This window comes from Patagioenas fasciata, chromosome 1, assembly GCF_037038585.1.
Source record: "Patagioenas fasciata isolate bPatFas1 chromosome 1, bPatFas1.hap1, whole genome shotgun sequence".
NCBI lineage: Eukaryota > Metazoa > Chordata > Aves > Columbiformes > Columbidae > Patagioenas > Patagioenas fasciata.
Genome location: NC_092520.1, coordinates 155,709,023 through 155,830,918, shown reverse-complemented (window position 1 = coordinate 155,830,918; position 121,896 = coordinate 155,709,023). Strand labels below are relative to the sequence as shown.

At 40.3% G+C, this 121,896-nt stretch overlaps 4 protein-coding genes and 1 long non-coding RNA gene across 18 annotated transcripts; 2 read left to right on the top strand and 3 right to left on the bottom strand.

Moving 5' to 3' along the window:
* Nucleotides 1-1,740: 1,740 nt before the first annotated feature.
* TXNRD1 (thioredoxin reductase 1) lies at nucleotides 1,741-51,654 on the bottom strand. 5 transcript variants are annotated; one of them, XM_065839574.2, is made up of 16 exons: nucleotides 51,561-51,654; nucleotides 48,741-48,863; nucleotides 29,484-29,593; nucleotides 27,247-27,369; nucleotides 23,783-23,855; nucleotides 23,549-23,668; nucleotides 22,768-22,910; nucleotides 22,524-22,639; nucleotides 20,514-20,739; nucleotides 17,616-17,708; nucleotides 15,802-15,878; nucleotides 14,098-14,254; nucleotides 10,600-10,707; nucleotides 8,615-8,710; nucleotides 6,536-6,670; nucleotides 1,741-3,419 (listed from the first exon to the last, which is right to left on the bottom strand). In XM_065839574.2, the coding sequence occupies exons 4-16, from the start codon at nucleotides 27,331-27,333 to the stop codon at nucleotides 3,357-3,359; spliced, it is 1,494 nt and encodes a 497-aa protein (XP_065695646.1). In that variant the 5' UTR covers nucleotides 27,334-27,369; nucleotides 29,484-29,593; nucleotides 48,741-48,863; nucleotides 51,561-51,654; the 3' UTR covers nucleotides 1,741-3,356. The 5 variants fall into 5 exon arrangements, with proteins under 5 accessions (XP_065695646.1, XP_071654713.1, XP_065695662.1 ...); XM_071798612.1 differs by lacking the exon at nucleotides 51,561-51,654 and adding an exon at nucleotides 50,762-51,063; XM_065839590.2 differs by lacking the exon at nucleotides 48,741-48,863 and having other exon boundaries at nucleotides 51,561-51,642.
* A 37-nt stretch (nucleotides 51,655-51,691) lies between these two features.
* Nucleotides 51,692-72,336, top strand: NFYB (nuclear transcription factor Y subunit beta). Of its 5 annotated transcripts, none has more exons than XM_065839604.2 (7): nucleotides 51,692-51,834; nucleotides 61,004-61,097; nucleotides 61,563-61,693; nucleotides 63,511-63,708; nucleotides 65,748-65,829; nucleotides 70,336-70,415; nucleotides 70,627-72,336. In XM_065839604.2, the coding sequence occupies exons 2-7, from the start codon at nucleotides 61,004-61,006 to the stop codon at nucleotides 70,657-70,659; spliced, it is 618 nt and encodes a 205-aa protein (XP_065695676.1). In that variant the 5' UTR covers nucleotides 51,692-51,834; the 3' UTR covers nucleotides 70,660-72,336. The 5 variants fall into 5 exon arrangements, with proteins under 5 accessions (XP_065695676.1, XP_065695685.1, XP_065695695.1 ...); XM_065839613.2 differs by having other exon boundaries at nucleotides 51,787-51,862; XM_065839623.2 differs by lacking the exon at nucleotides 51,692-51,834 and adding an exon at nucleotides 52,557-53,234.
* Nucleotides 72,337-79,915: 7,579 nt separating this feature from the next.
* On the bottom strand, nucleotides 79,916-99,674 carry HCFC2 (host cell factor C2). 2 transcript variants are annotated; one of them, XM_065839701.2, is made up of 16 exons: nucleotides 99,468-99,674; nucleotides 97,289-97,437; nucleotides 96,746-96,906; nucleotides 95,492-95,700; nucleotides 94,915-94,999; nucleotides 93,761-93,864; nucleotides 92,981-93,169; nucleotides 91,583-91,768; nucleotides 91,058-91,161; nucleotides 89,951-90,113; nucleotides 88,755-88,955; nucleotides 87,526-87,596; nucleotides 86,157-86,294; nucleotides 84,673-84,858; nucleotides 83,881-84,166; nucleotides 79,916-82,840 (listed from the first exon to the last, which is right to left on the bottom strand). In XM_065839701.2, exons 1-16 carry the CDS (start codon nucleotides 99,631-99,633, stop codon nucleotides 82,815-82,817), a joined length of 2,424 nt encoding a protein of 807 aa, XP_065695773.1. In that variant the 5' UTR covers nucleotides 99,634-99,674; the 3' UTR covers nucleotides 79,916-82,814. The 2 variants fall into 2 exon arrangements, with proteins under 2 accessions (XP_065695773.1, XP_065695763.1); XM_065839691.2 differs by lacking the exon at nucleotides 79,916-82,840 and having other exon boundaries at nucleotides 82,848-84,166.
* Nucleotides 99,675-101,468: 1,794 nt separating this feature from the next.
* Nucleotides 101,469-117,738, top strand: GLT8D2 (glycosyltransferase 8 domain containing 2). 5 transcript variants are annotated; one of them, XM_071798585.1, is made up of 10 exons: nucleotides 101,469-102,035; nucleotides 104,044-104,088; nucleotides 105,509-105,604; nucleotides 106,839-107,007; nucleotides 108,521-108,638; nucleotides 110,630-110,714; nucleotides 113,750-113,862; nucleotides 114,571-114,741; nucleotides 116,367-116,479; nucleotides 117,301-117,439. In XM_071798585.1, exons 2-9 carry the CDS (start codon nucleotides 104,070-104,072, stop codon nucleotides 116,451-116,453), a joined length of 858 nt encoding a protein of 285 aa, XP_071654686.1. In that variant the 5' UTR covers nucleotides 101,469-102,035; nucleotides 104,044-104,069; the 3' UTR covers nucleotides 116,454-116,479; nucleotides 117,301-117,439. The 5 variants fall into 5 exon arrangements, with proteins under 5 accessions (XP_071654686.1, XP_065685515.1, XP_065685518.1 ...); XM_065829443.2 differs by having other exon boundaries at nucleotides 101,496-102,035; nucleotides 114,571-114,737; nucleotides 117,301-117,738; XM_065829446.2 differs by lacking the exon at nucleotides 104,044-104,088 and having other exon boundaries at nucleotides 101,499-102,035; nucleotides 114,571-114,737; nucleotides 117,301-117,738.
* Nucleotides 117,739-117,883: 145 nt separating this feature from the next.
* On the bottom strand, nucleotides 117,884-121,162 carry LOC139825522 (uncharacterized). Its single transcript, XR_011735620.1, has 2 exons — nucleotides 120,708-121,162; nucleotides 117,884-120,406 (listed from the first exon to the last, which is right to left on the bottom strand). It is a non-coding gene; the product is annotated as an uncharacterized lncRNA (long non-coding RNA).
* Nucleotides 121,163-121,896: the final 734 nt, after the last annotated feature.

Genomic DNA, 121,896 nt, shown 5'->3' with positions numbered 1-121,896 from the left:
GGAAGGCAGGATGCAAGTTGGAATACGAGACTTTGGGTAAGTGAGGATTGTTCCAACTCCTCACACCAGGGGGAGAGGGATAAAAGGGGAATGATCAGCTGGGCTGCGGGAACTTGATAAAAAAAGTAATTCTTGGAGGTGTCAGTGAAACTCTATTAACTCCTTGCTGAAGTTAGTGAAATTTGCTATCAGCATTTTTATCTGTAATACCTGAAGATGATTCTCACTCTCTGGTAGGAGTGCCAAAAAAATAGTGAATGACTCATGAATATGAACCAAATATAAATACCATATAATGTATTACATTTTCTGATATATAGTTCCAAAGGATGCAATACTAAATGTGTGTTTAATTTGATATAAACATTAAATACTTTGTTTTGGCATTTAATACATCCTTACGCAATGTTATCATATATTATATATATCTCTATCATCATACACAGATGACACAGAAGCATATACAAGAAAATGTTTTCCTTCTGGAAAGGAGAGAAGGAGAGGAGCACTAAAGACCCTGCAAAAAAGAAAAAGCCTCATAGTTTTAAATTTAAAGTAAATATAAAAGTAATTAAACCCAACAACTACTGAATTTTAAGTGTAAAACCACACATTATTAATGATCACATAACCCAGTGGAATAGACACGTGTGGGTCCAGTCTTGCAAAGCCAATTTCATACATGCCTATAGTTCCTACACTCCAGGATCTCGCTTTCCTAAAGATTTGTTTGAAAATAATGCTGCTGTCCATGTGCTTAACCATGAAAAGCTGCACTGCCCAACAGCTCAGGAACTCCTGGGGTTTCAGAAGTCACGCAGATGATGGCCAGTGCAAACATTGGAAGGTTGGTTTCCTAATTACCTTTTAAGTATGTCCTTCTCACATGTTTAACATGCAAAAAATGCACATAAAATAGCCCCCAACACCGTTTCTCAGAGAAGTATCTACCTTCGAAATTGTCCTGGTTTTGTTAAAAAACAAGTTTCTCTTTTAGTGAATTTGCCTGTCAGCTAAAGCTTTTGTATTAGCTGCATTTTCCTGGAGAACCAGACACGTTTTGGTAAACATAGCAATGGAATGAGAAGTTTATTGATAAGCACGGATGGACATCTTACGAGAGGGGCAATGAGAAACAAGTGACCAAGAAACTGACCAACTGTGTATAACATTCCGTTCACGTGAATACTTCATATAAAAGTGGGAGATCACGAGGATCTCATCCCTTTCCTTTTTTCCCTTTTGCTTATGGCCGACAGTAGGAGAGGACCTTGCTCGTCATCCCTGTGAACTGAGGCCTAGTGAGAGACTGAATCCAGCTCCTGTTGGCTGCAGAATCCAATCCAGGACTTTGGATGGCAGCTCTGCAGTTGTTGAGACTTTCAAGATTGGTTTTGTATATTTTGTATTATTTTCTCTATTCTTATTAGTAGCATTAGTAAAACATTTTTAATTTTTCCAACTCTTCTCTCTCTGTCCTTCTTTTCCTCCCAATCACCTGTCCTTAGCGGGAAGGGGGGAGAGGGAGGGACAAAAGGGGGAAGGGGAAGAGGAGAGGAGGTTAACAATACATCTGCCAGGGTTTTATTGTCACCCCACAATCAAAACCCTTGACAGAAATTCAAGACTGAAACAAATCACAGGTGGGTTTATCAAGATGCCATCTTCCGGCCTTAAAGAAGAGTCAGTTTGTTGTCACCTGGTTTCTCTGCTTGGAAAAGACATCAAAATGAGCACCTGTTTGTGCAAATATTTCATTTATTTAATAAACTGGCCAGAAAAATACCACCACAAACCATTCTTTATACCATACAAAACACATTGAAAAATCCTTCAGTTATGTATAAGTTTATAAAAATAACTTAAAACACTATTCTATAAATCTCAGTAGAAATAAATTCGTTACCACGTAGAAATTTAGGTATAAGGCATTTTGCCCAGAGGGCTGCAGAATTTACCCCCTATTTACAGTGCACTACTAAACTCCTGAGAACCATTTAATAAAAGTAATCCAAACCTTTCTGCTACAACAGAGGGAAATGAAACAAAATAGATCAAAAAGCACATTAATTTCCATCACAAAGAGGCATTTTTACCATTTCTTGATAAATCTGTATATGCAGCTTATCCAATAAAGGAGGAATATTCAAAAATTTGTTATTTTTCATGGAAACCTCCGTTTTTAAAGTAGCATTTTCTTAATTAACTATAAAACAAAGCACAGATGGAACTAGATACAGCTTTCTAGGACGTATCTACACAAAAAAAATTTTCACTGTTGGTTTTTGGGGGTTAAGTGGGGGGTTTGTTTGCTTGGGGGGCAGGGGAGTGTTTGGCTGGGTTTTTCTTATTCTACTGGCCCACTAACCTGAGGAAAGTCTCAATACTACTGTGCTCAAAGTGGCCTGTGTAGACCTCAAACAGTGCAGCCCAGGATAGCTCATCTGGAAAGGAAGAATTTATTCAAATTTAATAAAATTGCACAGAGCTCTTGGAAGTATTAGTCATTCCAGATTGGAATTCTGTCAGTTCCAATCTGGATTAATTATAATCACATAAGCTGCAAAATAAAGCTAAGAAGATCACATCTGTGTTATGTGCATGCTTTTTACTGTCAGGGGAAAAAACCCAAACCTTTCAGTGCAGCAAGGCCTTAATAAAAAACACTTTCCTTTCTCACCAAGGAGAATGTTTTCAATAGTAAGTATCTCTAAAGTAAACAGTCACAACAGAGTCAGTTTGGAAGTCAAAAAATATGTTATTCTAGATGGCACTAAGCTTTTTTTCCCCAAGGGTATCTTCTTCCCTGTGATCAAGCCTGTAAATACAATTTCCCCTCCATAGGCATGTGAGCTGGTAAAACGCATGCTCATAAGGGGACCTTGCAATTGCTGTGTTAGAAACCAGTACACAGGGGCACTCGACAATTATCTGAACTTGGGGCACTATTCTTCAATTCAGAAGTTTTTTGTTCGTGTAAGAAACTAGAGAGGAATAAAAAACCAAACCAAACCAGCTCTTGTCCAGCTGTGCTCGCAGTTTTTCTGTCACTGCCCACCAGACAATGCAGGCTTCAGGCTATGACTTCATGAAAGCATTCGTTAGATGCCCTGCTAAGCAACAGCTCCACAGTCAATATTCCCATTGCATTGCTAATTGCCAGCCAGTCACCGCAAGTGACCAACTCTCACAGAGCTCTTCTCTTCTCAGGATGAGGGAACACTCTGGATAAGATCTACACATTTCTGCAGATGACTGAAGATGACTTCTCCCTAAACCTTTCTTCTGGATTGCAGGAGTCAGCCACTGCGATGAAAGTCAGTCTCTGGCAAAAGCAAGAATGGGGGTCTTTAACCTCAGCAACCAGCCTGAAGGGTATTTTCACCAGAACGTTTAGTCACGGACAGGGTGGTGAATATCTTAAAAGAAAAAAAAAAGACAAATTTTAGTGTGTCTAGAATGAATTTTCGCTTCTAGAAGACGAACCTGGCCATAGTGCTCAAAACCACAGCCATTTCTTAAAGTAATAAAATAATAATGAAAAGTATACATTTAAAATCCTTGCCACCAAATAGCACCCACGTATACAAATCCCTTTTTTTCTCTTCATTTACCTTATGGTCTTCCTTCTACAGCGGAAAAGAAAGAATTAAGGGAATCATGTAGCTTTGTACCACCTTTTGTCTTAATATTCCCAAAGATAACTTATTTGTTGGGAAAGTGAAGTTAATTCAAGGCTACAGCATTTGGAGACAACATGAACTTTGCCTCTGTACCTTTCTAGATATTATAGAAATGTGAAACTGATTGCTGATGTAGGTATTATGTGTGGGATCTGCATGCTCTGGACAATAGCTAAGAATCACTTCGTAAATTTAGTCTGAAAAAGCCCAGTTTTTGCTGCTTTCAAGTCACATTGAAAAAAATAACATTTTCAAGCATAACTACTTTAAAATTAAAAAGTACCAAATTCAAGAAGAAAAATTCTACAAAACCTTGTTTAAAATCAGAAGTTTACTATGCAAATAATTGCATAGTTAGGCATAGATATAATAGAAAAAGGAAAAAAGGAAATCAAACCCACTTCTATCTAAATGGTTCAAAGTTGCAATAATTAGCTATCATCAAAGCCATCTCTCAGGAAAAATGAACATAGCACAGAATAAAGTCTATACACATTTCAGTTATGCAAATAACACTGAAGTACCTAAAGATAATGGGGACCTGAAAGCCCCACAGTTCTCTAAGTAGGAGCTTTGCTGCCTTAAGGCTGCTAGCAGCTATTCAGAGAACATCAATGAATGATATACCTCTTCCACTTTCTATAAGCCTGTGAAGCATTACACAAATCAGGAACACAAATGCATGTCTAATATACATGGCAGAAGAACAGCAACATATGTAAACTATAGTGCATGGCTTGAGATAGGGTTTCCAACTCCTGGTTCTGATCCACCAACTGACAACATTTATTATTATCTCACTTTGAAAGATGAAGATTAAAAAGCACAGAATTTATCTGCTTTCTTCTCAGCCCAATTGCAAGCTCTGGCTGTGCTTGCCCGTTCCAACAGCCGTGGGTACCACGCAGCTCCCTAGCTCCAGCAAGCCAGCTGGGAGTCATTCGATAATTATTGGAAACAAGAGGTTTGGGACAGAATTTGTTAGTTATTCGAGTGAAGACAAAGCCTTAGAACCAAGGACTGGAAAGCCATCATTAGCTAACTCAAAGAATCACTCCAGCCTTCAGAAGACACTTTCTCTTCATCACAGATACTGGATTACACACACCTGTATTTCAAGCAGTGCAGCACAGCCTAGGCTGAGAGGTAATTCTCTGTAAGGCTGAGGTCCTACCAACCTGTGCTCACACTTATCTGCACTTTGCCTTGCAAGAAGTTCCTTTCAGAGTTCAGGTTTTCTGCACAATAAAATGCTGCCTACAATAAGAGAAGTGAAATCTGGCTCTGATTTGTAAGCAGTGAGAAATGGGACCCTCACCTCAGTCTTACAGTCTTCTTCAAGTTGAGTAATACCATTTTTCAACCAAGTGATTAGTACTAATGCCAGTAAAGATGTCAATATTTGACCCTGCAACACTGTCTCTTTCCTGCTCAGATCATACTTCATTTTCCTTAGTTTTTGCATGGATGTAAGATAAAAATAATCCTGATGTTATCCATCATTCTATTCATCCAGATATGTGCAGTCCTCATAAATTCAAAACAATTTTTAGCGTTTTTTCTATCAAAGAGTACCATGTACCATCTTGCACTTTGTTTTTTTGTTTATTGCTGAAGAGATTAAATTAAGTAACATGCATTAAAAAAACTCTTTGAAGACTGCCACTAAAAAAGATTGCTGTTCCCTGGAGCTTTTAAATAGCGTATTTTTCCTGAGCCAATTTCTTCCTCCTCCACTCAAACAAATATGATTATCTGAAATTACCTTCCTAAATTATGTCTAATCATCATTCTATTCAGTTTCAATTTTAGCAGCTCAGATGTCCAGAATAAATTATGACTATCATCCTCTCTTCACACTGCATATGCTAATATCCTGCTTGAGTTCACAGGTTTGAATGCCTCAGAGTGCCCCCTCCAAAGGGCCTCTGGTAAGATGAGGACCTGCCAACCCTCTTTAGGGGCTTCCAAGAACACCATTAGATGCTGCTACAGAAAGAAAAACCCAGAATCTGTGTTGCTGATGTTTTGAAGATCATTCAGATTGCCAGCAGTCCATTCCATTAATGGAGCTCATATTATATTTCTTGTATTTGTGTGGAAACACAAGAGAAGTGGACTTCAGTTCTGCAGAGCAGCATCCTGGTGTTATATACTAATATATGTAACCAACACACGCAGGTAAAAACGCAGATTCTGTACAAAGACCTACAGAGGTGATAATACAATTTTTGAAGGGATCCTCAGCTAACATAAACTAGTCCTAATGAAACTAAGATCAGGGGAGCATCTCCGATTTCCTCCACCTGTTGGAGAAAATTAAGCTCTTCCTTAAAGAGGAACAGCAAGACAAACACAAGAAAAAAATGGTTATGTGGCCTCGTGTACTTCACTTTAAAAGTGAAGTCCTAGAGAGAAAAGAAGAGATCTTTAAAAGGGTAGAAATAATTGTCATGTAGCTGGTTCCCTTCCGTAGCACCAGTTTATAAGTTTGAGTACACATATATAAAAAAAATGAGCTTTGACAACCACTTTAGGAGAAATAGTATCTGAAGCCTTCATAAATGGATTTTTGAGTGGGAGGAAAAGTCTGTACTTCCCAGTAGAGGGAGCACTGGATTTGGGGAGACCATAAACATTTCACAAATGAGCAACACTAGGAAAAAAAATCCCAGATTAAACCTAAATGTTAGATTTCTAAATACTACAAACAGATCATTTCCTGTCCTTCCTTCCCCTCTTACTTTCCCCTAAATTCAGACCCTTTTAATAGAGCTCTGATGTTCAGATTTCCAACACCTTACCCCAGAATGCTATGGAAGCTGAGATATGAGGTGACTTCATATACAAACCTCTGCACAGACAGGATGAATTCCTATGGTGCTGTCCAGTTGTTCTTTTGTCATCCCACATTTAATAGCAGCTGCAAACCCTTGGGTGACTTCTCCAGCGTTTGGACCAAGGACATGGAAACCAATGACTCTCTCCTAAATAGCAAAGACAATGAAATGCAAGCACAGTCATGCATTCAGTTCTCTTTAGACAACATCCAAGGTTTTCTTACTCAGAGTACATAATTCTGTCAAACATACCACGAATTAATGTAACCACACAAATGTGAACTATCATTAGCATCAACGAATGGGAGATAGCCAGTATAGTTTTGTTCTCTCTTCAAAAAGGAAAAGATTCAACTAGGAACTCAAGAATCAGCTTCCTCACAAAGTTTTGTGCACAAATCCTCTGTTCACATCAGCAGCATACGAATTTAGCACATACCATAGTTTATGCTTGATTATTGCCTGTGTCCAAATTGCAAACACTTAAATTTAATTCAGACAAACTACCCACCAATTTTGACAGACTGCTTGCCTAAGTAAAGATGAGCACCTTGCACAAAGGTTTGCAACATGAGGGCCTGTGCTAGGTGGTTACATGCTGTGTATCTATTGAAGAAACTTCAGTTTGATAGCTGCTTGCAGGAAAAGGCCACAAGCTGAAGCTCTGGTTATCACATCTGCACTACTGTCCAACTGCAAAATACATCGAACTGTGTTACATCCTCAGCAAACACCCAGCAGAACAAGCTGTACTGACTTGACTTGCTTTTCTTAAAGAAAAACTTGCTTCTATAAGAAAAGCAAGTCTCTAGCAAATGCCAACTGCTGTGGGCTTCAGTGGCTTTCAGGGCATTAATCAGATTTTGCTGAGCATAGATGTAGCCTAGTTGGGTATCAAAAGTTATCTGCTCCTCCCACAAAATATCACATATAAGGTAGTGTGGATACTTAGTACACTGAAAGGTTAGTTTTCTTTCACCAAGCCTGAGGACTTAGACTTACCACAGGGTTTATTTATATAAGAAAAGCTATAATTCTGTAATAACTGAAACTGAATTATCCTTATTTTCCTTTAAAAGTATGTACACATGTAAAAATAAAACCATAGTAATAAAATTGGGGTAAACTACAGTTACTGAACAAAGTTTTCATCCAGGTTAACTTTTAGACACTTAAACACATTCCAAATTTTCAAGAGAAGAAGTGGAAATGAATGAAACACTTCAAATCACCATTAAGCCTTTTCATTTTCTTAAGTAACTTTTAATTAGGAACATGGGTTCTAAAGTAGCTTCCACACTAGCACAAACTCCTCCAGAAAGAGATGGGCAAAACCAGACAGGTTTGTAAATTTTACAAAATGGTGACACAATGCTTAAAAGAACTGCAGTAAGATAAATCTGTATTAAGATTTATCGTATTATTAAAATCAACCAAGCTCTTACTGAAAAGATGATGATCATTCCGAGGGGGCACATCAATTCTTTGACGAATTAGTAATATTTTTTGTGCTTGAGCAGGTACTGTACATTTCCATAGCCAGGAAGTTTTACCCTACTCCAAGGATAATCCTGGCATGATCACCCTAAATGAGATTTGTACAGGCGAGATACATTAATCCTGTTAGCATGATCTCAAGAGTTTTTGCAGACACATGTGGATTTGCAGAGGTAACAAGTTGTGATGGTTTCTGCGACCTCAATTTCAGAGAGAAGAATCTCCCAGGAAAGAATGTCCCAGTTTGGGGAAGGAAGAATAAGATAAACGGATAAGATTTCTAACCATTTTTACATGCATTGATTCACTCACTTTTCAGATTTAACAAACAGTCTCAGAGATCTCTACTTCTTGTTTTACATAAATGGAAAAAGTACCATATACCAATGATAACGGCAGAATTTTCTATTGTACTGAGGGCCATTTTTTAATAAACAAAAGCACTGTATCACTATAAATATTTATTAAATTTTAAAAGGTACAAAAAATTAAATTAATTTTTAATTTGTTAAAAATAACCTATTTACAAGCTGTGGTTTCAACGGTCCCTGAACACAGAGCTGCCGTCTTCCCTGGAAAGAAACATGCACTTACATTATCTTGAATATTGCAAATTATCTTTGCATAGCATTTGTTGTTGTCTCTGGATGGCACAGTCCATTCCAGTGGCCAGAAATGACTATGGTACACCTGGAAATACAACACAGGTTAAAAAAATAAAGTTGTGTAATTCCACAGCAGAGCATCATCTTCCAAAATTGGCAGATTATCTTAATTTGTCTTTTCTACCTCCAAAGGCAGAGCTGCACTACTGACTGCAACTGCTTTTCAAAAAGCTTTAAACAATTGTGACACAGCACAAAGATAAACTACTAATAACCTTTTATTAGTGATTGGCCATGCATGCAGAATTTGCAACACTTGAAATCCAGGTGAGATTCTTTCGCCCTGATGAATGCCAAAGAAGGAAGCCTCTACAAAACAAACACTAGTGTCACCCAGTAAATAAATTTAAAAAACAAAGGCAGTTCTAAGTGTATTACACTTCCAGGAAGCATTTCACCATGCTCTCATCAAATAAGACAAATACAAAAGACTGTATTGTCTCAGGGTCTACCCAGGATGAAGGCAAAACTGTTTCTCAGAGCAGAGGAAGGATAAAATGGCCTCAGTCTGGGTTTAGGAGACATGAGGGCATGCTTTTCTGCATGGTCTCTCAGATTATGTAGCAATACAAGATAGGAAGTACATACAAAAAACCCAAATGAACAACAAAAACCCCAACAAAAACCTGCTTGTCCACCTGTCACAGCATGTATCTCAGAAAATGATGGGGTGTTTTGAGGCACAGTTCTACCCAGAACTCTCAGCAGCTCCCATGATAAGTTAACCTCAGAATGATTACTATTTGAAGGAGGTTTTTAATTGATCACAACTCCAGTAAAAATATGTCCCTGCACAAACTAGGAGAGTCAGCTCAATGTTTTCCATATTAATGAGGTTACAAAGGATTTATAAGCATCACTATCTGAAGCTGAACGTAACAGACCTGAATGACAGATGCAACTCAATAATCTTACTGAAGCTTGCAAAAGCCAATATGGTGACATGATAAAAGAGGTCAAAAATGGTTCTGAAAACGGAAAGTGCATTTTCCACAAAGAAGGGTTCAGTGTTTCACATGTAATGGCAAGAATTTATCTCAATAAAAAAACCTGACAGTGTATATACAAACTTTGTGGGGAGAACAGAATTTAAATCCCTGCCCTGTAGTCAGGTTAACAGCACTTGACACACTGCCATAAATAAAGTAAATAAGTCATATTTACTTCTTTTCTCCACAGTCCAAATCAAAAAAATAAAACAGGTAAAGCTAAGAGGGGGAGACAAGTTCTCAACTTCATGAGCCATCATGTATCTGCTTATTTCCCCAAATAATGCTCCTCAGGCGATCTTCACAGGACATAAAAGTTCACCTTATTGTCAGACTCCCTCCTCTCATGTTTTCTGTAATGTGGTCTGTATAGTATTTTGTAAGAACAGCCTCAGGCACAAAGTGCGTACATATGTCTAATTTCACTCTTGACCAGTAATCCTAGCCAATGAAAAGGGATCACTCACGTGAGTAAAATTAAGTGCATACCTCCTTGCAGAGTAAAAAATAAACAGGAGAAATGAGCATAAAAACATTTGGCTTTATAGAGAAAAAATCTGGGAATTTGCCACACTGTAGCTACAAAAAGCTCCAACTTGACATTAAAACCAATGTACTGTTTCCAACACATATCCAGCTTTAATTTGTCCTAAATATTTGCAGACACAAATAAACCTTTACTTTTTTTGTAACCAAATATTCCATCTTCAAGCCCTGTTTGCCAAAAATAGAACATATTTGCAACTGGAGCTATTGGAATTGTGGACTGTTTTTATAACATGTCTAGGAAGTGCCAAGGAAGATAAAAATGTAACTAGTCACCTCCTCCCCTTACATCAGAGCACAGAATGCAGTTTTAGTTGACTCTTATTTTAAACTTATTTAAACTGGGAACTTAAAATCCAGATGAAATTAAAACATTTACCTCAATGTTTTCCTCCCCAAACTTCTCCACTGCGGCCTCTTCAGAATACCCACAGGCTCCATATTCAAGAGGAGTGAATACAGTGGTTGGAACATTCACATAGTCACACTGTGTGTCATTCAAAACAAAACATCACACTACATTAGTACTAAGATCAGCACAATGGGTAAAAATTGAGTAGTCTGAAATTCAAACAGGAAAAAAACTTGGATTATTTATAATTCCAAAAGCTACTTTTTTAAATTAAAAAAAAATGTTTTAAATTAAGCTACAGTTTTGGTGTTGTCCCTCTCAGAAATGTTAATTAGAGCAAGAACAAAATGACACTTTAAAGCCACACTGACATTAGTATGTGCAGATTAAAAGGAAGAAGAAACTCAGTGCCCTCCTTTAAAATGTTCCAGATCACAGGTCGCATGGGAGATAAACATTAAATTGTCCAACTGCTTCTACAGAGCGTGCTACTTTAACCAGGAATGGTGCAAAGAAAAAAACACCAAACACCACCTAGTTCTTTGATCTAGGAGATGCCAAAGAACCAAATACATAACTACAGGCACTTGGAGGGACAGCTAGAACTAGAGCTGATAGCATGTGCCTGATCACATCTCATGAAAGGCAAACACTGATCCCTGACTTCACTGGAGCTTTAGGGTGTCCTACAGGCTCACTCTCTGGGCAACCTGCTTACACTTGACCACACTCAGCATAAAGAAGTTTTTTCTTATGTTTAAATGGAATTTTCCTGTGTTTCAGTTTTAACCCATTGCTTCTTGTCTTTGCACTTTATATCACTGAAAAGAGTCTGGCTCCATCTCCTTTATTCTCTACCATCACGTAGGAACACACATTGATATAAGAGCCTCCCAAGCCATCTCTTCTGTAAGGTATAAGTAGTCCCAGCTGTCTCGGCCTCTCCTCCTGTGTCAGATGCTCCAGTCCCTTAATCATAGTCACAGCCCTTTGTTGGACTCACCCTAGTTTGTCCATATCCTTCTTCTACTGGGAAGCCCCAAACTGGACACAAAATCCAAACCTGTCTCGCCAGTGCCAAGTGGAGGGAAAAGGCCACATCCCTTCACCCACTGGCAATGCTCTGCCAGGATGCATCTGCAGGATGCAGTCTAGGATGCCACCGGCCTTCTTTGCTATGTATGCCATAGTGCTGGCTCACAGTCAGCTTGTCCTCCAGACCCCCTAGAGTCTTCTCTACACAGCTGCTTTCCAGCTGGTGGGTCCCCAGCCTGTGCCCATGCATGGGGTTACACCTCTCCAGGTGCAGGACTTTCCAATTCTCCTTGCTGAATTTCATGACATTCCTGTCAGCCCATTTCTCCAGTCTGACAAGGTCCCTCTGAGCGACAACACAACCATCTGCTGCGTCAGTCACTCCCCCCATCTGCAAACTTGCTGAGAGTGCACTCTGTCTCATTATCCAGATCAGTAACGAAGATGTCAAATGGTACTGGACCAAGGAACCAACCCCATGGTATCCCACTAGTGACCTGTCTCCAGCTGGTCTTTGTAATGCTGGTCACAACCCTTTAAGCCTGGCAGTATACTCCCAAAACAGGGTTCTTTACGTGGTGTGCATACAAATGAGCCAAATTTAGCACACAGAGGCGAGATATTGTTTATTGCAGAGCTGCACGAGTCTGGATGCTGGAATAAAGCCAGCATGCCAGCAAGAAAAGTAAAAGGCATTATATACAAAATCTTATCACTACATTCACACCCTAAAGAGCCAACTGGTCACAGATTTGCATATTGCATTACGTAATCATTTTAGTGTAAAATGAGCAACATTCAGCTAAAGGACACTTTATGCAACACTCTCGAGATATGTGTTAAAGTAAAACTCAACTAATTGTGCAGGTTGCAGAATGTCTAAAGCTGCAAGGTCAGTAGTGTCTGTAGTTTGTGACTAGGTGTTTTGTAAGTCACTCTTTGTTATATGAGTGGACTGACCTAAAACTGAAGGGATTTATGTATCTTTAGGTTAGCAATTGCTGACAGGATTCATTCTTTCAAGTGATGACAGCAGTTCAGCTGGTTTTCAGCCCACCTCACGGCCCACTTAGCTAACCCGTACTTCATTGGTTTGTCTATGAGAATGTTATGAGACACAGCATCAAAAGCCTCACTGGTGTCAAAGCAAACAACATCCACTGCTATCCCCATATCCACCAAATCAGTCATTTTTCACAGAAGGCCTGCAGGCTGGTCAGCTCTAATTTCTAGTGATTTTAATTTCTACGGATTTCAACTCTATTTACTTTAATTTGGGACTGAGGATCAACTAAGATGCTGCTTTATATTCTTTCCCCACCTATCCATAAGACTTCATTATGTTTCATTATGATTCACCCAGATTTGTTACAACAGCAAAGCAAGCCAGGTTCCCATTTAAGTAGTTACTCATTTCTTGGACTCACTGAAAGAGATGATGCTTTCTTTGGCAGCATAAGGATTTTCATACCTTGAGAGACAGTTAGCTGGCATAAAATGGAAATTAAGACATATCCATAGTATTGCAGCAAAAAAAAAAAATTCTGGCTCCAGCTACATTTTCAATATAATTTTGCCTGGCTGATGTAATGACATTATGCACACTGATTCAGGATTCTGTTACCGCAATACCTGCCAGCCTAAAACAAACAACTCAATCAGGCTCTAAATCCGACTGACAGCTGAACTTGATACGAATACAGCAGGATCTGAAAAACCTTTATGCTCACACCCTGTGGTTATGAAGGTGAGACAAGCACCCACATCGATGGTGCTTGGATAACAGTTCTTTAAAGGCACTCTCCTTTCCTCCTGGTTTAAACATAAGGTATAAATGAGCACCCATGTTACTCCTATTTGGACTAACACACCTTGACTGAAACCTACAATTGCACTACTATGAAACGTAAACACTGAATTGACGAATTCAACATCTCGGGTATAAGTACATGCTGACTTACAGGTACATTTGATCTTCCTTTGTGTCTATATTAAATTATAAACAGAACTACGTATTACATTGAAAACATGGATAAGAAGTGAAAAAATTAGTAGAAATAACATTGAAAATGAAGAGCATCATGAAACCCTTTTATACTCTAGGGACAGTAGGTAGGTTTAGTGAACTGCCTATGAATTAGAGTTAAAGCATTTAATGGGATGGGAATGAATGCTGACTTTTAGGGAAGACAGTAGAGTTAAAAACAAGTTAAATGATCTCAGTTAATTGTAGTATCATTATACTCTGAGAGAAAAACAAAACCTCTTAATAGGAAAAAAAAAGAGAGTACTGCAAAATCCATAAGGTTTTAATTTCATCCTACACAATTAGCAGAACATATCTGCAGTAATAACTTTGCAAGCAGAAAATTAAAGTGATCATCAGAGCTAACCCTTAAAAGGCCACTGAATTTACCATGAACAATCAGGCTTGCATTCTGGACTTAGGAGTAGAGCAACAACAGCGTTTTGTGGCAACTGGTTCCTTACCTTAGTGGTTGCCCCACCATAAAGTCGTTGAACTAACAATCTTCCTGCCTGGATTGCCACTGGTGTGAGCTCCAGCTTGTCCTGCAGTATATCACCAACAGCATAGATATATGGCACATTTGTTTGCTCCTCATCGTTGACAGGAATTTTTCCTGTTCTGAAATTTGAATTAACAAGAAAAAACATTTAACTATTCTGCTGAGAAGACTGGAAGTCTAAATAACCTTGCAGGAGTTAGGCCCTTTAGCTTTAAGAGAAAGACACATATTTAAAGTATGAGGAAAAGAAGCCATATTCATAGTCATACAGTCTTGGGCAAGAATGTAACACAGTGCCAATTTTAGCAAAACATAGAGGAACTTACACACCGAATAAACAGGCAGCCTGGAAAGATGAAATTCATAAATCCTTTCCTCAAACACCCTCTACTACCAGCTGAGCTGTGTATAGGCAACCTGAAGTAGTTTCTATAAGCTTACCCTTCAGGCTTCTGCACAGAGACTGGTCAAGCTGTTAGACAGTCAGCTTAAGGGACAGCCAGCAAGCTTTTTAGCATTAAGTGTACTGAGCTAATGGAAGTTTTTAATTATTAATATTTCCTGCTTCATTAATAAATAAAATAGTGCAGTAACCACTGCAGGAAACACTTGTAACAGGGAAACCTAATCAGACAGGCACAGAAAGAGTCATGCAGTTACTTGAGGGGCCAGCAGTGATTCCTGTATTAAAATCCAACTTTCTCAATTTTGTTTCAGTTACCAAATATACATTTCACGGTAATAATTTTATCGTTCATTCTATTCAGCTAATAATAGGTGTCCTGATGCCAGAAAGATGTGTGCTGTTCTACAAGACAAAATGAGTCTGCCAATTTTGAGTGGCCCAAAATTTCCACTTATTTAGAACATCACAACAGTTCGCTCCAGCAACATTAGTCACTATGTTCACATATAAGCTGCCCTCTGCACTGTTCTCCCATGGACCACCAAGGCAAGTTCATGGTCCTGCATCTTGTCTTCAAAGGGAACATCATCTAGGACACACACGACTAGAAGACGTTTTGGTTACAAATACTGAAAATGTTACCCATAGCTCCACTCCCTGGTGCAACAACCTCACTACATTAAACATGAAATGCTCCTCTACAGGAGACAGACTGTTCCCAAGGGATGCTCTAAGGCAAGAAATAAACTTCTCTAAAACACATCATCAACTGCAACTGCGAGTCTAAGCAATGCTACTTTGACTACATTTTAAAATAAACTTATAGCAGCATTTACACTAAAAACGTAAACAAACCATGCCACACTAAAAGCCTATATGAACAAACAGATCTCTGCCCCAAGAGGTAGTAGAGAGAAAAAAAAAAAAGAGACAGGAATAAGAGTATGAGGAAAACTGACAGATGCTAGAAAGCCCAGTCACTGGAAGAAGCTGAGACTGACCTGTGAACCTAGACAGAATGGAAAGACACTTTTGACTCTCAGTATTTAGGAACTGACATTTCAGTATCAAAAGAGTAAATGTGGCAGCACTATGGCAGAGAATGCAGCCATCTGGTACATGGTCTCCTACCCAAGCATATGCAAACAGGAAACAAATTTTTCCTCAAAGCGTTTGAATGTCTGCACCCCACTACCACTGTAATAACAAATGAGAGAAGCTCAGCAGTCAGTGGTGTACAGACAGACAAGCCGTCCTTACTTTTCATTGATCTGCACTCCAACTTTGTCCAAACCGATGTTTCTTGTGCATGAATCTCTTCCAATTGCTATCAACACCTGCAAAACAGCAATGCACGTTACTGATTTATTAAAACCTCAAAGGAGCATTTGCATGTAGCTATCTATTATTTTATGTTACACTATAGATTAGTACCTAAGGTTCAGTCACATTAAGATTAGTAAGTTTGATACCCATTGTACATTCATTGAGTTCAAGACAAGCCACACCATCACCATGACCTAACAAAAACAGGTCGTAATGATAAGATTAAATACAGCCAAATAGCTTTCCCTGGAGAAATACCCCAAGAGTATTCCAAATGAATTGGTTAGGGTCAGATTCTTTATTTCTTTACATTTTTATACCAAAGTGTTATACCATATAGCTACCAGAGCTGATGACCCCAAAATGCTCCATAAGGAAACGACTCTTTAGGAAGGAAACTCAGATGCTTAGGCAAATAGAAAGACCCTAAAATAATCTTTGTTTTCATCAGAAAATATCGTTTACTTATATAGGCTCTCAGCCAAGTCACTGCCAAAGAATATTATTTGCTTGATATTATTTGTTCGAACAGTTGTCCAGAATGATGGACAGACCAGGCCAAATTCTTAGCCATCCTGTCAACTTGGCTACCTTCAGAAGCAAAACAAGTTCCAGCCTATATTACCACAAGGAAAAGCGTTATGTGCTTTGCAGTCTTGGACAACTGCCAAGGTAACTAAGCTATGCTTCTCATACAACAATCAAGAGCTGTGCTGACGGAATTCTAGATCTGCTTCAAGTCTTTTAGATGACCAAGCATGCCAGACCTTCAGAGCTGAAGGTCTTAAAATGCATCACACACAGTTCATTGCTTCTTTGAGGAGTGACAGCATTTCACTGAAAGATGCAGTAGCAATAAGAAACCAGAAGTTTCCTTAATGAAAACATGGCAGTGATTTGCTGGCTAAGAAGCTTTCACTACTATGGACCAGGAAAAATAGTATTACAACACAGTGCAAGAGCACTGTTGTTGCTGTTAAACCTTCTCATAATATTAGCCCTCAGACGCACTCAGGCATGTCCTTCTTATGGAATGACTGATGCACTATACAGGTAAACGAGGTCACTGGCACACAGTATTTGCACTCTAAAATCCCAAGTGTGTGTTTCTTCATGCATTTTGGGTAGTTCCAAATACTTTATTCACGACTATTTTTTTTTTTTTCAGCATCAAGCTTAAGAAAATTAGTGGGTTGAGGGATGATGGAAACAGTCAACCCAACATATAATGGCATACCTGCACACTGCAATTTTACTGTTTTAAGTGTGTAATGAAGTTCCCTGACTGACTTGCTACAGGCCATTAGTTGTTTTTGTGAAAATGCTGGGTCAAATATAGGTCTTGAGAAGGCATGACACCTGTTTGTTTAGTTCTTGCAGAGATCATTGTTTTGCGCTAATTCCAGATCATGTTTTAGTTACTGTGAAAGCTATTAGAAATGATCACTTATTGTTTATGTCAAACATCCCACTGGGGAAAACTCCTGCAACTGATTCCACGTGGCCAAGCGCATCTACATCGCTAAGCTAAGAAACAGGTTTCACAACCATGCAAGTGCACATGGGACTCATGCCCACGGATTCTGGGACTTCTGTCACATTACTTACCTCTTGATTGTGTGCAATTAGCATATTGTAGTGATTAAAATAACTTTGAAAAACTAAACTATGGATAAAGACACCCCACAAAATCTCAACATTAAGTGGAAGGTTATCTCATGTTCTTTGTGTGTATAGACAGGACTCACAGTATTGTATTCGCCTTCAATTATTTCGTTCCCATTTGTGGACTTGGCTATAACTTTCAGTCTTCCAGGAGTTCCTTCCTCAATCTGCTCAACCTACAACATTAGATGAAAAAAAAAAGTTCTGTTTCAAATAAAGGTATGCAAATGTCCCACCACTTATCTTACAACCGAAATGAGCGTTTAACCATCACCTAAAATTCAAGTGTTCATTCTAAAGATATTTTCACCTTTCTCTAGATTTGTGACTACTACTTACATATTTAAACATTTTGGTTTATCTCCATGCATTTATTCTTATGCAATAAGACTTTGTTTCTGTTTATAAAAGTTGATTAATAGCTAAGTTCTCGTCCAAATCCACCACATGATTTGCTGGTATCAACTGGGACAGAGGAGGTGAGGAGGAAGGGAACTCTTTCAAGACTTGAAAAAACCATTAGATATTTTCTCTAACTGCACCTTGAGGGTCATCATGCCTTCCACCCATGGGAAGTCACAGTCACAGCTCAGCCCTTAAGCACTAAAAGCCTTTGATCTGTTTCACTATCAGTCCAACATGTAAAGTTGCCATGGCCTTGCAGGACAGGGCAGCAGCTGGCTAAGGGACTTTGAAGCTGCATAGGTGGATTCTCTTCTGTTCTCATCAATGTTCACTGGACTGTGAGGAGATCACTGGAAACCCCCAGCGACCTTCCTTCCCTTACCCTCCCTGGAATGGCAAGGTGCCCCCGCTGCTTCCCACGAGTGGCTGTACGTACAAGAGATATGTATACATGCAACACTAAATTCTGGGATATTCTTAGTGTCCATTCCACAGAAGAAAAGGTACTTTTCAACAGCTGCTCTAGCTCCTGCTTCATATTCAGTATTTGAAGACAGAAACAGCAAAAATTCTGATGGAAGTTCTCCTCTCCTTTTTAATTTAAAAAATCCCAAACCTTCTTTGCCATTCTACCAACTATGTTAAACTGCTTCTATACAAAGGCATTATTTATAATTCTTCATCTTCTCTCTTCAAACATCCCAACAAAGGGTTTTAATAAGCACAAAATGCATAACTTCAAAAACAATGTTTGAAAGAGACGAGAAGACTTGCTAAAAACATATCCAGCAATTTGAATCGAAGGATATGCTCAACTAAAAACAGGGCCAAATATTTTGTTCCCATTGAAATCACAGACATGTAGCAAAGGGACAGGGTAAAATACACAAAAGTGTATTTTATGACTAGGGTGATGGACTCCTCTTTGGACATATATGGAGGAGACCACCCGTCGTTTAGCTGAAGTACAGTAGAATCATTTTGGTTACAAGAGATCCTCAGGACCATCAGGACCATCAAGTCCAACCACATCCTAACTCTAGCACTAAACCATGTCCCTAAATGGTTTGAGGCTTTATGAAGGGCAGTAAGCTTTTATGCCTTCAACCTTGGCCCCAGCAAGGCAGCACTTCCCTCAGAAGTGGGTCAGTTGAGCCTTCTGCTCCCTTTAGAAGAGAGTCTCCTCCAACCACAACTCAACTTCTTTTGTTTTGCAGTTTTATCTGATCACATTTGGTTCTTCAGTAGTTTTGGTCCACTCTACAACCCTCCTCCTTCTAGGTCAGGCAGCTGCCACTGACCCCTTATTCCTCAAGTTGCTGAACTCCCATGCAGGGTCTCATAGGCACCTGCTGGGAGGGTGGTGAGTCACCACAGCTAGAACTCAAACCCACAACCCCTGGTAAATAAAGGCCAGTGCCTCATCCACTGGGCCACTGCGGCTCCACTATGATCTGCATCTTGTAAAATCAGCTTCCTTCTTTCCCAGAAAAGCCTACAAAAAGCTGCATCTGAAAGAAGCTCTATAATCACCACTGCTTTTCATACGGGACGGGATTTCCACAAACAGACATATATAAAAGCAAGGTTCCCTGAAACCTTGACTTCTCACAGCAAATTTCTTATGCTCTGTGAAAGGGGGTCAGACCCACAGTGTAGTACATGGCAAGTGCATTTTTAAGCTACTCTTGATATTGCTAAGGCTGAAAATGAACAGTCTTCACTCAATTTAATGCTTTCATCTCCAAAGTGTTCAACTCTGTAACATACTGGTTTAACACAAAATTGAACACTGCTTAATACATTATTTCCTATTTCACAATAATTAAGCTTTAATTGTGAAAAGAACATTAAGAAAAATACTGTTAGCACCTTCTGAAGTCTTTGATAAGGCGATTTTACATCAGAAAACCCCCAGAGCTTATCTAATCTGCTTTTCAACCTGAATTTGCCTATACATATACATAACTAACTGCACAAGTACTACTACTGAATTCAAAGAAAACTGAGCAAGTACTTAAGGACTCTGCCAAGTAAAGTATAGATATAGATGGATACTTTTAAAGTCCATTTACTTTTCTGCATAGTCCACTGATCCTGGGCACATCAGCAGTATTTGCTGGCTGAGAATTTGAGAACTGGCTATGAAAAATATGACTATTTGTGAGGCACAGGCCCTGATCCTACAGGAAATTATGCATCTGTTTAATCATGAGCCAGCAAGAAGTTTCACAGATTTCAGGACAACTGCTGAATTTAAACATATTCAACATTTGCCGGACCAGAATTAGAAGTAGTAACAACGTTTTTAATGCAACATATACTAACCCATCTAACTCTGATGAAACAACGAATTCTGGAATCTCACAAAATTTTAATAAGACGACTAAATCGTACCCTTCAATTACATAGGATTCATGGACTTATTCAATTTAAAACAAAAATTAACCCTTACTGTATCATAGCAGATCCTGTATCGGAAATTCAACTTCTGTATTCACTAAAATAATTTACATCTTAAAACATTATGATAGCATATTGCAACCAGTAGTAGCCATGTACCACTTTGAGCCTACCTTGATTGGCACAAACTCCCTAATAAATTTGATTCCATGTTCTTCCATATATTCGCCAATTTTGTTTGCCATATCCTGGTCAAATCCTCTCAAGAGAATGGATCTCACCATTACAGTGACATCTAATCCAAGACCTACAAGAAATCCTGCACATTCCAAGGCAACATAGGAAGCTCCAACCACCAGGGTTTTCCCTGGACAGTAAGGTAGGGAGAAAAGATCATCACTGCCAAAAAAGAGAAGAGAGGATAAAAGAAAAGAAAGTTAGAGACAACCAGAAGAATGTATTGTGCTTCACATTTATCTCATTTCTTCTGTAAGAACAGGTCTTTATTCATCTTCCTGCTCACTAAAGAAAAAAAACCAACAACTTAATTTTCTGGAAATTCAGCTGGAATACAAGATCAGTACACATAAAAAAAGAGTATGAAAATTCTGAATCACCATAAAAATTCATAAAAATTTAGAGGTTTTTTTTTTACAGAAACTTACGACAAAATGTTAAAAAGGTAGGTTGTTGTTTGGTTTTTTTTTTTCTCTGAATCTTGCTTCAAATATTTTGCTGCAAATTTCAGCTCCTGAGAGCTAAAAGGAAGAGGAAGGGGTTCAGCTTTAAGATTAAAATATCATCTCCACTTCCTTTAAGACTTATCCTTTTGCTAAAGCTTTATACACGGTGCCAAATACACACATACAGTAAAACAAATTAATGCAAATCACAGTAACAGGCAGAGATAGAAGTATGAAATTATGGAAAACATGTTTATTTCCCTGCTTTCCATTTCTTTCAACTGCTTCATCAAGCTATAATACGTCAGTTCTACCACACTTTGGACCTAGACTACAAAAGCAAGGCTCCTCAAGGAACACGGACTCATGGAGGCATCACACTTACTCAGCCTAGATTTGGGCAGAGTTTGGCAAAGCAATTCTCCGAAGATTTAAATCTAAAATAAGTGCCTCCTTTTCAGCCAACAGTTGCAATGGCTAAACAACGACGCTCTCTGCAAATGTTGTGGTGGCATAAAATGTGGGTAATGAAAGGTTCCATCATAGCTCCTGTCCTCCAGGGAACCCAGTGAAGATTACATAGCCAGCCTCAATCTGATAGTCTTTAACTCTGGCATTCCTGACTCTTCCACTTTAATGTTATTTTAAAGCACCACTGTACAGGTTATATTATCTGGTACCTTTAATTTCACTACTATTTATTAGAAGGGAAACATACAACATGGTAGTTTGGTTTCACAGGAATGATGGCAGTTATTTATTTCATTTCTACAGGTTTGCAAGCCTGTAATTCCAACCTCTGTTTCTACCTTAAGTAACTTAAAAGTTACTCTGGTACGAAAACATATTTCACCTGCATACGATTTTTTTTTTTGTCAAAATTGTGCTAGAAGTGCTTGGTCTTGTCAATTAACAAGACATTTGAAATCAGTTTTCCCAAAAGTTGAATTAACTTCACTGAGTAGCTGGAAAAAAAATGGGCTGAGTTTCAAGACTCCCCAATAGACAAAGACAGATACATTTCTGCTGGCATCACAACATCAACTGCTTTGCAACTCCTACTTTGCCTGATATTTGAGCAGGGAGGTCTCTTCCAAGCAAACTGTGCTCTTCATTACCAAAAAACCTTCAGTATGTGAACTGAAAGATCACAAGGAACAGAGAGGAAGTGGGTGTACTGGTAACTGGGGCAGAGCTGATGAATTAATTTTATGATGGACACCCACATGATTTACGGTATTCTCTGTTACTTCTGTTAGCAGTCAGAAACAGAACACCCTTACCAGCCGCCCACAGTCCTATGGTGTCTACTAGACACCAATGTTTTTGGCACCTTAAAATCTGCCTATAGGTATTCTCCTGCTCTTACTTGCCCCTAACAAAAAGTTACATAGGAAAGAAAACCAGCAACCAAGCAACCCTGCTCACGCTTCACCACTTTCTCTTAGAGATGAAGCATTTACACAGAGTGGATGATTTAATATTGCTCTCTGTTTTTACCTGCTAATGCAGTATTCTTTGTCTCCAGGTATACCCAGGTAGCGTGGTCGTTCACCAGTAGCAATGAGAAATCTCTCAGCTGTGTACAGCTTCTCAACTCCTCTTTTATTTGTTGCCTGTGGACAAAGTATTACTCCAAAGTAAGTATCTCGCAGTCCTACCAAGTGAAATATTATTCTATTTGAAAAGCATCTCTATTGAGAAAGCACTACAGGAAGACCCAGCATGCCTGGCTAGGGAGTACCTTCACTGTGTGTGGCCCGACAAATTCTCCGTATGCATTCTCATATGTGACTTTCTTCTCTCTCAGTGCAACCCGATAGCCCCAGTTCAGTGAACCAATGTAATTCTGAACAGATTCTGTCATAGTCATCCAGTTGTGTTTGACTGTTAGAAACAAAAGTGAAAGGTTCATCTGTCAGTTTGTGATTTCTTCTTTTTCCATTGCCAACCTTGTATTCTCAGTCAGATTTTTCTTCATGACCCAGTCACCTTTGTCTTATTTATTCCACAGTAACTCCATTGAAATTCAAAGAATTACATCAGCATAGACAACAAAAGATGTCACAGTGGAACAGATATGACTTAAAACATGAAAAATTACGGCTTACTGTATTATTGATAGTTTTCTACAGAAATGTGCTGTAAGCAGGTGACATTGCTCAACAAAATGAAGACCATGCATCTCTGAGAGGTGCCTCAACATGTTCCCTACTTCAGGATTACACCCTAAATAAATCCCAGTCCTATAACCATGCACATTAGAGCTAATATAAGGGAAAATTCATCTTCTTATGTAGCAGTAGTAGACACTGAGGGAAAGGAAAACATCGCCCGCAACTACAAGTAAGTTTCTAATGGGGCATTCTGGGGTGCTCCCTTAGATGTTGTATAATCTCTCTGAAGTTGCCTCACATTTTGAACGCCAGCATATGTTTAAATGCAACAAGCACTTGACTGTGAAAAGAACTTCTGGATTTTCAGCACAAATGAGAAAACTGCAAACAAATGTTTTCCTTCTTTACCTTCTTCTGTAAATTGCCATCCAAATTTGCGGGAATCTTGCAAGGCTTGCCCTAGTAAAGCTGCCTGATGCATCAATTTTTTAGGTATACAGCCCACATTTACACATGTTCCTCCAAGACCTGAGAGAAAGGAACAGAAAGTGTTTTTCACATAATTGTGGCTGATCTCAAAGGAGAACCAACGTCTCTGAGTAAAGCTCCTTTACAACAGGTTTGCAATGAACAGAAATTTACCCCATGAGTTTCCCAGAGGTGTAGGAGTGACAAAGTCCAGCACCATCACTTTCTTTTCATATTTGGCAGCCTCCTGCAAAACAAATTACATAAGACATGTATCTAAATATTAGAGTTCAAATTTGGAGTAGATGATAACACTATGCATTGCTGAAAAGCTTGGTGACTTTTAATTAAGTAATAATGAATGACTTGCAAAGGAACAGTCAGACAGCCATCAATCTTCTGAATTACTATGTGCACTCAGTAGAAAAAAAAAAGATTAAAGGAAAAATCTAGGGATTCATCCTGCTACACAACAGCATGGCACCAGTTTATATATAGAAGACTCTGGGAGTCAAACCTTCACTTCTCTCCTCCATGTTGTCAGTTTGTCCACACTTTTTTTCCAACATGCCATTTACTTTGAACATAGTTAACAAATTCTTCATTAAACCAGTTTTCCATTCAAAGATGGTTTCTCAAATATTTGTTTGAAATCACACCACACAATGACATAATGACATAAGCAGTCACATGGCCAAGTATTACAACTGTGTTTATCCAATCCTTTTTCTTGTAGTAGAAAGCAGAACTTGATTTTGAGTACAATCTGTAGTTGTCAGAATCAGCTCTTGCTCTTCAAGTTAGTCAACTCGCAGCAAGTTGCCTTTAATGTCAGGATGTGCAAATGTCATTCAGACTACAAAAGTGATGTTTTCTCTCATGATATTTCCCCTGAGGAGTTGCATTAGCAAATTTACAAGCAATGTGTTTAAATGATACTGAGAACTGGAATTTCTATACTGATTTCATTATTCCCTTTGTGCTTTTAAAGAAAAACGCAAAAATTGACAGCAATAACTGGTACCAGAGAAAAACACTTAAGTAAGCACTAGATAGCTGAAAAACAGAGATGACAGATTCCCCCCCGAGATGCAGCAAAATAACTTTGATACTTGGTGTAACCACAACTGTGCTACATGACATGAGTTCTTAGACATGTAAGCAATAACAACTATAGGCACAGGATATTACCCTAAGGCCTTGGGTTTGGTTTGGGAGGACCTGGACAATCTTCAGCATTGTGTTACCAGTAATACTTGTTAATCCAAATAGTAGACAATCAGAATTTCAATTCTAAATGTAACTTACTCAATGCAAAATATAAATCATATTTCAAACAACTCAGGCTGCAGACAACTTTGGAAAACACTAATGTACTGGATTTCTGCTTCCAATTAAAGGTCAAGGTTGGCATTTCCGAGAAAGTTTCTCAGAAAGGAGCTTAGGGACTGAGATGCATTATTATTGCTCCTTTATAATGACAGCTCCTATCCACAGTTCAAAAAGAGCTTTACTAATGTTAGCTAACTAGAACACACAGATTCCCAAGCTTACACTCAGCTAAATATTGACATAATACTGTGCAGAATTGCATCACCACCTCAGTAGAGATCACATGCAAATTTAACCACTTCTGCAGAGTGATACATGCCTGCAGTAACAAAACCTCCCCCGTGGGCTTTCAAACCTGGGTTCAGTACAGCACTGCAGGAACACAGCAGGGCTGCGAGGGCTGCAGTTGTTCTGTGTGAGCCAATAGCGCTGGCCTGGCACTTTCATCTGGGTCTGCAGTTGGGTTGTGCAGAGCCAGCCTGGCAGCGTTTGCACTTGCCATGAAGATGTACCTCTACAATAACAAGCTCCAAGCAGAATACAGAGAGGAAAGAGAAGACGTGCACACAAAGCTGCATGTGTCATAGTGAAAAGCACGCATTTAATCAATCTAGTTAAAGTGCTGCAAACCTGAATGTGGATATCTGGAACTTGGTTTAAGAGCTATGTAGTTAGTTTTTTTCCTTTTATTTTGTTTTGCTTTTTAAAGCACTGTCTATTAAGTTACTAAGAAAATTAATAATCTAAGTCAGACATTTATTTGTGTAGAAGAGTATCACTTCAGCTTCATGAAACTGATTTGAAATATACACGTTACTACCAGATGATGATATGTCTGTATTGATCTACCATCTTCTGCTCTACTCTACAATCACTTGAGAACACTAAGAAGCAATTTACTTTATACATGGAATTGAAGGAATAAGGCAATTTATCTTCCTAGCTACACACCTTTTCTGTCCCACAGCTGAAAAATGATGCAATAAACATCACTGCTCTAACTTCACAACCTAGCATTGTGTGTAAAACAAAGCAGAGCAGCCTCCTTACGGAAATTTCAACAGATGGCTTTTTATTACTGCAAATTGTTTTTGCATTACTGCAAGCTCTCTCTTACTCTTCTTACTCTCTTCTGTCCTAAAACATCCCCATCCTCTGAAAACCAGTCTCTGCTTCTCTCTGTGAGTTCTCAGAATTTTTATAGATCTATTATAATCTTCCTATGCCATGACAATAGTGCCCCTATCAATAGGAAAGCAATAAACTATCAAAATATATTATGGACATACAACACACTACAATCTACCACTCAGCACTGCACCCTTCAATTGTAACACGAGTTCTTCTAAGTGACCAAGGTTTAGTGTGAACCCAATGCCATGCTGAAGTATTTTATCTTAATTTTCTTTCATTCTTCAATGATCTCCTTCACTTCTCAAGAACAAAAGAAATGCCTCCTGTCTGAAGGAATAATCCAGCTCCATGTCTTGAGCAAGAAAACAGTTTTATTTCTAGAAATGCTAAATTCACTTCTAAATAGTTAATTCTACCACAACAAGAGGAGGAAAAATGTGCCAACTACAGCTCTAAAGGAAAGTTACTGACTTACATTAAATTTCAGCAAGTTTCAAATATTTGGGATAATGACGACTCTAAGACACAGCATCTTTTGCACCACTGCAGATTCTTTTAGTAAATTTTAGGTATGCTTCTAAAAGCAACATCCTAACCAAAACCCATAAATTCTTTGGCTACAGGCAGGAAGTACCAGACCCTGGAAATAAAGGGTGAGATCCTAACTCTGCGTAAGGATAGGCAAAGTCTCCATGTACACAACTATGTAAGCTCATAAATCACAAAATCTCCCTTGTTTTCAAAAATTAATAAAACACATGCAACAATTTCTGAACTGATATTACTTTCAGATAAAACTAGAAACCTCTGGATATTAATTTAGAATAGTTTTAAAAACTTTTCCAATCGTGATTTGAATTAATAATAATTAATTTAACTAATTAATAATGAACACTGTTGAGAGATCTACCTGCTGTTTTCCAACAGCATCATCTCCCACTAGTAAGGACCAAGCTTCATTCTCTTAAGTATACCACGACATTTTAATGTTTTTCTTCTTCAGAACACAAGGAAAAGAATATTGTATAACTAGAGCTAACCTCAAAAACATTCTGCTAGTCAGGCACAAATGTTATGACCCTACAGTATGAAAGATACCCAGATCCAAGATGTTGAGGATGTCAACCACCTACTTACAATGAAAGTATAAATTTGTATTTTTTCTCTCATACCTTGGCAGCTGCCAGACCACCTGAGCCTCCACCAATGACAATGAGATCATAGTCATAGGAATGCGGCACTGCTGTATTCCCGTTCATCTCCAGAAGTTTCTGAGGCTTGTCTTCCTTGTGCTCCTGAACAGAGAAAACAATAAGGATAAGGGAACACAGAAACATTACCCACAGTGCTCAAAAGTTAGTACTTTCAGTAGCAAATATTGTGATAAAGGAACATAGGTGCATCTGACTTTTCTGAGCTCTGCTTTTAAGTAACTTTTTAAAATTTCATCTTCTTTATCCATCCTTGAATAGCTCAGTACCTATTAGATACTGAACTATGAACTTTCTTGTTTTTTGGAGCCCTGGATTTCCTCGTGGAGCTTAGTTTTCCACATCACCTCCAGTGTCTCCTCATACTGTGTACTCCAGGATGAGATACATACCTGTCAAGACAGGTGCTCCATTCATTTATCTTATCCTTTTCATCTGCCCTAGACTTTCCTAATTAGTGTTTTTCCCCTCCTCCTGCATATATTAGTAGGAAAATACAACAATCATATACAACATTGTAACCATCTACAACTAGCAGCCTTACCAACTGAACAAATAGAACTGAATGAAGAAAACTATTTCTGAAAACTACATTTTGTAACATGCCTGTGTTTATTATTCCTTTGGTTTAGCACTGTGACTAACTTGGGCATCAAATGGATCAAGTGATCACTATAGTTTCACAAGAAATTATTTCTTCTTTTTTATCAGATGATTACTACCACAGGAAAACAACCATAAGCCCTAAAACGCATTTTGACAGCTGTATGCCACAAAGAACATTGCACTGTCTCCATATATTCTTCCTAAAATGAGCCTTTGAACTTAATTTGCAAAGCTTCAATTTATCAGAGCTTCAGACATTTAAGCCTCTGGAGTTGCTGGCAAAAATCTCAGTGCTTATCAAACTGCAGGACAAGATCTGGAGTGAGTAAAAATCAGACTCCTCAGATGATGTAAATCAGTGAGTATCAATGAAAATCATGACAAAACCTTGAAAGAAACGCATACTTAGTCAAACCACAAATCTGCTTGTTTTATTCAAGTGTTTCTATGTGTCTGACTAGGCAGAACTTGATTTAGTAATACTGGAATAGTCATGGAAAACAAAAGGAAAGAAAAAAAAAAGTTTCCCTTCTCTTTTCATCTTAATTTTGTTTTGCATTAAGCATTCCTTTGTGCCCAACCCATTCTACTGTTGCCTTCCTCAGAGTTTAGAGTATTCCCTCTCTGCAACTACAACTGTGTCTACCCTAGAGACTACTGCCAGTGCAGCCGTATCACTGAAAAATCCCCTACCCCTCCAGCAAATTACACAGCTATGTCAGCAGAAATTCAGACTGTGCATCTGCCTGTAGATAGTTACATTCTAACAGTATTTCATAACCCCATATAACATGTTAAGAGTAGAAACAAAACCTAGAAAACACCAGGGGCTGTTGGGAAGGCATCCAAAAATACCTCATCTTCCTTCCTCTTCTCTTCCTGCTCCATCATCCCAATATACACCCCATCACTGAATTTACTTTGCACTTGGTTCCTCTTTTTTTCTGTTTTTCTAACATAGCTATTGGCCAGGCTCAAACTTCCTACCATAATCAAAGTGAAAAAACAGTATATACTGTTCTATGACATGCAGTTTCACTTCATTCGTATCTAGGAACGTAAAATTAGTGGAAGTGTGCCATCCTCTCCTGAAGCAACAGGATGGTGCGAAGTTTAAGGGCAGACTCAGACGAACACCCACACAGTCATCAGATCCAGCTACCAAGAATGGTATCTTTATGCTGCATGTAAAGAAACCACAATACCTACTCACGAAGTTTGCTTAGATCACTACTTATATCTTGCTACTTTTTTTTTCTCCTTTTAAGAAAAACACTTTTATGTTTTCACATGGATTAAGAAACTTCAGGTTTTATTCCCTACTGTTTGGTTTGTTTTTCTTCAGTTCTTCATACTAAAAGTTTAGATCCAAGTAGATTACAGCTTCCCCCTCTGAAACTATCTCCCAGAACCCCTCTCCAAAGCAGCCAGGTTCTTGATGGGGTCTGTTTCCCATTTACCGATCCCCTCCTGAGAACAGATCTCCTCCATTCTGTTCCCAAGAACCACAATTAAAAAAAAAAAAAAAAAGCCAACATTCTTATTCAATGTCAAAATTAAATTATAGATTTTTAAAACGTATCTCCCCCTACCTTTAAAGTTTTCTCATGGTCTCCTATTTGCTTCTCCTGCCCAAAAAGAGCTGGCTGTGGAGTTTCTGCCGCTACTTCAGACTGCCCTTCTTGTAGCTTCTGTGCTCCTTCTGTGAAATAAAGAATAAAATAACGTAGTGTCTGGAAAGACGTCCTTTATGAAGCCTTCGCTCTTCAAGAGAAATTGTCTGGGGGAGTGGCCTGGCAGCTTCATTGCTTCCTCATCCGCGGCATGCCTGTCTCAAGGGGGCATTTCCTAAGGTGACCAATGAGTCATTTGCAACATTAGGATGACTTGCGATATTTTTCTCTTTAAGGAAAGCCCGTATGAGATTTGCCTGGGATTTCAGTAAGTTTTGCCAGTCCAACAGTATGCTTAGAGCAAAGCAATTAAATTAGATTTTCTGTGGCTGAGCCTGAAACTTCAGTCTCAAAGGAAAATTATTATTTTTACCTTTCTTGCCCAGAAAGTTATTTTCTTTTCCTGATGTGCTGTCATTTTGTCCAGTCTCATACTTTATAAACTGAAATAAAAGTTTTAATTTTTCTCCTGCAATTAGTTCCCTGAAAACTTATTTCAGTTCCATTTATTATGTAACTAGTCTTGTCACGTATTTCTCCCCGCCTCCCCTCCTCGTAATTTCTGCTGTATGGTGTCACTTATAATGTGAAATCCTCTAAATAAATATCTTCAAAATCCTGTAAAAGATTTGTGTTTGCTCACTGGTCATAAATGAAATTTTATATATATATTCTGTGGAGATATATGTATATATACAATAGAAAATGTTAAGTGTATTAGCAGAGAGAAAAAAACTAACATCTCTACATTTGGATACTTTATTTGACATGGCATGGAAAAAGAAAAAATAAGAAAATCTGTTACTTGATTGCAATCCACTACCCGCTCTGTCTTTCTCTGTATAACTCTGAGTTACATTAAGCTTAATTTCCCATAAATGGGTCAGTACACACTTGTTTGTACTTAACCACATAAATACTTGGCACTGCACAACCAGCATTAATTAGCAAACTCTGATACATCCACATATTTAGACAAACAGCCATACTGAATGCATATACATTCCTTGCACATTGAGCCCACAAGCCTGAAGGGCATTCACACACACAAATACAAAAAGGCAGTAAGTGAAAACTGGTCTGTAATCTTGTAGTCTCTGATTTCTTCTCTGAAACTTGGTGATAAAATTCCTTTCTCTTACAAAAGTATTGGGAAGAGTATTTTGCTGATGTTGGCAAAGGGGTTTAAAGATCAGAATTGTTATGCAATAGTTAACAGTAATGATGGATAATACTTGGCCTATTCTAGATTCGGGAAGGAATGCAGGAATTAATCTGTGCATGTAAAAAAAGAAAAGCAAGAACACAGGCTGTGAACACTGGTCACAATTTTCACAAAGGAGAATTCTTTTCTTCAATATATCACCAAAGCTACAGTCCTGCATGCATCTGAAGCAACTGAAGCCTTATATTTTATTCCTATAACAAGTCTGAACAGCCTTCAGGAATGTTCACCTAAAAGTATATATTCAATGAAATAAAAATCTAGTCATTAGACAATGCAGGTATTTATACAAACACCTCTAATTACTTTCATGTAGGTCTGTGCTAGAGGTGCCTACCTTCAGCACTAGCCCCAAAACCCAAAAGGAATCGTAACCTCTGGCAAGAGACTTGAAAGAGTCTGTATGCGGGTGGCTGGTGCTGCCAGGGGCCTCTCCCCGCTTGGTTTGGGCAACCTGCCACTAGCAGGATGACAAAGCAGAAACTGCTCTGCACGTCACGTGCTTGCTCACCATGTAATTCCACCCATCAATGGCAATTACAGCAACCCACAGTCCTGGTGAATTGATACTTTCCAGAAAGCAATCAGCAGATACCTTTTTGCAGAGTAGAGATTGCTAAGGAGAACCTGGACCACGGAGCCGCTCTGGAAAATCCTCAGAGACGCAGTGGTGAGGACGACTCTTGTTGAGTGCTACCTCCCCTACAACCTGGCAAGCGCTCGACATGGGATGAACCGATCTAACAAATCACTACTATCAAACAGGGACAAGCCTGCTGTCTTCCACCACACTTGTTTTCTTCCTCTTCTTGCTGTCTGCATACTTGGCACCAGCTCCGGTATGGCCTTAGGTGAGCTGAAGCAACCCACTAACCTAGGAGAAAACTAGCCCAGGAGAAGAAAAGATGTGGACAGTTTCCTTACAGCCCAATAAGCTCAGCCAGCTCATGGAAGGATCCCATGAGCACTGCAGCCGGTGTCAGGCAGAAAACATACACAGACCTGCGTGGAGGAAGAGAAGGCAGCAACATTTCTCTCACTGGTAGCAGCAAAACTGCCGGTTTTGCTCAGCAGCTTGTAAAACCAGCAAAACCACCCACCTTTAAAGCATTCACCTGAACTCACTTCTGAACCAGACTACGCTAAACCTCACTGCTGCTTCTTCAGAAGTGAAAAACAAATACAGTGAAACGACTATGGTAATTTCAATTTGTATCTTTCCTTATCAGGGGGAGCTTCCTGAGAAGTCAAAGTCCTCCCTGGTACTGAGGTCTCTGAACTTTTGATTGTTGGTTGTGTAACTCATGGCAGGGGTGTAAAAAGGCACAATTGGTTTCAAAAGGCCTTGACCAGGCAGGAACACGAGCAGCCCAACACAACAGCCCATAAGAGCCTCGTGAGCAGAACTGCTCGAGGATAAGAATCGCCTTTCTCTGCAAAAAATGTCCACCCAGGGATCCAACAGGCTGCAGAGGCAGGACATGGGCACCCATGGAAAGCACCTGCCCTTCAACTACTCACCATGAAGGTCTGTAAGTGGCACTTCAAAGCAAAGGTCTTTGCTGATTTTGCCACATTTTCTGTATCAGGCTGCAGGACATTATCAACAAGAACGAATCGCATACTTTTTAAAAACAGTGTAATTAAAAAAAATAGTTGTCTCTACTCCAGAAGACGCCTCTAATTTTGTAATGCTTATGAACAATCAAGTGACTCACTTTACAGGCTTATCTTCAGGCATCTGAGAAGTAAAGGCTATTTCATATGATGATAAATGTTTACCTTATGCTCAAATTAGAGTTTTAGCTGCAGAAAGTTTCAGCTCTTCCTTCTCCCACTTTTGTTCATTTCTGCCCTTTCAACACAGGTCACTACTTCCTCCATTGCGTAAACCCAAACATTTGGAAGTGACAGTAACAGAGCCATTATATCATCCAGATTATGACAAGAGAAAAAAAACCAAGCCTTTAAAATACACACCTCCAGCCTGGATCATATCACAGATTCATGCTGAGAGGCTGCCTTGCTATTAGTTGAACTGACAAAACTGTGAAGGAATAGAAACCTGGGCCAGGATACAGAGCAGGGGGAGAACCTCTTAAACTGCCTTTGCCTTTAGAGGGATCACAATACACCTGCATTCCCAGAGAGCCAGGATCAGTAGGTGGGAAATGAAAAAATAATACTTAGGAACTGTACTTTGATGGGTGGGTATAAGTTAGACCTTCAACCTACCTCACACACTTTATTTTTTACTGTGACAGAGACACAGTGTGGCCTTAGGGCTAATAAAAAAGCAACGGAGCTGGCTATGGTAGATGTGTCAGGGCTTGCTTAGGTAAGGGCTCCATGAGCTGTGCTCTGGTGATCCTGGCCAAGAACCACTGGTACCTTTGGCAGGATAAACTAGCACAGCCCTGTGGCTATTCACTTTCTTTCCAAGTGCTGATTCAGTGCTTGGTTGCCCTGTCAGAGGAAGGATAAAGATAGCTTAGAGGTACATTTGCCTCCCCACCAGAACTCTGCCAAAGTCTTGAAACCCAAACAAGTCACTAATGTTAAGACAGGCCAAGGCAACATTATTTACACACAGAGACTTCAGTGCTCACTGACAAGCACTGTTAATCAAGAGTGAACCACTGATGTCCCATGGATGCTACTTCTGAAGGCTCATATATGTGAGCCTTGAAACCTTCTGTTTACACACAGGACCAAGATATATGTTACACCCAATTACAAGTACTTCCAGCCTTCTCTCTGAAATTAGCTACTTGTGCCTAACTATGTGTAAAGCACCGTAAAGTGATCACTGCACAGGAATTATATATAGCTAGAGTAGAATCTTTACTTTCCCTCCTTAGTCTCAAATACTAAGAAAACAAAACCCAGAAGGTGAAAAACCCTACCTCAGAGCATCTTTTGCACCCACTTATACAAGCAGAAGCTTGCAACAGTTGTGTATATATTCTGTATTGTTCATCATTTTAGCTTGCAAGGAAGAAGTTCCATGGTGAGAGGAACAAACAAAAACACTTCAACAATACCACAAAAACACAGAATCACAGAATCGTTTCAGTTGGAAGAGACCCTCAGGATCATCAAGTCCAACCATAACCTATCTCTAGCACTAAACTATGTCCCTAAGAGCCTCATCTAAACGCCTTTTAAACACCTCCGGGGATGGTGACTCCAACATGCATCTTTCCCAGGGCTGAAGGCTGTTGTTTTTTGTTTTTTTTTTCCCTCAAAGAATCTCACTGCCTGCATATGCAAGCACTGAGGAAGGAGAAGTTAAGAAAGATGATGCTATGCACTCAGTCCTTAAGACTGCTTGCTCACTTATCTGTTTGGTGCAGTTTAAGTGAAAAACAAATAACTTCTGGGCATGTGAACAGCTCCTTCATATGCAGAGTGCACAAACATTAACAGATGAGACTCAACTGTGAAATCACTTTCATCCTTTTCTCTCTGGATCACAGGTCTGTTTTCTCATTTGCTGGCTTCCCACACATGCAGTCTTCATGCAGCACAAAGACAGCACAATAAGCATAAGGCCAGAAAATGGCCCTAATAATCCTCTTGTTCTGTCAGTGACTTGTTTGACACACTGTTGAAATGTTCAAAAGGTGTTTAAGTGTTTGAAATGACTGTGATAGGAAGCATTCCATCAGAAAGTAGATGCACAGGTCGTCTTGGCTTTATGTTCTCTCCAAGTCTGACCAAGAAGGCCTTAAAACCATTAGTGAGAGTTATTTTATTAAGTTATTGCATTTTTCTTAGTAACCCATGACTATCGATATAAATGTGCGCAGATCCAAAACAGCCCTAACTTCACTAAGAGATTAGTTGTGTACTCTGGCTCACTGATGTCCTTTTCTACACCCATTTCCTACCGAATCCATGAACAAATGTGAACATGGTGTCTCATACAAAGTTTGATTCTGACTTGCTCTCAAATTCAAAAACCACCAAACTCCAAGACTGACAAGTAAATAGTAAAGTGCATTTTCCTAAGAAGCTAGAATTTTTCCAAACTATGGTATTGCTTATATTTATTCAGTGTGTTGCTGCAAAGTGTTTTAGTTTTCATTCTATTCTTGTTAACCTGCTTTTCATATCTAAGAGCTTAAGACTTCTTCCCTTTAAATAATGCATAGCTTGAATGGGATCAACATCAAGACATAATGTGGAATAACTTTGCGCTTAGTTGAAACACGGAACACAAACAGAAGCCAGGGGGCTGCACTGTTTCTGTTAACAGCGTTCCGGACTGTAGTCAGCAGTGTTACTCCAAAACACCTATTTCCTTCATGAAAACATAAATTCTTTTTTACTGCAACTATTTGAGTATAAAAGGCATTTCAGAGCATTTGCCTAAGTGGCAAAATAGGTAGACACGAATTTTCTTCCAGGAACTTTTCAACCTAAGTGTTAAATTCTCTAAGACACAGGAGAAGAAACCTTACCATTCTCAGCAAATGAGTTAACATATGAAAAAAGCAGAAAATGACAGAAAGCTTCACAGCACTGTTTTCTCAAAGGGCAATAAAAATCTACTGAGTACTTTTAATCTAACCTCTACATAGCAGGGCAGGAAGTACAAAACCAAGACAAGACAAAGCAGAAATACTGATAGGAACGATGAATGCCAGACCAAACAAAAGATAAAATTTCAAGTGTTCCAATCTGTCTGAGGGCCTGATTCAAAGCTCTCTAAACCCAATGGAAAAGCTGCCACCCAAATGAAGTACTTAAATGCCATAATTCACCCCTTTCAGCTCAATTTTGTAACAAATGTCTGGGGACTGACTCAGCAACATCCTCCGATCTGCTTCACCCTCCAGGTGGGTCAGCACCGTGTTATGAGAAGGCTGCAAACAGCCACCTTTGCATCCAAGAAGAATGAGAAGAGTTGCTAATGTAGTTCAAGAAGCTCAGCACCAAAATACCTCCTTCTCAGCCTCTACACAATCAGGCACTCAAGCCCATAACATGTCACATCCTGACAGTTTGCAAATGGTGTTCTGAAATTGGCTTCAGTTCCTAGTTCCTAGCAAAAGTAGTAATTCCTACTTCCAGGCATTTTCTTTTTGCCTTTCTAAATGTTCATGCCACTACCACCAAAGTCCAACTGTAGTAAGAAAAAGTATTTTGCTTTAATGATTTCAACAGGGACATCATTGTACTCCTTGGCTTGTTATGAAAAGTCCTACAAGATGTGTTTCTGCCGTAATAATTATGGAACCTGAAACCCCACTCCAGCAAGACCCAGGCTTTTTCACAGACTTTCCTAGTAGCTCTCACACCACCAAAGCCCTTTTCAGTATCAGATAATTGGCACTTGCCAATATGGTCTTCAACCTTTACTCTGTTCTCATGTAATTGTTTACAGTAGGCCACACTGGAAATAGCCAGGTTGCTCTAATTAGCATTAATAGGGATGTTTTCTGTGAGCATAACATCACATGCTTACCTCAAATATTTCTAGAACATCTACAATACAAACTCTATTGGCTTAAACAGAACAAGTTGTATAAATTAAACAAAGGTAAACTTCAGATTGTCTTTTCTTCAGTAAAATGGAAAGTAATGCTAAATTAATTAGGTATCTTCGACCACTTTCATCTTTCATTTTATTTCATTGTGAGCTAAATTAACTAAGTTCTGAAAAACTTAATACAAATCTTCTCTGTCTCTAGAACTGTAGTAAAAGCTGTAACATCTCATATAAAAATTTATACGCAAACTTCATGGAAAACACCACCTAACAATAGCAATAATTTTTAATATGGATTTTTGCCTATTCCCTTCAAAAGCCACTGTTGCTTTAGGATTTACCCATATTAGTATAATGCTTTGTCTAGTCCAAATCAAAGAAAGGGAGCTGATTTCTGGTATGACTGCCTGTAGATGTATCATGTCCACAGTGCCATCCATACTAGCTCACCCTTTATGTGTGGTGACCTGAAAAAGCTGAGCTTCCTGCTTATTTTCTCAAAATTCCTGTAGCCAACACACATCTGTGGCTACCACAACCTGTGATTAATAGTCTCATGTTAATTTTTTTTTCTTTTTTCTGGTCCGTAAATAAACAACTCTCTGACAAGAGGAAGAAGTCTCACCAGCCACACTTAAAGAAGCACAACCTGAGGCACAGAGAGCTGGAGCACGACTGAACAGGATCTCCTAGTGCTGGTGCCATTCATTAGTCACTACCACCATCAGCCATGCCTTTATTGTCTCTACCACAACTAAAGCCGTTTATTTCTTCTCACATGTCTCTTTGTAATTAAGGTTGCATTTGAGTCACAGAGAACACAAAAAAACCTGTGGAAAAAACAGGACACACAATCAGGTTTTTTGCCAAACAAGCCAGTGCTAAAAGTGAACATGGCTAAAGGAAAAGAAGTTCTTGGCAGGTGATCTCCCAGAATAGGCATGAAAGTACTACACTGTGAAAACTACTTGGGTACTTGGCTCAGAAGCCTGTGATTTCTTCTTTTTCCCCTAAGCAGGGATGTTCTAGGGGAAAGTGGGGGACGATACCTACTTATTTCAGTCCAGGGTAATCAAAGTATCTTGTCTTTGAAAAACAAAAGGACTCAGGCGGAACAAGTTGATCCTGCTCTTAGCAGCACAGCAAACAATGACACAGCACTTCCAGGAGGTGAGCGAAGCAGGATAACCTAACAGATCACTGCCCTCCAAACTGTCTTGCCACCTAAGTGACAGGACAAACCAACCTGATACAGGTTCTGACAAAGGTATAACTGGAAACAGTTGTGAAAGATGGGCGGAAAACGGTAAATACGTTACATTTTTGTGAGCTAGAATTACAGAGACATGCCTACTTTATGTCAGGCTGCGCGAACAGTGGAGGAGTCAAGGAAGTTAAGAGCTTCCTTCCCACCATACTGGGGACACAACACCAGGACACGGGTGAGGTGACTGTACCAAACAACACTTTGTTCTCCAAGCAGCTGAGTCAACAAGTAAAACGGTCAAGTTTGCTAGAGCAGAAGATAAAATGAGATGACACCTCAGTTCACTATGTAAAACTAGTTCATTAGCAGATCCTTAGGAAAAGCTACAACTACACTAGACTAAGCTATTAGCATTTTCTATGGAAATCAAATCATTTGCATGGTTTACTTACTTTCTCCCTTTGCATTTGTACCTCTTTTATGCAAATAAAAGTTCTTGGTCAGATAGTGTTGTAACAGACGAAAATAACAGGGAGTCACACAGTTCCACAGGGTTTACCATGGCTCTGTCTACATAATCAACAGTACAAGGCACAAAGGTACATAAAAGGAAAGGCAATATGCTAAGGAAAGCAACAGCTGTGAGCTTTTTGGAAGAAAAATAGTAGGTAAAACCAAACTGAAGATGAGGTAAAAAAAAAATGATGGTGTCAAAGTGATGGTTTGGCAAGTTAGAGGATAGCTCTGTGAGAAAGACCTGCAATTTAACACCACATTCAAGAAAGGAAGTAACTGAAAAGTATGAACAAGCATTTCCCAGGAAAACATGACCCAGGAAATACATGACAACATTTCCCAAGAAATACATGAGTCAAGATGCTACAGACTGGAAGGCAGCTGCTTTAAAACAGGCAGGTATCAAAAAACAGATATCAAGACCAGAAGAGGCATCAAAGATAAAACCTTCACAGGAGATAGCAGGGGTAAAGTGCTCTCACTTAAAACCAGTGGGGAAAGGAGAGTAAGTTACCTATTCAGCATACTGAATAAGCCAAAGTGCACGATTTTACCTGGTGTTTGGTTTGTTTTTTTGCAAACACAACCAAAAAGATAGCAAGACATCCTCTCAAAGGATGTCCAAGATGGGCTTAATGGAGGAAAAAGTGGTGAAGTTTTATCTCCCAAAGAGTCTTGAAAACAGAGAAACCACAACAACGGACTGGAAAAAAGGGGACTGGTACCACATCCTGTGAGGGCCAAGCACTGTTCCTGTTCACAGCAGAAATCAAGGGGATGGCATAACTGTAAACAAGGTAGAGGAACAATGTGGATGACCATGATGCCACCTCCAAGAGTCAAGTGCACTCAACTCCACGCAGAATGCTATGACACACATCTTACCGTCACACCAGAGCAGTTCGCCTGTAAATTATACAGTCAAAACATTTGCAGGAAATACCAGAAAAATAAAAATATTTGGGGCCTCATTTCTCGCAACACTCCACATAAATGTCAGCACAACTTAATCACCATCAGTGTTTGTGCTCCAGCACAGAACTGGGATCACCAAAGTGGATCCCCTGTTATTCTACCTCACAATTATGCTATATTCAGTCAATCTCCTATTAGCACCAAAAATCAGCAGCAATGATTTTAAGAATACTTTGTTAATTGTCTTTGTAAAATTCCATTCAAATTTGATTCCAAGTCTATTATAACGTTCCAGGTCCAGCAGTGAGCATGTGCTGCGTCCTGAGTGCTCACTCCTGAAAGGAGCTGGGCAACTTCAACTTACATGAAAGTCAAACTGAACTGAAACCACAGCCGCTCATAAAATTCATCTAGTATGAGGTTCTAGGGGAAAAAGGCAGCACTTCAGGTGATACCAGGTAGAGTCCCACAGAAACAAACAATATGTTTTATAATCTAAAGCAAGAGCTGCAACCCAGGCTATCTTCTGACATGTTTAAGTTTAGCCGCTTATCATGTAGCTTTGATTTTTCCCATTAATCCTTTTTGCAGTAAGGCACATGTCTATAATACAGAAAACTAAAGTAGTGCAGAGATAAATCAACAAAAAGTCAGGATAAGCATTATCATCTAAGTTATTTCCAATTTTCATACCTTTACACCCACAAATATCATAAACATTGCATATGCAAAATGCAATTAGTAAAGTAAACTGAATGCTATTTGAAGATTGTGGGATAACCTTTTTGAAAGTACAAGCTAAAGACAAGAGAAGGTCTTTTAATAGCTATGTTATGCAAAATATATATAAGCACTTTATCTTAACATTTTACTTTTTCCTGTGCTAGTAATAATTTTCCTTCCCAGTTTTGCTCATTACCAGCTTGCTACTGTTTGCTTTTTTAAAGATCCTTTTAGATCTTACAGTGAATTAATAACTCTGAATTTATTATTCCCATTGACAAAATTATGGAAGGGTGGGAATACATCCAGAGAGTAAGAAATTCTTACAGCTAGCAACAGCCCAATTTCTTCCTACTACTACACAGTTTAAATACACCTTGTCCAAGAAATACATGTAGATATAAAAAACACCCACTACTGCCTGGTATGCCTAGCTACAGAAAGGGGTTAATTTAAGATTGTTAATGTTTTAGAGTCGGTTAAACAATGAGTAATTACCTTATTTGAATTATATTTCAGTTTTAGAGTAAACTACATATCTCTATTCAGATTTCTGTAATTACTTGGTTTTAATCTTCTATTTAACCTCATCAATAGCACCCACAACTCCACTCATCTCTTGTCCTTGCTGGATATTAAAAACTTTGACTTGTTCCTTCACGAAATGGATGTTTGGTTTCAGATAGTAATCTACTGGTACGCGATCATCCTAGAAGCCAAACTGTCTAAATGCTGAAATATAAACCTTGACATCACAGTTTAAACCAGCTTTCCTGGAGAATTACTTTAGGATGCTGCCAGAGTTGTAGAATGGGTAGCAGGAAGTGGTAATGTCCTAAATTGAAAAAACAAAGATACAGCAGAGCCTATAAATCAAAGCCCAAGCACTATGTTCTTTTAAGTCATTTAGCCTAAATGAGTCAGCTTCACAAGGCTGAAAAAGCTTGTTAAGATGCAGGCTTAATTTCTGAGTTTGCGTCAGCAGATACATGGTTGTCCAGAGGAAATAGTTTTGGTGTACGTCTATCCCAGGCTCTGTGCTACCACAGCTGCCTAGCTTTCAGTATCTGATTCAAAGCCAAATTGGGTATTTCTAAATCATTACATGGTAGTGGCAGCATTAGGGAACTGTTGTGGGTTACCCCTACCTGGTCTCAGGGCACTGCACTGCCCTGCCCTGAGAGTACGAGGGCAACTTTTTTTTCCAGTCCTTCCTGTTAGGGTCAAAGAACATCCAGTGCTTCCAATGCCAGGCTTTTGACTCAGATTGGAGGATTTTATGTCAGTGTAATTGGAAGATACTAAGCGAAGTGGAGCAATAACGACAAGCCTATTCCATGAGTTTTAACTGTTAGAAACCTAATTTTTGTATTTGCCAACTGCTGCTGTGCTCCAGCCTTACACAAATTCTTACTGTGCAGTTCTTTGTTCTTTTCCAAGTCTCTGACAATTTCCATTCTGCATAATAAGACTTAAAATATTATATACTATAATACCTTAAAGCCACCAAGGTGCTTTAGTTTCAATGTTCTCAAATAACTGCATACATAAAAATGTCTTTAAAACCAGACCCCTTCCCAAGGATTACCAAGGAGCTGAAAACACTCCTTCAGTAGTAGATGCTCAATGAAATACTACATCCTAAGAGTGTTTTTTCATTTATGCAGAACTGCTGTACAGTGCCAGATGTAAGCACAGGTTAATTTTCAGGCATTCATAGCTTCGAGCTCATTATTTCTCTTTTTTGGTCAGGTTTTATGGATCCAGTGAGAGTACAATTAATACTATTTCCAAGAAGCATTGGAAGCTGACGTTCTGACTCCAGAGAGGTACAAAACAGGCACCTGAAACACCAGTTTCCCCATTGCTCTCACAGCAACACACCTCAACCCCGGTGGACAGAAATTACCTCCATGGACTAGAGGGCCATTCTGCTCCCACCTAACTCGAAACCTTTTTCACTCCTCAGTGCACAGTCACACAAGCCGTGGCCTCCCTTCAGGCAGCAGCTTGTGCTCTGGCAACCTGCTCCCAGTGCATCCTCAGAGTCGGGGTCCCACACCCCGACTGACACCAGTGCAGCATCTCTCATTGCTCCTGGAAGCGAGACCATGCACACAGCCCTGCCCAGCCCCGCTGCCATCTACGCTGGCCTCAAATAAAATCAGGAGGAACCAAGCGTCAGAAGTTTTGTTTGGGAACATTCAACTAACACAGGCAGTTCGATCTATGGTCACACCAGCTGCAGGCACATTTAAGTTGTTTTACAGCGCGGTGCTGCCGCTCCCAAAGACCCGCCCTGCTGCGCCCTACTCCGACCCCCCGCGTGTTTTACCCCGAAATCAAAATCATTTTCTTTCACCGCCCTCCCGCACGGCCGCATTCGGAACCCACCGTTCCGGTGCGAAGTGCTACCACGCAGCTGCCTACCTGCCGGCTGCCGCTCCGGGCCGCCGCCGGGCGCCTGCCGCACCGCCTTACTCTTCCGCAGGGCGCTGCCCATGTCGCGACCCAGCGTGCAGCCCCGCAGCCGTCCCCTCTCCTCCGCGTCCCGCGCAACACCGCGGCCCCAGCTCGGCTTCGTCGCGATGGATACGGATGCGGTCGCAAACCCAGCGCCGGGGCTTGCGCGACCCCTTGTGGCTCCTGAGGCCAACCTTGGTCCGGGCGGGCTTGGGAGGGAGGGGCGGGCTTGAGCGTGAGGGGCGGGCCGAGGGCGGCCGCGGGTACTGAGGCGGCGCCGAGGGAGTTTCGCCCTCGCGTTCTCCCTTCGCTTTTCTTGGCTTTTTTTCCTTTTTCCGTGAGGCGGGCAGCCAAGGGAGCGATGCCGGCCGAGCACCGGCTGGAGAGCCTCGGAGGGAAGCTGCCGGCGCTGAAATGCTGCCCGAAGGGAGCGCCTCCCACTCCGAAGCCGTAGGACGGCCGGGGGAAGGTCGCTGCCGCTCCCACCGCCGAGCGGACCTGCCCTACTGCGATCTAAAGGATGCTGGCTTTAGAAAAGCATTCAGGAGGTGTTCTAGAAATATTCTCACAAATAATGGTTTATTCTTAGAAATTTATAAAGAAGACACTCTAACTGAAAAAGTCTGATGAGGCTTATCATGCTGCTGCCTTCTAGGCTCTGGTCATTATTTGTCACCATTATCTTACAGTGCTGCCCCATGTTGTAGCCCCATTGTGGTGGCTTTCGCATGAAAATGTGGCAAGAGGAGTGGCTGCCAAGAGGGATTTCAGACAGGGTAAGATGAAAGCCACAACCCTATAACCACCAACAAACACATACAAATCGCTGTTGTTGTCACCTCCAATTTGAGCTTTCTTCGCTCTTCATTTGGGAGAATGCAACTTGTTATACCAAACATGGCGATTTATCTGATCCATCTTCTCGCTTACAGCAAATGCTGACATTTGTTTGAAAGGTTTTAAAGAGACGCTAAACCAGCCATTCATGTTTTTGGTGGATGGACCTTCTTTTCAGTCGCACAGGTTGACTACTGGGCTGTGCGCTGAGTTAGCATGAAAGCAGCTGCAACACTCACAGCAACGAGATGCACCCTACAGACCCAGGAGCTCATAGTCTGATTCCTGACAGAACCATCGGGCTGCTCCGTGGTCCTGCGCAAGTCCCTCATGCTCGCTGTCCCCAGTATAAAATATAAATGTCATGTCTCTTTATCCTATAACCCCTTGAGAGTTGCAATTGCCTTACTAACACTTATAGTACAGGGCCCAAACCACGTTGGTTCTTGGCACTCTGCCACAAAAGTGATAACGAGTGGCAGCAAAGGACCAAAAGAAAGAGAAGAAAAAGAACTACTGAGTCTCGAGATTTCATAGAATCATAGAATAATTTCAGTTGGAAGAGACCCTCACGATCAAGTCCAGCCATAACCTAACCTAATTCTAGCACTAAACCATGTCGCTAAGAACCTTGTCTAAACGTCTTTTAAACACCTCCAAGACTGGTGACTCCACCACTTCCCTGGGTAGTCAGTTTAAGAAGCATTGCATTCCCCGTCCTCAGCTCTTTTGCTCAGAGGACTTCAGCAGTTCCTATTTCTGGTGCTGTATTACTCTTCCACTTTGTGGTGGTATCTCTAGTGTCGGCTGGAGTTTCTAAAACTAAACAAAACAAAACAAAACAAAACACTAAAACCAACTAAACTTAAGACTAAGTGGAAAAAAGGTCTCTGAACTCACTGTGGGAATGATCACTGAGATTTTAGAAATTATGTCTTCAATATCAGTATCTATAATAGCAAAAGTTATTATGATAATGAGGATAATAATTGTTACAGGCAGTCAGGGATTATGATAGCTACAGAAATAGAAATAATTTGCTGAACAAGCTCAGGGAAGGAACTCTTCCACCAAACCCCATCTCAATATTTTCATTAAATGAGGACTACCAGCTGGCAATTCAGTCAATTTGAGAAAAACCAGGTTTAAAAAAATACCTTGGAGTGCTGTTACTGTCCTTTAAATTGTTCATAATATTTCATTTTGTTTATTGTTTTCCAACTATGTTCTAGTCCCGTTTCCTTTCATTAAGAAAAGATTTTATGTTGCTGTGGTAAAGATCCACTGAAGCAATGGAAAAAATTAAGTTCTACTTTCAGATGTTTCTTAAGTGTGAAAACCAGTGCATTCAAAAAACCAGAATTATCCCAAATCACTTAAGTGTTTTAAGTAAGCTTAGGAACCAAGGGGTCTGTCACTTCAGAACAGAATCTTCATGCTGCACCTGAAGACTAGCATTCATTTTCACCTTCTTCACCCCTCTCCTCCAACTCTTGTTGCTTCTTTCTACAGTTTTACTGGCCCACATCACTTCTTCCATTAGTTATTACAACTCCCCACAAACACTACCCTTCAGGCCATCCGACATACAGACTGAGAACTTATTTTCCTTAACTCTTATTTTAATCAGATCACTCTTGATCTGGACCTCTTAAAAGATAACTCCTTTCCTGTTTTTCCACAGGCTTCATGCTTTCTCCTGAATAACAGGTTGTGATCAACTAAGGTCCTATGAAACTCTTCCCCTTTGGCTGATTTACTCCTATTATCTTGCCAAATCATCCTCTCCCCAGTTCTACCTACTTCACTTTGTGTGCTTCTCCATAAAGGTCTTTCGTTTGCTTTTACAGTGTTCCCCATGTTAAATATTTTTTCTGGGCAGATCCAAAAAGTACCTGCACTCTTTTTATTTAAATTTTGCATAGAAACTACACTTTTTATGAGGCTTATGAAAAGCCAAGTACATCTATTTATCTTACAATTTATTCTTAGTTGACTGACCTGCACACATACAGGAGGTCCAGTGCTGGACCACTGAAACACAAGCAGAATATGATGACAAGAAGAATGGAGAGCACATGGAAGAAAAATGCAGTATAATCCAGTTATTAGTAAGCATCTCCTGATGCTTTGTCTGTATGTTACATATTTTTTTGTCAGTCTTTGCCTTTCCCTGTTTAGAGTCTTTGGGAGAGAGACTTTATCTTCCTCTGTGTTTAGAAAACACTCAACGTTTCCATTTCTACTGCTCTCCTCCTCATAAATAATCTTCATATTGTCCTTTTCCAGTAGCAAGAACACACAGAGGAGAGCAGTCTTCAGGATCATACAGCTGAAGGACATTCTGGATCCTGTAATATCTCCTTGATAACGACACCAACTTAAACCCTTGTTGGAGTCAGAGGTTAAGTCTGTGTTCTGAAGTCACTGGGAGACTGAAAGCCTATCTCAGTCTGATTTCAAAGCATCAATTTAAACATGCTTTGGGTTTGTCTGGTTCATCGACATGAAAATTTAGTGCAGATCTACAGAACTGCTGTGTTAAGAAGCAGGAAAGCAAAGAGTATCTCATTAGAAATATCTGTAGAACAAAGGAAAGTCTTCAAAATCTGTCACATTGCATGCTGCTTTCAAATATTGGACTATTTTAAGGCATAAACTGCATAAGATACCAGTGTTGGGATTAAGAGATCAGCTGTGATAAATTCAATTGATATGTTAGAAGTCTATAAAATACTTGAATCATTAATAAAAATAGTAATTGCATTATTAACTGATAATGTTCTTTATAAAGATGACATGTAAGGTGGTTTACTCTGTCCTGATATTTTATAGCAAACATATTTGGTGCATGATTGCTGCTGTAGAACCCTGTAACAGAGCTATGATAATATAAGTGATACATCAATGGGACCAGCCTCTCAGTTGCTTTGGAGAGAATTGATTCCCAGCTCCCTGTGGCTATTAGAAGAGTGATCATTAAAATAATATTAGAATTTCTGTTCCCACAAAGATTTCTATATATTCCTTCTACATATAAACTGGGAGGAAGGCTGTTTTAGTAAATGAAGAGCCTACAGTGCCATGTTCTTATAAAGTACAGAAGTCTTGGTGCTGAATGCAAAACCACCTAAATATTAGTATTATTAAAGCTGACACAGTCCTTGCATTTTCAGAATATTAATGTAATTGAAATACCAGTACTCATTTTTGCAAGCTTAGATGCATCTTACATCAGCCACATAAAAGTTTGGCCTCTCGTATAAGCACTTGATCCAAGTTCCTTCTGTAGTCAACAGACAGACATGCCCAGATGGTAACATCCTTCCAGACAGGCACTTCTGAAGAGTGAGCTTATCCCTGACCCCCAGTTTGGACAAATTCAAGTGAGAAGAATTCCAGCTTTCATGTTTAAGTTGACAGAAGAAATCTATGTCTCTGCCTACACTGCATATGTGACAGTGTCTCTCGATGACAGTTAAGATGCAAAGTTAAGAGTCAAGGCAGTGAAGAGGCACAGTTAGGATCCACCCAGTGCAATAGATTCTAAGAGAACAATTTTCTTGTAGTGTTGCTGCTGACACAGTGGTAATGTGCACAGGCCTTTGAATCATTGCAGTTTGGAATCCTATACAATCACCTCTACAGGAAAAAAACCTACGAATACTGACAAGTGCCACAGCGTCTGGAAACCTCTGATACTTCCACGAAAGTTCTGAGCTCCTCCAGTCACACCAAGCAAAACCAAGCGATCAAATCTATCACCATTGTGCAACTTCATGGACAAAATGTGAGAACACAGGCTTTATGAAATTAAGTTTTCATGATGCAGAGCAAAACTTAGTTCTTTAGTCCTCCAGCACCTCTACCCCATAACTCTAGTACATGAGCCACTGAAAGTCTCAGGGCTTTCATAACTGTAACTTTGTAATTGGAACAGAATGGGGCAACACTCCACATTTCCTCACTTCTCATCTTCATCTGACCTGCCTACTGTGCTCTCTCTGCAGTATCCAAAAGAAATGTACTGGAGCCCAGCTTCCCCACCCATGGGAGATGTAGGGTTTCACTGCATGGCCATTAAGCAGCTGCTTGTCCTCTTGCACAGCAGAATTAAATAAGGTATCTTTCACCACACTTATGCTACTGAGAAATTTCAATCCCACACATAGTTGAAAATAGGAGAAAACTTAAAACACATAACCACAGAATGCAGTTCATAACGAATAAACCCACGTGAATGACACTTGCAAATGTGTAATAAATTAGGTACAAAAAATTAAGTCAAAATATTACTAGAGCTAGTTGGGTTTTTTTCATTTTATACTTTGTATTACTTGTCACAAGGTTTGAAAAAGCTTAATTATTTCATCCTTTTCTATTTGAAATGAGCATTGACTTCTTTTTCCTCTGTGTTTTGAAAAGAGCCAAAACCAATTCAAATGTTTTTATCTAGGGCTGTAATGGCACAATCGCAAAGGAAGACTCCTGACAGACTGCATCTCAAAACTGTGGCACTGCTGTTGAAAACAAAGCAGAGTAGATATTGTTATAGTTTCACCTCCAACTGTTGCTGTGTTATTCAAGGACAAGTAAGAGGCTTTTGCCAAGATCTCGTCTAATCCTGCAAATGGTTCTGTCTGGACCATCATCTTGCACGTGTACTTTGAAGTTCTTTGTGGAATGTTTATACTTGATGTTTTAGACATGTTTTAACATATAAATTACTTGATTACAAGTCAGTTCTGCTCCAGGTACATTTCAAAGGGATTGCTGCTAGCTACATTTAACCCCACCTGGCTGACATTAACTAGCACATCCAAATGTCAAGCAGTATCTTTGGATCTACTTCACGACTACCTGTTCAACTGGTAAAAACAATAAGGTGATTTTTCTTTTTTCTAAAAGAACAAGACTTATGCATTCACACACTGTCTATCTGTCTTAGCTCCCCCAGTAACTTTTGAAATGTTGGACAATTTCGATCAAATTTACTTGGTGGAGTATGTCTTGTTAAAGAAAGGCAGTTAAGCAGTGGTGAGGAAAAGGCTAAAAAATTAATTCAGTTCTGTAAAAAGATGCCACACAGGAGCTCAGTCTCAAGAAGTCTTCAGGAAATGGCTTAACTCTCCTGTTCTCTTAGTATCTAAGCAATTCACAGTTGAGCTCAAAGTAGGAAAGTAATATTGCTACTGATTCAGCAGATGGGGAACTGCGGCACAATATGACTAAAATTCAGACTTTCAAAGGTATTTATGCACCTTTCAACTCAAACCTGATGGCCTGGGTTTACAGTAATTTGCCCAAGGTCATACAAGAAGTGTGCAGTAGATCTGGGAATTTAATGTGAGCTTCCGCCTTGCTCTTCCACCATACTTCCCAAATAAGATGTAGTAATTTCGGAATTGCACTCTGCCCAGCCCCCTCTTTGGCTGGATACCAGTCTGCTGTCAATAAACACATCCTTTGGCCCTTATGCTGTGGATGTCAAAGCTGGCTCCTGTTATAGCTCTGCCTCTCAGGTGTACTGTCACCAGACAGACCTTATACATTACTCCCGTTCAGAGCTGTGGGACCACACAGCATGAAGGTCACCTGAAACACCTAGTTCCTTCCAAGAGTAGGAGAAATTTTACTGTTAAAGGGGCAATACTATCTAAAAGCAAGGTTCACTTGGGTAGCTAAAGAATTTTCCAACAGAAGCAACAGCTACTGATACTTGGAAATGTCAAAAATGTCCTGAACTTCAATTAATTGCATCTGATCTCATCCTACTGTGACTTGGTTAATTACCTGTAGTTAATTTCTTCTAGATTTCCACGTTCAGTGTGTCTTCACATAGCACTGCCCGGCTCTGTAGCAGCTTCCAAGTATTTTTTAATTAGGATTGTCTAATATAAGCAACAATGCTCTAATCTACCAAAAAAAAAAAAAAAAAAAAAGAGATAACAAGCATTAGAAAGATCACTCTTAAGAACAAAAATAAATTCCTGAAGCACCGTGGAGTTCATAAGTTCATAGTTTGACAACAGACCTATTTCCAGTCTGTTACACTCAGAATTTCACAGTAATGAGAACTCTGGAGAATGTCAGACAAACCCCACACTACCAACTAGTGCTTTTTCTACAAAAAATGTAACTTCTTATTTCAAACACATACTTTTCTAAATGACAGAGTTCAGACCACAAGTAAGGCACATTTTGGAGCAGGCTGATATATCTCTTCTGATTTAAAGAAGCATAGTTGCTCACCTTCGACAGCTTTCTTAGCTAACATCTACTAAGCAGAACAGAAGATATCTGAAAATTTTTATTTCCTTACTGAAAATTTCAGACACAAAATGACAACGTCACCAAATAGATCACAACCTCACTAAACTCTCTTACATCTTACTTTATTTAACTTCACCTGCTCTTGAACATTCTTCCCCTCTTTTTGTATACACAGAATTTGAGCTGATCTAAAAGGAGAGGCAGATTTGGTACAGAATATGAAGAACACTGCTGAAATTATATGCAAACTTGGAGAATATAAAATCTAAATGACATGATGGGAAATTTGAGACTGTAACTGTTCAGCAGCTAGATGACAGAGCAACAAGCATCATACTAGATGATTTCTCAAGGTTCACACAAGGCACCCCTGATACTGCACAGAGAGGAGATGCAGATCAGACATGTTGAAATACACCTTTTCAGGATATATGGCATGAATAGAACACAGGGTGCTGCATATATATGGAGCTTGAGAATGTATTTAGCACAGATAAAATAATAAACCAATTAAAGACTGCATGATAAATGTGTGACAGAAATTGTTACTAATGGGGAAAACAAGTTAAAATGTATGTAAAGGGGAATGCTGGCTTGGATTCACTGTCTTCAGCTAGCTGACAAGTTTAACTACTGAGTGCTGTTCTGTCACCAGTAACAGTGGACACGTGTTCCCACCATGCTATCCTAAAGAAAAGCATTGAGAAAAAAATGGTGGTTACCTAATTTTTCCGTCAATACAACAATGCTATATGCCAGCAAAAACACATCAGGAGAAAAAAATTAATACTTTTGAGCTTGAAAAATATGAAGTAGAAAGATTTCAGGGCCATGCTTTCAAGGAAAGATTCAAAATATGGACAAGAGCATTGTCTGCTCTGTGCCAGCTCCTGCACACTGGTCACCATTCATCTTTCTACTCACTCGTGAAATTCTGGGCTGAGATGAGAGATCTTAAAACTACAGCAAGATGAATAGTGTATTGTCATGGTATTGTATTTAGTGAACACAGGCTATAAAACAGATAGATAAAGCACAAAATGCATTCCCACAAGGTCCCCAAGTTGGTGAATGTTCTTGCACTACTTCACCTCTTCTGGGCATCTTAAAAAAAAAAAATTACTGCTCACAGTACCCAGAAGGCAGAAATCAAGCTGCATATAGCATCTGCAGTAAAAACCTGAGGCCATGCAAAACCTGTCTTATTTGATGTTTCGGTTTAAACTCAAAACAGACCAAATACATGGACATTTTGAGTGAATCTGAAACTTTGTATCAAAACACATGAAAGTAATGTTGTTATGTGAAACCAAGTGGAAATGTGTAAGGTTTCTTGAGTTTTGCTTTGTTTAAATCCAATGCCAGAAGTAAGCTAGGAGAGGAATGTGCTATATTTATCAGGTATTAACCAGAAGAATGCTAGCAGAGGCCATTGTGAAACATGAGTTTCATACCAGTTTACGTAAAAGACCGAAGACCCTCAAGTAATGAAGTTATTGTAGGTTATTACGAACTGCACAAACCAAAATTATTCTTGTTACCTCCATTGTGGAGACTGCACATGCATGTGTGTTCATGGCACGTGTGTGGAATGCCTTTGGCTGCCTTCACTGAGAAGAAAAATCTCTTTCTCCCATTCTAGAGGATTGGTGGATTATGAAGTGTTTCATATAAATGTTTCATAAGAGAGGTTTATAAATCTCAGTGGAGAAGTCAGTCCAGCTATCATCTTCACCCAGCAGCCCATATTTCTTCAGAACAAAGACCAATCGTGGAGGGAAAACACGCTTTTCAGGCCCTGTATTGCCAGCTGGGAACGATCCTTTAGGTTTGTAGTGAGATTTTATTTCTGTAGAGGGAACAGGCAATACAGAACCACAGATCCTCTCACAGAAGGTTTTGTCCCATCACATGGCTGGTTGGGACCCAGGTCCCATAGGCCACCCTCCTCCTCTGTCGACTGCTTTTCTCAGTCTTTGCGAGCCCCGGGGAGTCACTGGGGGACATTAACGTCTTTTAACCGTCTTACCCAGGTGCAGGACAGCCCTGCAGAGAGCTGAGGAACCTCTCGACCCTCTGTAAACACGGTGCCTGCCCCACTGACAGCAGCTGAGGTGAGCGGGAGAAAGAGGACGGGTCCAAGGCCAGCGGGGCAAAGCCGGGAAGGCCGCTCTGTCCTCCCTCCCCCGGGCTTCCCTTTACCACAGCCGCGGGGACGGGCTGTGCCTGGTCAGCGACCCCGCTACACAACCACCACCAGCCCTGCACCCCGGGGGGAAGAGCCCTTTTGCCGGGGACAGGTAAAGGAACCTGGAGACGCACCCCGACAGGCGGTTTTACCTCAGCCCAGCTGCGGGCCCCCGCTTGCTCCTCCGCGCGGCCCCGAACCGGGCGCCTCCGGCCGCGTAAAGGAGGCGGGGAGGGCAGGGCCGGGCCGGCGGGAGGGAGCGCGCTGAGAGGAAGAGCCGGCGCGCGTGGCGGGGAGGCGGCGCGGAGGGAGGGCAGCCCGGCTGCGGGAAGCGGGGCTCCGCGCTGGGACTGGTTCCTTCGCAGCCATTTTCTGTCCAACCAAACAGCCGATTTGCGGAGGGAGCCAACCAGGGCCGCACTGGAGGTTTGTGCCTGGCTCCGGCCAATGATTGGTAACCGGTTCCACTGCAGGCTCGAATGAAATGTCCGTCTCCCTCCCCGGGCCCCGGCGCTGCCGCCGCGCCGCCGCCGCGGGGACCAGGAAGTGTGGGGCGGCAGCCCCCGGGCCGCGCTTACCGGCCGCTCGTCTCTTTGTGCGACCGGAGGCGCGGGGGCCGCGCGGCCTGGGGAGTGGAGTGCGGGGGGAGGCGGCAGCATGGCGGGCAGGGAGGCAGCGGCGGGGGCTTGGCAGGGGTGGCGGGGCGGCTGCCCCCGCCGGTGTCCACTGCTGTCCGCGGGTCCGGGCACCAGGAGGTGCTTTCCCCCCCCCAGCCCGCGTCCCGGCTCCATTTTGTGGCCTAGTCCGGGGGGGGTGGGGGGGTGCGGTGGGAGGAGGCGGGGACGGGAGCGCCGTTGCCCCGGGGCCGTGTCCGCTGCGGGCCGGGCCGCGGCTGCCGTTGCGCGGGCAGGCGGGGAGCTTGGCCCCCACACAGCCCGCTGGGGTAGCTGCGGGGCGCACTGCCTTCCGCCGGGCCGGCATGCTGGCCCCTGCGACCCCGCGGCGGTGATTTTCCTCCAGGCTGGCCGGCCGCGCTCGGGCAGCTCCAGGGCCGCTGTTCCCGGCGGCGGCATGGCCGGGGGGAGGGCGGCTTTGTGGCGGCAGCGCCTCGCCGTGCGCGGGCGAAGTGGGCTCCGCGCCCTTTGGGTTTTGCCCGGCCAGTGCCGCAGCCCGGGGAGCCCCCTCCCTTAGCCGCAGGAGCCGTGGTCCCGCCGCGGTTCTGGCGGGTCAGCACCACGCCCACGGCTCCTCGCTGGGCCGGGAGCCGCGCAGCGGGGAGAGAGCGGCCCGGCATCTCGGCCCCCGCCGTTGTTGTGGAGACTGAAATTTCCTTGAAGGTCTGGCGGTGGTTTGTAGGGATCAGCAGTGTAAGGCGAGGCCCCGGGATGCGGTGAGACACCCGAGTGACCGTGCAGCCAGCGCGGTCCGAGCACGGCGCTTTGTGGAGGCGATAAGAGGCCGCCGGTCTGCGGGAGCACTCCGGCAAAAGCCCCCGGGCAGCGGGCAGGTACCGGCGTGCGGCTTCCCCTGCCCGCGGGTGCGGGAACCCGCCGCGTTCTGCTCGGAAACCGCAGCACAGGCGATTAACAATAAAGTTGCTAAATAACTGGGGATGCCTCGTCTTGTTCGATTTGCAAGCAAGGAATTGAGATGTGTGTCGAACAGGTGCAAGCTAGGCGTGAGGAAGACTTTGAGGCTATTGGTGTAGGGAGAAAGGTTTCCTCCTGCCCCTGTGCTGGCTGCTGTTGCATCATCAAATGGCATGAAATCAGGAAGCGAGATCGATTGAGCAGCATCGACAACTTATCCCATAACACACATGGCAGGTAGGAGAGAGATTGGGACTCTGCCGTTCTCAGTGGCTACACAACTCTTGGATGCTTGGCAAGTGTTCTTGCACACACCTGTGCATACCAACCACTGCTCCATCCCAAAATTATGTAGTTGGTGATCCTTAAGAGAATCGTGTAGGTTGTTCACAGCAAATCATATTGGAAAATTAAAAAAACATGTTCTAGTAATGTTTCTGCAGCTATTAAGATCCATTGGTTAAAGAAACTTCTTGGGTCTTGCTGCAATACTGCAGTGACAGAAAATCAGTGAGCTTCTAGCTTTACCAATTTCTTTGAGGCTTAACCGAAAAGATTTTGTTCTGCTTAGAACTGGCTTGGAAAAGCTACCTGGTGTGCTTGGATTGCTTTTGGGAGGGCATAATAATTGGTACCAATGACCTGAATGTGTCTAGGGAGCAAGGCATGTAGAAATCTGGATTTCAGCAGCTGAATGGGCTCTCGTATGTTGTAGCTTTTGCCTGTCTTGCTAATAGATGGAAGTTATTGTCAATTAAGAATGATTGCAGCTTTCTCAAAAGAAGCTCAGGCAAAATAGTAGCGAAAAGCAAAATGGAAGGAGTGGTTTGGTCATTATTCGCAGTCTGGCTTTAATTGGCTTGCAGGAATGGAGAAATGGGTTTATGCATAATCATTAGCATAGTGTTCTGAAACAATAAGCTTAGTGATTACTATTTTTTTCTTTCCTTATGTAGCCTATGGCTTGACAGTTATTAAGGGAGGATCTATCTCTAATTCTCTGAGAGACCCAAGATGGTTTAATCTGAATCATTATTTATGAGGTCTCTGAGTAGCTTGTGTACTGCATTGGGTAGGTGATTATATATGGTCTTGGCTGCTACCGTTTACAGCTATTACATTATATTTGAAAGACGTCAAGAATACTGGATCTAACTGTTTAGATGCCAATCCATGACAATTACAGCAGCTGAAAGTTTAATAGATCACCTCTTACTTGTGGCAATAATTACATGAAGGGAGGCAGTGTACAGAAATTGAGAGAAAAAGATTGTTCAAGATACTGTGAAGATGTGAAGTGTGAAATAGTACGAAACTTTCAAAGTTGCATCTTGTTTTGTCAACATTTAAGAGAGACTTGCAAGGCTCTTCCTTTAGTGCTTTCAAATGCAAATCTCTAATGACTTCACCTTTAACATTTTGCTTAGAGAGAAACTTGACTTCAGTACTGAGTTTTCCAATAGTACTTTAGAGAAACATGGTATTTGAAAATTGATGTTTTAGTGGCAGGATGCTTGTAGAAAGTGAAAAACATGTCTCTGTATATGCACACACTAAACATATTAATAACATTGGTAGAATGAAAGGAAGTGTCAGCAAATCTGATAATTTTGACTGAAAATATTAGTCTGGTCTGAACTAGCTTTCTGAAACTCATACTTGCCCCGTTGCTTGAGAGGAATAAGCTTTCTTGGCACACTTGGTGTACTACCACAATGAAGGAAGAATATAACCAACACAGAGATGTTATCAAACTAAAAAAACCAGGCTGATTTATGGATTGCTGCTTTAATAAACAGATAAGCTTAGTTTTTCAGAAATAAAAAAATCTAGCAAAACATAATAAACCTTAATAGGGAGGGTAATATGGGGCTTTTAATCAGTGTTGCAGGAGGAAGGAGGTGCTGGGGCAGCCTGTTCAGCCGTGCTGCCCTCTTCAAGCTTCTGCAAAAGCAACAAAACTGCCTCTGACCTGCCATTTATCTTGTGGTGGTTCTTTTGTGGTTTTTGTTTGTGGTTTTTTGTTCGTTTGGGGTTTTTTGTTTGGTTTGTTTTTGTCTGTATGTGTGTTTTGTTGGTTTGGTTTTGTTTTTTTCCCCCCTCCAGCTTCTCTCTTTTACTGCCAAAAAAAGGAGGATGCATGGAGACTCAAGCTTCTCCTGCTTGCTCTGTATCACTGATCCACCTCTATTTGATATAAAAATGTATGTGGTGTTAGTCCATCTATATACATCACAGCCACCCGTGCATATGAGCTGTTAGCCAGCCCAGTAAGGAGTCACCACATGCTCTGGCACAGCTGGATCCATGTGGAGGGGACTGGTGGCTGGTGACATAGGTAGGGGCTTGTAAAATGCACCATAGAGCTGATAATACTGATACTTGGAGGGGAAGGGTGTAAAGGCCCTGTTTGGATGTCAGGCAGAGGTTTTCTCCCTGTGGTCCAGGGGAAGGAGGTTGGTACAGCTGAGATGCAAACAAGCCTTAGTGATGCTGTCAGGTCTTTTCAACATCAGTCTGCTTCTCCTAATGTTATTCTGCTGTGGGGGGAAACACTGAATGTGAGGGATCAGAGGAACCTGAGATGGAGAGAGATGGTGAAGCATCTGTCTCTCTTCTAGTCATGTGCTAAGGGGTTTTAGCTTTACATTTTTGTGGATCTGATGGAACAATGTCCTGTGTATGTGTTTACCAGTCAATGTTTCTTGCTGCAGGAGACACTGCTTTGCTGCTAGATGAGAATTCAGTGGGATATTAGGTTCTCCAGAAGTCATTGAAAAATAAAAGGAAATAAAAATTGCATTTTAAATTAAAAAAATATTTGTGTTCCTGTGTAGGAGCACCAAGTGACGGTGCAGAAAGCTCAAATAAAACTTCATTGTCTCTGCTGTTATGTATTGCTTTACAGCTTCACATCTCTTGTGGTAAGGTGTGGTACAAAAATAATCTGCAATGGCTGAAGTGATTGCTACCTACAGCTTTAGTGACCATTTCTGTGCTGCTTCAGTGGCAGGGACAACTGTGTGGAAAGTTTACCAAGTGTCAGTTCATTCCATATCTTTTTCTGCTGTCCCTCTTGTAGGGGTAGCAGTTTTGAGAGACACAGGGTAGAAAGCATGTAAGGTGCTTTAATCACAAGAGGCCTTGGGTTTCTCTCAAGAGACCAGTTTTGCACATCATTGACAGGTAACTTCCCCATTATGAAGATAAAATCTTGTTTGATTCTATTTTTTCCTTTTACACTGATATAATTTTCAGACCCTGTCCTCAGTGCCAACAGGTCTGGGCTTGCATTCTTCTTAGTATTATCATTTATCTGAGCCACCGATACTGCCTTCTTAAGGCAGCTCTCAATATTAAGCAGGATGCAAGATCTACTTTGAGATACTGAGGTTTTATTAATTCAGTATAGCTGTGATCTAGGAATATTCTGAGTTTTGGGCAGCTGACAGAAGTGTTTGTTGGTGGTTGTTTTTTTTTTTAAGCATCCTTCAGCAAATTTTCTACCAGATGTCAGAGTAAAACTGTATGTTTGTTCCCTTGCATCTTATCACCCTGTTATCTTTGCCCTTGCATCTGAAATGTTTCTCTTTTAACACATTTCCTAGGTTGATTTCCCTGGATCCATTAATTTGTATGTTCCTAGTAATATTATTTTTCGTTAGAGATTAAAAAAAACAACAGAAAACCACAATCATAACACTTTGTGCTGCTGCTCTGTATTCAGATGCATTTTGCAGTGTATCACTGAATACTTGGGTTGAGTAGTACTTACTTGGTTTCTCTCCCTTGTTGATAAAAATCAGATTGATGACACGGTTACTTTAGGGACTGACATGTTGTCGCTTCCGGTAGCCTTAGCTTTTAGTCTTGGTTCAGTCAAAATGTGTGTGCATGGAGGAGCTTTAGTGTTTTCTTACTGCTAAAGGCTAAGGGTAATGTACAACATGCAATAAGTGTTTCTTGCAGATGTGTTCTATGCCGCATTGGGCTGCTGCCTTTTTAGAGTAAATTAGGGACACTGAAAGTTCAGTGTGTTTTTGGGTTTTGTTAGTTTTTGTTTGCTCTCAATACACTCATTAATCCCCCATTTTAAACAATGTTTTTGCATTTTCAGAGTGTTCTATTGTGTTGTATGTGCTGAGCTGACCATCAGATATGCAGTGACTGCCTTAAGTTTTGAACATCTGGAATTAAAACCGTTACACTTGCATGTGTGACTGTGTTCATCATGAGATGACTGGAATAGCAGTGGCTACATTTTTCAGCAGGGTCATGTTTGTGTCATCCATCAGGCTCAAAAAAATCCTAGTAGAGTGACTAAATGGTATGTTAATGACAATTGCTGAATTCAGATGCCTAGATGTAGATTGGAATTAAATTACAACATTAAATCTGACTGAAATTCTTCCATCTAACTTATTTGGATAGAAGTAGTGAGTAGAGAAGCTGCTTCTTTCCCCCTGAGGACCCAGCCAAGCAGTGGAAGAGGCTCCCAGGCTGGCTGGGCAGGCTCCATCCACAGAGGTCTTTGAGATGTGGGTGTATAAAGCCCTGAGCAACCTGCTCTGAGCTCAAAGCTGACCCTGCTTTGAGCAGGGGTTGGGCTAGAGACCTCCTCAAGGCTCCTTCCAACCCAAATTATCCTGGATTAGGACCAGGTTAAGTGTTATGCAGAAGGGTGTTAGTGCTCTCCGTAATCCCCTGTCCCAAGGTTGTCCTGCCAGCTAAAAATCTTTCTTAAAGTAATACCCACAGAAGTAATTTCAGCTGATGTTAAGCTGTCAGTGCTTGTTTTCTTTATCTGTGATAGATCTGCTTTTTGCAAGCCTTTTCCTGTCAGTTTTGCTAATCACTATTTTAGATGTGTAATGTTGATAAGCTTCCACTCAAATTCTCACTAATTGTGAAGTAATACATACTGTAAGTAGATATGGAAGGCTGCACACAGAAAAGAATAAAAGCAAAGATAGTGCCTTGAGGATGCATTAGTCTAATAGAACAAAACCATCTGCAGATGCAGCAGAGTTGTAAGAGAGATTCAAGGAGGTCTTTTGAAGGTGAGCTGGGCTAATGAAAACAAGATGGTTTCTTAAATAATATTGGTGGGTCTTGGTGATAAAGATTCAGATGGGGCAGCCTGTAGGACAAGTGAGCAGAAACCAGTGAATTACCACATCACTGCAGAAATTTGAAGAATATGGCAATCTTGAAAGAAGGAAACATTTTAGAAGGTACGTTTCATAGGAGACTGAAAAAGGAGAGGGGAAGAAACAAAGGCATTCAGAATAGTACTGGACCTGTGTAAATGCTTAAAAGTTTGTGGAGACCCTAATTCTGAGCTAAATTATAGCAGGGATCAGAGAACCAAAACTGAGAAAAGACTGTGAGAAAATCCTAACTTAATTTTGAAGGTAGCTTTTGGGATTTACCAGACTGCAGAACATTAATTGCTTCAAATTGCAGAAGGAAAATGGACACAACTCTCTTAATGATGGGTGATGTCAGTTTTGGTGATCTTGACATGCAGGATTGTGATATCCTTGCATTGTCATTATAGCAAGCTGAGTAAGCAAACTGCAGACCCTTTGGAAAATTGAAAAGCAAAGTTAAGTCTCCTAACGAAGAGTCTGCAAAATGCAGACAAAGTGAATTTATGTGAAAGCTGGCACTCGGAAGGCTAATGCTTAAAACACCGTTCTTCCTTTGGGCAGAGCTGCTGTGTAAGAAGAGAAACTGTTTTAGAAAAGCCAATCAAAAGGGACCAGAAGTGCTTTAAAAGAAGCGATGTGTGTAATATTCTGTAGAACGAAGAAAGAGGTGGATGAGGCATTTTGTTGTAGCCTTGCCTTGAACGTGAGCAGCACCCAGGTTACATGTGTATGTGTCTCCAAGCCTGTCACCGGGCGTTGCCTAAAAGTCTGAAAGCAAAACCCAGCCCTGTGGCCACAGGCAAAGCGCAGATTAGAGAGAGGTTAAATTGCTCATATTTCTGGGTAGATATAAAAATAGTGCAAGATTGCTTCTCCCTCCCTCCTCAGGCTCATGGTTCTGGAAAGAAGGGAGCTGCATGGTCTCACGGGCTGTGACCAGGCGACCCTTTGAGGCAGAGAGTTGTTTCCAAAGACACCCAGGTACCAGCACGGCTGGTGTAGGTCAGCAATTGAATTGAGCTGAGTTCTTCCTCCCGGAGGACGTGTGTGTATCCTGTAAGTAAGGCCGGCTGCTCCCGTTGGAAACAGCTGGGTTGGAAAGATGGGCAGTGCTGGTCCAAGGAAGGACCTGCATGAAGTGTAGAATAAGAATGGAAGAGCCAATTTTTTAGTGAAAAGGTAAATAAGCAAGTGCTAGTAGGGCTGTTTGGTTTTAAATGTAGCCAAGAAAATCCAGGGCAAAGGTGAATCTGATGCTGTGCATCTGAACGTGTTCAAAAATATCTTTGGATTTGTGCACCAGTGTTGAAAGAGTTAGTGTGTGCCGAGAACCCCTTTCTCCCTCCCTAATTTTTGCATTATTTCCGCCCTCCAAAAGAAGCATTATTAAAGGACATGACTGCAAAAATAGAACTTTACCTGTGGCACCCCCCAAAAAAAAAAAATTTGAAAGCATGGGAGCTAAATGTTCTGCAGAACTTTATTATACTGATTTTCAAGACATTTGCAACTGGAAAAAAAGTCAAGATTGTCCACAATTGTGAGACTTGAATTCAAACTTACATTTGGCACTGCTAAAATAGCCCCTTTGAAAGTGGACCTGTGGACTGGCATGATTCTGTGGAAGTCTAAGCTTTCTACCGAGCACCTGATGATAGCATTTCATGAAATTAGTTATTCCTGTAAAAAGGCAAAATGTAATATGGTGGCAGGTGACATGGGCTGACACGTTTGCTGTTGCAAGAATGCACATGTATCTGCATGTTGTGTGCTGTGGCAAAAGGCAGTGATGTGTTGGGTTGCTGTTGACCTGTGGCAAGTCCCCACTGAAGAGGTGGGAACTTCCAAGGGACGCAGGAGGTGTCTTCACCTCTGTCACCGCTGCCGTGCTGGGAATTACAACACGTGGGACGTGGTTGCGTAGCAGGATGGCAGACTGCTGAGGAGCAGCACTGTGAGACCCCTTGTTCACAAAGTAGATTTTCTAGCAAACATTGAGACTTGCTGGCAAGTGGCTGCTGCTGGTCTCAGTAGTTCTGCCCCTGTCTGAAGAGGGGTGGCAGGAAGGGCAGGCTTCTCCCAGACCCCTCCAGCTGAAATGGGCTTGGTGCCTCCCAGGATGAAGGTCCCTAGCTGGGGAGGGAACTGCTGGCACTCTTGGCTTCCCTCCTTTTCCTGGCAGTCAAATTACTTACTAAACTGTGACCCAATCTCTTAAGGCTTGAGGAGGAGGCATCTTGTTCACCACATAAGAAATGTTTTTAGAGGAACAACGAAGGATGCCCAGAGAAGTGAGGTGGGACAGAAGTGGAGAAAGCAAAGGAAAATGTGACTTATGAGACATCTGGAACTGACTGATGCCACAAGGAGGATGAGGATGCAGAGCCGGTCCTGAGGTTTGGCTAGGAGAAGCTTGTTGCCAGGTTTCACAAAAGCTGTTTGGGTGGAGGGTAATAGCGAGTGAAGGATGCACTCTCTGTAATAACTGTGGGTAAAGCGTTCAGTGGGCTGGTTTTGGGTTTTGAGGGTTATTCAGAGAAACAGTTACCTTGACCTATTCTGGTCAGACTGTCACAGGAACAACGCAAGGTGGTTATGTATGTGCTGCATGAACCAAATGTTCCCGCGCCTCCAGTTGAATGTTTGCAGAAGCTTCACAGAAGAGTTTCACTATTTTTGCTGTCAGTAAAACTCAGTAACGAGAGAGAGTATACTGTTCTCAAATGGCAAAATATTTATGCTTTGTATAAATTAGCCTCATAGTTCTGAGCTGATTAAACTGCTGGTTTTCAGCAATAGCCGCACTTAGAGTATAACAAACATACCTGAAAGGTTTCTTTCTTCTGGTTGTAGATGGATGGTGATAACTCCACAACGGATGCTTCTCAGTTAGGAATTGCTGGAGATTACATTGGTGGCAGTCACTATGTGATACAGCCTCACGATGGTAAGAAATGTAGCAGTAAATACTACTATTTGTGTGTGTGTGTGTCTATATTTTCTTCCAGTTTTTTTATAGTTCTCTGTCTTCTGTCAAGCTAAGAATTTGCAACTGTTTGTGTTCATAATGCCTCACCATATAAAGCATTTTTTCTGCAGTCTGAGGCTGGAGGTTGGATTTTTCAGCATTAACACTGAGTCCTTCGGGGTGATGACAAAATCAGTGTTCAAAATTTTTACTTGACATTAAGAATGCTTGGTGTTCAGCAGCCGCATACATTTCTGTGCATAGTATGATAAAGATGATATTGAACACTCATAAAGGCAGCCGGTGTTACATCTATTTTAAAAATTATTTCTACAATGTTGATACGCTGTGCTTTCAAAAGTCTTCATCCTTCACTGTAAGATTTTAAACTGACTTAAATATTGCCTGCTGTCTATCAAATACGATTCTTTTTTATTTCATTAGACACAGAGGATAGCATGAATGATCATGAAGATACAAATGGCTCAAAGGAGAGTTTTAGAGAACAAGATATATATCTTCCAATTGCAAATGTGGCAAGGATAATGAAAAATGCCATACCTCAAACAGGAAAGGTAATACCTTTGTCTGGTAAAGAAGGTGTGTTTATTAGTTTCATTCCTTCCTCTGAGTGAACCTGAGCTGGTAGAACAATATATTTTTCCAAATGATCCTGGTTTATTAGCAAAAAGCCTTAAGAAAGAAAAAAACCCCTGACTTGGAGGTGATTGAGACGAAGTCTATTTCTCTTAGGTTTCTGAAAGCTTTTGGTAACTGCTGTAATTACAGTATCCAGAAGAGTGCTCTTCATAGGGCTTTCAAGGGTTTTGTAGATGTGTTCTCTGAAATTGTCGTGATGGGTCAGACTTGGTGACAATCCCCTATCAGTAAGAATGTTTTCTATGCAATTCTCTGTTATGAAATTTAATCTGCTTTTATTGAGATGCGTAAAACTTGGAATAAGCAAAACTTTTTGTATGAAATGAAAATCCAGTCTTAATCCTGAAGGAACGAGAATGGTTAGTCTTCCATTGCCCACGTCTTTACATATCCAAATGACCTAAGAAGTCTGCCTTACACCATATAGTGGATGAGGGCAGATATTGAAAGACTTATTTTATTTCTTCTAAAAATAGACTTTTTAATCCATTCTGCTGAGCTGGTAATTGTAGAAGCATTTGACTGTTCTACCTGTTTATCTTAAATCTTTGCAGGGCTCCTATTACTTGCTGTTTCTTTATTGTATTCCAATACAATTCCTGCCCCAGTAACATTTCTTTTAGCTAAAGTCTTTTTTGTTTTTCTTTTTTTGAGAACACTCTGAATAGAAGCAAGACATGATTTACTTGCATCTGCTTGTACTTTCATAGTGTTCAGGGCTTTCTGAAGATCTGGGTGTTACATTTATATCTTTGCTGCGAAAATCTCTTCACTAGTCCATATTGTCATAAATTTTTAGTGATCAAGATGAGATATTTCTCAAGAATCTAGCATATGGGATGTCAAGCTATCTTGAAAAGTCAGGGAGGTTTTTGTGAAGAACTGCAATGGAAGCTGCTGGCTGATGAGCAGTTATGAAAATCTCACGCTATGTGTCTGAAAATATCGGAGGAACTAGTGAAGATTCTACATACAGTTACTGCTTCATTAGTTTTTTGAAATACAAACAAGTTCTTCTCATGTGAAGTATAAGAATCTTAATTCTTATAATCTTTCAGTTGGCTCATGTCAGCTTCCCAAATAATCATGAGTAATGCTTGCTGTTATTTTAAGCCAGGTAAATTACTTGTGTCCAGCTGAAAACCATAATCAAATTTACTTGTTTCGTTATTGCTAGGGGCATATGTTTCTTCATTTGAATTCCCATTTGGAAAACTTATACCAAAATATTAAAGCATTAGAGAGGCTTGCTGCCAGGCATATATTCTAGTCCCTGAATGTGGTCAGGAAAAAACTACTTGTCCTTGCCGAATTTGTGGGAATGTACTGCAGTGGGGTTGGAACCGCTGGGTCTGTTAAAAGGAAGATGGAAGTGGACTATGACATTGTAATAACAGGTTTAAAGAGAAGGCGTAGGTAAGCAACGTATGCAATTCTGAGATGTGTCTAGATGTAGAAGCTTGTACAGAACATAGTTATGACTTCAGGAGATCCCAGCAGTTGGCTGTGCTGCCTGAAATAGCAAAACTTAGGTCAACATCACATCGCAGCTGTGCTTACATAGAGCAGTGATGACATCCAGTGGTTCCCTCGCATACAAGTGTTGCCTGAATGGCATTATCATCAGGTTTTGGGATGTTTCCTTTATATTCAGTGTATTCTTTTGGGTTTGTTTTGGTTTATAATCTTCTTGCATCTTGTTAATCATTTTACGACACCTTTTCCTTACTAGATTGCTAAGGATGCAAAGGAATGTGTGCAAGAGTGTGTAAGTGAATTCATCAGCTTTATAACGTCAGAAGCAAGTGAGAGGTGCCACCAAGAGAAAAGAAAGACCATAAACGGAGAGGATATTCTCTTTGCCATGTCTACCTTGGGGTTTGATAGCTATGTTGAACCTTTGAAGTTATACCTCCAAAAATTCAGAGAGGTTGGTATATACTTCACTCTTTCCTTATTTATTTAACCTGATTGTGTTTATCCTTAGCTTCCTGTCATTGTAAGTGTATAATGGATAACTTAAATAGCATCTCACAGCTATTGTCAGGAACTAATGTAATGTTTAAAAGCATTCCAGAGCATATAAAGAGAAAAAAGATTAAGTAAGCATTTTGGTTAGACTTGCTGATTCAAAGTAGTTAAAGCTTTCAACTGAATGAATTCTCTAATATATTGCTGGTAGTAAATCACTCTGTTCTTTAAGGGTGCCTATTAAGAATACTTAATTCGATCTTTGAGTTTGATCAATAAAACTGTACTAGACTGCATCCTCTGAGGAACTAGCTTAATGCCTGTTGTTTGTCTGGGCTCCAGATCTGCAAAAGAAAAAGTTGTTTTTCTCATGTCAGAGTAATTATTCACATGGAAGGCTATCTGCTTCATTTTTTTTTAATGTCTTATAGACTGTCCCTCAGTTTGCTTTTGATACATAGTACGTATTGGGCATGTAATCTGAGCAGTTTAGTTTATTCCTTCTCTAGCAGAAAGTGACTTTTTTTTTTTTTTTTACTTTCAACAATTAAAACTTTTTGAAAAAGAAGTTGCTTCTGCTTGGTTTTTTTGTTCTGGTTCCCAGTTTCCCCACCTCCTGTCTGGAGACCAAAGAGAATTTTGCTTTCTTGCTTCTTTACTTTCATGTTCTTTTACCTCCGAATACCAGATAAAACCAAACAAATCAAAGGTATTTTTATTAAGTGACCTCTCTTATAGTCCTAAATGAATAAGTTGTTCAGGGTTAAAATAATGCTGGGGGAAAAAAAAAAACAACTCAAAGCGATTTTTTTTTTTTCTTTAATATGGAACCTTCTGTTGGTATGGCTGCTTGGTTTTACTGGCATGAGCAAAGCAGGTATGTCTACATTGGCAGTGCTGTAGATAGACATGCTCTTCAGATTTTTTGTTCTGTAAACCTACTTTTTTTAATTAATGGGCTTAGACTTGCTACTGACATTTAATTTGCTGATGGCACTTGAAGCTTCCCCTTCCCAGAAGGTCACTTGCTGTGATAACTGAATAACAGGAGGTATAATCTAAAAGTTGAAGTATTACTGTGTGCCATCACTTTCTAGCTCTGTGTAGCAGTTGCACATGCTGTCTAAGTGCTTAATTAAAAATAAAAGTAGTGCTTAGCTAGTTTCAGTACTTCTGGAGAGGTCTGAAGTGGGTCTATGCTATTTTCATTCATTTTTGCAGATGCAAATGCTGTGGTAGTAGAGTAGTGGGATTGGGTTTTAGTTGGATAGATGGATGGATTGGATGATTTGGCTCATCAGTTTTAAACCTCCATTCCAGCTAGTTCTGTCATCAGGGTACCATATATAGTGAAATATTTCTGCTTTGTAGCTTAGTATTTAGTCTACATCAAAGAGCTGCAAAAAATAGCTTTTATACCTGTATTGTTTTCTTAGATATTTTTATGTGAAAGCATAGAGCATCAAGCTGCATACTTGTAAAACTGCATGCAGATGACTGGGAGCCTTGGCTTTCAGTGCTGATATGCTCTGGCTGTAGAATTTGTGGGCAAAGAAATCCAATATCTTAGTTTTAAATGTCAACTCTTAGTTGATGATGGCAATTGCGTGTGGCTGGTAAGCAAACATTGCACATTCTCGGTAGTTCTGAGATTCTGTGATTTCTTGTAAACACTTCTAACTGCTCCTTCTAGATTACTGCAGATCTTTGACTTTCTGCAGAAGGTGAAAGCCTTTCTGAGGACTACATGATCCTAGTTTGCAGAGTTTTTGTTTCTGAAGAGTATGTCTAAGATAAAAAACAGCCTTCATATATTCTTGTACTGTGTCCGTTCTTAAATCTATCAATAGAGTTTTACAAGTCTTGGATTTCAAACTCCAGCTGTTGACAGTGACTCTTCTGCAAGTTCCAAAGCTTGGCTAGAGCTCCTGGAGTCTTGAAACAATCTCAAGCCAACTATAATACTTCTTTATTTTTTTTTTTCTCCCCTCTCTCCAGGCAATGAAAGGAGAAAAGGGAATTGGGGGAACAGTTACAACTGCAGATGGTCTAAGTGAGGAGCTCACAGAGGAAGCATTTAGTAAGTAAAACTTTTAAATTTATTATATTGTTACTAAGGCTTTTCTCTAAAAACAGCACTTCCTTTAGATGTCAGAATTCTTATTGGAGGAATATATTGTGGACTGGTCACATATTACACCTGTAATCCATTGAGATTTTCATTTGAGTTATCTGGAGGATAACCTGTGCTTGGATAAACTCCTCACAATCAGTAGAATTTATGGTCAGAATGATGTAACACAGTCATAAATTGTGACATTATAGAAATAGCTAATATCAACTGCGGAAGATTTTTAAATTAAGACATTAATGCCAGTAGTTTTTCCTCTATGCTTAAACACGGATTGTAATGAAAGGTGCCAACTTTTTTTTTTTTTCCTTTCCCCAGTAGCTGCTTATTTAGGCCACATTCATTCTACTTGCAAGACTGTTGGGGAAAAAAGTAAAATAAACTGTACTTGATGACTTGAGGAGCTCGTCTTTGAGAAATGAGCCAGAGAAGAACATCATCTTTGTATAATTCTAAAACATGTAGTATTTCTTATATTCAAAACAATGCACAGATTGGCAACTAAAAGGTATAGGGCGAGCGGCATCATATGCATACACTGTAGTTTTTCTTCCTTACGCTGTAAATTAAGGCCTGACACTTGGTGGGACTTTGTGTTGGTTTTGTTTATGCTGGATTCTTGCTCATAATCTTCACCTTGGCTTTTAAGTGTTATGGGCTGATTACCTTGAAGCTGACACAATAAGAATTTGGAGGTGCAGCTCTAGTCAGATCTAGTGACCAGATTTAGTTTTTCAATAATCTGATAAATCTTCTATTTTCACTCCCAGTATGATGACTATATAATCCAGTAGAGTCTTTGGGCCGCTCCTAGCCTGGAAGATAAGCTCTTAAAACTGGCTGGAAATCTAAACTTAAATATGTAAACCTAGATATTGCAGGGTACTTATAGAAAGCTTTGTGGGTTTTTTTAATATGACTGTTTTCATTTTATAATTAAAGGTTAGGCAATGCAGATAGTAAACTCTTATCAATACTCATATGTAATAGCTCTAGTTCAGAAGCAGTAAGACACTAGCACAACTATAGGCCCAACTTACTTATCTTGGGCATGTTCCTAACAGTTTCTGATTGCAACTGTTGGGAGTCTGTCCAGCTCAGAAGCTTGTCAAATCAATACATAGAAATTGTTCTAAAAGCTTTACTTTGCATATATTCCATTTTGCACTTCGGGCATTTAAATTGCAGGTCAAGAGTTGAGGCAGAATATAGAGTTGGAAACTTAGGATTGTGTCTGTGTCCATTATCTTGTTTTGTATGGGCAACGAGGCAAGTTCACAAAAAGCTTCTCCTCTGGATGCTCATGCTCTGCTTAGCCTGACTATGATGCTCACCAGAAAATGGAAACCAGAAAACCAGAATCCTCTGTCCCCTTCCCAAATTTGATATGGTCCCTGTTAAAAGGCAGAAGGCTGAAAATCTGTTCCTAGTCACTTGTTTAAATATCTCAGGCCTAAGAACCAAAGTGTGCTGCTGTGATTTGAAAAGAACAGCTTTGGAAGTGAATATTAAGTCTTGGCAGGATGCAAAGGAGATGCTGCAGTAAAAGAGGAAGAAGGAAAAAAAAAAAAGTATGTAAAATAACTGACCATGTTGAGTGCTGCAGGTCTGTATCTCCATAGGGGCAGTAAGAGATCTGTTCAGAATGCTGCTCGCACTGCCGGAGCACCACTAACAGCCTGGCTACTGTGGCATCACCCTCCCTTGCCAGGGCTGGGTCAGAGGTTTGGCGTTCAACTCTGCTGGATGTACATGTACATGTACGCACATGTACATGTACATCGAAGGGCAGTAAAATTTTGGACCAGCCGAAGCCACTTCTCACTGTGATCTTAATGCACCTCTTAACTTGCAACTTAAGTATTTGAAAATTAGTACAACAAAGGTAGAGGAAAATGAAAAAAGGAAGAAAATAAACCAAACCAAACAAAACCCAAACACAACCAACCAAAAAAACCACCAAAACCCCAATTAACCCCACCCCGCCAAACTCGCTCATGTCAGCTTTCAAATGGAAGCTGTTAGGATTATACTGTCTGTCCAGAATTCTTTTTTATGGGTTATATGTCTTATTTATACGTAGTAACAGCCGTACTTCAGAAAGAAGAAAGCCCCATTCTTTGTTTTCTAGCTGAGAATGTTATGTTACAGTGATTTAACTTAAGAGTTTCACAGAATCACAGAATGTTAGGGATTGGAAGAGACCTCGAAAGATCATCTAGTCCAATCCACCTGCCGGAGCAGGAACACCTAGATGAGGTTACACAGGAAGGCATCCAGGCAGGTCTTGAATGCATCCAGAGTAGGAGACTCCACAGCCTCCCTGGGCAGCCTGTTCCAGTGTCTGTCACCCTCACTGAGAAGAAGTTTCTTCTCAAATTTAAGTGGAACCTTTTGTGTTCCAGTTTGTACCCATTACCCCTTGTCGTATCATTGGTTGTCACCGAGAAGAGCCTGGCTCCATCCTCATGAAACTCACCCTTTATATATCTGTAAACATTAATGAGGTCACCCCTCAGTCTCATCTTCTCCAAGCTAAAGAGACCCAGCTCCTTCAGCCTTTCCTCATAAGGGAAATGCTCCACTCCCTTAATCATCTTTGTTGCCCTGCGCTGGACTCTCTCCAGCAGTTCCCTGTCCTTCTTGAACTGAGGGGCCCAGAACTGGACACAATATTCCAGATGTGGTCTCACCAGGGCAGAGTAGAAGGGAAGGAGAACCTCTCTCGACCTATTAACCATCCCCCTTCTAATACATCCCAGGATGCCATTGGGCTTCCTGGCCACAAGGGCACAGTGCTGGCTCATGGTCATCCTGCTGTCCACCAGGACCCTCAGGTGCCTTTCCCCTACTCTGCTCTTAATAGGTCATTCCCCAACTTACATTGGAACCTGGGGTTGTTCCTACCCAGATGTAGGACTGCACACTTTCCCTTGTTATATTTCATTAAATTTTTCCCCACCCAACTCTCCAGCCTGTCCGGGTCTCGCTGGATGGCAGCACAGCCTTCTGGCGTGTCAGCCACTCCTCCCAGCTTGGTGCCATCGGCAAACTTGCTGATAGTACACTCTAGTCCCTCATCCAAATCATTGATGAATATATGGAATAATACAGGCCCCAGTACTGACCCCTGAGGCACTCCACTAGATACAGGCCTCCATTGACCACGGCTCTCTGGCTTCTTCCCTTCAGCCAGTTCGCAGTCCACCTCACTACCTGTTCATCCAGACCGCACTCCCTCAATTTAGCTGTAAGGATGCTGTGGGAGACTGTGTCAAATGCCTTACTCAAGTCAAGGTAGACCACGTCCACCGCTCTGCCATCATCCATCCATCTTGTTATGTCCTCATAAAAGTCAATGAGGTTGGTCAAGCACGACTTCCCTTTGGTGAAGCCATGTTGACTGCCTCTAATGACCCTCATCCCTAATATGCCTTGAGATGGTACCAAGGATGAGTCGTTCCATCAGTTTCCCAGGGATGGAGGTGAGGCTGACCGGTCTATAGTTACCTGGGTCCTCCTCCTTGCCCTTTTTGAAGACTGGAGTAGCATTTGCTTTCCTCCAATCCTCAGGCACCTCTCCTGTTTCCCAAGACTTGGCAAAGATGATGGAGAGCGGTCCAGCAATGACCTCAGCCAGCTCAATTTTGCTGCTTTTTTTCCAAGTAGCAATTGTAATACACCTACTCTGAATGTTACAGAGTTCAACGTACCTGTTATTGTAAAGGTTTATCTTAGGGCATCACTCCCTGTGTTTTCTCTCTAAATCTCAGAAGTTCTTTTTACTCTGTTCATTGGCCTCTTCTCTCCTATGTGAAATTTGGAGCTCCTGTGCCTACCCCGATGGACATGTTGAAGTCAACCAGTGTCATGTCAGGCTCTTGCAGGGGCTTTTTTTTTTCGGTCATTGCTTGTCTCTTTTTGTCTCTGGTGTCTTCCTTGGGACTTCCATGTTATGGAGTCCCTGATGGATCCTGTTTTATAAAGAAACACAACGATTTCATTGAGTTCCTCACGCATGTGTATGCTCAAGTGCTAACCTCATGTCTAAACCAAACTGAATTTTCTAGGTTTCTTGGGATATTGAATACTGGACATTGCTTTTTCAATGGTCAGGATGGCAAACTCCATTTGCCAGTGTATAGCTGTGTATGTTCTGCTTCAATAGGTAGATTGGCAGAACCAGGTGCAGTCTTACTTTTAGGTTATCTCATGCAGAATTAAGTTGAATTTTGCTTCTTAAGTGTTTCTTCTTAATGGGAATAAGCTTGTTTACTTGTAACAGTCAGTGACAAGTGTGTCAGTACACAGTGTAGGACAGTAGCTGTCAGGAGAGGAATGGCTCCACAGTCCTAGAGTGGACCGCAATTAAAGGTCATTTAATGGTGACATCAAACCAGGCTCTGAGTATCCTGCAGTTCCTCTCTAACTTTCTTAAAATGTTCTTTCTTTCAGCTAACCAGTTGCCAGCAGGCTTAATAACTACAGACGGCCAACAGCAGAATGTTATGGTCTACACAACATCATATCAACAGGTACTGGATCCTGTCTCCTCCTCTCCCTTCTGCTACTAAAATTCAAACACTAATTCAGCTGCTGTGTTCTGAAAGATGAGCATGGATTTTGTTTAGTCCTTCGGTGGTGGCTGTCATGACATTCCAACACCGTGACAATGCAAGGCTGGAAGCTGCGATGCCGGTTCAGAAAAAGTGCATTTGAATGTAAGCTTGCGTTTTCTTTCTCTAGATCTCCGGTGTTCAACAAATTCAGTTCTCATGATTTGAAGAAAACTTTGGATCTGGGAACACGAGACAGAAAAGCTGCGCAACTCTAACGAAGAGGCAGTTTTAATGACTGGTGAAGAGATTTATCTCTTTGTATATTAAATAGCTGTAATGTAGCTACCTAAAGCTTGACTAATTGAGGTGTTGAGTTCTGACTCAAATCTTTTTCATGATGATTTTAAAAAAAATTGGATTTTAAAGGTATTAAAGTATTTTTGTTTTGTACAAGAGTTTGTTGCTCTGTATAACTCCTGTATGCATTGTATATTGCAATTTATTACTGTCAGAGATTTGTAGACAGTTTCTTATTTTCATATTGAATCATGTTACTTTTGTAATTCAGGTAAACAGCTGGGTTAATTCATGTCTACCCTTTGAATAAAATTGCAAGGGTAAAGTTCATTTTTGAATGCAAGTTGCCTTTATTATAAAGATTGAGTTGGTCTCGGTTATGTAACTTGTCTTGCATGACAACCTCAACTAACTTTACATGTCAGTATATTTATTGAAATTTTGAAAGGGACCTTTTCCTCATGAAGATAGCAGCTCAGAAGGATATTGCTACAACTGTTTTTTGTTTTGTTTTTTTATGTAACTTCAAAAATTAAAAGTTAATCGAAAACAGCCAGTGCTCTACTGCATTTAGAGACTTGGAGCTTATCAACAGTGTTGATGAAAACACTGACTGTGTGCAACACAGGTCTTAATTTAATTTTTTTTTTCAGTTGCATTAACTCTCCTTAGACTTACTTTGATATGTTTAAAGTAGTCTTTGTGCTACTGAAGTAACCCTTCCTTTTTATGTATGGTTTTTAGAATCCAAACCTTAGAAATTCAAGGGGAGGGAGGGGGGGAATTTTATAGTCCTTGTGGTAAAACATTTCATTTTAACTTTTTACTGAAATGTTTTAAGGTTTCTCGTGAGACTGTGGGAACTCAACTGTGTTAGCGACTTTCTGTGTACAGGCTGCGTGTGTGTGTGCGTGCGAGTGACTGAAACTTGAACGAGTGACACAAATCTGAAATGGAAGACAGACTTTTAGTTTGCTGTCTCTTCCTGGTTTTGCAATAAACTCTACCTGGATAATGTAGTTGTGTATAGTTAGTGAGCTGTTCTTAGCAACGTTACTGTTTCTTTAAAAATTGGGTGGGTAGTTTTGTTAGATGGGGTGTCATAGCCTGTTAGGATAGGGCTGGTGGTTTTAGTAATATATCTTATTCAGCCTGAATTTTGGGACCCTTGATATTTTTACTGTTTGCAGTTGACTGAAATGTAATATAATTATCTTTCCACATACCTGTCATTAATTTCAGCAAACCACACCTTGAACCTGTTGCCATATAATTTCTTGCTGGTTTTGTCTCTCTTTGGTTTTTGTTTTTTGTGTTTTTTTTTTAAGTAACAGTTTAATATCGAGAAAAGAGTTTAAACTAAGACATCCTGGAAACCTGAAACAACCAGTTCTTCGCTAAACAAAAATTTTTGGTATGTGCAGATTTGAACAGTGTTCCTTACAAATCAGCATCGTGCTGGCAGAGCCTCTGGAGGCAATCCAGTGTATTTTGTGGCAATTTGGGCGGACGTTCTGGGTTCTGTGGCAGTCTGTCAATCTTCAGCAGCTATGACTGAACAAATGGACTTTTTCATTAAATGGACAAATGAATAACACAATCCCTACATGAGCCCCTTCTGTTTGTATTCCGTTTATTTCAGCCCTTCATTCCCTGTTCTTGATGTTCCCAAATTTGCAGTGGAAAAAGCTGTGATCACAGCTAAGGAGAAGCTGAGAGAGATTCGACAGCTGGATGTGCAGAAAGGGGGCTGAGGTTGTCCCTCACATTCGCTTGAAACCAGTTATATTTTTCAGCCTGCCGTTTACTCCTGAGAGTTCAGGTTTAAGTGTTTTGAGTTTATGGTTTACACACCATCATGTGCGCAAAGGAGCTGATATTGCATTGGTTTTCTCTTTTTTTTTCATTCTCCCCTCCAGCCCCCTGAGGTCCGGGGACAAAACTGCAACCAACTTGCTCATTCACTGCCTGAAAATACACATGTAGAACCAGCAGTGCAACACCTGGTTTGATTTCTCTCTGAAACCATTCACCTAATAAAATTTGCAGGTTACCGTAGTGCTGGTAGAACAAACGTGGTCTGAGAAAATAGTAGTAGCATAATCACTGTGGAGTGGTTTTTTAATTTAACAACTGATGTGTGTTCTCACTTTTCTTTTGGTAAGTATTCAAAAATTGAGTAGCTTAGATCCAAACCAGGAGTGACCGTTCCTGTCATATCCCATCTGCTTCTATGAAAGTGCCATCTTTGGTTTTCTGAATGTTTTGTTTGAACTAAGATAACCCCAAACTGAGCTTGAGACAGGTAGGGCAGCCTGTGCTAAAACTTGGAGAAGGGCTGCTTCAAACAGCAAGGTTGATCAAAGATCTTTTTCCAAGCACAGTGACATTTTTTTAGGTGTCTTTCCATGACAGAAGCAAATTTTACTACATTAATTTTTTGAATGGATTTCTGTGTGACTCGATTCTTCTGATCTTTCTTTATGGAATGCTTCTGGTGTCTTTAAAAGCACAGAAACACTGTTATCTCCAGTCAACATGCACTTGTGAGAAAAGCTAATTTAGATGGTGTTCTTCCATGTCCCATTTTCATTACAGGCTTAACGGGAGCTGAGGCTCTGCCCTTACCAGTCTTGCTGCTGTACAGATGCATCTTTACAGTTTTGTTTATTCCTCTGTTGTGATCTCCACTAAATACTGAAATATGTGGCTGGATGGTGTAGCCAGAACACAGAGGCAGTCTTGGCATGAAGCGGGACATCCTAAATACCTACTGACCCACGCTTCTCTGCCTCGAGCTAAAAATCAGTATGAATTATGTGGGCTATAAATAGCCATCTTCCTTGAACTGCACTGTGGATACACTGTGAATCGTGTCAGATTAGTAGATGATCCCTACCGCAGAATTTCAAGATGATGCTCATTAATGTGTTGTAAGCAAATATAGGTGATTTCTCTCTTGTCCTCAGCAGGAGAGGAAGCATATGGGCAACTGCAGATGAACAGGAGGTTCCTCAGTGCAAAGCAACAGAGAGAGCAAAGGGGAGAGCCCAGGGCTGGTATTTTCCCCACCACCTTGCTGTCATGATAAGAGCTGGCAGCAGTCTTGCTTACAGCTATAAAATTCTTCATTTTGCAGAGCTTTGAATGTGATTAATACTCTGGTTAAGTCACATAGACTCATCGATTCAGTTATATTTACAGTGATAAGACAGCTTGCTTTTTAATCACTGAATTCCCAAATGGTGCGGGCTAGACTTTTTTCAGTTTTTATTTGTTCTGAGTAAAGTAGAGGAAAGGAAGTTTTTCACTTAAATGTGTAGTGAATTTTCTTAGGTTTATAAATGAAAACCTGGTATGTAGATTCTAGGATGAATAATGCAATGGGGAGCTATCTTTTATATATGGCCCAAGCAGTCCTATAGGAAGAAGTTAAATACTGATAATGTGGACAATGGTTAGTCTTACATTCCCCTGTAAAACTGGTTTGGTGAAAAAAGCAGTGGTGGAAGGAAGCTTTTTGGCTAAACTACAGTTTAAAACATGTCCTAGTTGAAAATGCAGGCCAGTTTCTCTTCTTTGAAAATAAACACTTCCACCCTTTAAAAGGCTGAAAAAGATACACTTAAGCAACTGACTATTGATTGGTTTACCTATTGATTTGTGAAACTGGCATGATAATGGACTGTGATGTCACCTCTGACCCTTAGTATGTAAAAGGTTAATGGAAATCTCTCTGGCAGCTCAGTGTCCTTTCAGCTTGCGCTGACATTCAAGGCCAAATGCTCTTGGGAGTGAGGGCTGTTTGCTCCTCTGCACAATAGTTTCCAAATGGGTGCCAGCATCCAAGTGTGGCTGTGGAGGCAGGGAGAGGAGAGGCAGCGCACAACAGCTCAGGGGGAGTCAGCTATGCTGGTTTAGGAAATATTCCAGGCAAATTGCCAGGATAATTTCCTGGAATATCTTATTGCAGTACGCTGGTCCAGGGGATCCATTTATCACGAGCAATAGCACCTAATTTTCTTTTACATGGAAGGAAACTATTGAGGGTTTAAATCTGCTGGGAAGAGGAGCATCCTTCAGGCTGCTAATCTAACCTGTGTGTGCCTGATACTTCATCTGGTCCAGTCTGTGCAGCACCAGGGATTGTAGTTGACTTTTAGGACAGAGCTGCCTGAAGGGGTTTGGTTTCTGGCTAACAAACCACAGTAACACTGGCTCAGTGCTCACTCCCAGGAGGCACATCAACAATCAGTGCATTGCAAACCAAGTTTTAGCAGCAATTCATTCCTCGCCAGAATCAGCCCAGGTTTTTGGTTCTGTTCAGGTGTGCAGACCAGTTTTCTGCAGAAACTGTAGAATCATAGAATAGTTTGCGTTGGGAGGGACCTTCAAAGGTCATCCAGTCCAACCCCCTGCCGTGAGCAGGGACATCTTCAACTAGATCAGGTTGCTCAGAGCCCCATCCAGCCTGGCCTGGGATGTTTCCAGGGATGGGGCATCTACCACCTCTCTGGGCAACCTGGGCCAGTGTTTCACCACCCGCATTGTAAAAACTTTCTTCCTCATGTCAGGCCTGAATCTCCCCTCCCTTAGTTTAAAACCATTACCCCTTGTTCTATCACAACAGGCCCTGCTAAAGAGTCTGTCCCCATCTTTCTTATAGGCCCCTTTTAAGTGCTAAAAGGCTGCAATAAGGTCACCCTGGAGCCTTTTCTTCTCCAGGCAATCAGATCACTGGGTGCAGTGTAATTCCTCCCCTGCCATTGGGACACAGTCACTAAAGCACTTTCCTGCTGCTCCTGAACTGTTGTCATTATGTCTTCTCTGTGCACAGTGAAAGAAAGAAAAAGGGTTGTTTCCAACTCAAAGAGGTTCCCTGCCTCAGTACACAGCTTTCCCCAAACTAGGGGTAGGGCATGAAACTAGTCACTGTTTGGAGCTTGCCTGGTGACATATACAGCAGAAAACTAACTTCTTAGATGTATTTTTTTGCTTCGGGTGTCCCTTCAGCACGGCAGAAAACAGAGAGGCAAAATTATAGAAGACTTTTTTTTCTTTTAAATCAACAAAATGAATCAGTCAATAAGGGCAGGGAATCTGCCTGAAATGACACAACTGTGATGACGAGAGTATCTCACCCCCAAAAGGACACAGGACCAGGGACAGCAAATAAAAGCAACCCCCAGCTGCCAAACTGAGACTCACAGTTCAGATACAGATGCTGCGTCACTTGAAATACAACTGCAGCTAAACCTTGGTCCCCAATTTGTGCACCAGCAAAAGGGGACTGAGTATACACAATTTTAATTCCTCTCCACAGCCTGTGTGAAGACAAACAGTTGATGCCATCAGAACTTATCTCACATCACTGGTGAGAACAGCGTCGTGCAGACACAGCACTTGGGGACACGCAGGTTTGTTTCTGCACTGTCTCCTTGACCCCAGCCATGAAATCCAACCCCCACCCCCCAGATGCCCAAGTTCCCTGCGTATAACGCAACACAGCAGGAGACGCAATCTGCAGAGCAGGCGGATGCCTGGAGGAACAGCTGAGCACTGGGGGAGGAGGTAAGGGATCCGAAATATCCCCTCAAGCCAGCTGGAAAGCATTTCTGTTGCGGGGAAACGGCTCTGTCACTTGGGGATGGGAACATGGAGGCTGCGGGGTCTGGGGAGGGCTGTGCCAGAGGACCAGTCTCCTCTTACTCTTGTTGAAAACCAGCAGCGACAGCCACGTTTTACAAGCTCGTCCAAAGTGTCTGCTGAGTGGATGCAGTGCGATCAAGTTCTGTACCCACCAAAGAAGAAATACTGACAATAACTGGCAATTTCGTGCTGTCTGGCTTGGCAACTCCCAAGCTGTTTCAGATGGCTCAGCAGCGCCTTTCTACAGCAACTTCATCTTCCTAACCTTCTAACAGCAGCACAAATCCAATGAACTGATTTCAGTAACTAACTTTTGAATAATAACTGCATAAATAGTCTGCATTTATACCAAAACTGTAACATAAGCAGATGAAACCTCAAGCTGTTAGATTGAAATTTCAAGACTTTTCTTCAAGACGGTTATTTTAGGGAGTTGCTCCCAGGCCCCAAATATTTTTCTTCCAGAGCATACAGCATAGAAAGTCAACACATAAAGGTCTCCTCCCTACTCAGGCAAAGTGCAATGAAGAAATAATTACAAAGTTGCTGCTAAAAAAGAAATTCTGGTGTACTTCTTAATGCTGGTCAAAGCCAGAAGCTACTACTTGTACCTAATAACTTTTTGTTAAAGGAGAGTTATCAGCACTGCATGTAAGAGAGGGGTGGTTATCCTAAAAGACAGTTGATTCCCTGGCAAACAAAAGCCCAAACAAACAACAACAAAAACCCTAATTCCCCCCCCTCTCCCCTCCAAAAAAATAGTCCAAACAAAACAAACCCACAACAAACATCAAACCAAACCAACAAACAAAAAAACCCCAACCAAAACTAAACAAAAATATTTAAATGAGAGAATGCAAACAAAAAAACGGGATGAATACAAAAGCAAGGAACTGGTGGTTTTGAACCTCCTAAAATGGCGCATACCCAGCGAGCCTCTTTTAAGAAGCACTTGGAAATAATTGTATATTGATAACTTCCATGTGTGGATAACAGTATTTTATAATCTCATCAGATACAGAAATAACTCTCTGAACACTGCTCACCATTTGGTATACACTGAAATGCTTAGTCTCTTTTTCTCTTTGAAGATACCATATTCGAGTCTTAATTTTCATTTTAAGGAGCTGCTGTACCAACTTAGCAATAATGTCATATATTAAAAGCAGATGCTTGCAAGAGGCAAGAACACCCTCAATAAAACAATGACAGCAAACCAAACCCAGCCCAAATTTGGTAGATTTTTTTGGTTTTGTTATTGGCAGGGCTATAAGTTCAACAAGTGAGGTACTTCAGGCTTTTGAAGGATTTCGGGAACAGAGCCAGGAGCCACTTATCACCTTTTTAGATGCCAGGTTTTCATTATCTATAGTTAGGCACATATGGACACAGTTAGACAGACAGGCACAATAGCTCAGAGAGATCTCTTGGGCCTTCCTCCTATCCCAGCCCTCCTCTTCTTTGCCCCTGTCCTCTCAGGCAGCCCAGCCCTTCCCTTTCTTTTCCTCCACTGCTTCTGCCTCTTTGCTGAACTGATGAGCCCAGCCGAGCAAATTTATACCATCTCATGTAGTCTGAAATTAAACTGGGTGCCTACAACACGTCCTCATCCTGCTGCCTCCAGCCTCCCGGGCGTTTTCCACTACTGACACCAGCAAAAGAGAACCACGGAATAGTTTGGGTTGGAAGGGACCTTCAAAGCTCATCTAGTCCAACCATGAGCAGGGACATCTTCAACTAGATCAGGTTGCTCAGAGCCCCATCCAGCCTGGCCTGGGATGTTTCCAGGGATGGGGCATGGCCAAACAGTGGCTTTTGTGCTTGACTGGGGGCGGTGAGGGCCAGGAAAGCAAAGGAGAAGTGGCAGAGGGCTGTGTCTCCAGCACCAAGCCCCACAGCCACGGGCAACCACACTGCTCACAGGGGGTCTCCCCCAGTGCCGGGCTGGGTGCTGACACTGGCCAGAGCCTGTTTCTAGGTGGGTTCAACCACCACCCCCCTTGGTTTGGGGAAAACAGAAGGATTCAGCCACACAGACCCTGCTGTATTGCTTGTACTCAGGCCAAGCAACACATCTGGGTTTGGTTCATGATTTGTATTGTAGCAGCTATTTCCCAAACCAGGCCCGCCTAAGGCCGCAGCAGGGCTCCGCGGGTGCAAGAGAGAAATTCTCTGGCTGAGACCTGACATGGTTCATTCACACTGGGATCCAGCCAACCCCCACCTACCCCACAGCACCTGGCGGGGAATTCCTCTCTGCAGGAAGCAGTATCCTAAAAACTCATTCATGGAGCAAGAGGATCTATTTTAAGCTCATCTTCCTGCTACTTTCAACCACCTTCTAGAAATTCTAATGAAAGGGATCTCCTCAATGGAAACCACCACCAAAATGAAGGTTTCACAGTCACTAGCTGGAGGAGGAACACATCAACTGCTAACACAATGCCAGCGGTCAGTGCTCCACCCCTGCCCTTGGAATCTAGAACTGCTTCAGTGTCAGAACTGGAAGCCACAGAGAAAAACAAACAAACAAACAACGCTGGTCTTTAGCTCACTAGAAAAAGTTGTAAAAATACACCAGGGACCAGCTAATAAAGGAGAAAAAAAAATGCAGAGTTGTTTTTAAGATAAATTCATACAGCAAATTCAAGTCTGCTTTAAGGTGAAAAAGTAACTCCTACTTTGAGCATCTTATTAACAGAAAGGAAAAAACAAGAGAGGATTCTTCACTAATTGTTTCGGTTTTCCACTAACGTAAAGACTACAAATAATTGAAAATAAGACAACACTTACTCTAATAGCTAGGAACATAAGGAAGGAATCAGTTTGGAACAGACAGCTTTTAGCAGTTTCCTAAACGAAGTCTCTTAAAGAGGTCTAGAAACAATCCCATAGACCTTTCAGTTCACTCACTCCTTCCTGCTCCCCTGCATCTAGAAACATCTCCCCAGGAGTTCCCCATAGTCACCTGCCATATAAATTTAGCAACTTGCCCTAAGACTGCAACATTTTGAGCAGAGTTGTACATGCTCATGATTCATACCCTTATTAGAAGCCTTCTGAGCAGGGTAAGTGCTCACTTATTTCCCATCTCTCTGAAACAAAGCAATACCAAACTCCTCGTCACTCATTTTGAACAGCAGCAATGTAACTGCTGGTATAGACAGGTGAGGTCATCTCAAAATTCTGTTTCGGAGGCTGTGGCCAGCTGCAGGGCCAAAAGGCATGGAAGGGAGGGCGCAGAGTGATGGTGAGAGCATAGCAACCGCAGGAGGACGCAAGGTGGGGAAACTGGGAAACCTCGACTAAGAAAAAGAAGCCCCATGAGGTAACCAAGAATTAACTTGGGAGATAATTTTTATGAAAGAGTAATACTCAGTATTACAATGCTTACCATTAAACCCTCTCCCCTCCTCAAGACAAATATACTCTCGCTGTATCATCCCCTTTTCTAAAGAACGGCAGAAATCTGAAGTTGGTGCACATACACCTTTGAGAAAGCAGACATACACTTGTGTGTTTACAATGCATTTAGATAGGACAACCACTTTATTACAAAGAACAAACAATGCTTGGAAATAAGACTGATCAACTGGAATTGTACAAAATGTCAGTTTCCTTGTAGAGGCCATTAAGTAACAGGCTGTAAGACTAAGTTCACATCAAATTCGCTATCTTGAAATACCAGATAACAACAGTAATACTTATTATATCTTCAGAGTTTATGGCATGATCATGTGCTCTACTCCAAACTACATTCAAAGGATATTGCTATAATTACTTGGAAAACACAAAGTGTAGGTTATTGTTCACTTCATTTCCGCTTTCACAAGAACATTCTTAAGGTGAAGCTGTAGCAGTGTCTGCCATAACTGGCACAACTGTCCTATACTTACACAGTCACAACTGCCCTAATGAGTGTAGTAAATCTAGACACTTCTACAATAAGGATACTGTCCTTGGAGAGATTTCAGCTTCTGTTACATGTCCTTTAGCAATATACAAAACAAATGGATAACACAGATTCTTTAAGAGCCGAAGTCAGCAGTCTTCCAAACAAATTTTAAACCAAAAAAATCAGTATTTGTCTGAAATCTAGTTGATAGGCAAACAGGTGGGATTTACAGTTCTAAAAACAGACCACAAGGTGTATTTTACAGCGCGTACCACAATTTCATTTAAAAGTAAAACTGTGAGGAACTGAAAATTTGCGTATGATCACTATTCAACATCACCCAACTTGGACAAAGAAGAGAAAGTGACATCTTATGTCAAGTCAGCTGAAGAAAGCACACTTACAAAGAAATTATACTTTCATTGAGAACGCCACAGTTTCACCCTTTGGTAGTTGTGACATATCTACTGAAAAAGAAATTGTGCAAAGCATGTGAAACCAAGTGCAAAAAAACTCTACCCAGACATACCCAACAGATTTTATTCTTAAATAACAACTCTACAATCACAGCTATCAACCAACAAAATCAAAGCCACAAGTGTTTTCTCTAACGGCTTCTTTCACAGTACTAATAAGAAAAAACAAGTTCTATTCTTCTAGTTAACAGCTCATGTGTACGGTATTTGAGTTATCGGACAGTATCGGTAGTGAGATCATACCTGATGAAATGGACCATTAAAACACAAATACTTTAAAGCCAGTTAAGTCAGGAAAAGTCCTATACATTCATGCTATAAACAATGTTTAAAGTGAATCTGGGATATCGGTCATTGTCATAAACACAAGATTTTTCTCTGGAGTAAACCCACATGTATTACTCCTGTGCCACAATTAACGCTATTCTAACAATTTATGGTCCCCAGCACTTCTTATATGCTATTATAGCATGTGCTGTGTTGTAATTAAGGCTGTATCAGCACTTCCATTACAACCCTGATTTTCAGGATAGCTAAAACTTCGCTATTAAATCTGCTCCGGGATACTTGAGCTGTTAAACCTCTATTATTTTAGTGATACGGCTCCCACTGAACCAGGCACATAATTTATTTTAGTTTATATATTTACAAACCCTCTTAAGACAAATTTAACTGGCAGAGGCAAGAAATTCTACCTTGATATAGTCTTTTGGCATTTGGGGCAAAATTAAAGTGCAAAGTATAAACTTCATTGCACAGCAAATAATTTAGATTTTATTTTAAAATCTTATTTAAGTGCCTCAATCTATTCACCTAGTGACCTTGTCTAACTCAGCCATTTTCCTCTACACTTTGGTAAACATAGGCTTATATATAGATATATAAATAGCATTTAAAATGTTTACCTTTATTTCACTACTGTGAACAATTTTTTTCTTTTAGCATAGGAATGGTTCAACCTATTCCTAGAAGTAATGCTTGTTGAATTTATCAGCCAGCTGGGTAATGTAGAATGATGCATAGTAAAAGGGAAATACTGAAATTGATTGGTAGAATATACTGGTAAAGCAAACAAGCACGTAAGAAGATTAACTGGAATAAATATGTCAAAAGTTGCCATATAATATGTGCAAAATTGCTTACCATGTATTCTAAACTTTGGTTAAAATTTTCAGATTGAAGTTTTACAGAAACATTATGGAAGCAACACAAGTGATTACAAACACAGGAATGAGGTAAGTTATTATTAGTGCAAAAAGCAAGCATATGCTAAAAGCAAAGCATATGGATTTAAAAACAAAAAAGAGAATGAATCTCATGGAAGTTTTCATACAAGACCAGAAAGGTCTCTTGTAAACATTGGTATTTACAAGTTTAAGATTTGTACAACTACAAAAAGATAATTCTAAGTATTAGTAGTGCATTTACAATGAATTGACATTTTTTGTAATAAGAGAAAATGACTAAGTTTATCTTTTTCCTTTTAAATCTTCAGGGATATCTTTCAAGATTACGATATTTGTTACAAATAGTAGAAAAATCATTTCTTTACAAAAAGTATATATTAAAATATTTATACATTTTAAGTTACTATATAATAACTGGAAATTTTTGCCTTGTACTCAGGCATCCCAATGAAGAACGTGGTTTAAGGAATTGAAACGAAAGAGAATTTGCTCATATATATACCAAATCTTATGAATTACCTATGTAAGATCTGTAGCAATCATGGGAACTCCACCTCCAATACTACTGCATGTGCCAGTTTTGTATTTATTTATGTTTAATTTGAAACTGTGCATTTTTTACATGTTAACTATCACTATCAAAAGGAGCTACTGGGTAGAGTATGGTCCTCTACCCCTCCATCTTCAATATAGTTTCTATATGGTACTCTAACCTGAGCAAGGCTGTATAGTGCTGATGTTTCAAACGTAAAAAAGGTTATATACTTTTAAGATAAAAACAATGTAAAAATAAAATATTCGTAGCATTTACAAATAGTACAAGAGTTACATTAAACACTACATTCGAAACTTGAGATTTATTACGTTGTTTCTACTTTGAGCTTGATGTTTTCATATCTGCAAAAAGAAGGAGACATTGCTAAATGTTTTGTAGTTTCACATGGTGTACAAGGTCAAACACTTTCAGACAACTGTTTCAGAGTTCTGGTATACAGATCACAGCCGATTAAAGGGTTAAAACAGCTTGGAATACTAAATGTTAGCGAAGCTGCTCTCCACCTTAGGAAAACACATGCTAAAAAACAAGCAGTGGTGTATTCAGCAGTTCGCTTTCAAACACAGCCTGTGGGTCACACCCCCAAACAGAGAGGTCAACTCCCCGATATGACAGCCTCGGGCTCCCCAAGGGGGAGTGCACCCTCCCCTTGCTCTGCCTTTCCCAACCTTCCCCCAGCTCACAGGACCTCACATGGAGCAACACCAGCTCCCAAACAGCAGAAAGCCGAGTCGCAAAGGGAAGTTGTGGGATGAGAGAAGAACCCACGAAAACTTCTGGTTTCGAGCCTCTGACTGGCTTACTTAAAAGGTGAGCCAGAACTGATCAGGCTAAAAACTGATTTTTCAGTGGATCCATTCCCAGCCCCAACTCACCATGAACCCACACAACTTCAAGCACAGGGACAAGATAACAAAACCCCTTCTGGCTGTAATGAAGACTTTAAAGCGAATATGCACCACAAAAACGCACCTTACGTCACCTTATGAAAAATGTTTCCAATAAGGAGGGGAAAAGATTAAATAAAAAAACCTGATTACACCCATGCATGTAATGAGATTACTTCTTATTAGACTGAAAAACCTTTGGGCTGTGGTGAGGCACAGGAAAATCAGAAGCTTGCTAGGCTTTTAGTATTTCAGGGACTGGGTAAGACTCAATAACTAGGATTTCAGTACTTACTTGTCATTGCTTGTGAAGTTTTTAAAAGTGTTATGCCAAATTCAACAACTCTATTTTCTTACAACTTCTAGAAGGAACAAAACATTACAAGAATCTCACGCACACTGCTGAGAAAAGCGATGGTTCTGGGGACACAATACACCATTTTCTCTGCCACAGCTACAGCCCATTTAAATGCTGCGTCTGACACTGACTTTACCTTGAAGCCACCGAACTTGTGTGGCTGGTCCGTATCCTCTCTCATTCTTTGCAGAAATTCTGAACACGATGGCAGGTCGGGAAGTGTAATCAACGTGAGCATTTGAAAGCTGGGCAGTAGTCACTATACACGATGTTTTAAGACCACAGTATATTCTCATAAAAACAAGCTGACTTGGATTTTCCTGTAACTGTGTGGAACGGATTGCTAAGTAGGCAGAATATTCTAAAATATTTCCAGAGGGTGAAGCAGGTGGCTCCCAAGATAGATGAATACAGTCTACACTCTGAAGAAAAAGGGAGAAAATGTGACAGTATGTAGGTAATGATTAGATACTCAAATAAATATTTTACATATATATATATATATATATATATATATCCCTACATATAAAATACAAAAACAACCCTCTAAAACAATCTGAAAATTCTAACCTAACACCATCACTCTTTGGAGGCAAGGACGTGTCTTCTGACTTTTTTTAAAAAGCATATGAAACCCCTATAAATTTAAGAACCACAAAGAGAAAATAACAGGGAAACTATCAGATGATTGAGTGAGATGTGTATCTGGTAACATGATCATTAAGTCTTAAAATTATTCTTTATACCAAATTTCTTAAAGCATATTACGAGCAGAGTAAACCAAGTGAGCATTTGACACTGTTTTATATGACAATTCTAACTTGGAGGAAAAACAACACCAAAAAAACAGCTAAAACCAAAGAGTTCTGAGATTGATCTTGTGACCAGAATTTTATACGTGAGAATCAGAACTACCTATATTTCTCACCTTGGTGATTTTGACTGTTGAAGGAGCTCCAGGAAAACCTGGAATGCAAGTCTTGAATTCACTGATTTTACTGAAAGGCCCAACCCCACAGCCATTAATTGCAGCAACTCTGAACTTGTACACTGTTCCTGGAAAAAGATCCTGTTTCTTAAGTAATCTGTAGTCTGGTACATTTGCATTTTCCATCTGAAAATAAAGCAACATTTGTGTTAATTTTTAAAATACTTTAAACACAATTAGCCTAAAAAAATAGAAAGTGGGTAGTGATAAACTGAGATTAATAAATTTAACTGAAACTGAAACTCTAATACTTTTGTACTTAAATCAGGATTTACAAAATGGTTCTGGTTGAGGCTGTAGCTTCCCTCAAAACAGCTGATCAAAGATATGAGACTACACCTCTAACTAAAAAAAAAGCTCCATTTTTCAACCATTTAAATTGAACTGCACCTCTTGGTTATTTTTACTTGGGAAAGCAAAAGCCAAGCAGCATTTTCAACTGTATAGCTTATGATTTAATCAGCATACTCTTCTGTCCTAAAAGTATTTTTCTTTCAAAACCAGTTATTCCTGTAGTTGCAATTTGATGCACAGGTCATAGAAATATTTTTAAAGAAAAGCACTGTAAGTTAGTAACAAATGGGTGTCTGAAACATTGTGTGCTACTGTACTTCCAAGTTTAAAATATGCATCGATGCATCCTTGAAACTTCCAATGGAACTATTTTCCTCCTGAATAATGTATAAGAAATAACAGTCAATGCAAACGCTGTAAAATGTACTATGCTCTTTAAAATTAAGATGCACAATATTTATTGTGGATTGCTTTCAAAGGAAGTGTTCTGTTCTTTTGTTTCTGTCTCAAGAAAACATACACTCATCCTTTTTGTTTCTAGTTTGCTAGGACATAATTATTTACACTTTCACCAAAGCTGCAATATTTTTTAGCAAGTTTCACATGTATAGCATTTTCATATATAAATTTACATGTCCAACAACATTAAGTTAGAAAAATCTAATATAAACCCCACTACAGTTCCACATCCACTCTTCTTTACACATCCTAGCCTATGTCTTGTCAGTACCTTTAACAGTTTGTAAGAAAAGATTCTGGAAACAGAGAAGAAACTTTGATTTAAACATTTCAATGCTGTACTGAAATCACATATTAAAAAGTTGTGAGGTTTTTTAGTTTTTAAGGATTTTTACTGGTTTGAAAGCTCACTAAGTTTTGTATTGTTTCCTAAATCTAGAAATATGGAAACAATTAATAGGAAAATAAGATGTTCCATATTATCATACAAAAACAACAGAAGAAAATTAATCTGTTTCAGGAAATAGTAGAAAAAGGTGGGCAAAACACAGAACTCCTCTAAGGACCAGATCCTGCTGCAGTATCAGAACATCCCACATTTTGTTGTCAACCATATGAGCAACAGATTCCAAAATATGTGCAAGTTATGTCAGAGAAGAATTAGCAGCTACCTTGTTAGAGTTGCTCAGCGTTTCCTCTGGCAGCAAGTAGAACTGGCTCACCACAGCACTGTTGTTCTTAAAAATTCCAACATCATACCACTGCCGGTCTCTTGTTTTCCCTGGTGCCATCTGTCTTTGTGGAATTTTCTAGTATTTGAAGAACATGTTATGTTGACTACCCATACTTCAACATAATGGAAAAGAAATGTTAAGACTCTAGTATATTTAACGGACACCCCCTTTTATACCAGTGTTACTTTCTTGTATGTCAAATGAATATGCATATATCATTAAAATACTGTTCAAAACCAACTGGTTCTTATGTATTAATTTAGATACAGGCCATCTTTAAAAAAAAAAAAAAAATTGGGATGTCACCTCTGACATTCCAGTTTAAACAAGGAGGGGAAGAAGTTTAAAGCTGTAGAACTAGGTGTCTGGAGCAGCACACAGCTGTGAGTTAACTTCCCTCAGAGGTCAAGAAGTTCCACAATGTGGTCCAACATGGGTAGCTCTGCCTGGGACTCAGCTACACCTCAGCCCCAAACATTCTCTCTTTCAAGCAGTGGCTGAACTTGCTTGCAGTTGAGAACGGGGCTCTGCTGTGGCATGGGGTGATGGTGGTGAAGGGTATGGGAACCATCCCTGACTGAGCCTGAAAGACAAACCATCTTTCGTGCTTGTCTGCAGGCACCAGAAGGGCGCTTGCAAGACCGGTGTGATCACCACAGACAGGCCGTGGTCCTGCTGGCATGGAAAATGTGCAGGAGTGGCAGCTGCTCTTGGCAAAAAAAGCACCCCAACCCTTTAGTAGCTTCTTCCCATCCTTAGCTCCTCTCTTTTGGTGGCAACAGTGGCGCCTTGGGTTTGTGTATTAAGTTGTAAGCAGGTGAAATAGGAAGCATTTACTTTTTCAGGCAGTATTTACAGCTTGCATAGCCAGTCCCCATCTCCTCTAGGGAAAAACATCAAGATGTCAGTTTAGTTACGTTTCAAACCTGTAGACCAGCAGCTAACACTAGTCTGATCTAATACCTACTTCATTTTAAATTCAGTTGTGCATACACAAAAACATTTTACATTTGCATATCATGCAGCAGAGAGAGCATTTCACTGTGCCAGCTGATAAAAACGATTCAACAGCTGAAACACATACTTGGATTTCCTCCCAACTACACAACTGCTGCTTAGACTCAAATCAAACCCACACAATGCAATTAGTTTTACAACAGAAATGTTTACCCTTCTATTATTCATGTCAAGCCCTAAATATACATTGTTGTTCTTTCAGAGACATAATTAAAGGAAAACAGAAGGGCTATGCAACTAATCAACAGAACAATAATACAGCAATTTGATTATACTTTTTCAGACTTACAGAGGAGTGTGAATCATTTGCCTGTCCAGTATTGACCCTTGTCGAAGGCACGATATAAGCAGCTTCAGCAGCTAGAAACAAAAAGCTATATTTAAAAAGCTTAAGTGATATGAAAAATTTAACACAAGTATGAAAGTTGACCTCAACAGCCATTTACAAGTATTTGTTCCAAAAGTGTGCCTCAGACTTCTTTTGCATGCAGTTCTGTTTATAACACGAACAACTAATTTTGGCTTGCGTCATATTCACTGAGCAACTGTAAGAGCCTGGCATTGCAGGCTGCTGCAGATAATACAAACAGAAGGCAGGACTCAGAAAATCTAAAAAAATGACAGAACTATGAAATCCATATGAAATAATCTGTGAACAAATAATCTAAATACCAGATTGAGGCATACTGATGACGCTGTATAAGTAGTCTTAAGCATGAAATCGTAATTTGAATATATTGTTTCTGACATCAGTACGGGATGGGAAAAAGAACATTTATTAAATTTAAAATGGAATCTTTAAAAAAAAAATATAAAGCACATAAGCAACACAAGGGAATTTTAGTATTCTATACTTGTGTTTCTGGTTTTTGTTTTTAAAAGACAATACTTTTTGATAAAAATAACACTACTCACACAGCGTCAAAAAGAGAATAACAGTTCTTTAGTTCACATTCAAAACAATAGTAACCACAGCCTGTTGATATTCATGAAAAATAAAACTTCAAAAACTACCAATATGCTTAGTTTCTGCGTTGGTGCTTATTTTGGATATTTCAAGCAGACTGTGAAGAGGTCACCACATTTGACTAGTGGTGAGCCAGTCACATGAACTGGTCATATTTGTCACAGAGGTCAATTGTTTAAAATCAAAACCATCTAAGGTTACTATTTGTAGTTATTGGCTGACTAAATAAACAGACAATCACTGAATGAAAGCAAATGCACTATGGGCACCAAAACTGGCTGCCACTGCTATTCAGAAAATGGGCTTTTGCAAAGATGAAGATTTAAAGGACTTTTCACTTACAGGAAACATTACAAGTGTGTAAAAGAAACATCCTGATTTTAAAAGATGTTTAAATCATAGATCATTCAGGCTGCCCAAGGTTCTCAAAGCCCAAAGCCCTATCTCAATCCCAGGTACTAGTCAAGATGGGAATCCCACCACACTAGAGGAACTCTGATGGCCTTAGATATATATGGCTCAAAATACAGTATGTGAAACACATTTCAAACCTTCAGATTTTGAATTGAATGTTGTTAGTGAAGTTTCATCTTTAACAACTGCCCCATTTGTACTTGATGATTCAGTTTTAACAGCCTGCTGGGTTACCATAGTTTGTGTGCTGGAGACAGTACTGGATACAGAAGCATCGGGATTTACAGTTCGTTTGTCCAAGTCATGTGATTCACCTACATTAGCTGAAGTCTGAGGACCTTCAAAAAAGAAAATATCAACCAGAATTCAATATGGGTAACACCTAACAAATCTCAACTTGATCTAATGGCTTTAGTTTCACATAAAACCAGAGTTTAGACCCATTCTAACCTGAATGTGAGCTATTAAGTGCTAATGCTTCATTTACATATACAACTTAGCAGGAGTCTGTCTGCACAGTTATAAACTGATATATATATAAACAGTTAAATTAAAACAGCAATTCATTTGTTTTAAGCTTGCTATTCTACATCTATTTGATTATGAAAGGATTAATTTGGAAAAAGTATCCACACAAATCAGTACCATAGATTTGTAACAATCAATTTCAGATTAACGACCATGGAAGTCTGCTTCTCACTTAGCTCTGAGATCCAAGATTTTCACACAATACTTAAATTACACTGTGAAGAACATGAAAATCCAACAAGCAATAAATTACGTGAAAGTCAAAACCAAACATTCCAGGTGATTGAGCCTATATTCACCACTCTGAACTCAAGGCACTTCAGTGAAGTGCCAAAATCAGTGCCCAGTCATCTTGTTTCCTTTACAGTCAGAGAGAAACACGCTCCTCTCTACATTGCCTAAAATTTTACATCGGCTAATAGCTTTTCACTATTGACAGACAGAAGTAGTATCAAAGACAGCCTGGAGTTACTGTCATCTTAATGTTGTAAAATGAATCTGGCCCTGTCAGTCTGTTCTTTGCTGTTAAAAATGGCTATTTATGTTTAAAGAGCCATATATGCCATCCTAATAATGAATATATTGAGAATCTCATGTCCATTGAAACACTTGAAACAACTTAAGATTCCATTTTTCCTCATATCTTCTAAAAATATGTAGAGTAATAATAGAGTTTTTTTTTATTAAACTATGAAGGCGTCTAAACGAATTTAAAACTGCAAAACAGAAATAATCTTATTTTATGTTTATGAGGTTAATTTTAACTCCCACTTTTTAATTAATTTTTATTCTATAGTCATCTTACTTGAAGTACAAACAGGCAAAAGAGAAGGGGCATTTGATTCTTTGAATCCTGTAGCATCTGCATGGTTTTTCATAGTCTCCTGTGTAATCTTGTTTTCAGGTGCTGCAACTTTTTCTTTTCCTTCTACTTTTAATACTGAGTTGGATGAAAGGGAAACTTGGACCTAACCAAAACAACACATTTGTTAATGCTTAACTGCAAAGTTCAGAAATTTCAGTTGCAAACATGGCATGAAAATGCTTGCTCAAAAACAACAAACAAATGTCCTCCGACAAATCCCCCTAGCACCTGAAATTAAAACAAGAAACCAGCCTCACAACCCACTTTATCTTAGCCATTATAAAACAAATACTGAAACTCCATATCGACTTGGAAGTGTCCCTGACACATATTAAATTTTACCTGAGAGCGAGTACACATTCTTGTGTTATTACATGGAAGTTCACTGATGCATAATTTAGCCTATTGGGGGCACTTAAGAGGATAGGAAAAGTCACAATTAGAGTCTTCAACCTTTGCTTTCCTGACACACACCTAAGATGTTTCTACTGTTAGTAAAATTTATAGTACATGTGTTTTCCACAAGAATGTATGTGATCCTTTAGCCAGAGTGTGTCCACCCTCTTTAATTGCCAGAACAGTGGAACATACACAACTGCACAACCAGAATAGATAATAATCGGGTTTATACTGTTGTAGGAACCTACAAACTAAGCAGACAAGTGTAAAAGTGCTAACAAAGGAATATGCCTTATCCTTTTTGCCTCCCACATTAATTTCACCAACATTTTAAGGATGAGTAGTATTTCTACTGGTATCAGGCTCCCACTTAGCATTCTGGAAGTCAATACAATTGCAGTTCCCTTTCTGCATTACCAGGGAGGACTTCAAAGACAGTCTGTCAATCAGAAAAGTAAAAAGAATGTAAGAAAACAGACACCACTACTTCAGCAGATGTCTTTTTTTTTTTTGTTTAATTTTGTTCTGTTTAGTTTTGTTTTTCTAAGGCCCAAAAAGTATGCAGGGACTTTCAAAACTGAGACAGTGTTTTGGCAGTTTTCTTGCTTCCCACACTATGCCACTTGAACATTTTCAGTTTACACTTACATTATTAGGGATGACATTATTTGTTTGGCTGGGATGATCCACTTTCATTTCTGCATAAGGGACACCAGGCAATGATTGTGGACTTGGATGTAGAGAAGACCCACCTTTCAGGTAAAGAAAAGCAAATTCCAATCAGTTACATGAAACTTAATATTATGCTGGTTGGAATCTATTCCAGTAAGCAAGAGGAAGACATTAAGTTGCCTGAAGGAAGACTTTGTTATAAGACTGAAACTGCGAGGCCAAACAGTTGGATAAAATCCCTTCCTCACTGTTTCCTTTCTGAAATCATGCCCCACACTGTGCAAATATCTTCATATTGAGATAGCTGGCCAAAACTGACAGAGACAAGTTACAGCTGTGTTTTCCATCATCAGACTCATGCATTTTGGAGATAACCAAAGACATAAGGCCTGTCTCTCTCTCTTAAAACGATTTTTTAAAAACCAAACTCTTAGTTACTACTTATGTAATCTTCTACTTCACCTTTGCACAAACATTAATGTAATATGATCTGACTACTACCTTGTGAACTCAGCACTGATGTCTCAGGAACCCCAGTACCAGGTATTCCAGCCACTGATGGCACCGGTGAATCAGCATGTAATTGAAGAAGATATCCTTCAACTGTAGGTACTTCATCCCATTTCACTTGAAAAGAGTTGGTTGTAGCTCTAATCAGCTGTACCTGTGATGGTGCTGGAGGCTTCTCTACAAGAAACCAATAAAACACAGATGGCATGTTTGAAATTGCCCTCCTTTACCAGTTTAAGAAATATCTATACAATGCAAGCAAAACCAATAGTGCTTTTTCAATTATGTACAACATATACCAGATTCAACAAGAAACAGTTACCGAATGTGGCAAGTCAAGTCAGAGAATTATAAAGTGCCATTCTAGAGTGTCCACAAATGCTAAAGTTTTGATGCTTTGTTTTTTAATGGCTCTTCTGCTGCGAGTAAGTCTTCGGGTTGCATATACATCATTACAGGGACTACAGAGATAAGAGATCCTCATCCCTTCCTAAAAGGCTGAACGCAGCTCTTTGTCTCCTAAAGCTTTACATATTCCTGGAGAGGATTCACAGAAGATTGTGCTTCCTTTCTGCTTGCTCTCTGTAGCTAAATTGAGCTTTCCTTCAAACTACTTCTGCAGAGGCTGAAGCCTAGGCATGATTCAGTGCCAATGACCTGCTCCTCTCACTAGCCTTGATGCCTGACTAGGCTGCACTCTCAAGTACATCCCTCCCCTGCCACTCATCTTCTGACCTTCCTGAGTAAAGAAAAAACAAAACAAAACAACCCCCACCACAATCTCCAGTAACCATTCTTCCACTTCCACTTGAGCAGTTATCAACTCCCTCTCAGAAGTACTGTTCTAGTTCCCTCTCTCCCAATACTATCTCAGTGTCCTGCCATCAGCCAGCTACTAAGGAGTGATTAGTGTTCCAGAATTCCCTTCAGCCCCAGGAACAATTTGGTCCTCTCTCAAATCTGACAGTATCTTTTTGCAGTCCAAGAGATGAGGAAGCAGCAGCAGCAGCAATGATCCCAAGAGAATGAGGGATTTGGTAAAAAAGAGTAAGTAGCAGCAGAAAAGATCACTAAAAGAGAGGCCAGGAACCTTGAGTTTAGGTAAAACCCCCGTTAGCACTTTGTGTATACTGACTCTGGCATGCAATGCAGAATCCAGTCACAAAGTTCTTCCAGAGGCTTTAAACAAGCTTTGCTATTTTTTTTCAGTTTAAGTTAGAGCTGTAGCCTTCAGTCAACAGTGAAGCGTGGTTAATTTAAATAAACTTTAAAATTTAAATAATCTTTGAGTTTGCTACAGCTTTAGATGTTCTGATAATCAATGCCAGCTTCCCATTTGTTAATAAAATATGGAACATAGTATAAGTCTCTTATTTATTTCTGACTCACCAGTATCAAGGTACCAAAGATCTTTGCAGCAAACTTGATTGTTCCACGCTTTTCTGTAACCATCTCTACCACTCCAGATATAGAGACGAGTGCCAACCGCTACAGCACAGTGTCCTGCTCTTGGCCCTGGTAACAAGTTACTTTTGTCCTCCTGGCAATCTGAGATCAGACCTATCCATTCTGTGGTATCTAGCAAATGAAACTCGAAAAATTTAGTTTCTAGATGTTTTCCAAAACAAGCAATACAGATGTTAACACACATAACTGCTCAGAGAAAATGAAAGTAAATCAATTCCGTTTTTATAGACAATTGCATTTAAATTTACAACACTGCAAAGAGAAGGTCACTTTCCAATTAGTTTGCAAGATACGATAAATTAATACAGGATGAATTTTCTGATCTCTGGTTGTTTCTCTCAAGCAAATACAAGATCAGAAGGTGAGGATTCGTGGAAAGTACTGTCACATTTAGAAAAAACTCATTTCTGGATCTGTCTCTTGTGTTCTACTATAAATGAATAAGGAATATCTATATTACTTAGTATTTAAAGTTGTACTAACAAAGATTTGCATGAGCAAACCTGCTGAATGTTCCAAGAAAAATAAAAATTTTTAAATCACTTCTTAAGAAAGATGTAAAAAACTGGTATCTTCTTCAGTCAGCTAGCATTGCAACTGTGTGTCCTAAAACTTTTCTCGGGGTCTTAAAAATGTTCATTCTAATCTGTTAAGAAAGTATTAATTCAAAATGCCCACTCCCAGAAAGGCAGAAACACTAACCCAAATTAAGGTAAGAAAATGAACCGGTACATTTCCATTCACCATCATGAGCAGAAATTTCACCTCCTGCTGACTGTGGAACCCATCCACCAAAAATATACATTCTGAAATATAGGAAAAGAGGGAAGAGGGAAAAAGAAAAGAAAAGCCAATTAACATCCAGATCTGCTGCATGTGCTCTCTCAAACTAGGACAAAACAGAAGATTTCCAGTGTTCTACAGTTCTAGTTTACAGCAGATTTTTTTGTGTCTACTCTTTGCAAAGTATTGTTGCAGTTATCTACCTTCTGAAATTTTTGAGTAAGTTAATGGATTAAAAAAGAAACAACAAAAACCCAAACTCCTCAAAGAACTTCCCAGAAACATGTTAGCACTTTATCTTTTTACAAACCAAACTGCTAGGACTCCCCAGAAATCACACATTCACACAGAATTTCTATAAGCCTTTACTGCAGACTTCTTGATAAACCATTCTAAAATTAGAAGACTGGTATCTAAGTGAGATATCAAAATTTAAAAGCATAATGCAGGCTATAAACTAATAACATTTTAAGCATATAATAAAAAGCTAAGCTGCTGGATCATAAGATACAAAGCTTTTGCAGTTCTCTCCCCACTTGCCTCTTCTTCCTCATGCCAGCTTGTAAATTGATATAAAATTGACCGAAACCCGTGTTTAAATGTCCACTTAAACAATGTTAGCTGCCAAAAGAAACCATATTGGCAAGAAGGAAAGCAACGAGGAATAGACTACAGAAAAACTGGCCCACAAAAATGTAGAAAGGTTTTGCCTAGAAACTAGTTCTACTCTTTGAGCAGCTTGTTTGCTTCACTAGTTCATCGTGTCACAGACTCAGAGGCGCTCAAGCTGTCTCTGGCCAGAGCCTGATCAGGTCCAGCTGAGACCGCCCCAGAACACACAAAGGTGCATTAAGAAGCTTGTGGGTTTGGCACTGTCCTGCTGGATGGAAACACTGATAGTTTGATACCCTTAAATTAACAAGGATACTTTTTCATTTCCACTGACGTAGGATAATAGAAGCTGAAAAGTACTGTACAGGGCTGACGGTTTATACTGAGCAGTAGTGGATAAGCATCATCATTCTCCTACTAGGTGTACCTTTCTAGAGTTGAGCTTTTAACAACAGACATACTTGTTTCCTATTACATTGGCCGTATGGAGACTGCGAGGAAGTGGTACTGTCCCTTTAGTTTCTGGTCTTGACCAGGTCATTGTTTCTAAAAGAAAAGAATAAAAACCCTCAAAAAACTTGTTACTGTATACTTCACTACCTGGAATTTAGAGGGAACATACCTCTAACATTCAACAAAACAAGATGTCGTATTTTTAAGATGGCCACTTCAAGATAGAAGGCACAATAACGAGCATTCAAAGCTTCTTTAAAAATTCACAGGAAATACTGACAAATTAATTGTTTATCAGTTTATCAAAAAGGTCTATTATGGTTTCATTAAGGTTATTCAACTTGGTTATCATAGTGACAATCTTTAGAGCACTCTAAAGAAACAATCTCACAATGCAGCCAAAATCAGTGAGGATAATACAAGCAAACTATACTGTAGCTATTTCATTCCAAAAATTACAAAAGGTTAACACTATAAGTCCCAAAACTACTGGCACCACATGATGCCATTAATCATTATACACTATCATTTTTCCTCTTAGCCAGTAATGACCCTGCACTGAATGCTACTGGCAGATCAACTCACCTATGTCAAGTTCCCAGAGATCATTAAGCCGACAGCCACACATCCCTCCAAAAATATACATCTTTGGACTTCCCACATCTTTTCTGCAGTACACGATGGCTGTGTGAGATTCTCGGGGAGACGGCAAGACCCCTTTGGTCACAGGAATACTCCAGCCGACAACGCCAGAACCGTGTTGCAGCTCCAGTTCATAGAAATCATTTAAATATCTAGGGTATCATTGACGAAGTATGAAAAATTTGCTTACAAGCAAGATTAAAAGTGAGCATTAAACCCTGACTGCTTCCAAGTATTACAGACTCCAGTCCTCGAAGAGTGTAGCATTTTTAAATCCCAAAACATCTGATGATATTGTGGACAGTACCAAACATAAATGTATTTAAAACAAGTAACGAACTATTATTAACTTGTTGCCTCTAAGGAAACATGCTTTCATATCATACCCGATACATTATTACATGAAAGAAACATTCAACATTGGCAGACAACATTCTTAGCAGAAACTACTATATATGGACAAAGTTGAAATAAACTGCAAAGGTCTGAGAAATTCACGATGATGTGGAACATTAGAGATTTCTGCAACTCTAAGGCAAAGATGAAAAGCAGCTCTTTCTTTTCTGATGTCTTCAGGCTGGCCAACAGACAATTAGTCATTTGTTGTTGAATCTATCAGCAAGTTATTTTTAGGTAACGGTCTTTGAATCTTGGCATTCACACCAGACACCTCTTGTTTACTGGGTGTAAAATTACCAGTTCATAGCTGAGTGGAGCTGCTCTGAACTGCAGGTGAATGTGGATATAAAACTTCAGCATTATAGCACTGTTTGCCAATAATAAAGGCAACTTCAGCTGCTACTTTAAACCAATTCCAGACTAATTCATAACTGTTTTCCACAGAATTATAGAGGAAACTTCCATTGTGCATTCCTTGATGACTCGTAAGACTTTGCTGATTTAATTAATTCTGAAAAACAAACCATTCTTGAAAACATCACCCAAAATAACAGGAAAAATACCAAAGTCTACTCAAGTTTCCCTCCAAAAGTGTCAGAGCTGTCAGTCAGTGTTACCTATTGTGGGATTAGAAGAAGAAATATTTAAGCTTTTTTGCATGTAACCCATCCATTGCACAAACAATCCAAATGTGAGTACTTGGTACACTGGGCAGCCTCCCTAGAATGTTCCTCTTCAAAGTTGTCGTACCTAGTAATTTATTTTTAAACACACAGAATTCAAACCAAATCTGCATACCTTGGAACGTTATTATTTGAATCCTCACTTTCATTTGCCAGGCCACCAAATAAATAGCACTTGTTACCATACAAAGAAAAGCTGTGACCAAGTCGAGGGCAAGGCGGTGATCCAGTGGAAGGAGCTTGAGGTTTTACTTTTTTCCAGAGCCATCGACTTGCCTTAAAGACAGGAAATATATTCAGAAATATCTTCATCTATAGTCATTCATAGCCAATAGAATTCAGACAATATTAACACTTATATTTTCTGAATTATTTTTAAGGGAATGCTGGGCTTTTCTTAGGATATACATTAAAAGGGACACATAAGAGCTAACCTGCATAAAACAGTAAATACCTTATACATTATTTAGTCTAGATGGAAGTTTCTTCTTCACAGCTGTTTACATTTTCTCCGTCTTCATAATCTATCTAAAGAGCTTGTTCTTGCTAGAGCAGAGCAAAGCTCATCTAACTTTCCTCTGCACTTGGTAATATAAAATGTTTATTCGTAAAAAATAAAGTGGTCCTCAAAACTGAAACATCTTCATACATTTCCTACCTGTAATTCATATAAATCATTACTGTATCTTCCATATTCAACCATTCCTCCAAAAACTAGTATTCTGGTACCATCACAAACAAATCCATGTGCTGCACAGCCTGGAGGAATATCTCCCCTTACAGCAGGAAGGAACCACTGATTTGTAGCTATTTAGGAAAAAGAAAGAAAAAAAAATATTTAAATACTGAGAAGGTAAGTTTATTTTTAAATACCTCTGCTTTTTAAAGAATCACCTTTTACGTGTTTAATGCTAAGTTTTAACTGAATTAAAACTTCTTTTATTAAAAAGAAGAGCAAACTCCTGTATCAAACAACTGTTACTCAATATATGAATGAGCATGAGGTCACTGCAAGTCGGTTACCAAGGGTCACACACAATTTAATAGATTTGTCCAAAAAAAGAGGCTAACAAGGAATGTAAGTGCAGTTTCACACAAAAGAGAGAACTACACTAACTCAGAGGGAGCCAGCCCTAGAATCAGAATAATTAGAGCTTCAGGAGCATGGCAGTGTGCCCAGACTTAACAGGCCTATTGAAAAACTAATTACACTGTTCTGGGATCAATGTTAATACCTACAGAGCACTTCACTGACACATGGGAGAGGAGAGGCACACAGGCAAGAGAGAGCAACTGAGACTGCCTGATCCGGCAGCAGCGTACTGGTGTTCAAACTGTTCTGGAATGAAAGAATTACAGGAAATACTGCCTTCTTTTTCCTAAGTTTTTTCATGAGCACGAAGAGGAACAGTGTGAAATTAGAAGTTCCAGTGAATGTTGCTGCAGGGGATTAAGATGTGTGCCAGCTCCTCAGAAGTCACCATACTTATAGCAAGAGCAATTAAAGACATCGCAACTCAGGTGGCCCGGGTCACAGTCCTGCATCTTACTCCTCCAGAAAAAAACATCAGTTTGGGCCAAACACTCATCTGGGAACTGGAACAACTGAGTCACAATCCTTTTTGTCATTGCCACAAAGGGGAAACACCTTTAGCAGAAAGAATAGGCAAAAAAAAAGTAAAAGGTGACATTAAGACTCACTCAAAAGGTGCTCATCAGAACCTCTGTTCCGAAACACAGTGTAACCGTACGATGTAAAAGCCTTCTTTAGATTACTCATCAAAACAGAAAGGTAAAGAGATTTTTCTTTTCCCCCAAAAAATGTGATTGAGTATAGCAGATCTTTAAGCTCCCATGGAAAAATATGCCTGGAAGAATTCTAACAGTAAACATTTTCCTCTTAGTGAACTACCTCTGAAACATGCTTGTGCTCCCAGATTTTATCTAAAAAACACTGGCAAAAATACCATTACCTTATTTTTTTTTTCTTTTTGGGGGGAGCGCCTAATAAAAATAATTTTTCAATTATTTTTACAAGTTGGCAAGTTAAAAGGCTGGTTAACATGCTCTGACTTTCACACTTTTGCTACATTGCAGAAGCAGACAGCACCGGCTGACTGCAAAGCACAAATCGGTCACTTTACGCTCCCATCTCAGCTCAAGATCTGAAATTACACAGAATTTTTCCAGCCCCACACAGCACCCCATAAAGGAACTATTTAGGCAGCTGCTCCCTCACAAATAAAATCGGTCTTGGGCAGCTTCCTGTTTGGAAAAGCTCCCAATGCCAACATGTTCACATTTCTACCCAAGATTTCTTTTAATATTTCACCACGCTCGGCTCTAGGGAGCTGCCAGCAGAGGGAAGAAGGGGGATCTGGGCACTCCAAGGGGCTAAGCCAGCCCGGGGAGCCTCTGCACCACGGGACGCTGGGAAAGCACATAAAGATTTTTGAGGTTCCTTTTTTCCCGGAAAGCAGCATTAACCCCAAAACATCAGCCAGGACACGGCACAACCCCGGGAGAAACCCTCGCCCAGGCATATTTCCCGCCTCCCCTCCCCATTCCGGCTCCAAGCCGCTTCACAGCCCGGGGACAACCCGCACGCCGGCCCCGCCTCAGCCGAAGCACAGCAAGCAGCCCAGGGGGAGAGCAGGAGCCTCGGAGGCACGGCAGGGGACGATCTCCCCCCGCTGTGAGGAGGCCGCTGGCACCGGCGGGCACGGCCATGACAGCCCGACCGCTTCCCTCTCCCCGTCGCCTCACAGCCCCGGCCCCGCCCCGCGCGCTCCCTGCCCCCCCGCCCGCGGCGGGGCCGCGCCCGCCGCCCCGCGCACCCGTGTTATAGACGTGCAGCTCGTCGGCGATGCCCTCGTTGCCGCCCCCGAAGATGATGACCAGCTCGCGGATGGCGACTGCCCGGTGCCCGTGGCGAGAGCGCGGCACCGGCCCCGTGAAGGAAGACACCCGCCTCCAGCTCAGCCCAGCGGCGGCCGCCGCCATCTTACCGCCCTTCCCACAATGCACCGCGCAGCCGGGGCCGGCCGCCGGGGCGGGGGGAGGGAAGGGGGAGCGGCGGGTGGAGGGAAGGGGGAGCGGCGGGTGGCGGCGGCGCCACCGCGGGTCACGTCACGTGACGGTGGCGGGGAGGGCGTCCGTTACCGCTGTCGCCGGTTGTCTGTGGGCTGCTGGGCTGCTCCCCTTCGGTGGAAGGGCGCGGCCCGGAGCCGCAGTCACGGAGCAGCCTGTTGTTCCCGGCCAGGGCGGGGACTCGGAGGCCGCTGTCTCCGCGGCCCCAAGCGCACCCCTTGGGCAGCGCCGCGGCAGCTTCTGCCATAGGCACAACTTGGCCCATCGGGAGGCCCTGGTGTCGGCCTGGCAGGGGCAAGCTTGTCCGAATGGGGTCACCACCGCTGTGGTGTGTGTGGTGTTCAGCATAGGGCACCCAGCTCTTCAAACCCTCAGAAAGATGTAGGGGGTTATTAGCTTGCGAGTGGTAGGCGAGGTATTCTTCCTGCAAGGGACACATCTGAGAAAGAAATGAGTGGCTGTTCAAACACTGAAGGTTGAGGTTAGGAACGAGGTTTCAGTTCTACAGTTGGTGGATGATCTGAGTAAACTCGAAGATTTTGTTCTTTATGACCAGCTGCAATCTTGCCTCTGTTAGGGGGTGTTAAGTGAGAATATAAACACACAAGGCTGAGGGAAATCCAGAGAAGGTGTTGCTGGTAGTCCAGGGGTTGCTGTGAGGTGAAGCAGATGGACCCAACAGAATCATAGAATAGTTTGGGTTGGAAGGAACCTTCAAAGGTCATCCAGTCCAACTCCCCTGCCAAGAGCATGGACATCTTCAAATAGATCAGTTTGCTCAGGGCCCCATCCAGCCTGGCCTGGAATGTCTCCAGGGATGAGGCATCTACCACCTCTTTGGGCAACCTGCTCCAGCAGTCCCCCACCCCTACTGCAAAAAACTTAACCCTCACATCCAGCCTGAATATCCCCTACCCCAGTTTAAAACAATTAGCCCTTGTCCTATCGCAACAGGGCCAGCCAAAAAGTCTGTCCCCATCTCTCCTGCAGTGCCCCAGGCTCATACAGGTGTGTGCATCTTAGTTCTGTTCAGGCTGCGTATAGAAATGGAAGGAAGAGGAACAAAACGTGGCTGGGTTTTGATGAACACAGGCTAAATACAGCTTTAAAAAAAAGTACAGAAAAAGTAGTAATAGTTGTGGCCATCTGAATGAAACATATAACTGTATGTATAGATGTTAATTTATTTTTCCTTCAAGAGGCTCTGCATAAGATGGATTCCTGTACAAAATCAAACACAGATAATACAGTTTTGGCATCTTTAAGATGTACAGTTGAAAACTCACGTTTTCAGTTCCTGCAAATGGAACTATTAGCTTCATTTAAAATACTTAAGATTTTTAAAACCTGAACTGAATACTCCTCCTCCTAAGCTTTGCACTGCCTCATACTAAAAATAGGAAAAATAGCTTAGAATTGAATATTATTATTCTTCCTTCAGTACTCCTGAGAGTCTTGTGACAAAACAGTGTTTTATCCTATAGAAGGGAGGCTCCTAGAATGGAGGGAGAGAATTTCAATAAAAGAAGTTATGTAGAAATAAAACTGTAAAAGTATTCCAGGATCGCTTAGGAGACAGAGTACCAGCGTTTGCTGGTTACTTAGATTTAAGGTCCCTTTGAATCTAAACCAAAACTGCTGAAAGATTCTGCAGTTAGATTATTTGAGTCAAAATGTGTGTTCAGAGCTGGATTTTGCAAGTTTCCCTTAGCGTTTGACTAGCAAGAGCTCTGCAAACAGACACTGGAAAAACTTCAACTTTCAGTTTGAGTTTGGCATGTCATTTGGCTTTTGCACACTACTTATCTGTTCACATTTATTGTAAATAATGACTAGAAACCTATCCTGCAACCAGACTGTTGAAGTAACTTCTGGAAAGGTTTGTTTCCTTCTCTTTTCCCCACCCCCTTAAGACTTTTTGTCTTACGGGATTTGTTTGCAATCTGCTAGCTGAAGCTCTGAGGCAAGTTTGCCAGATCTGGGGCTGCATCGTCGTTCTGCACATCTGGAAGTGGTTTATGGGCTCTCATTCCTCCAGTGCAGTGTCTGGACTCTGTGCTATTCCTCAGCAGCAGAAAAAGAAAAGGAAACCAGCACAACTCCAAAGTAAACTCTGAAGACTTTGGAAAAGGAATCAAGTCTTGAAACCATTACTGTGCCCTCTAAGGCCCTTGCGTGGGGGACTTCAAAGGAGGATGGTGGTCAATGAAGCTTTGGCAAGAGTGCTTACAGCTGTGGGTTATCTAGGATCCAAGTGAATAGCTCTGCAGCTCTTCAGGAGAGAGGAGTCCCGAATACTGTGCTGCTTTGAGAAGGTAAAAAGACTAATTAAGCAGGAAATGTCTGAGTAGTAATGTCACTGATTCTGAGCTTTCCCTTTTGCAGCCCCTCATTTTGTTCCTAGATTTGGCAACTGAGTTAGGGACTGCCAGGTTCCAGGAACTAATGTCTACAATCAGAAAAGACTTGAGCAAATATTTACAGGGAAACATATATTCCTCTCTTTGCTTAAAAATCGGTGGGTAATCAATTTGATTTGCTGAGGCTTAGAAATGGTGTAGTTTTAGAACTCAAACTTGCACAAGAGTCTATCCAAGTTTGTATTTTAAAGTTTAAATTGTGGTTCAGTTTATGTTGATTTAATAATTTCTGAAGATACCATGAAGCTGTCCCTATCCAGCTTTCATCTTGCGGGGATTATTAGTATTGTTTGTCACCATCATTACAAATGTTAATTAAAAATAGTAGTCAGCTCTATGGAAATTAGTGGAAGATTGCGATTCCCTAAAGTGATGTTAGAAAGTTACTCCAAGAGGGGGTTCTGTTGCCTCTCTGCTTACCTAAACAAGTAGACTTTTTTTTAAATGGCTAAGAAGACTGTGCATAATGCATGATAGAAGGACTTTTTCAGCAGTGGGTTTTTTTCTGACTGATAAGCTTGATTTCCTCTCTATGTAAATTAATGCCATATGAAGAGAATGGGCTGCTGGAATGTACATAAGTACTGCAGATGTGAAAGGACTTTCTCTCAGAAATACTATCACTACGATGTAGTTATCTGTTGGGACCTAAATACATGTGAATATAAGTGGTTTGTAAACAAAGCCACATCTTAGTTTTATTTCTATTTTATTGTCATTTAATTTGTTAGTCAAAATCGAGACTAATTCAGGATGCTGCCTGAATTTGAGCGTTAACCAATGAGAGGTGTTCAGTTTTGTGACTCAGGTTTCAAGAATTCTTGCTGTTCCATCTGTCTTCTCAAGGAGCTGGAATACATTTCATTTTTATGTATGCATATAAACTGTCATGTTTCTTTACTAATGCTGTAATGTGTCCATATCTGTATGTATGGAAACAGGAAAAATGAGTTTCTGTTCTATATATGGCTACCACAGCATAAAGGCTAGATCATGTAATTGCATTTTCCCTTCCCCTGCTCTGCCCCAACTTCTAGTACTGTTTTTTTCTGTTTTGTTGAATTGTTTGTGTTTTGTTTGTTTGTGGGGATTGTTTTGCCTTTTTTTGTAATTGTTTCTGTTGTCTGGTGTTTCATGTTGTTGTTGGTTTGTTTGTTTTTCTTCATAAAGAGTACTCTTGAGTCCAGAATTCAAGTGAATTTTATTTTTCTCATAATCCTATGCTTTAAGGATTATGTTTCATCCTCAGGCATAAGATTGTGGCCACTCTTGGGTCTGGTTTAGAAGTACAATTTTAGGGAAAGCTACCTCATTTTCTTCAGCATCAGAAATAATGTGCTTAAATAAAAGCCACATTGCACAAAATCCCCCCTCACTGTTAATGGAAGGATACTGCTGTTAAAAAATATTTTCACTATTGCTCTGAAATTTTCTGAATCTGAAGACAATGCTTCTGTATGAGATTTCTATATGTTTGGGAACATAGCCCAGCAAGAGATTAGCATTTTGATTGTTACTATGTTTTATGTTGAAACTGTGATAAATGTAAATGTATTTACAAATTGTGTCAGTGAGCATTTTAATACTTCTTTAAAATATGTTACATGTGTTAAAAACCTTAGTTATTACTGATGTAGGTGATTGAATGGAATTTATTAAAATGCTGTTCTTTTCAATGTATTAGTAGCTTAAATTAGAAGATGTAATAGTTTTATCCCAGAATAGTAGTTATTTGTTCCAAAAAAGTTATTTACAAAGGTAGAGTTCAGTTTTACCAAGTCAACAGGAAAATTTGATGATGTAAAACCTTGTTCCCAAAATAACTAACAGGTATTCACTGCTGATATTAATGATTTCTCTCTCTCTTTAAAAAAAAAAAATTAAAATTTTTATTTTACCACAGGTGACAGTTCTCATCCAACAGGACACATGGCTCTTTTAAAGAAAAGTAAGGGAGATTAAAAACATTCAAAATATATGTTTTTAAAAAGAGAACAGAAATGTTAAATGCAATTTCTTATGCAACTGTTGCCACAGTTGCATGCAAATTTATAGTTGGAGTTTTGCTAAATTATGCTTAATTTTAAGTATACAAATAAGCCTTTTGCTGTTAAGTAAGTCAGATAAGTACTGCTGTAAATCCCATTAATTTAAAATTACTGCTTTACTGCATGAGACTGAAGGGTCTGGAATTTCCCACTGAGAGTGATGGTAGCTTCTGTTTTCATGTGAGTTTTGTCTAGAGCACTGAACCTGTATTTTTTACAGAACTTTGCACGTTAATACTGTTCATACTTGCAGTTGAGGGGTTCTCATCAGTTTTAAGGGTCAGTAACTAAAAACAGAGCAGTGTGTGCCTTCAGTTATGCAACCAAAATTTCTCTGAAGTCAATGGGCTGCTTCCTCATCTGGTTTAAATGAGTGCAGGTTTGGTGATGTATGTTACCAGCTTCAGTTTATTCTCATGCCCAGTTCTGGCCAGTTGTCCCTTTTGATTAAAATAGTTCAAAACTTTGTTCTCTTTGCTCTTTTGTACACCTTAAATACCATTTATGGTGGTGCAAAAGCAATGAAGTAGTCTGATAAAAACAACTCCCGTCATCAAAGTAACTATTGATGATGGTAATGTATTTCTTCCCTGCTGTACTCCGACCTGTCCTGGTACCTGCTCATGGTTTATGTTGAATAACTTAAACTTGTACAAGACAGTATTAGGAGCTACAAATCAGAATATACAGTAAGGTGTTCGCTGTTGCATGCTCTGTTTTGATTTTACTGATTAAAGTAACTGTTTCAAAATGGTTTTGTATTTTCAAATATTTTTGCACATTTCTGATTTCAGTGGCATGCTGGGTTTGTTTTTCTAGTATTTTTAGCGTTTTGCTCAAATACACTTTGAAGATCTGCATTTAAATTGAAAAAAAAATTCTACTGTGTTTGAAGTTTTATCAGGGAAGCGTGAGAGAAGGAAAGGGCTAGGTAAAAACAGTTAACTCATGAAGTCTTGTGGTGATAAATGGACAACAAACTAGCTAGGAGAAGAAAGTTTGAGGTTCCTAGTAAAATTCAGAAACCTGTGAATTTCTTAGTATGGCTAACCCATATGTATGGGGAGCTTAATGATTTAGTGAGCAAATTATCCATGAAAATCAGATAGTTGGAGATTATTGTAACAGAGGAGAGGTACTGTTATGTTTTTAACATAATATTTTTAGCTTGATGAAATAGCAATAGAAAGGAGAATTTGATAAACACAGGAAATATAGATAATGATATGTAATGGTTGCAACTTGGATTTCTTTTTTTTAAAGGTACTGGGACAATTAGCTATTATACTGATTGCTAACAAATTCTTTGTTTTGTTTCAGTTAACCAGATCTTACTGTTTCTTCTTGTCTTAACTGTTTGTGCCATTCTATATAACAAAGTTCACCAAGTGCCATCTGCATTAAAGAATGAAACAGGTAAATGACTTGCAGTTCTGTTTCATTTATATTCTTGTTTTATATTCCTTCTCTCTTCATTTCAACAGTGCTTTTGGTCTTACTGAATCCTGATTGTCCTGCAGTAGATGAGCTACTCGTGCTGTTGCATATGGTCTGAGATGTGGAAATTTTAACTTCTGAGTTATTTGAATAAAATAGTAGGAGATTGATAGTGATGACTCATATTTGTCATTCTGATTCAAATTGTTATCCAGATGTCACTAATATAGATGGGAGCTGGAGCACATCTTTATTTGTGCTGAACAGTGATGGAGTTGTCAAGTGATAATAAACTTTGATCAGAATTTGCCCCTTTGGGAATGCACTTGTCCTACCTTTTCATTTCAGATAGATCATCAAATCTTGACCTGCTGTACAGTATAAGTTTTTGCTAAAATGTCTATAGTGACAGAAAGCTGCTAGGGTTGATACAGCTGAACTGGCATTAAATGTTTGTAGTAGTAGCTTATTCGCTGTTCCTGAGATAAACAAACTCTGTCTTGGTATAAACAATTTTTTTCAGTTTATTTTTGTTTGGGCTGTAATAAGTTTAATGGTTGTGTGTTAACCAGTCTAAGTATATCCCTGTAAGTTCTATAAGTTAATCAGTGCTAGGAGTAAAAATCTTACTTAGCAGTAATGTGAACTGATTCAGTGTTGTTTAGACTTTTCTTTTTGACATTAGCAACTTCCTGCTAGTACAAAATTTTGCACTCTTCCTTTCTAGCCTGCTTCCCAAAGAAGTGAAGCTCATGGAATTGCACCATTTCTTCCCCTTACCTCCTTCCTTTGACAATTTTGGAACCTATTGTTCAATTTGTTCTAAATATAACTGAGAAGTAGAAGTCTCAAAGGTATTCAAACTTCTCCAGGTTTCATGTGAATAAGCAGCTACAAGGAGGACAGGCTGAATTGTGCCCCTGCTGAGTAGAAGATGCCGAGAACTCTGTTATATATTCTCTTTGGAGGCATCCAACAGTCCAGTCAACCTGCATGTAGTTCTGGATTAGCGACAGCTCGTGCTGTGTTCTTGCCAGATATGGATGTATGTAGGATGTGGTAAGGAAATGGGGTGATTATGGTATGATTCCACTGCTTATGGAACTACATACTCATTCCTGTGACCCAGATCTGATATAAAAAGATTCTTAATTTTCTTGTTGTAATGCATAGTTTTGTTTCTTGTTGTAATGCATAGTTTTGTTTCTTGTAGTTGATTTGGAGAGTCCTGAGGAAATAGAAGAAGAAATCCCAGTTGTAATCTGCGCTGCTGCAGGCAGAATGGGTGCAACTGTAGCAGCAATCAGTAGCATCTACAGCAACACAGAGGCTGATGTTTTGTTCTACATAGTTGGGCTGAAGACTACCATCCCGCATATTCGGTATATACCAGCCTTATATTGTTTCATGCTGGATTTAGGACCAGGTTGTTGTGCTCCTTAGCTTGGGCGAAGACTTTTCAGGGGAGTGTTTCTCCCTTTTATTGAGGTAGTGCTATCAGTAACAGTCCCCAGGATTCTCCACGTGTAGCAAAAAGGACCGTTTTGCCCTACGCAAGGCACTGACTCATGTAAAGGGGTGTGAAATAGCCAGACCATGCCCATACCTGTGCCTATCTGCCTTTTGTAGATTGGCTGCAGAAGTGTCTCTGGTAAGGTAAGTATACACATGCTTACTTGGCACAGTCCCACTTTGTGGCTCTGCACTTAGAAAAGCTTGCTGTTTAATTTCAAGTAAGGAGGTGTATTAAAGGTTACAAATAGGAGCCCAAATGTTGTCTAAAAGAGGGTGAAGGTGTGAACCAAAATTAAAGCAGATTTCTTAGCAGTTCTCACCTCTGGCTACTGCACTTCTGTAGCCTGTGTACCCACAATTTGTGTCAAAGTGAAAAAGATGTAATGAGTGGGGTTCCACAGGGAGCTTTTCTAATCCAGTTCATGAGTAACCTAGATAATAGAATGGAGAATGTTCTTTATGTGTCTGCAATTGGCATGACGCTGAAAAGGACAGCAGATACATTGAGGAATAGTACAAGACAAACTGATCATGATGAACTTGAAAAATGTACTGTAAAATGTGATGAAATTTAGATCGGAGTAGCTGATTGTACTGGCTCAGGATAAAGCAGGAGATTGGTAGCAGTCATTTGGAAAATTGCAGAATTATGACTGATCACTGACCACACCAGTTAAAGAAAAAGAGCAAGCATGTGTCATGGTGGCTATACGTGTTGACATATATGACTACAGGAGATATGAGGAAACTTTTTCTGATCTTCCTGATGTTACTAATGCATCAGAAAAAGTGTGTTTAGTTTTAGGTGTCTTCAAGAAGGACTTAGAAGAGAAGTCCGTGAAGAACAATAAGCAATGGTGTCAAGAAATCTGACAAAATAATGAAAAAAAATTAGTTTAAAGAAAGTGTAGCTGGGATGTGATGTGGCAGTCATCTTGAAGGATGCAAGACTGTGAAAGGGAGAAAACTAACCTCTGCTTTAAAGGCACAGTAGATAGGATAATAAAATATGGTCTTTAACTATAACAAGAAAGCCTAGAAAAATAGCATTTAGTACTAGCAATTGTGAAACATGAGTTGTTTGGGCAACATGTGGAGTCTTTGGTTTTGGCATTGGTGTGGGGGGGGTTTGCTTTGATTTTTTTGGGTGTTGTTTTTTGCTTTCTTGATTGGTTGGGTTTTTTGTGTGTTTCTTTTTTGAAGAACAGGTTAAACAAATGTCTGTGTGCAAAAGCTGTTGACATAAGTGATTCTGTCTTGGGAGAGAATAGATTAAGTGAGCTTCCAAGGTTTCTTTTCTCCTATGAGTCTGTGAACTTTAACACTGGAAGTACTTGCCACACACTCAATATTTCTTTTATTGCTTCTTTTTTATCACAGAAAATGGATTGAAAATTCCAAACTGAAAGAAATAAAATTTAAGGTTGTAGAATTCAACCCTATGGTACTAAAAGGAAAAATTAGACAAGATGCATCACGTCCTGAGCTACTGCAGCCTGTGAGTAAATGAACACCACGTAACAAATTGTCAGGGTTTTTAACGCTTGTTACCAGCTTTAAAATGTCCTAGACTTCTGTGCCATTGTACAGGGAGGTGTAAGCCAGAGCAGCCACATTGAGTTCAAATGGTAAGTCCTCACTCAAGAAGGAAAAGTGTACTATAACAAGCTCTTTGCAACTTACGTGTCTTGCTGAGACCTTGTTATTTGGTGGCATAAACTTGGTAACTTGAATGTGTCATATCTTTAAGAATATATCAACATATTATTAGAGGGAAGATCTAGTAGTGTTTTTTGTGCCTTCATGATGCTGAGTTGGCTGCATTCTCTTCATGTCCAAAGTGAATTCAGAGACTAATGACTAATCTAAATATTACTGTCTGTCAGTAAAGGCAAATCAGGTGTTAGAAATTATTAGGAAAGGACTATGGATCAAAATAGAGAACATAATTATACCACCATACAAATCCATGGTTTTCCTAAATCCAGAATACTATGTGCAATCTTCATCCCCTTATCTGAAAGAGATACAGCACCACCAGAAAATGTTCAGGTCTGTTCTCTGAGTCTTTGACATTTCTAATACATCGAAAAGATTTCATGAAAGGAATCAGTGGGTTGAAACTGTTCAGCCTGGAGATGTTACTTCTATCCTGAAAATAGTAGAGGTCTCCAGAACTGAGTGGCATGGAGGACTGGACAGGGGGTGGTTGCTCACTGTCTCTGGCAATGCAAGAACTAATGGCCATTAGATTAAATTAGTAGGAGTCACAGAACAAACAGGAAATGCTGCATGTTTTTCATGCAATGAGGAATAAACCTCTAGAATTCCTTGCTGTAAGTGCTTATGAAAATAAAAATTGACAGGGATTCAGTGAGGACTGATGTTTATATTTAGGCAGATCACAGCCGGTTCAGGAAATCCCTTGAGCTGAAAACAGCTGAAAGCTAGGAGAATACTTGGAGCAACTTTTCTGGATGCTTGCTGGATTCTTATTTTTCACTGAGCATCTGCTTAGGACCACGCTGAAAGCAGGTGTTGGGCAAAAATGTCTGAATCAGTATGTTTGGTTTTATATTCTCAGTCCCCTTTCCCTCTGCTGTGTTCTTTGTTGCGGCTATAGGTGTTGTTATCCCGCATCTGTGGCATCAGTCAAATCATTCCTTTAGAGTAGACACTATTAAAGTGGTTTTTATGATGTATGTTGTAAAAATGCATTAGGAAGGGCATTGCCAGCAGGTCCAGGAAGGTGATCCTTCCTCTTTACCCACCACTGGTGAGGCTCCATCTGGAGTGCTGTGTCCAGTTCTAAACTCCGCAGTATGAGAAAGATATGGGCTTACTGGGGCGAGTCAAGACAGGGCTGCAAAGGTGATTAAGGGACTGGAGTATCTTTTATACGAGGAGAAGTTGAGAGAATTGAGGTTGTTCAGCCTGGAGAAGAGAAGGCTTAGGAGGATCTTAGCAATGTGTTTAAATACTAGAGGGAATGGACAAAAGGCAACGGTCACAAAATAAAATACATAAAATTCTCTCTGGATGCAAGAAAAACGTGTGTTTTTTTTTTTTTAAATGGGGGGTGTGGTCAAACACCGGAGCAGGTTGCCCAGAGAAGCTGTTGAGTCTCCATCTCTGGACATACTCAAAACCCAGCTGGGCATGGTCCCTGGCAGCCTGCTTGGGTGGACCCTGCTTGAGAAGAGAGATTGGTACAAGATGATCTCAAGAGGCCCCTTCCAACCTAAACAATTCTGTGAAGAGGCAGCTGTTTTGGACTGCTTTGTTAGGGCCATAGTAAATAAAATAGGGATTAATAATGGGTTCAAGATACTAGTAAAGATACTGGTAAAGCTGGGAGGAAGCAAATGATTGCTGGCAAGTGCTCAATTAAGGGAGAAATTAGAAGTGATTGTTAATAGAGACAGAAACGTGAGACTACTACATTAAACAACTTTGCCATTTAGTCTTTTTTTTTTTTCTGTTTTATAGCTGAACTTCGTTCGATTTTATCTTCCTTTGCTTATCCAGAAACATGAGAAAGTAATATACTTGGATGATGATATCATTGTTCAAGGTAAGCTGTCATCCAAAAAGCAGTTTCTAGCAGAATTAAAATCAAAGTTATTGCAGCTTTTACAGTCATTTGGAAATATGAGTTATAGTGGAAATTGAGGCAACTGCTTAAGTGTTGCACTCAGGAAAACTACAAATAATCTGTTTATTTAAGGGAAAGTCTGAAAAACAACTTTGCTCCATATATCTTTTGAATAGTTGATCAAAATTCTATGTATGGGTTTAACTTTAATTGAATTTGGTCATTTGTTGAAAGATGGAGATTTCACTTACATGCTACAGTATTTATTGTTACGTATGTAACATGCACTTCCCTCTAGTATTTGAATTCCCACAGATATTACCAGTTCCTTATCCAGAATTGCCCTTCTTGAGAGCAAGAGGAATTTACTCAAATAAGAGGGTTAAAATTCCGTACAAAGAAATCTAATTAGAGGATCAATCACTCACCACCTGTGGTGGGCAGACTGATGGCTGGCTAGTTCCCAAGTAAAAACTGGCTAATGCCCCCAAAATCTCTTTTCCCTTCTATTGCTGAGCATGACGTTGTGTGGTCTGGAATCTCTCTTTGGTCAGCATGGGTCATCTGTCCGTTTGTGTCCCTGCCAACCTATTGTGCACCCCCCATTCTGTTCACTGGGCAGGGTTGAGCAGAGTGAAAAACAGAGAAGGCCTTGATGCTGTGCAAACACTATTCAGCAAAAGCCAGAACATTAGTGTCCTATCAGGACCTTTTTGGTCAAAAATATAAAGCCTAGCACCATACGAGCTGCTATGAAGAAAATTAACTATATCCTAGACAGGCCCAGTACACAGGGACAACAAAACCATTTTACCTATCCTTGTTAAACATTAAACATGTTCTGATGAAAATTTCCTTTGGAAAGGACTGATTATAATAAACTTTTTTTTTGCCTAAATTAATCTCTGCTGTAAGAACTTTAAGATCAGTGAATTTACATGTGAACAAGTATACTTTTATTCTCCAGTGCTTCTCTGCACCTTTCTATAGTTTTGTCCCTTTAGTGGCAGATTTCAGAACATCTGCACTTAAAGGGGCCACTGTTAGCTGCTTTCTAAAATATGATGAATCTGCTCTGCCTGTCTCATTTTAATTTGCAATGGACTTCGTGTAACAGTTCTTCAATATGTGTTTTTCCAGTTGTTATCTCTGCTTTTTAGTTTTGTTGTTTTGACTGTCATCAACAGATAACAGCAATATTTAGCTCTTTGAAAGATTCTTAATGTCTTCATTTACGCTCCAGTTTAAAGAGCACTTTAAGCTGAGCCCACCACTTCCCTTGCTATCCCTCCTTTTACCTGTGCATGCACTGACCAGGAACAGGATTACTTTCAGCCTTCATTAGTTCCCTGGTAGGGGTCAAGGTGGTGTGGCTAAGAAATGAGGGGAGGTAGGGCTTTCTCTTGCATTTGGGGTGTCAGCTTATGTCAGCTGATGGTGTTCCTGGAGCCACAGGCTCATGGTGCAGTTTCGCATTACAGCTCATGGCAGGCCGTTGCTGCTGGAAGTGGCCTCTCCTGTCCCCAGGCACCTCCTGTTACTTGTGTCATATCGACAGTTGTGCAGCTGCAGAATAAGCTGATTCAGCTGGTTGACCTGGCAGAAAACTAATGCTGCAAAAAAAGGACCCAAACTTTTTTTTTTTAAAATTTCTTTTCTCTCTCTCACTTCAGCCAGCCTAACTTGCTCAGCCTTGAGCCACACAATCATAGGGCCCACAAGAGGGAAATAAAGATGGATGTGTGGGAGCGAGGGGGAGGGCAGGAGCCTGTTCTGGCAGCTGCTCCCCGTGTCTTAGTTCTAATGTAAGACTGTGCTCTCTGTCAGATGTCTTTGCACTGGGGATGAGACTTCTGGCAGGGTAAGGAGTGAATGGGGTTTTGGGGATTTAGCTTTGGGATCATTTATTTGTTGTGCCTTGTTTTCTGCAAAGTAGTAAGAATGAAACAATACTGAACATTGGGTGTCAGACCAGAATAGTTTGATTTTTTTTTTTTTTTTTTTTTTGGTCTGCTTTTCTCTTGAAAAGCAGAAACTATTTCAAATTGGGAGAAAATACCTAGTAAGACATGTTCATCTTCAACGATTAAGTGTCCCATTAATTCAAATTCTATTTCTTGGTGGGACCTGAATCCTAACCCAGGTTTTCCAACCAGCTGATGAGTTCAGACAAATAAATAATATCTGCTTATTTCCGAAATAGCAGTTCCACTGTGGAGAATGTTTTCCCTTATTAGTCTTTTAATGAGCTCACCTCAGGCTATTGGGCTGTATGTGGCCTTCCAAGATAATTCAGCTTGTGACTGGCCCTGTGCCCAGTAGCAAAACTGGTGGCTATAGGAGGGGGCTTTTGATGCAGACACACTCAATCACTGTGACCACGCTGTGTTTTCCACTTGCCCCGAAGCTGTTCTGGTACATCCCGGGTACCTGCTGGTCAGATGATGAGTGAGATACCACGCGTTATGTTATTTCCCTCCACCGGGAAGCAGTTGGGTGGTCTGTGAAGCCAGCAGGAATGGTCAAGGGTGACAGGCACATTTCGTCTGGCCAGTGCTGGGAATCCAGGTATCTTACTAGGAGGTATAAACACAGTAACACCAGGAAAAACCTGGTCTGTGCAGGAGATTAAAGTGGCACTTTTGTGGGACTTGAGGCTCAGAAAAATTGCCTGTGCCCTCCCCCTCCAAAGGCAAGCTCTATGAATGCCAAACTCTGTAACCAGGCTTCTGGAAAGTGTAGTTAGCTTCTGCTATAGCTGATTTTGGACATTCAGAACAGAATATGGATGTATTGAATGCTGATGATAATCTCTAAAGACAGGCCTTAGACATCCAGGTACAGGACTCAAATTTGAAAATTGTACCATATTACAAGATTCAGCCTTCATTAATATCCAGGCTATCCCCTAGAATTGGTGTGTTTGTAATTAATGTATGAGCATAGAAGTTAGCCTTTCAACTCTGTAGCACTAAAGTAGGTTTCTTCTTATGCTTTTGACCTTCTGTAACCAGGTGACATCCAGGAACTCTACGATACTAAGTTAGCTCCTGGACATGCTGCAGCTTTTTCAGATGATTGTGATTTACCTTCTACCCATGAAATGGTTAGAAGTGTAGGGATGCAGGTAAGATGCAATTTTGGAATTCAAATCAGGAATGTGTTTACCCACAAATGTAAGATGACTTTTTAATTTTGGGGAAAATGTATAGGGGTTTTTCTGATAGTTTTAAAATAGTTTTATGGGTAATTAAGAATTTTTTTTTTTAGTAACTCTGTAATGGTATAGCATTATGCAGAGTTGTTTCCTGTAATAATTTAAATCTCCATTGCTCTTTGGATCCTACTAAACTATGTTTGGTATTCTGCTGTCAGTAGGTCATAAGCACTTAAAGGAACATCTAATCAAGACAGAATATATGATTTGTAGTAGTCAAAATAGGAACAAAACTCAGGAAAATAGTATTTGAAGGCTAATTCCTGAGCTGAGTTCCCCAGAATTGTCATTTAGTCCCTCTAGCTTTACAGCTGTGCAAGCATGATGCTGTATCATTTAGAGTAAGCTACAGAAAGACACGTGGTGAGGGAAGAGCCTTATCAAACTCCTATGAAACAATACTGTGGAAAAATTAATTTAGTTGGCAGAAATATCCTGCCTTTCAGCCTTGTGTCATATGGAAATCCAAACAGGTAACCATCATCTAGAAACTCAGCTTTGGGAGCACTGATCTAGTCTCCATGTGAGTGGTTGAGAGATGCATTTACACTTATCTTTATAGAGATTCATAGGGGATAAACATACTTTTTTTTAAAAAAAATTACTTTTATTTCTTAGAACACGTACATGGGATTCCTGGACTACAGAAAGCAAGCAATTAGAGATCTTGGCATCAGCCCCAGCACCTGCTCCTTTAATCCTGGAGTAATTGTTGCTAACATGACTGAATGGAAACATCAACGCATTACAAAGCAGTTGGAAAAGTGGATGCAAAGAAATGTAGAGTATGTGTAGAAATTGTGCTTTGCACTTTAATACTGAGTTTACATTTTAATTTTCCGTTTAAAAGCTCTTAAGTTTTTAACTCCAAGCATTCTTTCTTTGAGATCTCAAAAAGCAAGGTAACTCATGTTCCAGAATTTACATCTGCTTAAATCTGACCAATTGTGTACCAGGAAATGGCCATTGGAATTTTAGTCTTGCGTTTGATCACAAACCACGCTTAATCCTTAGGGACACTAAGAACACGTGGTTCTTGGTTTGGGTGACCAACCTCAGCTGGGGTCAAGCCACTTAAGATATTCCCTTCCTGAGGTTGGCTTAAAGAAGGGTGAATGTTTCCTTGTTTGTGTGGAGTTGCTCCTGTTGCAATGTTAGCCAAACTTTAACTGGACACCATATTTCTTTAATACCAATCGAAAACACTTCTTTCTCTATAGATGAACAAAATTTGACATGAAAGATATCTTTTTGGCATTGGCCATGAATAAGTCATGACACAGTGAAACAATCGCTTTTCTCTTTTTGATGTTAGTTCACTGTTAACCTGTATTTGCAAACTTGACATTTACTTTCTTTCTCTGCAGAGAACTGAATTTAAATTGAGTTAAGGCTTAATTGAAACTGAAAAGCTTGTGCTGTTGGACTGTGTCCATGACTTGTTAGTTTCATAAATAAGCAGAGACACAAGTGACACCTGTGAAGGAATGAAAAGCCAAATGGTGCTTTTTCTTACTCTGCTTATGTAACATACCCTGACAAGTTATTGCTGTGCTTTTTAACAGTTTGGAAAAACTCCATTAATCTTACTGCAAATTTTATCTATAAAGTTGATTTTATAAATTAGTAACACATTCATGTACCTTTTAGCTGGATTTTGAAATTAAGGTAAAAAAATTGCTTAGCAGTTGAAACTCCATTTTGCGGGGAGGTTATGATTTTGGTTTTGTTCTGTAGCCTCTGAGCATCTCCTGGTGCTTCCCAGATTTTCTCCTTGTTGGGTTGGCAGCAGCACAGTGTCCCACTGGTGGGGTGGCTTTGCCCATGTGCCACATGGCCAGCCTGGGCTCAAGCACTGTGGCCAGACATCTCCCTGCTACATCCTAGTGTCTCTCCTTACAGTGATTTGGCTTTATCTAGCCCTGGACTTATCACAAAAATAATAGGAAACTGATATCCTTTATATGTTAGTTTATACTAATCAGACTTTGACAAGTCTGATTTGAAGCTAATTTATGGGTCTAGAAGCTTGCGGTGGGGGGCAGGGAGGAAGAAGTAGAGAGGGAATGAAGCACGGGGAAATGTAAATTTTCTAAAGCCAGGCTGAAATATGTTTGATTCCTTTATATTAGCAGCTTTTTTTCTATTGTAAACTTTGTCAGCCTTGCAGACTATAGGCGTGTGTAGAGGGAACTGGCTTCATGTTGGGTCAGACTCCCACTTTGCTTGGTAGCAACAGGAATTGGAGTTGCAAATACAATCAATTAACAGCTTTAGGGAGGAGTATCCTGGAAGCTGGTCTGTTCAAAATTAGTTTGAATTTTGCAAGAATACTCCTGACTTTTGTACTAAAGACTCTCTGATTGAAGTTTTGAACATTTTCTGCATTTTCTCTGTTTGTTTTCCTTTTGCAGGGAAAACCTCTACAGCAGCACCCTTGGCGGAGGTGTGGCAACCTCTCCAATGCTGATTGTATTTCATGGAAAGTATTCCACTATTAATCCTATGTGGCACATAAGGCATCTTGGTAAGTTTAACTTCACACTGTTTGCAGCTGGAATGAAATAAAGTGAGAGGTTTGTTAAGATTCCAATACAGGATCTCGCATTGCTTTATCTCAATGCATAACTTCATACCTTAGACCCCTGCTTCCCCAACACTCATTAGTCCTGCTTTCTTCAGGGCAGGGCAGAATGTAGGGGTTCCCCATTACACAAATATCTTAAAGGGTAAGAAAACAAGATAGTTGCACCCCCACAAGAAAAACCCAAATCCTAAGAGTCATTAAATTGGACAAAAAAAAAAGAAAAGAAAAATATCAAGGACAAAGTTACATGTTTGAAGACCAGCTAACCTATAGTCATAAACTATGGAAAGAATATATGAAAGATCTGAATAGAGTCACAGAGGCTGAAAAATATCAAGATACTTCTAGTAAGCACAGTGGAAGAAGAAGGGATGCCTGGCAGCATTTGTGCAGTCAGCATTCTGGAGGATGTTGTTACCATTCACCTGGGAATGGTGAATTATCCTGGGAAAAAGGGAACGGCTTAGCTGGTATAGTAAAATGAATAGTAAAAGGATTTTTATTTTTTCAAGCCTGGCTATGCCAAGATGTTAAAAGCGTTAAGAGAGAGGAAACTTGCTGAGACTTTTTTCTGATTCTGCATCAGAGTGGCATGAAGCTGAAAAAAGCCAGTCTATCGTAGAACAAGTTGTCTGTGAACAGATAAAACCATACTAATGAGCCTCTTGAAAAACATAACTGAATTTCCCTCACTCTATAGTGCCTTCCGTTATTAAAAACTGCCTTTTTTTTTTTTTTTTTTTTTTAATGTACCCACACAGGCTGGAGTCCTGATACCCGTTACTCAGAGCATTTTCTTCAAGAAGCTAAATTACTTCATTGGAATGGGAGATACAAGCCTTGGGACTACCCCAGTGTTCACACTGATCTCTGGGAAAACTGGTTTATACCTGACCCTTCAGGGAGGTTCAAATTAACTCGTCCTGAGAGCTGATACTGAAAAATGCATGAATGGATACACTATGTTTTGTGGTATGCAATAGTTTGAGATGCAACATGTTGTATAATTAACTGATTTTAGAAAACTAAGTATTTTTAAAATATATGAGTAAATGACTGTAAGTTTTGTGTGCTTATGGCTGGAGAGGGAGGATGGAGTGACAGTTACACAGTTCAGATAACTTTGACTTTCATGTAAGTTGAGGAAACAAGTTTACTTGACAATGAAGTACTTTCATTAAACATTTACAGAGGTGCCAGACAGTGTGTTTTTATCCAAGTTCCTTATAAATAAGACTTTCATATCTAGTAGTAGAAAAATCCACACAGGAAATACCTGCAGTATTATTAGGTTGGTGCAAAAGTAATTGCAGTTTTGGAGCATGAATTTTCAATCATCATAACTAGGCTCAAACGCATCTTTATTAATCAAAATTGGAACCATTACAATCAACACAGTTTTGCCAATGAGAAGTAAGTTTGTTTACTCCTGTAGCATAAAAATCCCAGCTTCGGGATTTGGTGAACTCTTGGAAAGCATTTTCTGGATCCTGCTGGTTGTGGAAGTGTTTTCCCTGCAAAAAGTTGTCAAGGTGCTTGAAGAAGGGGCAGTCGGTTGGTTAGAGCTCAGGTGAATGTGGCGCATGAGGCAAAACTTTGTAGCCCCGTGTGCTCAACTTTTGAATTGTCGGTTGTGCAACCTGCGGTCAGATGTTGTCGTGAAGAAGAATGGGGCCTTTGCAGTGCCTGCAGCTGTCAACAGGAGTTTTTGATGCATCTCATCCATTTGCTGAGCTGACTTCTCAGTTGTCATGGTTTCACGAGGATTCAGAAAGCTGTAGTCTATCAGATCAGCAGCAGACCCACCGAACAGTGACCGTGACCTTTTTTTGGTACAAGTTTGCCTTTGGGAAGTGCTTTGGAGGTTCTTCTTGGTCCAACCACTGGGCTGGTCATTGCCGGTTGTTGTCATATACAACAGACTTTTCGTCGCATGTCACAATCCTTTCAAGAAATGGGTCGTTGTTGCACAGAATAAGAGAAAACAACACTTCAAAATGACAATTCTTTTGATTTTTGGTCAGCTCATGAGGAAACCACTTGTTGAGTGGTCACTGATTAGAAATGCTTTTTCCCCAGTGTTTGCTTCTAGCAATTAAACCCAGAATAATTTTTTCCATAAAATTGGAAAATGCATGTAAATACAATGACGTATGATCCAAACAAGTACTCACCTCTGTTTGCAAGAGATTACAAAGTTCAGCATAGCAAAACCTGGACACCTTCTCTTTTTAACACTGTATACAGTAAAAGTTACAGAGTTTTAAAAGCACCAGGTTTAGGGATCTGCTTCGGTTTGATATAGTCTCCAACACTCTTCCCAACCCCAGCAGAGCCTTCCACAGAGCTTCAGGAGGGACATGCATGGTTCCAGGGTTCGCTTCTGTCCCTCCACAAATAATCCACTAAACTGAAAATCAGGGCAAAGTTTCGAGTCCAGTCCAAAACAGAAGCATCTTATCATAGAATCATAGACTGTCCTGAGTTGAATGGGACCCACAAGGATCATTAAGTCTAACTAACTCCTATCCCTGCATATGACAACCCTGAGATTCACACCAGCTTTATATCCTTTTTATCTTGTGGTGCCCAGAACTGCACACAGTGCTCCAGGTGAAGCTGCATCAGTGCAGATCAGAGCGGGATGATCATTTTCTGGTAGTTTTATTTACAGTCTGCAGAGTGTTCTGTGAAACACAGTAATGATTACAGACCAAAACACACAACATAGATATTGCAAATGTTTAAATAAATACAGTTTATTCTAAAGTAATTCTAGACACTAATTTTTCCATTAAAAATATAAGAAATAGTTTAGTTACTATATTGCATCTGAACCCAGACATGTAAGAATTCTTCCACATGTGATGCCCCCTCTCCAAAAAAAGGGCACTCCAATGACTGCATCACCAATCAAAATTCTAATGCCAACTGCTTCAATCCACCAAAAGAACAAATCACTTTCAATTTGCAACCAGCAGTAATTGTTTTGCAGTATGTCTGCATTTTGCTTTTTTTTTCTTCACTAACTTGCTTCTTCCATGTCAGATTTTCAGACACGTACACACTACTACATGCAAATAATGGACTGATTATAATGCAGACTATAGTGCCAGTCACCACGTGGCAAACACCACAGATTGGTTAATCTTGCATTACACAACTTATTTTTTTTGCAAAAATATCAAGAGGGAAACACTTTCCTTTGGGACTGTTATTTAAAGGTGACTCCTTTTCCTATTGAGCATCCAGTGAAAATAGCCTTTTTCCCATCTCCTTGAAAATAGTGCCCGTTTTTGCTTGTTACTACTATTTACATGATTTTACTGACCATACTCTGTATGGAAAGCTAATGGAGTTCTGAAAAACACCCACTCAAGCCCTTTTCTCACTAGGATACATTTAATTCACACACAAAAAAAAGGCACAAAGATGAAACTCCTAAGCAGCATCAGTGAGAATTCTTCCACTGTGCCCTGCTCCTCTTTCTTTCACAGACACCGCTGCCAGAGACACCGTGTGTCTCAGGAAACTCTACAAATACATGAGCTAAGGAAACAGACGAGTTGAAAGGACTAAAGCCTCTGCACAGCACGAGTAGGATATTGATCATTAACAGAGGAACACTGCTTGAAGTCTGATGTTGCAGCTAAGACTCAACCTGGAAGCATCAGCAGGAAAAAAGCTCAGCAGCGTATAATACACTTGTTAACAGGGAGATGGATGGTCATCCGTGTGCAATGTTTTGCACTCAGGTTCAGCAATGACAGGGCTCTGCAGCCAGCAGCTTCTGACAGTTTAGAGGATTTTTTAAGTGCAGATTAAGCTCTCATCAACAGAGTAGTAGTACATGGTGCACATGATGAGCTGCAATAAAAAGCTTTTGCTTGCCAGAATGTAAGCATCCAGGTTACTCACAGAAACAAATCTGACACTAGATTTTTGAACTAAAAAAGTAAACTTTTCATAAAAGGATAAATCACAAAAATACTCTTTCAGTAAGTCTCATATGCAATTTAATACCTCTCACATCCTATGCAAAACATTTAGAAAGCTTTAGCAGTAGAAATGTTGATCAGTTAAACTGTTTGGCAACCATGTGCTTCAAAACATCTTTGAAGAGCGTTAATGTTCACTAAACGGTTCTAGACCCTTCCACACTCCTTACTTTTCCTTGGTGGATCATCATCAGAACTACTCCCTGTGTGGCTGCTGCTGCTGGAGGAAGTAGGATCCAATTCAGATTCTGAAGGCTACCTAATTTCACAGCATCCTTGTATTCCTCCTGAGTATCCTGCACCTTCTTCCAAAGGTCATAAAGTCTTCTTTTGTTCCAGCCAGGCCATCTTCTTCCCCACTGGCTCATCTTTCGGCACACGGGGCCAGGCTGCTCCTGTGCAGAGCTCACGCATACACACACACACATGCACATATACACACAGCACAAAGAATTTTATTCTACATGAGACACGGGGTTGTCCTGAGAGTCTGCACCCCGACCTGGTCTCTGAGATTTGGAGCTCCAGTGGAAAATGCAGTGGACCCTCATGTTCCAAACCTGCACACAAGAGTAACACTTCACCCATCAGATGACACTGGAAACCAGGAAGGCGCTAAAAAACTAGGAAAGGAAGAAAAAAACTAGGAAAAAAATTAAAAAAAAAATAAATAAAAAGGGAGGAAAAAGAATAAGAAAAAGGAAGGAAGGGAAAAAGAGAAAACAGAGTAAAAAGAAAAAAAGGAAAAATAGTAAAAAAATAAAAAAAAAAAGAGAAGGAAAAAAAGAATAACAAAAAACGGAAAACAGGAAGAAAAAAAACTAGGAAGACCCTCACAAGAATTCACAATCCCACATTCACCTGCTTCACGTTCCCCTGGTGTCCCCTCCTCTACCTTCCCCTCGGACACCTGGGTCTCCTCGACCACCACCTCTACCCGCGCCCCCCACCAGGCGGTGCCTCGGTGTCCCCTCTATTCTGCCCCTCACTTTCCTCGGTGCTCTCTCCTCTCCCTTCCCCGTATGCCACCGTGACTCTCAACTTTGGTTCCGGCCAACTTTGGTTCCGCCAAGTGTCACATTGAAATCTTCCCCCGGTGCGCGCCGCCCGCCCCCCCTCCCCACCCCCGTGACCATGAACTTCGGTTCCACCCAACTTCGGTTCCGCCTGGTACTACCTCAAATCCCTTCCCCCAGTGTCCTCTCTTACCTTCCCACTCACCCCCGTGATCCTGAACTTTGGTTCCGCCCTGTGTCACATCAAAACCCGTCCCCCCGGTGTCCCTTCCTTTACCTTCCTCCCATTGCCATGACCCTAAACTTCAGTTCCTCCCAACTTTGGTGCCACTCTGTTTCACAT

Excerpts from the sequence above, each read along its gene's own strand:
- TXNRD1 (XM_065839566.2), bottom strand. The coding sequence starts at position 42,150 with ATGGGCAGCGCCCTGCGGAAGAGTAAGGCGGTGCGGCAGGCGCCCGGC. Across the intron at positions 22,640-22,767 it reads TCGGGCCACACACAGTGAAG|GCAACAAATAAAAGAGGAGT; the intron begins GTACTCCCTAGC and ends CTTTGTCCACAG. Across the intron at positions 20,740-22,523 it reads AAAGAATACTGCATTAGCAG|TGATGATCTTTTCTCCCTAC; the intron begins GTAAAAACAGAG and ends CTTTTTTGGCAG.
- NFYB (XM_065839604.2), top strand. The coding sequence starts at position 61,004 with ATGGATGGTGATAACTCCACAACGGATGCTTCTCAGTTAGGAATTGCT. Across the intron at positions 61,694-63,510 it reads CCATACCTCAAACAGGAAAG|ATTGCTAAGGATGCAAAGGA; the intron begins GTAATACCTTTG and ends TTTCCTTACTAG. Across the intron at positions 70,416-70,626 it reads ACACAACATCATATCAACAG|ATCTCCGGTGTTCAACAAAT; the intron begins GTACTGGATCCT and ends TTCTTTCTCTAG.
- HCFC2 (XM_065839691.2), bottom strand. The coding sequence starts at position 99,633 with ATGGCGGCGGCCGCCGCTGGGCTGAGCTGGAGGCGGGTGTCTTCCTTC. Across the intron at positions 91,769-92,980 it reads TCTTTGGTACCTTGATACTG|AGAAGCCTCCAGCACCATCA; the intron begins GTGAGTCAGAAA and ends GGTTTCTTGTAG. Across the intron at positions 87,597-88,754 it reads ATTCAATTCAAAATCTGAAG|CTGCTGAAGCTGCTTATATC; the intron begins GTTTGAAATGTG and ends TTTTGTTTCTAG.
- GLT8D2 (XM_065829443.2), top strand. Across the intron at positions 107,008-108,520 it reads ACTACCATCCCGCATATTCG|AAAATGGATTGAAAATTCCA; the intron begins GTATATACCAGC and ends TTTTTATCACAG. Across the intron at positions 116,480-117,300 it reads GTGGCACATAAGGCATCTTG|GCTGGAGTCCTGATACCCGT; the intron begins GTAAGTTTAACT and ends GTACCCACACAG.